General features: G+C 44.6%; 2 protein-coding genes across 3 annotated transcripts; both read right to left on the bottom strand.

Moving 5' to 3' along the window:
• Nucleotides 1–48,302: 48,302 nt before the first annotated feature.
• Nucleotides 48,303–121,599, bottom strand: lactb (lactamase, beta). 2 transcript variants are annotated; one of them, XM_072282179.1, is made up of 6 exons: nt 121,136–121,599; nt 77,758–77,824; nt 74,589–74,779; nt 61,682–61,931; nt 60,588–60,753; nt 48,303–53,871 (listed from the first exon to the last, which is right to left on the bottom strand). In XM_072282179.1, the coding sequence occupies exons 1-6, from the start codon at nt 121,448–121,450 to the stop codon at nt 53,262–53,264; spliced, it is 1,599 nt and encodes a 532-aa protein (XP_072138280.1). In that variant the 5' UTR covers nt 121,451–121,599; the 3' UTR covers nt 48,303–53,261. The 2 variants fall into 2 exon arrangements, with proteins under 2 accessions (XP_072138280.1, XP_072138279.1); XM_072282178.1 differs by having other exon boundaries at nt 74,589–74,809.
• LOC140211786 (desmin-like) lies at nt 95,994–97,581 on the bottom strand. Its single transcript, XM_072281936.1, has one exon. The coding sequence runs from the start codon at nt 97,574–97,576 to the stop codon at nt 96,428–96,430; it is 1,149 nt and encodes a 382-aa protein (XP_072138037.1). The 5' UTR covers nt 97,577–97,581; the 3' UTR covers nt 95,994–96,427.
• Nucleotides 121,600–121,896: the final 297 nt, after the last annotated feature.

Consider the following 121,896-nt stretch of genomic DNA (forward strand, 5'->3'; position numbering starts at 1 on the left):
AGAGTCACTGATCGATTCTCCTGATCGATCTTCTAAAAACCCACCTTCCCGTGGGCACAACAAAGCTCATCCAGTGTCCAGAATCATGTGTCTGTCTGTCTACCAGCTGACCTTGTATTTATCTCAGCATGCTGAACACCAGCCGTCCATCAAGTAGCTCCTCCCTTCTCTCTCTGTAGGAACTCAGAAGCTGGCAGTGTCCTTGCAGGAATTCCAAACAAACTGTGAGCAGTCTTGGCCTCTTTCTCCCTTAATAACACGGTGTTTGTGCTGTACAGCTCTCTCTCTCTTTTTAAAAACACAGATCATAGGGATAATTCAGGGTCCCGTCACAGTCCCGTGAATAAGAAGAGTCCCAACTCTGTCCTGTGTCTAAGGAGGATTCCTGGCTCAGTGTTTTATGTCCTGTGTCTGAGTCTGTCCAATGAATAGGAGGAGTCCCAGTTCCATATCCTGTGTCAAAGGAGGAGTCTCGGCTTAGTGTTCTATGTCCTGTGTTTGAGTTCCAAGTCCTGGCTCCAGGGGTTTCCAGTATCGAGTCCTGGCTCTGGAGGTTTCCAGTATCAAGTCCCGGCCCTGGGGGTTTCCAGTATCGAGTCCTGGCTCCGGGGTCCGCGTTCCGAGTCCACGCTCCGAGTTCTAGCCCAGACCCTGAGTCCTTGTCCATTATGCTTATTCCCGCTTCAGCTTTGCTCTCTGCTTGATTTCTCTCCGTCCTATCTTTGCGTCATGGCTTTTCTTGTAATTTATTAATAAACTCTATTTAGTTAACCCTACAAAACGTGTTTGTGTCCTGCATTTGGGTCCACCCTTGCTCCGCACTTGTGACAAAAAAGGAGTTAGATAGAGGTTTAACAATCAAAGAGTTATCACAGGCTATCCAAAATATTAACAGTGGTAAAGCACCAGGGCCTGACGGCCTACCAATTGAACTCTACAAAACATTTCAAGAAAAATTACTAGTCCCACTCTTAAGTATATATGACGAATCTTATCTGAATGGGACCCTCCCACCCTCTTTAAGGCTGGCAATGATAACACTGATCTTGAAACCAGGCAAACAGCCTGCAGAATGTCCCTCATTTAGACTGATAAGTCTAATTGGATCGGGCACAAAAATACTTTGTAAAGCCTTAGCAAGAAGATTGGATCCTTATATCCCACATCTAGTTCATAATGATCAGAATGGTTTTGTGCAAAAACGCCAAGGATTCCATAATATTAGAAGAGTTCTTAACATAATTCATGAAAAATTTGACATTAAAGATATAGCAGTATTGTCACTGGATGCTTGGCCGGCCTTCGATAGAATAGAATGGCCATATTTATTTAACATATTGCCTAGATTTAGATCTGGAAAGAACTTCCTTAAATGGATTCAGATTTTATATACAATCCCAATAGCCAGTGTCTTAACAAATAGTATAGTTTCTAAACCAGTCATTTTGGAGCGATCTACTCGCCAGGGATCTCCTTTGTCACCGATGTTGTTTATACTGGCGTAGAACCCCTGGCTATGGCAATAAGAACACAGACAGGCCTGCCGGACATCCAGCTAGGAGAACAGGAACATAGAATATCCTTATATGCTGACAACGTGATTCTTTAAAAAAAATTTATCCATCAGTATTCCAAACTTAATGCAACAGATTGAATTGTTTGGGCAATTCTCTGGTTATAACATTAACAACTCAAAATCATCAATACTATTTTTGAACAAAGAAGAAAGACTGAAACCAGTCATAAAAACCCCATTTAAAAATGCAAAGGAAGGATTTACCTACCTTGGTGTCAAAATTACCCTGAAATTAACACGATCGTCCCAACAAACTATGACCCACTAGTGGACAAAGTGAAAGAGATTTTGGATCTATGGATAACAATGCCCATATCAATGATTGGCCATATAAACATGATCAAGATGAATATATTACCAAAATTTCTATACCTTTTTCAATCACTTCCTCTCCCACTACCAAAATCATATTTTGATAAGCTTGGTAGTATTTTTAGTAAATTCATTTGGAATAATAAAAAATCTAGACTGAGACTTAGGTTGCTATACCTGCCTTATGAAAGGGGAGGGCTACGGCTCCCGAACCTGAAATGGTATTATGGGTCTGCTCAGTTACGTTCTGCAATGTTTCATTTCTCAGTGGAGGCCCTTCCAGCCTGGGTGAAAATTGAACAGACATCATTATCAAACTGCCCATTAAAGCTCGATCTATACTCTGCAGCCCCAAGAAATCTGAAAAGAACAACCGAGAACCCTTTCCTCAAAAATACTATTGACATTTGGTATAAAGCACGTCAGCATATTAAAGATATTCTTCCCATCTCTCGCTTCTCCCCAATATGGGGCAATACATACTTCAGGGCAGGAAGAGCAGATGGTGGTTTCAGAATCTGGGCAGACAAAGGTGTGCAGAAAATAGAGGACCTTTATATGAATGGTAATCTTATTACATTTGATCAATTGTGTCAGACATACCATATTCCTAAATAACACCTGTTTAAATGTTTGCAACTGAGATATTTCATATTATCAAAATATAAGCTTTTAATATCTGAACCACCACTATCACATCTTGAAAATCTTACACTTCTAATCCTAAAGGGGAGGAGTCAGATTTCTTTATTCTGTACAGCTTCGATATCATATGATAAGGAGTCCACCATTGACAGGCTGGAGGCATGGAGACCGGATGTTCAAGAGGACAATAAGAAACTGAGTGGGAAATGGCATGTTTCAAAGCCCAAAAACAATCAATTAACACGAGAATGAAGCTATTACAATATAAATGGTTAATGAGAACTTGCGTTACCCTGGCCAAACTGAACCGTTGATCCCCTGACATCCCGGACACTTGTGTTAAATGTTTAGAAGAAAAGGGTACTCTGTTTCACTGTGTATGGGACTGTCCAAAATTTTTTTAAAAACTGGAAAACAGTTGTTCAGACTATATCTGAAGTTGTTGGAGTAAAGGTGCCTCACCAAGCAAAAATGTGTGCACTAGGTATATATCCAAAGAACTTTACTGTTAGTCTAAAACAGTCAACCTTAATTGACTTTGGACTCCTACAGGCCAGGAGGACGATAGCTGTATCTTGGAGAAAAATGGATATACCTTCGATACATGTATGGGTGAAGGAGATGGCATCTTGTATTGTATTGGAGAGACTGACTTACATAACCGGGGAAGGACAGGAGAACCTGAAAATGTGTGGAAACCTTTATTGGAGTTTCTTGGATGTCAAAGTGCACAGTCATTTTGAAATAGCTGTGTGTTGTTGAGAGCTTCTACAGTTTTTTTTCCTGATGTGTTTTTATTTTATTTCTTTATTAAATATGTGAAGTATGTGAAATGTTATATCTCTTTTCCTTTGATGATTGTGAAAAACACGAGGACATGATTCACTATTAGTTTAATTATTATTATTGTTTATTTGTACATGTGAAATATATGTAAAACTCAATAAAAATATTGTTTAAAGAAAGAAGCAGGGAGGTGATAGCTGGAAAGGGTAAAGGGCTAAAGAAGGAATCTGATAGGAGAGGTCAGAGGACCATGGGAGAAAGGGAAGGAGGAGGGACATCGGGGGGAGGTGATGAGCAGGTAAGGGGGGTGCAGAGTAGGAAACTGGAGGACAGGAAAGGGCGAGACATTGATGTTCGTGCCATCAGGTTTGAGGCTACCTAGACAGAATGTAAGGTGTTGCTCCTCCAGCCTGAGATTGGCCCCATTATGAGAAGAGGAGGCCATGGACCAACATTTCAGAATGGAAATGGGATAGGAATTAAAATGGTTGGCCACTGAGGAACCCTACTATTTGTGGATAGAGTGAAGGAGAAAATACAAACCCCTCACAGAGAGCGTTGGGAATTGAACCGTGATTGTGGAATGGGCTTGACGGGCCAACAGGCCTAATTCAGCTCCTAAGCTTTATACCCACTAGAATTAGACATTTTGATCCTGATGAGAGAGATACTAGCAGTCTAGCTGTGCCTCTTATAATTTTATGAATTACTCTCAGGTCTGTAATAAACAATAACAGAGAAACTATTGGTGAGTTGGTACCAGAGATTTGCAACAAGGACTCTTCCACGTAGCCAGCAGATACATAACCCATGAGAATACCCGTGGCTGTACCTTTGATTTGTGTGTTGGGGGCGGGGCTCAGTGCAGATTTGGTTTCCTTTATCAGAGGAAGTGCAGTAAAGATTCAAAAAACAATTCCAGAGAAGGTAGGACTCCATTCTCTAGATTTTAGGAGGAGAGATCCCACTGAAACCTGCAAAGCTCTTCAGGGCTGGGTGCAGAGTGGAAATGTCCTTGTCAGAGTCCACAACACAGCTCTCTCTCCACTCCAAATGAAACCAGGGGAAATGTCTTCATGGAGAATGGGGAGAGTTTAGTTTCAAAACAGAGATCTTAGGTTAATGGATATTAAGAGAATAGCCAGCACTTTTTTCACGGAGTGGCAATGGCCAATACCACAGGATATCCATTTCAGGTGAGTAAAGGAAGGATTAGGGGAGACCTCAGAATGCCCTGCCGGGGGTGGGTGGTAGAGGCAGACACATTATGGACAGGTAAAAGATTATGAGATAGTAACATTGTAAATAAAGTGGAGGGTTGTGGGCTGTGTAGGAGGGAAGGGGCAGATTTATCATGGAGTAGTTTTATATACTGTAGGTCGGAACAGCATCGTGGACCAAAGGGCCTGTACTGTGCTGTACTGTTCTATGCTCTAAGCACATCAAGGGACATGGATACAGTATGGGGTGTTAGAGCGATTTTTGGGTTTAGCACATCTGGCGAATGACAAGCCATCAATCTTCAAATCTGAATATGGATTGCAGATTTCATTTAAAAAGCAACTCTGAACCATAGGTTCCTTAAAGCCTTGGATCACAGACCAGGAAATGCTGATTAAAATTCATTTAGATGTCTATGGTGTGGGTGCAAATCGGGAGGTGTGAAGTTTGTGTGTAGTTTCAAAGAAAGCATTGCAGATGCATTGTAAATATGGAATTGTCCTTTGACGCTTAACACATAAAATGTTGTGTGCTGTTGGGCCAGCCAGACTTTTCCACCGAAAGGGTCCAGGATGATGCCTGCTGTATCTTGTTTTGTCAAGTAAAGAAGCTGCTTCATAATACCATTCATAGAACACTACAACGCAGAATCAAGCCCTTCGGCCCATCTAATCTATGCCAAACCATTCATCTGCCTAGTCCCATTGACCTGCCCCTGGACTGTAGCCCCCCATACCTCTCCCATCCATGTGCCTATTCAAATATCTCTTAAATGTTGAAATTGAACTCACAGCTACCACTTCCAATGGCAGCTCATTCCACACTCTCACCACCTTCTGAGTGAAGAATGTCTCTCTCATGTACTCCTTAAACATTTCACCTTTCACCCTTAATCCATGACCTCTAGCTGTACTCTCATCCAACCTCAGTAGAAAAAGCTTGCTTGCATTTACCCTATCTATAGCCCTCATAATTCTGTATTCCTCTATTAAACCTCCTTTCAATCTTCAAGATTCCAGGCAATAAAGTCCTAACGTATTCAACTTTCCCCTAATACTCAGGTCTTCTCCGTGGATTGTCACCTTGTCGTGGTGGAGAAGCTTGTGTGGTCCTGTGATCCCGAGAGCAATGCTGTCTGGAGCTATGCTCCTGGTAGGGTCACTCATGGTGGTAAGGTCGAGGGTGAGGTCCCTGACAAAGAACAATCCAACCAAGACCTCAACGGTGGAACAGGCGGATGAAGTTACTTTGAACTCAAAGGCTGTGAAGGCGAATGAAGGCTGCAACAAATCCACCAGCTCCAATCATCGTGGTTTCCATGCCATTGGAATCAGTTGGTTGATTTGTGAAGTATCGTGTGCTTCTTGGAGTACAACATCAAATACACATTAAACAAATACACGCACAGGCGTCTTCACTCTGTGGGCCTCTTCTTCAGAACGAAGATCATCATCCTCGACCTCAAGGGATAGCCATGACGAATACTCAGGTCCTCAAGTCCCAGCAACATCTTAGTAAATTTTCTCTACACTCTCTCAATTTTCTTCACATCTTTCTTGCAGGTAGGTGACCAAAACTGCACACAATATTTGAAATTAGGCCTCAACAACATCTTATACAAATTCAACATAACATCCCATCTCCTATCCACTGTCGTGATGAGGCCACACTTAGGTTGGAGAAACAACATCTTTTATTCCATTTGGGTAGTCTCCAACCTGATGGCATGAACATCAATTTCTCTAACTTCCAGTAGTGCTCCTCACCCCCCCACCCCAACTTCACCATTTCCCATCCCCTTTTCCCCCTCTCACCTTAATTCCTTTCCCACCCATCACCTCCCTCTGGGGCTCCTTCCCCTTCTCTTTCTTCCCTGGCCTTCTTTCATCAATCAACTTCCCAGCTCTTTACTTCATCCCTCCCTCTCTGGGTTTCACCGATCACCCGGCGTTTCTCTCTTCCCTCCCCCCACCTTTTAAATCTACTCCTCAGCTTTTTTACTCCAGTCCTGCTGAAGGGTTTCAGCCCAAAACGTTGACTGTATTCTTTTCCATAGATGCCGTCTGGCCTGCTGAGTTCCTCCAGCATTTTGTATGCACTGCTCCTATGCTCAATGCATTGATTTATAAAGGCCAATGTGCCAAAAGCATTTTTTATAACCCTATCTACCTATGACATCACTTTCAACAAATTATGTACCTGTATTCCCAGATCCCTTTGTTCTACCACTCCTCAGTGCCCCGCCACTCATTGTATAAGACTTACCCTGGTTGGTCCCACTGAAATGCAACACCTCACACTCATCTGCATTAAACTTCATCTGCCGTTTTTTCCAGTTTGTCCAGTTCCTGCTGCAAGCTTTTGATAGTCTTTCTCGCTATCACCCCCAATTTGTAAATTTGTGGATCCAGTTATCATATCAGCTTCCAGGTCATTGATAAGGATGACAAACAGCAACAGACCCGCAACACTCCACTAGTCACAGGCCTCCAGTCAGAGAAGGAACCATCCACTACCACTCTCTGGTGTCTAATCCAGTTTGCCACCTTATTTTAAATGCCAATCTCCCGTGTGAGACTTTGTCAAAAGCCTTGTTAGAGTCCATGTAGACAATATCCACTGCCTTGACATCATCAACTTACCTGGTAACTTCCGTGGAAAACTCTCTAAGATTGGTTAGACATGACTTACCACGCACAATGTCATGTTGACAACCCCTAATCAGTCCCTGACAATTCAAATACTTATACTGTACCTTCCAACAACCTTCCCACTACTGACCTATAACTAGAGCTGTTAAATGGGTAGTAATGGGGAGGGGGGTGGTTTTGGCCTACAGCTGTCGGTGGGCTCCTTCCCTTTGTCTAGTCTGGTCCAGCCACCTTCCATTTACACAATGACCCGGGGCGTGGAGACGTTGCTCAGTGTCCGCCTTCATGAAAATGAGGTTGTTCTGGTAGCTTTTGAAAGTGCCTTGGTTGGGGTGAGGAAGTTGAAGCTGTTTCCAGGGGTTCGTGAAAGAGCCTTGTTGAGGGTGAGAAGATTATTGCTCTTTCTGGCAGTTCTTGAAAGAGCCTTGTTTGGGCTGGGAAAGGCTGATCGTGCTGGCACAGACAATCGGAATCCGTCTTCAGTGTCTGCCACATTGAGAAAGCCCGCCCTCACTGTAGATTTGGCCTCAGGTTCTAGCCAATCAGATTTAGAGCTGGAAATTACATCATGAAACCTCTGGTGATTTTTGGGTTTAGGACATAGACATTTAGCAATTGTCCTTGACTACCAGTCTTCAGGTCTGAAAATGTATTGAGAATTTAATTTGGAGTGCAGATCTGAACAATGGGTTTCTAAAGCTGTGAATCCCAGTCCAGACAATGCTTATCAAAATTCATTTGGGTGTCTGGTGTGGATGAATCGGGAGGTCAGAAGGTTGTATGTAGTTTCAAAGAAAGCATTGTCCATACATTATAAATATGGAGTTGTCCTTTGATGTTTGGCGCATAAAATATGGAGCCCCATGTTGAGCTACCAGACCTTTCCACCAAAAGAGTCTCCATATGATGCCTGCTATACCTTGTTTTGTCGAATAAAGAAGCTGCTTTGTATCTACCAGTAATTTTCTCTGGCGATTTCTTTCACGCAGCAATAGGCGCCAATTGGCTGAGATCAATCGTCCTTCCAATAAACTGGCCAATTTCAGAGCCAGAAAAGACATGTGTGAGAAGTAATTTCTCAGCAAGTTGGGCTGATGGGCATGTTCTGAAAGTTAGTCTGAACTTAGTGGGCTGAATTATGAGGAACTGTGAATTCCAGTAATAAGGAAAAAAAACAGACTTGTCTTACATTTCAAAACCATCCCATTTACTCAAAAAGTCAACTTGATTGTCATCTGCACAAGTGCACATATGCACAGACACAATGAAAAACTAACGTAGCAGCACCACATGCAAATAGCATTGAGACACAAAATTCACAAGAAAAACATAACTTATATAAAATAATAAAAGAAAGAACATAATCAGAATAAAATAAAGTCTATTGGCCTAAACATAATGGAGATCAATTATTAATTAGTTATAATTAATTAATTATTAACCTGTAACTCCGACAGTTTTCTGCACGCCCTCTCACCTCCATCTGAGATTCTGCCAACAATGGTTGTATCATCAGCAAATTTATAGATGCCATTTGAGCTATGCATAGTCACACAGTCATGGTTATAGAGAGAATAGAAAGTGGTCTAAGCACACACGCCTGAGGTGCACCAGTGTTGATCGTCAGCAAGTTGGAAATATTATCACCAGTCTGCACAGATTGTGGTCTACTGGTTAGGAAGTCGAGGATCCAATTGCAGAAGGAGGCACGGAAGCCCAGGTTCTGTAGATTATTGATCAGGATTGTGGGAATGATGGTGTTATACGCTGAGCTATAGTCAACGAGCAGCATCCTGACTTAGGTGTAATAAGCAATAAATATTGAGAACATGAGATGAAGAGTCCTTGAAAGTGAGTCCACAGGTTGTGAGAACAGTTCAGTAATAGGGCAGGTGAAGTTGAGTGAAGTTATCCCCTTTGGTTCAAGACCCTGATGGTTGAAGAATAATGACTGTTCCTGAACCTGGTGGTGTGAGTCCTGAGGCTCCTTTACCTTCTTCCTGATGGCAATGGTGAGAAGAAGGCATGGCCTGGGTGGTGGGGATCACTGATGATGGAGCCTGCTTTCCTGCGACAATGCTTCATGTTGATGTGCTTAATGATGGGGAGGGCTTTACCCGTAAAGGACTGGACTGTATTCACTACTTTTTGTTGGATCTTCTATTCGAGAGCATTGGTGTTTCCATACCAGGCTGTGATGCAGCCAGTCACTATACTCTCCACCACACGTCTTTAGAATTTTGTTTTAGATGTCATACCAAATCTTTGCAAACTCCTAAGGAAGTGGAGATGTGACATGTGCTTTCTTCATGTAACCTTCTCACCAGGGCTTGTCCACAAACTTGACTTATTAGCTAGCTCTGCCAAAGACCAGGTGACTCAATGGCGAGAACACCACCTTCCATAAGTAACATACAGCTAGGGTCGATATAAATTGGGTCTAACCAAGCAAGAAAGTTGGGATATTCCAGTTAAGGAGCATTGATTGTAGTGAATGCTGTGTAAATATTGCCCCACACACAATTATCAGTCACCAAGAAATTTATAGATCGTGTTGCATAAAATTATAAGGGAAGTATATTTACCAATATTTCAACTTTATTAAACAGTTCACAGGAAAAGAAAAGGAAACTAAAATGGCCCATTACAGATAAACCAGTCCAATATGCACATAAATGTCAGAGCTCATTTCTGGAATAGTTGGGGGTACGTGGCCAAGTGGTTAAGGCATTGGACTAGCTACCTGAAGTCGTGAGATTGAGCTCCAGCTGAGGGAACGTGTTGTGTCCTTGAGCAAGGCACTTAATCACACATTGCTCTGCGACGACACTGGTGCCAAGCCGTATGGGTCCTAATGCCCTTCCCTTGGACAACATCGGTGTCATGGAGAGGGGAGACCTGCAGCATGGGCAACTGCTGGTCTTCCATACAAGTTTGCCCAGGCCTGCACCCTGGAGAGCGAAGACTAACTCTTGCAAGACTAACGGACGCCTTTTTGGGGGTATCAATTTACTCACACGCTGAACTCACGTTCTGAGTGAAAGACACCAGCCACAGTGTGACCTTCCCTCGAAGATAATTTTGAATGAACCGGCTAACTCAGGACTATTGGCACTCCCTCCTTGGAGCTATGCATCTGCACAAAGAACTTCTTACAAAGAGATCACTCCTTCAAACGACATTCGGTGGACATCTTACAACACATACCAAGACAAGCCTGACTGGCTAACACAACGTTCCTAAGTCGGACAACATGGCTCCTTATCCTTAGCCAAAGCCAAAACACTCCACCAACAGGACACACTGCTTTTACAGAAAACTGCTAAACTAAAATACCTCCCAGTATCGCAGTAGAAATCTTAACCAGGGCATTGCCTTCCCCACCTCCAAAAATAGTTATGTCCTCATGACTTTGGAACTTATTAAACCATTATTAATAACACAGTATTCAAATGCATTTCATGATTTTAGGACCCCCAATCCACCATGGCAATTGACATAACACCCGATTTCTCAGGTGCATCATATGCCAGCCTATCTGAGAGTTTTCTGATTCTCTGAGACCTTCTTAACTCATCTTCATCTTCTTCAGCCTCAGACACTCTTTGTGACTGTTTCTGCTAACTTGGGGATGCCTCTCTCTGTCTACACTCGTACCTTCCAGCAAGTCAGTTCCCACTGCCTCCTGACTGAATTGAGCTTCCTGCAGCTTAAGCAGCTGCGGCCAAATATCTTCATCCTCCACTGGTGCTAACCGGTGAGACTTCTGGAAAGCAGGGGGGGTTCCTCTGTCACTCTAGCTACTCCTCCAGGATGTAACATGACTGGTTTAGACAGGGTGTGCCACACAGTTCCTCGTTTATGCTCATCATTCTGCTTAGGAGGAACTTGTACCTGCTCTGAACACCAGGTGAATGGAGAGGTCTTCAAAAAATTCACTCCATTTCTCTCCTTGCGTGCTCCCATGAGCCTTCTCACAATGGGAGTATTGATTCCCACAAGAATGGAAGCTTCACCAGATCTGGGCAGACCAACACTGGTGTGTCAATAGTCTCAAATACTCCAACATCTGCTTCTGAAATGCCCATATTCAATAACAAGTCACATCATACAGGTACTCATCAGTACTAAGGCCCCAAATCTCAAGGGCACTGAGTGGCGTCAATGGCAAATATGCCCAATACTGATTGTAAAAAGATCTATAAAGTAACTAGAGAACCTGTGTCAAGTATGGCTCTAGCATAAACACCTTCAATCCATGTGGATACACCAGAGCTTGGTCCCACTAAACCTTCAGGAATAGTGTTTTGCACTTTATTATTTCCCTTGATACGCTGATTGGAACATATTCTCTCTGAGATGCCAGCTCGTTCCTTTACTGGGTCCCTCTGTAGTTTTGCTTCCTTTCTTCTCTGTTTAATTAACTGCTGATTTACTTTCAAAAGTTTTCCTGTCCCTCAGAGTCTCTTTTGAAATGTCCATCTTCTCCACAGTTGTAACAGAATCTTTAGTCAAGAGACCATTTTCCGCAGCATTCCTCTGCGTCGTAAGTGCTACAGGTGGATTGGGTTTCCCAACAGACGTGTCACGTTCAGCTGAAACATTAGCAGACATCCATCTAGTCAGCTCAGCTCGAAGGCTTTTCACCTCATTTCTCAAAAGCTCTATCTCTTGGCATCAGGGGTCATATTAGCAGCAGAGACTACCACTGAAGTTACTACTCGGCTTTTGGAAATGTTCCACTTCTCAATCATGTTTTCCTCCTCTCTAATTTCTCCAAGTAACCTGGTAAAATGTGGAGGAGTGTGCATCTTGTGAGTCATTTGAATATGTAGAGCAATCATGTGATGTGACAGCGCATCTTTCATAACTTGCTCCACCCTCAAGCAATTTCTCTGGACAGTTGACAGCCCCCTTTGTGGCCCAAACAATGCAGCAGCTTTTCCTATCTGAAAATGTGGGCAGACAGCTTCTCTCCTTCCTCCTGGAATGTGTGTCTGAACTTCATCATAAGATCTGCTGAACTTTCAGCAGAGCCAAGAACATCTTCCAGAGCTTGTAGCTGATGTGGCTAATGGGTTTTCTGCTTTTAGGAACCTCACTAGGTCAGCTGCCGGATCCTTTTAACTCTCGACCTGTCTCTGTTTTCTCATATTATCTGAGCACTGCCATTCATCCAGTAACAACTTCTTCTTATCATGTCCATGGACAGTCTATACATGGCCCAGCCAGAACTGGACACATTTTTGCGCCTTGTTGTTGAATTCGACAATATCTGCAACAGTACAGGGTTCCTCTAGCGGTGGGCATTGCAGGAAATGTTGCATAGTTTGTGGCTCAGTTCCACATTCACAAGTTGTTGGGCTGGTTGTGTATCCCCATTTGCTCAGTGACGCCTTTGAATGAGCTACACTAGTCCTGTCTGTTAAGGCAATTCCAGGTTGCCCAGTTGCCCAGCTCCTGGGGGAAGGCTTTCATCTGGCGGAATTTCCATTGTTGGGGGTTGTTTGAGACTGGTGAGCTGGTCTTTCCACAAGACAATGTGGGCTTCAGATGGGGTTGATTGTAGTGGAACAACACTGTTCATGAAGCTCTTCCTTGACTTTAGGCAGCTGGGTGTAGGTGTACAACCATGTAGAGGGTGCCTCTCATCTGATGTTTGATGGAGTCACTCTTCCATGCCAGCTATGGTATCCAATGACTGAGATGTGTGCTCAGCCCAAACCTCATATTCTTCTTCCCCATCGGGTGTGGGCTTGACCCCAAAGGACAATCTCAGCCTACAATTACCTTAGCTGTCCGCAGGTACACTTCTGCATTTATCAACCAGTGAAGTAACAGCTCAGAACTTAAATCAACAGCTGAAGGACTTATTAGACTTCTCATATCAGACAACTCCTTTCCCTCACCACAGAAACGAAAACAACTTGTCTTTAAAGTCTTCACCCTCAGCTACATTCCCCCATTCTCTAGAGATATGGACTGGCCATGGCCCCACCTCTCCAGGTGCCCCTATCCTATCGGGCAGCACGACTTCAGTCATGTCACTGGTGGTCTGGACTAACAGAACATCCTTAACTGCTGATTGGTCAAAACACCGCTCAATCAGTTTTGAGTTTACAGAGCTCAAAAGGGAAGTTCTGTAACTTCCTCCTTTTACAGAATTCAGTACTCTAAGTAGCAGTTCATCGGGAATTCGAGTATCCACCCCACTCAGAACACAAGCATTACTTGTGGATATCCCCTTTGAAACGCACCAAACCTTTATCCCCATGGAGTCCATAATAAGGTACCTTAATTGCGAAGCACCTCACTTTCCACAAACACTAGTTTAAAGACTGGCTTAAACACACAAATAAACTGCTTAATCAATCCTTACATAACATTCACACACATGTGATCCTGGACAAGCCCCCACAAATGTAACCCTTTCACCAGGGCTCATATACAAGCTTGGCTTGTTAGTTAGTTCTGCTAACATGACACGGTGGTAATTGCACATGTGCTGGGCACAGGACAGGTCCTATGAAAGGCTAATGCTGAGGAATTTATGGTTGCTTACCCTCTTCACCATGACCCTCCAATGAGGACTGGCTTGCAGATGTCAGGTTTCCTCCTCCTGAAGTGAATAATTAGCTCCTTGGTGTTGCTGACAATGAGTAAGAGGTTGTTGTTGTGGCACCACTCAACCAGATTGTCTAAAACTCATTAAACACGATGCTGATGACTTCTTCACATTTGCTGGTGTTGCCAATCACGAACGTGAAAAGTTCACGCTGGGTAACATGACTGAATCATAGTTCAAATGTCTGATATTTATTTGTGGACGCCAGGCACCTGGTGATGCAGACATTCACAAACGGCTCCAGGCCAGGCTGGAGCAAGACCCTGATATGACTTTGCATGCTGTCACTCAAGAATGTCAGTGTTTGATCAGCCTGAAACACGATTCCAACCTGGTCAAATAAACCACGTCAATGCAGTTTCCAATGGCCCAGATATCATCACTCGGCAGGTCTCCAAGCAGTCAAACACGGCTTGTTGGAACTGTGATCTGTGACATTATGCAAGAAACTGACAATTCAAGAAACACATTTGCAGCAAATGCCAATACTATGATCGCAAAGAAGAATTTTGCCACCCCTCACTGATTTCTAGGCCAGTGAAACACGAGGACAAGAGGTCTCAAAAGCCACCAAAATCTACAAAGAGTGTAATGGTCACACTTTAAGTTGACTTCGCGCCCCCCCCCAGGAGAAGGTACGTCAATTGGTCAGCTGGTCAAGCTACAATTCAATATGGAGTCAGTCATCACCATTATTCCCAAACACATATGGCGGGCACTTAGGTTCCCACCAGTCAAATCAAGCCATCACTCTGCCTGCAGTGCATGGGATGAAACACTCCAGCTGATTGGCGAGCTGCACTACATGGTGAAGCAGAACCGTAGTCAGGTCAACAGTGTGTGTTACCTAATGGACCAGCCAAGTCTGAATGTCCTTGGCATTGACTGGATGGACAAGATCTCTGGAGCACCCCTCAGGATGAAGTCTGTATGCAGATATTAGTTGTTCAAATCATGTCAGTTGACACTACACCACCATCAGTCTGTGAGATCACACAACAACTGCAACAATGCCTTGGAGCAGTGTTTCAAGAAGGTTTAGGTCATTGACCAAACTGCAAGCAGGCCTCCATCTCAGTCCAGGCACAAAGCCAGTCTTCTGTTCCAAAAGACTGGTACAATATGCTGCCTTACTAATTATGGAGCAAGAACGAGATCAACTGCAAGAAGCTGGTGAGACCAGAGCTATTAATTACTCATGATGGGCAGCTCTAGAAAGCCAATGGTTGTGAGGTTGTATTCAAACTCCTTAACTGGTCATCATGTGGCTTGGGAGACACGCCCGTACCCATTAACAGTACCAACAGATCTCTTTGCAAAATTGAATGTTGGTTGCTACTTTGCAAAGTGGACTTGGCTGAAGTCTACCACCAGGTAGAAGTGGCGGAAACTTCACAGAGGGTTCTCATGATTACAACACATAAGAGATTGTTTTCCTTCCTCCATCTGCCTTTCAGGGTAAATGTGGCTCCTTCAATATTCCAACAGCTTATGGGCACCATGCTGAGTGGTACTGATGGTGTTGCTGCTTACCTCGCCGATGTCTCTATGATGGGCATCAAAGTATCGTAAGAAAGGTGGGTAACAGTGCTGCAGATGAGACAACTGGTTTACAAACAGAGGCAATGTGTAGTGAGGAGAGGCTGATGATAGGGCAAAATTGCTGACAACAGGACAAGGGGCAACGTAAAACTCGGACAAATTCAGAAAGGGTGAATACAGTACTGAAGGTTTTGTACTTGAATGTGTGAAGTATATGGAATAAGGTAGATGAACTTGCGGCACAGATTCAGGGTGGCACTATAATGTTGTAAGCATCACTGAATCATGGCTGAAAGATTATAGCTAGGAACTTAATGTCCAAGGATACACATTGTATCAAAAGGACAGGCAGGAAGGTAGAAGGGGTGGTGTAGCAGTAAAAAATTAAATCAAATCATTAGAAAGAGGTGACATGGGGTCGGAAGATGTTGAATCATTGTGGATAAAGCTAAGAAACTGCAAAGGTAAAAAGGTCCTGATGGGAGTTGTATACGGACCCCCAAACAGTAGCAAGGATGTGACCTACAAATTATAACAGGAGATAGAAAATGTGCACCAAAAGGGCAATGTTACAATAGTCATTGGGGACTTCAATATGCAGGTAGATTGGGAAAATCAGGCTGGTGCTGGATTACAGGAGGGAGAATTTCTAGAGTGCTTACAAGATAGCTTTTTAGAGCAGCTCATAATTGGGATGACTATCAGCTATTTTGGGTTGGGTGCTGTGCAATGAACCAGAATTGATTAGAGAGCTTAAGGTAAAAGCACCCTTAGGGGTCAGTGATCATAATATGATTGAATTCACCCTGAAATTTGAGAAGGAGAAGCTAAGATCAGATGTATCAGTATTACAGTGGAGTAAAGGGAATTACAGAGGCATGAGAGAGCAGCTGGTCAGAATTGATTGGAAAAGAACACTGGCATGGATGATGGCAATGCAGCCATGGTTGGAATTTCTGGAAGCAATTTGGAAGGCACAGGATAAATACATCCAAATGGGAAGAAGTATTCTAAAGGAAAAATGACACAGCCATGGCTAACAAGAGAAGTCAAACCCAACATAAAAGTCAAAGAGAGGGCATATAATAGAATAAAAAGTAGTGGGAAGTTAGAGGACTGGGAAGCTTCTAAAAACCAACAGAAGGCAACTGAAAAGTCATAAAGAGGGAAAAGATAGAATACAAAGGTAAGCTAACCAATAATATCAAAGAAGATACCAAAAGTTTCTTCAGCTATATAAAGAGTAAAAAAGAAGTGGAAGTAGATATCAGATCACTGGAAAATGATACTGGAGAGGTAGTATTGGGGGTCAAGGCAACGGCAGACAAATGTAATCAGCATTTTGCAACAGTCTTCACTGTGGAAGACACTAACACTTTGCCAGAAGTTCAAGAATGTCAGAGAGAAGAGGTGAGTGAAGTTGTCATAGCTAGAGAGGAGGTTTTTGTGAAACTGAAAGATCTGAAGGTATATAAATTACCTGGACTGGTTGGTGTACACCTCAGAGTTCTGTGGAGGCATTAGTAATGATCTTTCAAGAATCACTAGATTTTGAAATGGTTCTGGAAATCTGGAAAATTACAAATGTCACTCCACTCTTCAAGAGAGAGGCAGAGAAAGGAAACTATAGGCCAGTTAGTCTGACCTCAGTGGTTAGGAAAATGTTGGAGTTGATTATTAAGGATGAGGTCTCAGGGTACTTGGAGGCACATGATAAAATAGGCTGTAGTCAGCATGGTTGCCTCAAGGTAAAATCTTGCCTAATGGAATTCTCTGCTCTTCAGAGGAAATATTACATCCACGTGGGTAGTTATTTTTAAATTTATTTTTGCGATTAAGCACGGAGTAGGCCCTTCTAGCCGTTCGAACCATGCTGCCCCCGCAACCCCTGAAAAATCCAATTAATGCTAACCCAATCACGGAACAATTTACCTATCCAGTACGCCTTTTGACTGTGGGGGGAAACTGGAGGACACTAGAAAAACCCACACATTCCACAGGGAGGACGTACAGAGACTCCTTACAGAACAGCACTGGAATTGAACATTGAACTTCAGAATCCCCAGAGCTGTAACAGCTTCACGCTAATCATTCTCCCACTGTGGCATCCTGTGGGAACCCCCCTCAACAACAGGTATATCATTTTGGATACTGTTGGGGGGGGTGGGGTTGATCTAACAGAGGAAAGTTATAGTAGTTGGGTCTCTGGCATTGAGTCCGGCTCTGTGACTCAGAAGGGAATGTCATGGTCCCGACCGTTAATTCCCTATTTGCTCCTAATTCTCTTTGATGACGGCACACCTGGTTTCCATCAAGATTTGAAGCATAAGAACCCGGGCTTTACAACCACTAGTTGCCAGATCGTTGGTTTTGCCTGTGTGGTAGTTCATGTTCCCTGGCCACTTAGGATTGTGAGTTCTAAGTTTTGCTCCAGCACTGAGAATTACCTGTGAAAATCAGTCTCTCCGTGTCAAGATTGGTTTTCTAAGTTCTACTCCAGTTCCGAGGTTTACCTGTGAAACCCAGTCTCTCCGCATCAAGATAAGTCTTCTAAAGTTTTACTTAAGAGAAGATGTTCTCACCTTTCACCCTTAACCTATGACTTCTGGTTGTAGTCACACCCAGCTTCAGTGGAAAAGCCTGATAATCTTGCATGCCTCAATCGAATCTCCCTTCAGTCTTCTAAATTCTAAGGAATGAAGTCCAAACCTAGTCATTCTTACCTTATAACTCAGGTCCTCCAGACCCAGCAACATCGTTATAAATTTTGCCTGTACCCTCTCAACCTTATTTACATCTTTCCTGTAGGTAGGTGACTAAAACTGCACACAATACTCCAAATTAGGCCTCACCAACATCTTATACAACTTCAACATAACATCCCATCTCCTGCACTCAGTAGATTGATTGATGAAGGTCAATGTGCCAAAAGCTTTCTTTCCGGCCCTATCTGTCTGTGATGCCACTTTCAACAAATTATGGACCTGTATTCCCAGATTTCTTTGTCCTACCACACTCCTCAGTGTCCTACCGTTCACTGTGTAAGATCTACTCTGGGTGGTCTTTCCAATGCGCAGCACCTCACAGTTGTCTGCATTAAATTCCATCTGCCATTTTTCAGTCCATTTTCCAGCTGCTACAAATCCCTCTGCAAGTAATCTTCCTCAGTGTCTTCTACATCCCCAGTCTTGGTATCATCTGCAAATTTGCTGATCCAGTTAACTACATTATTATCCTGATCATTGATGTAGATGACAAACAACAAAGGACCCAACACCGTTCCTTGCAGTGCACCGCTAGTCACAGGCCTCCGGTCAGAGAGGCAACCATCTACTGCCACCCCCTGACTTCCCCCACAAAGCTAATGTCTAATCCAATTTACTACCTCATCTTTAAAGCCAAGCGACTCAACCTTTTTTGACAAACCTCCCATGCGGGACCTTGCTGAAGTCCATGTAGACAACATCCACTGCCTTGCCTTCATCAACTTTCCTGGTAACTTCCTTGACAACCTCTATAAGATTAATTAGACACGACATACCATGCTGACGATCCTTAATCAGTTCACATCTGTCCAAATACTCATCTACCTAGTCCCTTAGGATACCTTTCAATAACTTTCCCATAACTGATCTAACACTCGCCGGCCTATAATTTCCTGGTTTGTATTTAGAGCCTTTCTTAAACTGTGGAAAAACATTAGCTAACCCCCAGTCCTCTTTGTTGAAGGAATACCAGCGTAATCTATTTTCTAAATGGCGTGAATGGTGGAAAAAGATCAGAAGTGCAAAAGGACTTGTGAGTCCTTGTGTAGGATTCCCTAAAGTTTAATTTATAGGTTGAATTGTTGGTAAGGAAGGCAAATGCAATGTTAGCATTCATTTGGAGAGGACTAGAATATAAAAGCAAGGATGTAATGCTGAGGCATTAGGCTTTGGTCAAACACACTTGAGCACCGTGAGCAGTTTTCGTTCCCTTATCTAAGAAAAGACGTGCTGGCATGGGGAGGGACCAGAGAAAGTTCACAGGAATGATTCCGGGAGCTAAATGGTTAATGTATGAATAACATTTGATGGCTCTGGGCCTGTACTCACTGAAGAATGAGGGGGGAATCTCATTGAAACTTATTGAATATTGAAAAGCCTAAATAGAATGGATGTGGAGAGGATGTTTTATATAGTGGGGGAGTCTAGGACCAGAGGGCTCAGCCTTAGAATAGAAGGACATCAAATTCAGAACAGAGATGAAGAGGAATTTCTTTCGACATAGTGAAGTGAATCTGTGGAATTCATTGCCACGGATGTCTATGGAGGCCAAGTCATTGGTATATTTAAAGTGGAACTTGATTGGTTCTTGATTAGTAAGTGTGTCAAAGGTTATGGGGAGAAGGTTATGGGAATGGCAGAGCAGACTTGCTGGATCAAATTGCCTAATTATACTCCTATATCTTGGAATCTTACAAAAGGCTGTCCAATCTCTCAAGATCCCTCAGAATAGTAAGCCTTCTCAAAAAACTTGGCAGGACAGGCAGCATCTGTGGAGAGTGTCACAGAGTCAACCTTTCTAGTCAAGGACTGTTTTGGAGGTAATGCCTGACCTGCTGAATGTCACTGGCATTTTCTCTTTCAGCCTGCCATTATCTGTAATATCTTGCTCCTTTACCCTTGGTTATGTTTCAGTTGGCAAGTTCCCAAAGTGAGCAGATTAAATTGTTTTTGTAATACTTGTTTAAGACTTTGCTGTTGAGAAAATGATTGAGAAGAGCAAGGCTCCTCCCCCATAATCCCTATTTTAACCAATTTTCACAGGAGCACCATTGAAAATGTCCTGACTAGCCACATCATTGTCTGGTACAGATATTGCAAGGTATCTGACTGCAAGACTCTACAAACGATTGCAAGGAATGTTGAGAGAATCATCAGAACATAGAACATAGAACATAGAAATCTACAGCACATTACAGGCCCTTTGGTTGTGTCGACCATGTAACCTACTCTGGAGACTGCCTAGAATTTCCCTAGCACGTAGCCCTCTATTTTTCTAAGCTCATGTACCGAGCGAAGAGGCTCTTAAAAGACCCAATCGTATCCACTTCCACCACTGCCGCTGGCAGTGCATTCCACGCACACACCACTCTCTTGCGAGAAAGTTACCTCTGACACCCCCTCGGTACCTATTTCCAAGCACCTTAAAACTGTGTTTCCTTGTGTTAGCCATTTCAGCCCTGGGAAAAAACCTCCGGCTATCCACACGATCAATGCCCCTCATCATCTTATACACCTCTATCAGGCCACCTCTCATCCTCCTTCTCTCTATACTATCCACATCCCTCCTGTAGTGAGGTGACCAGAACTGAACACAGTACTCCAAGTGGGGTCTGACCAAGGTCTTATATAGCTGTAACATTATCTCACGGCTCTTGAATTCAATTCCACAGTTGATGAATGCCGACATACCATACGCCTTCTTAACAACACTGTCAATTTGTGCAGCAGCTTTGAGTGTCCTATCAACATGGACCCCAAGATCTCTCAGATCCTCCACACTGCCAAGAATCTGACCATTTATACTATATACTGTCTTCAAATTGAACCTACCAAAATGAACCACTTCACACTTGTCTGGTTTGAAGTCCATCTGCCACTTCCCAGCCCAGTTCTGCGCTGTAACCTCTGACAATCCTCCAGACTATCCATAACACCTCCAACTTTTGTGCCATCAGCAAACTTACTAACCCACCCTTCTACTTCTTCATCCAGGTCATTTATAAAAATCACAAAGAGGAGGGGTCCCAGAACAGATCCCTATGGAACTCCACCGGTTAATATCCTCCATGCAGAATAGGAACCATCTACAACCACCCTTTGCCTTCTGTAGGCAAGCCAATTCTGGATCCACAAAGCAAGGTCTCCTTGGATCCCATGCCTCCATATTTTCTGAAGGAGCCTTGCATGGGGAACCTTAGCAAATGCCTTACTGAAATCCATATACACTGCATCCATTGCTCTACCTTCATCAATGTGTTTTGTTACATCCTCAAGGAATTCAAACAGGCTTGTAAGGCATGACCTGCCCTTGGCAAAGCCATGCTGACTATCCCCAATCAGATTATGTCTCTCCAAATGCTCATAAATCCTGCCTCTCAGGATCTGTTCTGGGACCCCTACTCTTTGTAATTTTTATAAATTACTTGAATAAGGAAGTGGAAGGATGGGTTAGTAAATTTGCTGATGACACAAAGGTTGGGGGTGCTGTGGATAGTGTGGAGGACTATCAAAGGTTACAGCGGGACATTGATAGGATGCAAAACTGGGCTGAGAAGTGGCAGATGGAGTTCAACCCAGATAAGTGTGAGGTGGTGCATTTTGGTAGGTCAAATATGATGGCAGAATATAGTATTAATGGTAAGACTCTTGGCAGTGTGGAGGATCAAAGGGATCTTGGGGTTCTGAGTCCATAGGACGCTCAAAGCTGCTGTGCAGGTTGACTCTGTGGTTAAGAAGGCATACAGTGCATTGGCCTTTATCAATCGTGGGATTGAGTTTAAGAGCCGAGAAGTAATGTTGCAGCTATATAGGACCCTGTTCAGACCCCACTTGGAGTACTGTGCACAATTCTAGTTTTAAGGTGCTTGGAAGGAGGTAAAGAGGAGATGTCACGGGTAAGTTTTTTACACAGAGAGTGGTGAGTGCATGGAAGAGGCTGCTGGTGGCAGTGGTAGAGGCAGAAATGATAGGGTCTTTTAAGAGACTCCTGGATAAGTACATGGAGCTTAGAAAAATAGACGGCTATGCACTAGCCTAGGTAGCTTTAAGGTAAGGACATGTTTGACACAGCTTTGTGGGCTGAAGGTCCTATATTGTGCTGTAGGTTTTCCATGTTTCTATGTTTCTATCTTGTCTAACAGCTTGCCCACCACTGAAGTCAGACTCACTGGTTTATAATTTCCTGGGTTATCTCTACTCCCTTTCTTGAACAAGGAAACAACATTTGCACCCCTCCAATCCTCTTGTACTTCTCCCATCCCTATTGATGAAGCAATGGCCATTGCAAGAGGCGCAGTAATCTCCTTCCTCTCTTCCCACAGTAGCCTGGGGTATATCTCATCTGGTTCAGGTGACTTATCTAACTTAATGCTTTTCAAAAGCTCCAGCACATCCTCTTTCTTAATGCCTATATGCTCAAGCATTTCAGTCCACTGCAAGTCATCCCACAATTGCCAAGGTCTTTTTCCATTGGTGAATACTGAAGGACAGAATTCATTAAGTACCTTCGCTACCTCTCCCGACTCCATGCACACACTTTCACTATCGCACCTGATTGGTCCTATTCTCACACGGCCCATCCTCTTGCTCTTCACATAACTGTAGAAAGCCTTGGGGTTTTCCTTAATCCTGCTCACCAAGACCTTCTCATGGCCCTTCTGGCTCTCCTCATTCCATTCTTAAGCTCCTTCCTAGAAACCTTGTAATTTTCTAGATCTCTAACAGTACCTAGTTTCTTGAACCTTTCGTAAGCTTTCCTTTTCTTCTTAACTAGATTTTCTACATACTTTGTAAACCATGGTTCTTTAAACCTACCATCCTTTCCCTGCTTCAATGGAACATACCTATGCAGAACTCCATGCAAATGTTCCCTGAACATCTACCACACTTCTGCAGTGCATTTCCCTGAGAACATCTGCTCTGAATTTATGCTCCCAAGTTCCTGCCTAATAGCATCATATATCCCCCCACCCCAATTAAATGTTTTCCCAAATTGTCTCCTATCCCTGTCCAGTGCTATGGTGAAGGAGATAGAGTTGTAGTCACTACAACTAACATGCTCTCCTATCAAGAGATCTGACACCTGACCAGGTTCATTTCCCAATACCAGATCAAGTATAGCCTCTCCTCTAGATGGTTTATCTACATATTGTGTCAGGAAACCTTCCCAAGCCCACCAAGCAAACTTCATTCCATCTAACATCAGGGATATTTATCAGGAGTTCTGTGTATGTAGGGCCCTTGGCATCGTCAGTGATCCCTTCCATCTGTCGCACAGTCTCTTTTGCCACCTACCATCAGGCATGATGTTCCGTAACATTAGGAATGGGGCTGTTAGGATGTGAAACGGCTTCTCCCCCCAAGCCGTGAGACTGCTGAACTCCTTGCTTCCACCCAGGTCTTACCATGTATGATGCACCAGCACCCTTATACTGTTTACTCTTCAGCTGGTGTGTGAATGCACCTTATGCTAAATGTCGATCTTCTCGAATATGTTGAGTGTGAGTTAAATGAGCTGTGTTGTGCACCTTGCTCTGGAGGAACGTTGTTTCCTTTGGTACTAATTCCTTTGTAATTCGCCTACCGAAGCAACAGGTCAACAGCAGATGCCATCTCTCTGGTCCTACATCCCTCCTTAGAACACCTGAAGAATAAAGACGCAAACGTAAGGTTCCTTTTCATTGACTACAGCTCTGCCTTTAATACCATCATTCCAAATAAACTGATTCCTAAGCTCCGGAACCTGGACCTTAGCACTCAGATCTGCAGCTGGATCTTCAACTTCCTCACAGACAGGACCCAGGCTATAAAAATAGGGGACAAGCTCTCCCCTACAATCACTCTGAGCACCAGTGCCCCACAAGGCTGTGTACTCAGCCCCCTGCTGTACTCACTGTACACCCATGATTGTGTAGCCAAGTTTCCATCAAACTCAATATATAAATTTGCTGTTGACACAGCAATTGTAGGCCACATCTTGGGTAATGATGAGTTTGAGTACAGAGAGGAAATTAAGAACCTGGTGGCATGGTGCGAAGACAATAACCTATCCCTCAATGTCAGCAAGACGAAGGAATTAGTTGTTGACTTCAGAAGGAGTAGCGAACTGCACGACCCAATTTACATCGGTGGTGCACAAGTGGAACAGGTCAAAAGCTTTAAGTTCCTCGGGGTCAATATCACAAATGACCTAACTTGGTCCAGCCAAACAGAGTTCACTGCCAAGAAGGCCCACCAGCGCCTTTACTTCCAGGGAAAACTAAAGAAATTTGGCTTGTCCCCTAAAACCCTCACTAATTTTTATAGATGCACCATAGAAAGCATTCTTCCAGGGTGCATCACAACCCGGTATGGAAGTTGTCCTGTCCAAGACCAAAAGAAGCTGCAGAAGATCGTGAACACAGCACAGCACATCACACAAACCAATCTTCCGTCCGTGGACTCACTTTACACTGCATGCTGTCGGAGCAATGCTGCCAGGATAATCAAGGACACGACCCACCCAGCCAACACACTTTTCGTCCCTCTTCCCTCCGGGAGAAGGTTCAGGAGCTTGAAGACCCGTATGGCCAGATTTGGGAACAGCTTCTTTCCAACCGTGATAAGAGTGCTGAACGGATCCTGAGACGGATCTGGGCCGTACCCTCCAAATATCCGGACCTGCCTCTCGGTTTTTTTTCACTACCTTACTTCCCATTTTTCTATTTTCTATTTATGATTTATAATTTAAATTTTTAATATTTACTAATTTTAACTATTTTTTAATATCTTTAATATTTAGTATTTGTAATCCAGGGAGTGTGAAACGCAGAATCAAATATCGCTGTGATGATTGTACGTTCTAATACCAATTATTTGGCGACAATAAAGTATAAAGTATGTGACCACAACAAGGGGATCGTTTTCTATGGTGGAGTTATCAACCCAAGCAAGGGTTGAACCCACTAATAACTTCCCACTGGTCACACCTTTTACACACTGCGAGAGTCACTGATCGATTCTCCTGATCGATCCTCTAAAAACCCACCTTCCCGTGGGCACAACAAAGCTCATCCAGTGTCCAGAATCATGTGTCTGTCTGTCTACCAGCTGACCTTGTATTTATCTCAGCATGCTGAACACCAGCCGTCCATCAAGTAGCTCCTCCCTTCTCTCTCTGTAGGAACTCAGAAGCTGGCAGTGTCCTTGCAGGAATTCCAAACAAACTGTGAGCAGTCTTGGCCTCTTTCTCCCTTAATAACACGGTGTTTGTGCTGTACAGCTCTCTCTCTCTTTTTAAAAACACAGATCATAGGGATAATTCAGGGTCCCGTCACAGTCCCGTGAATAAGAAGAGTCCCAACTCTGTCCTGTGTCTAAGGAGGATTCCTGGCTCAGTGTTTTATGTCCTGTGTCTGAGTCTGTCCAATGAATAGGAGGAGTCCCAGTTCCATATCCTGTGTCAAAGGAGGAGTCTCGGCTTAGTGTTCTATGTCCTGTGTTTGAGTTCCAAGTCCTGGCTCCAGGGGTTTCCAGTATCGAGTCCTGGCTCTGGAGGTTTCCAGTATCAAGTCCCGGCCCTGGGGGTTTCCAGTATCGAGTCCTGGCTCCGGGGTCCGCGTTCCGAGTCCACGCTCCGAGTTCTAGCCCAGACCCTGAGTCCTTGTCCATTATGCTTATTCCCGCTTCAGCTTTGCTCTCTGCTTGATTTCTCTCCGTCCTATCTTTGCGTCATGGCTTTTCTTGTAATTTATTAATAAACTCTATTTAGTTAACCCTACAAAACGTGTTTGTGTCCTGCATTTGGGTCCACCCTTGCTCCGCACTTGTGACAAAAAAGGAGTTAGATAGAGGTTTAACAATCAAAGAGTTATCACAGGCTATCCAAAATATTAACAGTGGTAAAGCACCAGGGCCTGACGGCCTACCAATTGAACTCTACAAAACATTTCAAGAAAAATTACTAGTCCCACTCTTAAGTATATATGACGAATCTTATCTGAATGGGACCCTCCCACCCTCTTTAAGGCTGGCAATGATAACACTGATCTTGAAACCAGGCAAACAGCCTGCAGAATGTCCCTCATTTAGACTGATAAGTCTAATTGGATCGGGCACAAAAATACTTTGTAAAGCCTTAGCAAGAAGATTGGATCCTTATATCCCACATCTAGTTCATAATGATCAGAATGGTTTTGTGCAAAAACGCCAAGGATTCCATAATATTAGAAGAGTTCTTAACATAATTCATGAAAAATTTGACATTAAAGATATAGCAGTATTGTCACTGGATGCTTGGCCGGCCTTCGATAGAATAGAATGGCCATATTTATTTAACATATTGCCTAGATTTAGATCTGGAAAGAACTTCCTTAAATGGATTCAGATTTTATATACAATCCCAATAGCCAGTGTCTTAACAAATAGTATAGTTTCTAAACCAGTCATTTTGGAGCGATCTACTCGCCAGGGATCTCCTTTGTCACCGATGTTGTTTATACTGGCGTAGAACCCCTGGCTATGGCAATAAGAACACAGACAGGCCTGCCGGACATCCAGCTAGGAGAACAGGAACATAGAATATCCTTATATGCTGACAACGTGATTCTTTAAAAAAAATTTATCCATCAGTATTCCAAACTTAATGCAACAGATTGAATTGTTTGGGCAATTCTCTGGTTATAACATTAACAACTCAAAATCATCAATACTATTTTTGAACAAAGAAGAAAGACTGAAACCAGTCATAAAAACCCCATTTAAAAATGCAAAGGAAGGATTTACCTACCTTGGTGTCAAAATTACCCTGAAATTAACACGATCGTCCCAACAAACTATGACCCACTAGTGGACAAAGTGAAAGAGATTTTGGATCTATGGATAACAATGCCCATATCAATGATTGGCCATATAAACATGATCAAGATGAATATATTACCAAAATTTCTATACCTTTTTCAATCACTTCCTCTCCCACTACCAAAATCATATTTTGATAAGCTTGGTAGTATTTTTAGTAAATTCATTTGGAATAATAAAAAATCTAGACTGAGACTTAGGTTGCTATACCTGCCTTATGAAAGGGGAGGGCTACGGCTCCCGAACCTGAAATGGTATTATGGGTCTGCTCAGTTACGTTCTGCAATGTTTCATTTCTCAGTGGAGGCCCTTCCAGCCTGGGTGAAAATTGAACAGACATCATTATCAAACTGCCCATTAAAGCTCGATCTATACTCTGCAGCCCCAAGAAATCTGAAAAGAACAACCGAGAACCCTTTCCTCAAAAATACTATTGACATTTGGTATAAAGCACGTCAGCATATTAAAGATATTCTTCCCATCTCTCGCTTCTCCCCAATATGGGGCAATACATACTTCAGGGCAGGAAGAGCAGATGGTGGTTTCAGAATCTGGGCAGACAAAGGTGTGCAGAAAATAGAGGACCTTTATATGAATGGTAATCTTATTACATTTGATCAATTGTGTCAGACATACCATATTCCTAAATAACACCTGTTTAAATGTTTGCAACTGAGATATTTCATATTATCAAAATATAAGCTTTTAATATCTGAACCACCACTATCACATCTTGAAAATCTTACACTTCTAATCCTAAAGGGGAGGAGTCAGATTTCTTTATTCTGTACAGCTTCGATATCATATGATAAGGAGTCCACCATTGACAGGCTGGAGGCATGGAGACCGGATGTTCAAGAGGACAATAAGAAACTGAGTGGGAAATGGCATGTTTCAAAGCCCAAAAACAATCAATTAACACGAGAATGAAGCTATTACAATATAAATGGTTAATGAGAACTTGCGTTACCCTGGCCAAACTGAACCGTTGATCCCCTGACATCCCGGACACTTGTGTTAAATGTTTAGAAGAAAAGGGTACTCTGTTTCACTGTGTATGGGACTGTCCAAAATTTTTTTAAAAACTGGAAAACAGTTGTTCAGACTATATCTGAAGTTGTTGGAGTAAAGGTGCCTCACCAAGCAAAAATGTGTGCACTAGGTATATATCCAAAGAACTTTACTGTTAGTCTAAAACAGTCAACCTTAATTGACTTTGGACTCCTACAGGCCAGGAGGACGATAGCTGTATCTTGGAGAAAAATGGATATACCTTCGATACATGTATGGGTGAAGGAGATGGCATCTTGTATTGTATTGGAGAGACTGACTTACATAACCGGGGAAGGACAGGAGAACCTGAAAATGTGTGGAAACCTTTATTGGAGTTTCTTGGATGTCAAAGTGCACAGTCATTTTGAAATAGCTGTGTGTTGTTGAGAGCTTCTACAGTTTTTTTTCCTGATGTGTTTTTATTTTATTTCTTTATTAAATATGTGAAGTATGTGAAATGTTATATCTCTTTTCCTTTGATGATTGTGAAAAACACGAGGACATGATTCACTATTAGTTTAATTATTATTATTGTTTATTTGTACATGTGAAATATATGTAAAACTCAATAAAAATATTGTTTAAAGAAAGAAGCAGGGAGGTGATAGCTGGAAAGGGTAAAGGGCTAAAGAAGGAATCTGATAGGAGAGGTCAGAGGACCATGGGAGAAAGGGAAGGAGGAGGGACATCGGGGGGAGGTGATGAGCAGGTAAGGGGGGTGCAGAGTAGGAAACTGGAGGACAGGAAAGGGCGAGACATTGATGTTCGTGCCATCAGGTTTGAGGCTACCTAGACAGAATGTAAGGTGTTGCTCCTCCAGCCTGAGATTGGCCCCATTATGAGAAGAGGAGGCCATGGACCAACATTTCAGAATGGAAATGGGATAGGAATTAAAATGGTTGGCCACTGAGGAACCCTACTATTTGTGGATAGAGTGAAGGAGAAAATACAAACCCCTCACAGAGAGCGTTGGGAATTGAACCGTGATTGTGGAATGGGCTTGACGGGCCAACAGGCCTAATTCAGCTCCTAAGCTTTATACCCACTAGAATTAGACATTTTGATCCTGATGAGAGAGATACTAGCAGTCTAGCTGTGCCTCTTATAATTTTATGAATTACTCTCAGGTCTGTAATAAACAATAACAGAGAAACTATTGGTGAGTTGGTACCAGAGATTTGCAACAAGGACTCTTCCACGTAGCCAGCAGATACATAACCCATGAGAATACCCGTGGCTGTACCTTTGATTTGTGTGTTGGGGGCGGGGCTCAGTGCAGATTTGGTTTCCTTTATCAGAGGAAGTGCAGTAAAGATTCAAAAAACAATTCCAGAGAAGGTAGGACTCCATTCTCTAGATTTTAGGAGGAGAGATCCCACTGAAACCTGCAAAGCTCTTCAGGGCTGGGTGCAGAGTGGAAATGTCCTTGTCAGAGTCCACAACACAGCTCTCTCTCCACTCCAAATGAAACCAGGGGAAATGTCTTCATGGAGAATGGGGAGAGTTTAGTTTCAAAACAGAGATCTTAGGTTAATGGATATTAAGAGAATAGCCAGCACTTTTTTCACGGAGTGGCAATGGCCAATACCACAGGATATCCATTTCAGGTGAGTAAAGGAAGGATTAGGGGAGACCTCAGAATGCCCTGCCGGGGGTGGGTGGTAGAGGCAGACACATTATGGACAGGTAAAAGATTATGAGATAGTAACATTGTAAATAAAGTGGAGGGTTGTGGGCTGTGTAGGAGGGAAGGGGCAGATTTATCATGGAGTAGTTTTATATACTGTAGGTCGGAACAGCATCGTGGACCAAAGGGCCTGTACTGTGCTGTACTGTTCTATGCTCTAAGCACATCAAGGGACATGGATACAGTATGGGGTGTTAGAGCGATTTTTGGGTTTAGCACATCTGGCGAATGACAAGCCATCAATCTTCAAATCTGAATATGGATTGCAGATTTCATTTAAAAAGCAACTCTGAACCATAGGTTCCTTAAAGCCTTGGATCACAGACCAGGAAATGCTGATTAAAATTCATTTAGATGTCTATGGTGTGGGTGCAAATCGGGAGGTGTGAAGTTTGTGTGTAGTTTCAAAGAAAGCATTGCAGATGCATTGTAAATATGGAATTGTCCTTTGACGCTTAACACATAAAATGTTGTGTGCTGTTGGGCCAGCCAGACTTTTCCACCGAAAGGGTCCAGGATGATGCCTGCTGTATCTTGTTTTGTCAAGTAAAGAAGCTGCTTCATAATACCATTCATAGAACACTACAACGCAGAATCAAGCCCTTCGGCCCATCTAATCTATGCCAAACCATTCATCTGCCTAGTCCCATTGACCTGCCCCTGGACTGTAGCCCCCCATACCTCTCCCATCCATGTGCCTATTCAAATATCTCTTAAATGTTGAAATTGAACTCACAGCTACCACTTCCAATGGCAGCTCATTCCACACTCTCACCACCTTCTGAGTGAAGAATGTCTCTCTCATGTACTCCTTAAACATTTCACCTTTCACCCTTAATCCATGACCTCTAGCTGTACTCTCATCCAACCTCAGTAGAAAAAGCTTGCTTGCATTTACCCTATCTATAGCCCTCATAATTCTGTATTCCTCTATTAAACCTCCTTTCAATCTTCAAGATTCCAGGCAATAAAGTCCTAACGTATTCAACTTTCCCCTAATACTCAGGTCTTCTCCGTGGATTGTCACCTTGTCGTGGTGGAGAAGCTTGTGTGGTCCTGTGATCCCGAGAGCAATGCTGTCTGGAGCTATGCTCCTGGTAGGGTCACTCATGGTGGTAAGGTCGAGGGTGAGGTCCCTGACAAAGAACAATCCAACCAAGACCTCAACGGTGGAACAGGCGGATGAAGTTACTTTGAACTCAAAGGCTGTGAAGGCGAATGAAGGCTGCAACAAATCCACCAGCTCCAATCATCGTGGTTTCCATGCCATTGGAATCAGTTGGTTGATTTGTGAAGTATCGTGTGCTTCTTGGAGTACAACATCAAATACACATTAAACAAATACACGCACAGGCGTCTTCACTCTGTGGGCCTCTTCTTCAGAACGAAGATCATCATCCTCGACCTCAAGGGATAGCCATGACGAATACTCAGGTCCTCAAGTCCCAGCAACATCTTAGTAAATTTTCTCTACACTCTCTCAATTTTCTTCACATCTTTCTTGCAGGTAGGTGACCAAAACTGCACACAATATTTGAAATTAGGCCTCAACAACATCTTATACAAATTCAACATAACATCCCATCTCCTATCCACTGTCGTGATGAGGCCACACTTAGGTTGGAGAAACAACATCTTTTATTCCATTTGGGTAGTCTCCAACCTGATGGCATGAACATCAATTTCTCTAACTTCCAGTAGTGCTCCTCACCCCCCCACCCCAACTTCACCATTTCCCATCCCCTTTTCCCCCTCTCACCTTAATTCCTTTCCCACCCATCACCTCCCTCTGGGGCTCCTTCCCCTTCTCTTTCTTCCCTGGCCTTCTTTCATCAATCAACTTCCCAGCTCTTTACTTCATCCCTCCCTCTCTGGGTTTCACCGATCACCCGGCGTTTCTCTCTTCCCTCCCCCCACCTTTTAAATCTACTCCTCAGCTTTTTTACTCCAGTCCTGCTGAAGGGTTTCAGCCCAAAACGTTGACTGTATTCTTTTCCATAGATGCCGTCTGGCCTGCTGAGTTCCTCCAGCATTTTGTATGCACTGCTCCTATGCTCAATGCATTGATTTATAAAGGCCAATGTGCCAAAAGCATTTTTTATAACCCTATCTACCTATGACATCACTTTCAACAAATTATGTACCTGTATTCCCAGATCCCTTTGTTCTACCACTCCTCAGTGCCCCGCCACTCATTGTATAAGACTTACCCTGGTTGGTCCCACTGAAATGCAACACCTCACACTCATCTGCATTAAACTTCATCTGCCGTTTTTTCCAGTTTGTCCAGTTCCTGCTGCAAGCTTTTGATAGTCTTTCTCGCTATCACCCCCAATTTGTAAATTTGTGGATCCAGTTATCATATCAGCTTCCAGGTCATTGATAAGGATGACAAACAGCAACAGACCCGCAACACTCCACTAGTCACAGGCCTCCAGTCAGAGAAGGAACCATCCACTACCACTCTCTGGTGTCTAATCCAGTTTGCCACCTTATTTTAAATGCCAATCTCCCGTGTGAGACTTTGTCAAAAGCCTTGTTAGAGTCCATGTAGACAATATCCACTGCCTTGACATCATCAACTTACCTGGTAACTTCCGTGGAAAACTCTCTAAGATTGGTTAGACATGACTTACCACGCACAATGTCATGTTGACAACCCCTAATCAGTCCCTGACAATTCAAATACTTATACTGTACCTTCCAACAACCTTCCCACTACTGACCTATAACTAGAGCTGTTAAATGGGTAGTAATGGGGAGGGGGGTGGTTTTGGCCTACAGCTGTCGGTGGGCTCCTTCCCTTTGTCTAGTCTGGTCCAGCCACCTTCCATTTACACAATGACCCGGGGCGTGGAGACGTTGCTCAGTGTCCGCCTTCATGAAAATGAGGTTGTTCTGGTAGCTTTTGAAAGTGCCTTGGTTGGGGTGAGGAAGTTGAAGCTGTTTCCAGGGGTTCGTGAAAGAGCCTTGTTGAGGGTGAGAAGATTATTGCTCTTTCTGGCAGTTCTTGAAAGAGCCTTGTTTGGGCTGGGAAAGGCTGATCGTGCTGGCACAGACAATCGGAATCCGTCTTCAGTGTCTGCCACATTGAGAAAGCCCGCCCTCACTGTAGATTTGGCCTCAGGTTCTAGCCAATCAGATTTAGAGCTGGAAATTACATCATGAAACCTCTGGTGATTTTTGGGTTTAGGACATAGACATTTAGCAATTGTCCTTGACTACCAGTCTTCAGGTCTGAAAATGTATTGAGAATTTAATTTGGAGTGCAGATCTGAACAATGGGTTTCTAAAGCTGTGAATCCCAGTCCAGACAATGCTTATCAAAATTCATTTGGGTGTCTGGTGTGGATGAATCGGGAGGTCAGAAGGTTGTATGTAGTTTCAAAGAAAGCATTGTCCATACATTATAAATATGGAGTTGTCCTTTGATGTTTGGCGCATAAAATATGGAGCCCCATGTTGAGCTACCAGACCTTTCCACCAAAAGAGTCTCCATATGATGCCTGCTATACCTTGTTTTGTCGAATAAAGAAGCTGCTTTGTATCTACCAGTAATTTTCTCTGGCGATTTCTTTCACGCAGCAATAGGCGCCAATTGGCTGAGATCAATCGTCCTTCCAATAAACTGGCCAATTTCAGAGCCAGAAAAGACATGTGTGAGAAGTAATTTCTCAGCAAGTTGGGCTGATGGGCATGTTCTGAAAGTTAGTCTGAACTTAGTGGGCTGAATTATGAGGAACTGTGAATTCCAGTAATAAGGAAAAAAAACAGACTTGTCTTACATTTCAAAACCATCCCATTTACTCAAAAAGTCAACTTGATTGTCATCTGCACAAGTGCACATATGCACAGACACAATGAAAAACTAACGTAGCAGCACCACATGCAAATAGCATTGAGACACAAAATTCACAAGAAAAACATAACTTATATAAAATAATAAAAGAAAGAACATAATCAGAATAAAATAAAGTCTATTGGCCTAAACATAATGGAGATCAATTATTAATTAGTTATAATTAATTAATTATTAACCTGTAACTCCGACAGTTTTGGAAATTGTGATACACCTTGAAGTCAAATATCCAAGATCAATTTAAAGTGCTGCAGCCAATTTACTCAAACGCTCGTTTGTTTAAGCTTGCACGCCCTCTGTTGTCTCGATAATGCAATTGCCGCAGAGATTTAGAATCCAGATGAGCCACCTCAGGAGCAGTCAATAGCCATGGAGAGGTGTTCAGAGTTTATTTTATTGACATAGGGCGTGCAGCAGGCCCCTCTGGCGCTTCCAGTTGCACCACCCAACAATCCTCCAATCAAACAGCCTTATCACGGGACAATTTACAATAAGCAATTAACCTTTCAACCTGTACGTCTTTGGGTTGTGGGAGGAAATCGACCCACGTGGTCAAGGGGAAAACATACAAACTCTTTAGAGACAGTGATGGGAATTGAAACCAGGTTGCTGGCACTGTCAAGCGGTGTGCTAACTACTATGCTACAGTACTCAGCGCAATCTACTCTCCTCAGCCAGCACCCCAACCGTCCCATCCAAAATACAAAATGCGCTCATAAAACTGGAGGGAGCTTGAGGAAGAATATTTTCACCCAGAGGCCAATTAAGATATGGAACACACAGCTATTGTCACTTTATCATATTGTTTTTCTTGTCACTGCAGTCTGACCTTTCTGCTCTCTGACACTTGCCACTGCGGACTGGAGCGTTGTGCGCTCTGACACTTGTCACTGCGGACTGGAGCATTGTGCGCTCTGACACTTGTCAGTGTATTTGCTGTATGACTCTTGTGAGCTCCATGTGAACAAGGCATTTCATTGCCCTTCGACTATAAACAAATATATCTGTCTATCAAGATGTTGGTAGAGGAAGTTATTCTCACAACAGAAGTTTACAGATTGAAGACCCACTCCGGGAAGTTGTGTACAGGGAATCGAATCTGAGGGTGTGCAGGGGCTGTGCTTGAACGAGACCTGAAATGACGCTTTGTATCTGCACTTGGCACAATGACAATAAAGTTGAATTTAATCTAATCGAATCTAAACCAAGCCCAACTAAACTTTTACAGAATATGCAGGTGCATCCACTCTCTGGCATTTGGGAGCTTTCAGTCCAGACTGGGAGTTAAATACTCGTGGACATGTCTTCACAGTCACAGCCATGAGGGAGGATGCACCTGCTGTTCTCTGTAATAGGTTACTGGGCTTGGTTTCATGTCCCATTCACAGCCCTGAAACAATGCTGCACACCCTCAGATTAGATTCTTTGCACTCAACTTCCTGGGGGGGGGGATCTTGAATCTGAAGACTTCTGTTGAGTAAACAGAATGCATAAAAGTTTTTTAAAAAACCTTAGTGCTATTTTAAAGACGAGAGTCTGCAAATGCTGGAAATCTAGAGCAACATACACACACTAAATGCTGGAGGAAATCAGCAGGCCAGGCAGCATCTATGAGGGGAAATAAACAGTAAGTGTCTCAGGCCAAGACTTTTTATCAGGACTGATATCTGATGACAGAGCCCTCTCACTTTCCTAATTTCTCAGCCCAAAATGTCAACCGCCCATTCCCTTCCATAGACGCTGCTCGGCCTGCTGTTCCTTCGCTTTATTTTAGTTACATCCTTAAACACTAATGTAACTGATGACCCCACCCCCCCCGTCACACTGTTTGAGGTAACTTATTTTTAAAAAATTTTTCTTACTTCTCTTCAAATATTGTATATCTGTGCACTTGTAATGCTACTGTGACACTGTAATTTCCAAGTATCTATCTATCTAATGAAAACAAATGTTAGCTTTACTTTAATTAAGTCCTTAAACACTAACTTAAATAGCCAATAAAAAGTTACCTTTCATCGGTGGCTGTTGTCCCCCTTGGTTGAATGCATCTGCTGTACTTGCCCCAGGTTTAATCCAGCCAGGAATGGATTCAGCTGAAGAGTTCAGAGCCTGTGGGAAGCCATGTTGTCCTGTTGGGACTCCATGCATTTGGCAGGGTTTGGACAGATGACAGCCCTGCCAAGCGCAGAAAGCCAGAACTCTGTAGGGATACTCAGGTCCATTTCACCCCAGTCGCCGCACCACGGTTTGTGAGACATTGCTGTCTGCAGTTTGGTGACAGTACTTCAAAATGAAATTCATTTGCCATGAAATACTGCAGGACATTCCGAGGTGAGATCAACGTCGTCTTTTCAAAGAAAGTGCTCCCCTATGAACCTGCTTACAAGCAAACTATAAAAATAATGCTAAAGACAAGAGATTCTGCAGGTGCTGGAAATCCAGAGTAACACACACAAAATGCAAGTGGAACTCAGTCGGTCAGGCAGCATCAATGGAAAGTAATAAAGAGTCGATAGTTTGGGAAGGGTCTTGGCCTAAAACGTTGACTCTTTATTCCTCATTATAAATGCTGCTGAGGGTCTCAGCCTGAAACGTCCACTCTTTATTCCTTTCCATAGATGTGGTCTGACCTTCTGAGTTCCTCCATTTGATCACAACTTCATTTTAAAGATCTTGTTAAAAGTAAATCTAGTGCAGGGATGACCCACGTGCGGATTGAGAAAGTCTACATCCCAAACCCCAAGTTCCCTCAGAGCCCCAGCTGAACGGGGCTGGCTCTGGCTCCCGGCCAGTGTCTGGTTCCAAGAGCTCAGTTCTGGAAGTCGCTCTGCACATTGGGTCTGTGAGACCATGTCCGACTCAGCCTGATAGGTTCTGTCTGCTGAGTCAGAGATAGATTGTCTCTTGATGGGCCAAATGGCCTAATTCTGTTCCTGTGTTTTGTGGTTATTCACAGGGGCACCACCAATGTTCTCAGCTCCAAGAGCAGAGACTGAGTAACTAGCCACGGCTCCTGATATGGAATAGACTCCTGAGGCAGTGGATTAGTGGCAATGTGCACAGAGTTGGTGTCTGCACTGTTCATTCATAGAATGAGCTTCCAAAAACTACAGATAAATACCATGCCAGAACATAATTTCTGCCCACATTGCCTCCCGTTGTGGAAGGGTTCTGAGTTTGACAGGGGAAATGGCGGAGGGGGAAAGAGAGAAAGAGGGAGATATACACACACACACACCTACATACACAGAGTCAGAGACACAGGCACAGACAGAGAAGGGAGATGGAGGTCCTGAGATAAACGCAACTCTTCCCTTACAGTAATGGAAATGGGATTTTTCTGTAACAGTGATACGCTGGCCAACTCTGAGCTACACACAAACTGGCTGTTCCTGAGCTACACACAAACTCTTCCCCCACAGTAATAGAAATGGTATTTTTCTGTAGCAGTGATACGCTGGCTGTTCCTGAGCTACACACAAACTCTTCCCCTACAGTAATAGAAATGGGATTTTTCTGTAGCAGTGATAACAGACTGTCTGTATGCTGGCCAGTTTTACGCAGAAATACACACAGCAGCATGGGCTGAGTTCTGCTTATAAAACGTGATGAGTGTACACAAAAAGAAAACCAGTTTCACTCTCCTGGATTTAACACTGCAGCGGTTTCAGCAAATGGAATAATGACTGCTGCCAGTGTGAGGGATGGTAGAATATCACAACTGGGCACCCCCCCACCCACTCCCCAACTCACAGACACACTCTCACACTGCGCTGGCCACTTTTCCTCTGTTATTGCTGCTGATTCACATATTAATACGACTGCTTGTTGTATTATAACGGTGGCAGTAACTTTATACAGGCACCTCACACTTCACGCCGAACCAAATTTTCAGGCCCTCACACTCAGGGATTTGTGTTAATATTATTTCTCTGGCTGCATGCTCTGCATTGTGCTGCATGGGACTCTTCCTACTGTAACTTGCATCTTGGCTCCGGAGGAACGGTGTTTCGTTTAGCAGTATACATGTGTAGGGTTGAACTTGAAGTGTTGTTTGAAGCAGCACGAGGTGTTGACACTGATATCCCAGACCTAAGGCCAGGGGAGCAGACAGGACATCTCCAGTCAATGGGGCTTTCAGACCCAGTATGGGTAAAGTGCCTGGAAATGTCAGAAGTAATTTTTCTTGGAACCGATACCAATCCAGTAGCAGTTTTTTAAAAGAAATCCATCTCTCTGGTAAGAATAGATCTCTGTCATTGTTCTAATCACCACGAACCTTTCTCATCCCACTGGTCAGTGTGCCTCCTCTGGGGTTGAGTAGTCAGATGATAGCAGGCACTGGGGCAGGGAACAGAGGGTGTTCAGACCCAGTGACAGCAATCACACAGGCTCAGAACTGTGCAGAGAGTTTGTAGAAGTTCAAGGAAGTGTAACTCTCACCTGAGTCAACCTAATGTGTCAGGGAGAGTGGAATCAGATGACAGGTCACTAAACTCTTCCCTGAGAGCCTGTGTAAAGGAGTCCAGGGTGCACTCTGATCCCAAACTCTCTGCAAAGGCTTCAAACAGTCACCAGAGGGGCAGATTGGCAGAGGGACAGGGTCATACATGCAACATCGGACCGTAGACGGGTCAACGACACCAGACACAAGTGAAGATGAGAAACGAGTGGCCCCAGGGCAGACCTTTTCAGCCCTTTGAGCTGCACCACCCAGCAATCTCCCCCAGTTTAAACCTAGTCTAATTACAGGACAATTTACAATGATCAATTAACCTACCAACTGGTACGTCTTTGGACTGAGGGAGGAAACTGGAGCACCCAGAGGAAATCCATGCAGTCATGGAGAGATCATACAAACTCCTTATACTCAGGACAGGAATTGAACCTGGGTCGCCTGTACTGTAAAATGTTGTGCTAACAACTACACTACTGTGCTGCCCATACTAGGATCCTTCTTGTAATACCATGGGCTCTTAATTTGTTAAGCAGCCTCATGTGTGGGACTTTGCCAAAGACCTTCTGAAAATCCAAGTACACTACATCAACCAATTCTCCTTTGTCTATCCTGCTTGTTATTTCTTCAAAGAATTCCAACAGATTTTCTCTTAAGAAAATTATGCTGACTACAGCCTATTTTATCATGTGCCTCCAAGCACCAGGAGATCTCATCCTTAATAATCGACTCCAGCATCTTCTGAACCACTGAGGTTAGACTAACTGGCCCATAGTTTCCTTTTTTCTGTCTCTCTCCCTTCCTGCGGTAAGATGGCGAATGCAGTGCCTTCTCAACAGCCAACCAAAGGTGCTTTTTTTGTCTTTTAAAATTTGTCTTTTACGATCCAAAGGCGATCCTACTCCAAGAACATCGGGTACTGAAGGGCTACTCTAACAGTGAACTGCTTGTTGATTGGAGTAGCTGGACTGGACTGGTGTCAGTGGTGAAGCTGGTCGAGGCGCTGAAGGGGTCGGCCAAGGTGTTGATGAGGTTGGCAGAGGTGTCGAAGGAGCCGGTTAGAATATCAAAGGAGCCAGTTAGGATATTTGAGGAGCCGGTTGGTATATTGGAGGAGCCAGTCGGGATATCAGAGGAGTCTGTTGGGATATTGGAGGAGCTCATTGGGATATTGGAGAAGACCATTGGGATATCAGAGGAGATCATTGGGATATCAGAGGAGATCATTGGGATATCAGAGGAGACCATTGGGATATCGGAGGAGATCATTGGGATATCGGAGGAGATCATTGGGATATCAGAGGAGACCATTGGGATATCGGAGGAGATCATTGGAATATCAGAGGAGCCCATTGGGATATCGGAGGAGAACATTGGGATATCGGAGGAGATCATTGGGATATCGGAGGAGACCATTGGGATATCAGAGGAGATCATTGGGATATCAGAGGAGATCATTGGGATATCGAAGGAGACCATTGGGATGAGATCATTGGGATATCGGAGGAGACCATTGCGATATTGGAGGAGACCACTGGGATATCGGAGGAGATCATTGGGATATCGGAGGAGATCATTGGGATATCGAAGGAGATCATTGGGATATCGGAGGAGACCATTGGGATATCGGAGGAGACCATTGCGATATTGGAGGAGACCATTGGGATATCGGAGGAGATCATTGGGATATCAGAGGAGACCATTGGGATATTGGAGGAGACCATTGGAATATTGGAGGAGATCATTGGGATATTGGAGGAGACCATTGGGATATTAGAGGAGAACATTGGGATATTGGAGGAGACCATTGGGATATCGGAGGAGATCATTGGGATATCAGAGGAGACCATTGGGATATTGGAGGAGACCATTGGGATATTGGAGGAGATCATTGGGATATTAGAGGAGATCATTGGGATATCGGAGGAGCCCATTGGGATATCGGAGGAGATCATTGGGATATCGGAGGAGCCCATTGGGATATTGGAGGAGACCATTGGGATATCGGAGGAGCCGGTCGGGATGTCGAAGGAGATGGTTTGGGATCAGATTTGTGACCTGGCTACAGACCGTGTTGCTACCCACTACGCGGAAGCAGCGGAGTTGGTGCAGTATAGTCGTGGGAGATTGTCTCAGACATTTCACTTGTGATCACAAGACTCTGTTGGACAATGATAATGTAAGTTGCTGCAGCCTTGTTCCCCTTGTCGGGTGAAGGGACGGTCAACATGGGAACTGTGTAGCCTCAGTTGCAGCGAGAACTAGGCCTGGAGCCTCGGGCTTGCCTGCTGCAGCAGAGCAGCTGAAGGATGTGGAAGTGCTACAGCATGGATGAGCTCAGCTGGGGCCTGGCCTCACCTGGCAGTGCTGCCCTCCTGTGTTTGAGCAGTGGAATGACAGGCTGGATTGCATGCATCTGTACACTGAGTAGGGAAGATCTAGAGATAGTCCCAGCAAACAACTTCTCCCAGTTCATCAGTGAAACAGTTAAATTCTACCTACTCTGATGTCCTCTATTTTCTTTTTCAGGATGCTTTGGGTTCTCGTGGGATCTTTGATCTACAGTGACACTCAAAAACTGTGGTCCTGCATGACACGTTCCCATTCCTGGAGGTTGTCGATTGACCTCGTTTCACTATGTCCTGGTGCAGTCTGAACTCAGGCGACTTGGGGCCTGCATGGTCCTGTTGCCATGGATTCTCACCGGTGTTGTGTACTTCAGGATAGCGGGAGCTGGAGACAACGAGAGTGGCTGTCGGAGGACTCTGCACTCAAAAATCGGTTTGCTGATTCTCAAGTTAGAGAACTCAAAATAAATAGAAATGCTTCAGACTGACTGTAACATCGAAATAGCGACTGTCGTCTCTCCTGTCGCTGTGGAAGGAGCGATATCTGTCTCTCCCTTGTTAGTACAAGGGAGACCCTGTGGGATGCCGAAGGTGGTGGAGTGAACAGTTAGCTTTTGATGTACTGTAGACCACGGTCTCTCTTTGGGGGCTCTGCTGTGGCTTGCATGATGGGTGGTGGGAATGCTGATGCTTTACGCTGGAATAAGTGGGGTGGGAGACGATTGATGCTGTTTGCTGCTGCTTGGATGTGGGAGGGGGCAGGAGGTTTTGCGTTTCATATGTCTTTTTTCTGTCATTCATTCTTTAGGGTTTTCTTTTCTTGTTTCAAGGATGTCTGTGGAGAGTAAGAACATCAGGTTGTATATTGTATACATTCTCTGAGATTAAATGGAACCATTGAACTATTGAAAACTGCCGGGAGGCTGTACCTTTGATTGCTGGACATTGTCGCTCAGGGTCTTGGACTATATGTATATATTTTTTCAAGTGAAAATGCTTCTTTGCTCGATATTTTGAATTATGTTCCTCGCAATTTTTGAATGTTTGCTTGCTATTTTGAAATGTTTTGCACCTTGGCTTCCAAGGAACACTGTCTCGTTCAGCTATATCTATGTCTGGTTTGAATGACAATTAAATTTGATTTGATTCTGTTTGAAGAGTGGAGTGACATTTCAATTTCCAGTCTTCTGGAATCTTTCCAGACTAATGCCTCCACAATCTCATCTGCTACCTCTTTCAGAACCCTGGGTGTCCACCATCTGGTCCAAGTGACTTACCTACCTTCAGACCTTTCAGTTTCCCAAGAACCTTCTCCCTAGTCATGGTAACTTCACACACTTCATGACCTCTGGCACCTGGAACTTTCACCATACGGCTAGTGTGTTTAGAATGATGCAAAATACTTATTCAGTTCATCTGCCATTTCCCTGTACCCCAATACTATCTCTGCAGCATAGTTTTCCAGTGGTCCAATACCCACTCTCGCCTCTCTTTCACACTTCATGTATCTGAAGGAATTTTTGGTATCCTCCTTAATATTATTGGCTAACTTACTTTCATATCACATCTTTACCTTCTTAATGACTTCTTTAGTTGCCTTCTGTTGTTTTTTTAAAAGCTTCCCAACCCTCTAACTTCCCACCAGTTTTTACTCCATGTTACCCTTTTTTCTACCAGGGGCGTCTCTAGAAGAACAGCTTGTTTTAAAACTATTAAATGAAATACCCTACAGCACTAGTAGTAAAAGCCGTAAGCAGGTCATTACATCTATTGTATGCCCATCTTTGGCTCTCTAAGTTGGCTTTTGCTAACCACGTTGTGTCATCTTGTCTTTAGAATACTTCTTCCTCTTTGGGAGGTATATATCCTGTGCCTTCCGAATTGCTTCCAGAAATTCCAGCCTTTGCTGATCTGCTGTCATCCCTGCCAGTGTTTTTTTCCAATCAATTCTGGCCAACTCCTCTCTCATGCCTCTGTAATTCACTTTTCTCCACTGTAGTACTGATACATATGACTTTAGATGTAAAACACCCTCAAATTTCAGGATGAATTTAATCATATAATGATCACTTTCCCCTAAGAGTTCTTTTACCTTAAGCTCTCCAATCAAGTTTGGTTCATTGCACAACATCCAATCCAGAATAGCTGATCTTCAGTGGGCTCAACCACAAGTTGTTCTAAAAAGCCATCTTGTAGGCATTCTAGAAATTCCTCTTCTTGGAATCCAGCGTCAACCTGATTTTCCCAATCTACCTGCATATTGAAATCCCCCACGACTGTTGTAACATTTCTCTTTTGGCATGTATTTTCTATCCCCCATAGTAATTTGTAGACTGACATTACTCTCATCAGGGCCTTTTTACCCTAGCAATTCCTTAGCTCTATCCACAATGATTCAACACCTCCCATCCCTGTCACCTCTCTCCAATGATTTGATTTCATTTTTTACAAACACAGCAATGCCACCTCTTCTGTCTTCCTGCCTGTCCTTCCAATACGATGTGTATCCTTGGGCATTAAGCTCCCAGCTATAATCTTCTCTCTGCCATGATTCTATGACACCTACAACATCATACTTGCCAATCTGTAACTGTGCTACAAGTCCTTCCACCTTATTTTGTATACTGCGTCCATTCAGGCCTAACAACTTCAGTCCGCTATTCACCCCTTTTGTTTTGTCTGCCTTTTAAGTTGCAACTCATCCTGTTGGCTGCAATCAGACTCTCCTAACCACACATTGCCTCTGTAAACCAACTACCCCATCCTCAGCCCTATCACTCCAGTTCCCATCTCCCTGTCAAACAACTCTAGCCAATCTGCCTGCAAGGAAATTGGACCCCCTTGGGTTTAGGTGTAACCCGTCCCTTTTCTACAGGTTGTCCTTCCCCAGAAGAAACCCCAGTGGTCTATAATCTAAACCCCTGCCCCTGCACCAGTTCCTCAGTCACGCCAAACCATCCTATTCTTACGTGGCAGAGTGGCACAGACAGCATTCCAGAGATTACCACCCTGGAGGTGCTGTTTCTCAGCTTTCCACCTTGCTCCCTAAAATCTCTCTTCAGGACCTCCTCACTTTGTCTAACTTGTCATTGGTCCCAGTATGTGCCGAGACTTCTGGCTGCCCACCCTCGCCCTTGAGAATGCCATGGGCCTGATCCTGGCACCAGGGAGACAACACACCATCTGGGTGTCTCTATCGCGCCCACAGAATCCCATCTCTGTTCCTCTGACTAAGGAATCTCTCATCCAACACTGCAGTCCTCTTCACCTCTCTGCTCCTCTGAACCACAGCACCAGAGACCTGGTCACTGTGGCTCCCCCCGGTAGGTTGTCACTCTCAAAAATATCTAAAGGTGTATACTTATTGTTGAGCAGAATGGCTTTTACTCTTGTAACACTAGTGTAGCCTGTGTGCAACTTGTTATAAAACTGAGAGCAACTTTTTTGCCTTGGACTGCACATTGATATAACTGATTCCAAACCACTCTACAGGAGATGATAGTAAAAATTTAAAAAATGTTTAAAACTAGTTAGCATTTAGTATTTTTGAGCAGAATTAAAATGTACTGTATGTGTTTTACTCTGGAAGCATTACTTTACATTCTGTGCAATTTCTGTTATGCAGCTACAAATCACTTTTTAGACAGAGGGGTCACTGTCATAAAACTGCATGTATGGTAATCAGGGCAACAGAATTCATTAAAAAGTTGTTTACAACATGTTGCCACAAAACATTTTTCAGAAAACTGGCAATGTATGTCTTTAGTGTTGGAAAGCTACTATAGCTTATACTTCTTAGAATAATTACTTATAAAACTGAATTTGACTTTTTTGACTTAGACTGCACATTCAAATAAATGTTCACAGAACACTCTATAGCATAAGATCGTGAGAACTAAAATGTTCCAAACAAGTTAGCACTTAGAACAAGCACAAGTTATGAATTTTCCTCTGGAAGCATTGCATTCTGTGCAAATAGTGTTAAAAATCTGCCAATAACTATTCAGACTTTAGGGCCAACATACACAAAATGCTGAAGGAACTCAGCAAGCCAGGCAGCATCCAGGAAAAGAATACAGTCCTCTTTTCCTATTTGCTGCTGATGCACTATCAATTACTCCAGAAGACTGGAAATAGAGTAAATACTGAAAGGCTTTTATTAGCAGTAAAATGTGACCTCCACCATGCTGAGTATCTGCCCCTGGACTGAGGAGGAGGGGCAATGGCACAATCGCCTTTATTCAGGGGTCTGTGGGAGGAGCCACAGGGGCAGTCAGCAGAGGGGCGTGTCCAGACAGGTAACCCAGTTACAACATATATATATATACATGGTTTACCACAGCTGCCTGACCTGCTGAGTTCCTCCAGCATTTTGTGTGTGTTGCTTGGATTTCCAGCATCTGCAGATTTTCTTTTGTTTGTGATCAGACTGTCTTACATACTGTATGTGTACATTGTGATCAGAACGATAGAACACACTAAAAGGCTGTATGCTTTTTACTCTTGTAACGCTAGTACAGCCTATGTGCAATTTGTTATAAAACTGATTTTAACTTTTTTGCCTTGGTCTGAACATTGATATAAATATTTCCAAAACATTCTGCAGCTGAATATAGTGAAAAGCTTTAAACAATTTAACACTTGGTATTTTTGAGCAAAATAGAAATGTATGTTTTTTAATCTGGAAGGATTACTTTACATTCTGTGCAAATTGTGTTAAGCACCTGCATTTCTCTTTTTTGACTGAAGTGCCACTGTCATAAAAATGCATGTATCGAATAATGATTATGAACAGAGAATACCTAAAAGAAATTTATTTACATCAAGTGATTCTGCAGAGCTCATCGAGTCTGGACTCTGGAAACCCAAAAGGTCGAAGGCCGAAGTTGGCAAGTCCAGATATAGAGGGCGAGTCTGGGCCTAAGGCTGAAGGCTGGAGGTCTGATTAATGCACGTCTGGGAGTCTAGGCCAGTCGCTAGAGGTTGGAGGTCCAATGCGTGCAGGACTGAGAGTCTAGGGCCAAGGACTGGAGACCCGGAGGTGGCCTGTCTTGCAGCTAGAAGCTTCTGTGTGCGAGGGCTGGGAGGGTGGAAAAGGGGTTTGTTCTGCTGTTGCTGTTCGTGTTGTGTTACTGAATTCAACATTGTGGACATGTTATGTTGGCACCAGAAAGTGTGACGATACCAGCACACATCCATGAGTGTGTTGGCTGTTAACAGAAACACATTTCACTGTATGTGGCACATTGGATTTTGTAAACATGGCGTGAATGGCTGCTAGGTCAATGACCACTTAATTAAATTCTTTCTGATCTTGTGGGATGTGAGGTCTGTTAGTGACTGTTGATAGCTGAATTCATCCTTCAGGCTTATCACTGATATGTAAACATTGATGTGCTTTGTAAGCCCAACATACGTTGTGTGCCACAGGATGCCAAGGAGTGACCATTAAAATGTCTTATTGATTTATGAGGGTATGCTGAGCACTATTAATAGACACACGTGTTGGTTGAATGAAAGAAATCAGACTGTGTCATTTGGCAAGAAGAACGAGTTGCCTGTCTCTGTGAAGCATGTGGACATATTGGACAACTTTTTGAATTTTCTTTGGACTTTGCCCAAACTGTGACTGGCAACATAATCTGCCATTTATAATTGATTATGGGGTGGCACAATAGCGTAGTGGTTAGCACAAAGCTCAACAGTACCAGAGACCGGGTTAACTTCCTGCCTCTGCTGGTAAGGAGTTTATATGTTCTCTCCGTGACTGTGTGGACTTCCCTCGGGTGCTCTGGTTTCCTCCCACATTACAAAGACGTACTGGTTGGTGGGTTAATTGGTGATTGAAAGATGTTTGGTGACTAGGCTAGGATTGAACCGGGGGACTGCTGGGCAGTGCAACTCGAAGAGCTGGAAGGTCGACTCTGTGTTGTATGTCGATCCAAAAATAAATACAGATGGACTGAGGCTGTCCTCTTTTCCCTCGGGACGTGCACCTGATTGATGGAATGGGAACCCTCACGGTGGAGAGGTGTCTTGTTGGCTCTATTAGGGCCAGCTGAGAGTCAGGCTGTTGCAGAGTCTAGCAGTCTATTACCCCAACTTGAAGGGTCAGATGTTGATTGAGAATGGGCGCAGGTTAAGGCTACTTTTAAATCCTGGCAGCGGCAGGGACAATCTGGGCACATGAGGAACGGAAGTGGGAATGCTCCAAAGCAGCCAACGACTCTGCCCTAGCAGTCGGTATCAAAGAACTCCTCTTCCCCTCTTAGTGGAAAGGAAATGCTTCTGTCTCTGCTTGAGGCAAGGTTGGGTAAGGAAGGAATTGTCAGGGTACTGACTGGCATTCTTTATGTGCTACATTATGAGCAATGTGACCCAGGTGAGTTGCATTCTATAGCCCAGACAGACGAATTGGACCCAGGATGGCAGGTTATTCAACCAGTCACCTAAGGGTACTGTCACTTTTGCTGTATATTTTAAATTTATTTTTTATTTAGACATACATAATAGACCCTTTGAGCCACATCACCCAGCAACCCCCGATGAGTCCGATTTAACGCTAACCTAACCACGGGACAATTTACAGTGACCAGTTTACCGACTGGGTACGTCTTTGGGGGACCCAGAGGAAACCCAGGCATTCCACGGGAGGAAATATGGAGATTGCTGCGATCGAACTCTGAACTCCGACACCCCGAGTTGTAGTAGTGTTGCGCTAACCAGTCAGTGACCATGGCACTCAGGGGCAACTCATATTCCCGGGTGTCCCAGAGGGAGACCTGAGACCATATGTACCTATTACCCCCTGGTGGTCACACAAGCAGTGGTGAATCGCCTTGTGGACACTGGGGTTGAGGTTACCTTATTACATGGGAATCTGGATCTATTTCCAGGGCAGCAAGGGCGTATTCAGGGATATGGGGGATCGGTTACGAATGCTGTATGAAAAAAGGACCATCTTGCTATTGGCGAGGGGCCTCCTTGGTCTGTCCACGTGCTCATCCCCCAGGTACCTGAAAGCATTTTGGGAATTGATTTGTTAATGTGATTCTCTATCACAACAAACCTTTGGCAAATTTGCTTTTGGTATTAGGAAGGTGTCCATCCTGGTGGTAAAAGGCAAAATGGGAACCTGTCTTTATGTCCTTGCCATCACAAGTAGTAGTTATCAAGCAATATCGTATCAGGAGGGCATAAGGACATCAATGAGACAGCCAAATCCCTCCTAAACCTGGGGGCACTTTGTCCTGCTTCCTCACCTTATGGTAGTCCTGTCTGGCCAGTTCAGAAACCTGATGGTGCATGGCGCATAACTACTGACTATCATTATTTAAATCGGTTTGCCCCTCTGTTGGCCACAGCTGTTCCAGATGTTGTGACCCTGAGTGAGGACCTTTCTAGTGAAACAGACAATTATTATGCTGTTATTTTTTTCTCCATCCCTATTGCTGAGCAGTCCCAAGATCAGTTTGCTTTCACACGGAACAGCTTTCAGTGCCCTTCTACGTGACTTCCACAGGGATATGGCCATTGTCCTACTGTTTGCCACAGTGTGGTGGCACCGGATTTGCGTAAATGTGTCCTATCCCTGAGCATTAAGTTACCCCATACTGTGTATAGATGGAGTGCTGTCGCAGGGGTCCTCTGACGAGGAGCTTCCAAAGTCCTTCATATTTTGAATGATCACATTCGATCCAGGAAATGGGAAGTCAACCCCAAAATTGAGCAGGACCCTGCTACAGCCGTTCATTTTCTGGGAATACAATAGATGAATGGCAATAGGATAATTCCGGATAAGGTCAGAAATAAGATCCTAGAAATAGTACCACCTGCAACAAAGCAAGAAGCCCAACGTTTTGTTGGCCTTCTGGATACTGGCAGTGCCATACACCCCATTTGACTGTGCCTCTGACCTTTTTTTTACAAAACTATGAAAGTTTATTTACAACACATATACACAAGGTATAGACATTCAATATTTACAAGACAGTAAGTATACTTAGATTAAAATATTATTAAATATTGTCTATAAAACAGTCAATAGACTGGGCGGGGCCACCGCTCCCAGAAATCCCCCACTGTACCGATTGCGACTGCATGCTCCCTGTCCAAGGACAGCCGGGCACAAACATATCTTTGGAAAAGGGGCAGGCAGTTGGCCCAGACAATGCCACCCCCCACCTAGACCAGTGAATGGCCATCTTGGCCAGGCCCAGGACCAAGCCCACCAGGAGATCCTCTCCTCAGCCCACCCTGTTCTGAACTGGGTGCCCTTAGATGAGGAGTACAGGGCTGAAGTGCAGACAGAACCTCAGCAGCAGCCCCTTGAGAAACTCAAAGAGTGGCTACAACCTCTCACACTCCATATAAGCGTGGTACACTGACTCCTCCCGCCCACAGAATGGACAGGTGGATGGGGTGTTAGTGAACTTGCTCAAAAACCTGTTGTATGCTACTGCCCGATGCAACACCTTCCACCCCAGGTCCCAGGTCCCCAATGTACAGGGGAAGGACCCCTGCATAAAGAGACTTCCACTGGGGACCTCCTCCGCTGCCAGATGGTAACACGGACCGCCAAGGCGTGTCCAATCATCAGACGAAGGCAAAGAAGTGAAAGGTGTGCAGGAGCAGCTCGTACAAGAAACGCTTCGGAGCGGCATGGAACGGCACGGTGGGCATTCCCATGAGATGGCTCATGTTATGCGGGACCCACTCCCATGTGGCCCCCGAGGCCTGGGTCTGACGAGCAGATCGGCTGGTGGTGCAGCTGAAAGCCCTACTCTTCCCTGCGCTCCTCTGACCTTCGTACACTGTGTCCAGAAAGAAATTTATTTTTGTATGGGGCCCTGGACAACAGTTTTTTGAGTCTGCAAAGGAGGCCATCACCATGATCTTACCCCGTCTCCTTGTTAAGAAAGCCTCCCCTTTGAACTGCAAGTTTCTGTGAGAGATGATGTGGCTGTCTGGAACCTGTGGAGAAGTATGGAGGAAAGAATATGCCTCAGGATTTCTGGTCCTAAAAGCGTCCTGATGCTGCCACCAGATGCACTGCATTTGAGAAACAACTGCTCGCCGGCCACTGGGCTTTAGTAGAGACTGAGACACAGATGGGGGAGTTCCCTTTTCTCTCTCTGCCCTGATCTTCCCATTGTGGGATGGGTACTCTCTGACACACTCTCTCACATGCACAACAGAGCTCACTTGGAGAGTGGAAGTGGTATCAGACAGACTGGATGGATTTAGTGCAGTATATGAACTGGTTGCTCAGCCTGCTGCGGCCACTCTGGCCCATTGTGTGGGGGGTTCCTGTTGATCTTCTGACTCCTGCTCAGCAGCAGCACGCCTGGTTTACCAATGGTTCCGCAATATGGAATAAAGCTCATTGCTGGGAAGCTGCTGCCTTAAACCACCCCCACCAATCAGGTTTTGAAGGAGGGCACTGATGGGTTGAGCCAATATGCAGAGCTTGTAGCAGTGCATACTGTCATTATGCATGAAACCGAAGGAGCCCATATTTATACCATTGCTGCTACTGGATTTGCTGTCTGGTTGCCCAGCAGCTTATACTATGCTTATAGGAGTGAAGTTATGGAACCAATCATCACACGCATCTTACCATTACAGTTTACCATGCTCACCGATGACAAGATTTAACAACATCGCTGACAAACTCACTTGCACTGAAAGGTGATATCTAGCTCTCAGCCCACTTGCTCGGTGGGTCTTTGAGTCTTCTAGTCAGCTGGGGCTACGGGTACTGGAGAGTGGTCTAGGCAGCAAGGATTATTCCTTCCCACTGACATAGCTCATACAGCGGTTGGGAATTATGGGCTATGTTTAGAAATTAAGGACCTACAGCTTCCAAAGCAACCCTTGGCTGCCATTCGCTGTGGGTGTGCTCCTACTCAGATTTGACAAATAAATTATATTGTTCCCTTTCCTTTACAGAAGCAATTCCAGTACCTCCTTCACTATGGCCTTTTGATGGCAATCCCTACTGTTAAAGCAAGGTATAGAACATCTTGTTTCTGCATATGACAATCCCCTTGAAATGCAATCCGATAATGATTTGCACTGTTCAGGTTCCAAGTCTGCCTCTAATGGTGTACGGTGGGTTTTCTGTGTTCCCTATTAATCTTGGGCCAGGGATCTGATTGAACAAATAAATGGCCTATTAACACAGCAAATAAAATTATTTATTTCTGCCCATACCTTACCTGGATGGTTACCTGTCTTTCCCCATGTTTTGTATAAATTGAAAAACTGCCCCTTGAAAGCACATATTCCCGTTTCTGTTAATGACAGAATAATATATTCCTTTTGTTCCTGACAGCACAACTGAATGCACAACACAAACCAATTCAGTTCTGCAAGGGCGTTAAGGTGTGGGTGACATACCCGTCTCTCCCTCCAGTGGAGGGTGAGATTATTGCTGACAGACAAGGAAATACAAACTGGGTGATGGTACAAGGACATCCTGTGTTTGTGGGTAAGGGAAAACTGACTAAGAGAGAACGAAATCATTTCCATCTCTCCCCTTTTGTTTTTAAAGGTTCCTGTCCGAATGTTGCTTTATTCCGTTTTAATACTTGTCTTGTGTTTTGTTAAATGTCGGAATTCTGCTGAGACCTGACGATCCATTGATAACCTTGTGATTTGTGAAAATGATATAATTGTTCTGGGAAAAGACATACATTATACGACATGTGCTAATTGGAGGTATGGTGGGTCTATAATTCCGAGGGAATGTTGTACACCTAGAATGTATGTTTCAATGTATATTTGATCAATAAATCTGAATCTGAATCTAAACAGACTGAGCCTACAGCATGGGCATCCATTATGTTATATACCCCTGGGGTTCCTTTTTACTGTGGACTGTCACTTTAAGGCACAAGAAAGAACTGAGACTAACTTTTGGATTTCTGCTGAGAGGGAGAGGGGCAGAGTCTGTCTTTCAGCTCATGTTTACACTTTTACAAGGACACTGACTACTGCCGTCAGCTTTTGGGTTTTTGAAGAGAGAGACAGAGTTGTTGTTCAACACAGACACCTTGTTAAAAAGAGAGAGAAAGAAAGAGAGAGAGAGGCGAAGACTGTTCACAGTTTGTTTATACTTTGCAAGGACACTGGCAGCTTCCAAGTTCTTACAGAGAGAGAAGGGCGGAGCTGTTTGATGCACAGCTGATGTTCAGCACAGTGAGATAAGTAGAAAGCCAGTTGTTAGACCTACAGGCACATGGTCTTGGACACTGAATGAGCTTTGTTGTGCCCACAGAAAAGGTGGGTTTTGGAGGATCGATCAGGAGGATTGATCAGTGGCTCTCGCAGTGTGAAAAGGGTGTGACCGGTGGGGAGTTATTCGTGTGTCCAACCCTCGCCTGGGTTGATAATTCCACCACAGAAGAACGGTCCCCTTTGTTGTGGTCACAGTCGGTGACCTCTAAAGGATTTCAGAGGACAACGGGAAGATCGACGGCGTCAGCTCACCTGAAGACTCAAATCTCCCCCTCTCTCTCTCTCTCCATCACTACTCAACTCAATACCACGAACTGAACTGAACTTTACTCATCATCGTAAGACTATCTATTTACCCCTGGACTTGAAGAAGCTTGGTTTTCATATATTTCTATATATATTCATTGCTAACCTGTTTGATATATATGCATTTATATTACTGTATTGCGTAGTTACTAATAAATAATATTAGTTAATAGCAATACCAGACTCAAAAGGGTTTTCCACTTCTGCTGGTTCTTTAACCTGTCACGGGGTACATGACAGTTAGAACATAATAGTTTGCAAAGTCTATAAGAGGACCAGCGGGAGCTGCAGAATTAATGATTCCTCTGCTGCATGTTTGCAACCAGGGATCCTGCAACATGAGATACAATATTTCAAACAAATTTTATTTGATTTTAATTCAATTTCCAGCATCTACTGCGTTGTATTTTATCATTAATTTTCATTTTGTTTTCCTGAGACTCAAAACAAATACAAGGCGATAACCATTCAGGGCAGAAATGAGAAGAAATTTTTACATGGTGAATCTCTGGAATTGTTAACACATGGGAGCTGTGTGGGCTCAGTCACTAAATTTGTTCAAGACAGATCAAAAGATATTTCGACATCAACAAGATCAAAGGAAATGGTATTAGTACAAGATACTAGAAGTGAGATTTGCAGTGACCTGATTAAATGATGGAACAGTGCCTGAGTCAAACAACTTGCTTCTTCCAATTCTCACATCCTTGTGTGCATTATATACATTCCTAAAGATGATGAAAATCGAGTAAAGGCTTTAATGATTTTGAAGAAAACTTTTGCGGTTTTCATACAAAAACAAACAAAATCTCACTGTGGGATTGCCCAATACTGAACGTCTGGACACTACAAGCAGAATCTATCCGTGAATAATCAGCATTTCCAGCTTTCAATCACTGTTTCTCAGTCACTGAGCTTCTTGCTTAATACCTTAAAACACAGTTCATTAACATTTTCCAATACTGTTACAAAGAAATAATGAACTATTTTTTTTTTTAGATTTCTTTCAGTAAAGTTTATAAAACATTGCTTTGTAAAGTCATTCAACTGGAAATGATTGAACAAAATGTTTAAATGTCGGCCGTGCAAGATCTGCACTCAAGAACGACAGAATCGCAGGGATGCCAGTTCATCATTACTGATGGATTCCAAGATGAAACCCTAGTCACTACTAAGAATGAAACCCATTTTTAAAAAAATAAATCTAATTTCACTCTTTAACTTGAGTTATAATATCATTTATGATGCAGTGGAGGGAGAAGAGACAGATCCCCAATCAGAGTGGCAAGCTTACTCGTCAGTGAGGGTCCTCAGCACAGGAATGCCCCGTCCTCCAGCCCCAAATGCTGCTCATTCTTGAAATCTGGCTCTTTCAGTGTTTATGTCATCTGCTAGCATTGGTAGGGCAGGGGTTGGAGTGGAGGGTTCAGCACTCCTGACCTTGTCAAACTCTAATGCAATCTTCAGAGCAGTGGCGTTAAGGTTAACAGACTGCAAGTTGCAGAGGACGGCAACCACTACCCCTTGTGGGAGAGTTTCTGGACCTGATGGGCCGGGAGAAGAGATTGGAAGGACCTTGGGGAGGATCAGCAGGACACTGCTGGCGCCCACTGACCCACCAGTGTGTGTGAGGTAGTGCCTTCGTTTCCGGCACTGCCCCCACTCTTGCCCTTGCTCCACCACGCCCCAGCCCATGGCGTAGCTGCCATCTCTGTCCCAGTTCAGTTCAGTTTTCTCCACCGGTCTCCAGATCATCCTCATGGTGGCCGGCTTAAGGTAGCCTGGCAGCAATGCCTGGTGCCCATCCTGCAGCTGCCCAGCCTGGTAGCTGTAGAGCATCACGTTACCAAACTTCAGCAGGTCTTGTACAGTGGAGAGGAAACCACCTCCAGCCCACTTGTATGAGCAATCCACGTATGGAGAGTTAACGAGTCGCCCCTTCTCGTTGTAAGTGTAGTACCTGGTGCAGAATGAAAATGGAAAAGATTTAATCATTTACTACAACAGCAGCAATGGTTGTAAATCCCAGAAAAACCCTTTCGTTTTCAGTTTTCACCTTCTGTCTGCAGTACAGAGAAAGTTTTCAGTTTCATACTGAAGTTCCCAAATCGACAATATGATCACCACATATTACTGACATTCATTGTAAGATAACTATTAGCCAGAGAACTCGGGAATAATTCTGCAATCATTCCTTGATGTTTCCTCAGGTAGTGCTGTGATACCATTTACATCCATCCGATGCAATCTGATTGCCCCAGTGGATGGTGGATCCCAAAGCTCAGGCTGTAGCAACTGGATTCTCTCAATACCGGACAGTATTGATTGGACAGTATGCCATTGCTACCAGTGCATTCCGCTTTTCCTTTTATTCCCTCAATGTACTCATGTACAGAATGAGTATGTCTGGGTGAGACTCAAACAAAAGCTTTTCACAATATCTCACTAATGTCAAAGTCAAAGTTGCACCATTACGTGTATGCATAAATGTAATGCAGGCAAGCATCACAGATATATAGCATTATGTAGGCAACATTCACAAGAAAAACAAATTATGCATAGTTTTTATAAGAAAGAAAAAAAACAGAAAACAGCTCATTTTAGTGCAAGATATTCAAAGTGGTGATAGTGTTGCTGAACGGTACAGATTAGAGTTCTACTAAGAAGAGGTTTATTGTCATCTGACTGTACGCACAACCAAACGAGACAGCATTTCTTCCAGACCACAAAACATATAACACACACAGTACATAAACCAAAATATTACCATAATAAGTTAATAAAATATAATTCAAAATGTACACAGCCCAGGTAAACAGTAAACAGTAAACAGTACAGTATAGAGTAAGCAGCACACTGACCTAGTGACGAGACTTTGGTGGTGGTAGGGTATTCGTTAGTCCTGAGGGAAGAAGCTGTTACACAGTCTGGCAGTCGGGGTCCTGATGCTCCTGTACCTCCTTCCTGAAGGCCGTGGGTCAAAGAGATTGTGGGATGGATGGTGGTGATCCCCAATAATGCTTTGGGCTTTTCATCTGCCACACTCCTGGTAAATGTCACAGATAGGGAGGAGGGTGACCCCGGTGATCCTCTCGGCAGTTTTCACTATCCTCTGTAGGGTCTTGTGGTCCAATGCCTTCCAGCCTCCATACCGCATAATCGTGCGGCCAGACTGGTACTTGAGATATTGCTGCTAACTCGTTCAGTTAAGAAGTCCAAGATTCCGTTACTGAGAGGAATGTTGAGTCCTAACGAGGACAGTTTACCTATCAGCCTTTGAGGGATGATCGTGTTAGAAGCCGAGCTGAAGTCGATGAGGTTGTGGGCTGAGGCTGGGCTGAGGCTGTGGCAACATCAGTGCATCGGTTTGAGCAGTAGGTGAACTGGAGAGGGTCTAATGAGGTTGGAAGGTAGCATTTTTTTTATGATCCATTACCAGCTCCTCAAAGCACTTTATGGTTGTTGAAGTCAGTGCCACTGGGTGCTATTCATTGATTCAAGAAATAGATGGTTGAAGGAAAGTAACTGTTCCTGAAATTGGTGCTGTGGAACTTCAAGCTTTTGTACCTCCTACTCAATGGTAGCTGTGAGAAGATGGCACGGACTTGGACAAGGGGGATCTTTGATGATGGATGTTACCTACCTGAGCAGTACCTCCAGGCCAGAATAGCCTGGTTGGGCGCCGGCGGCAGTTGACCTGGTGGCAGTAGGTGCAGTTGGCCATTCCGACAGTAATGTACTAAGGCCCTAGCAGATAGGACCACCACCATGGGCTCCTCTGCAGGGACAAGGGGTGGGGGTGAGCTGGTAACCAAGAAGCACTTCAAAGAATGACATACCTGTGGCAGAGGAGGAGTGTAGGACAGCTTAGTCCAGATCAGATACTTCTTCCATGGGGAAAGCTTAGAAGTTACGAAGCACCACAGAAACTTCTCCACTGATTGGCTCTTTCTGAATGACCATCGGTCTGCAGATGATAGCCAGAGGACAAATTCACAAAGGTGCGGTGGAGGGAGCAGAAGGCTCGCCAGAAGAGGGAGAAAAATTGTGGGCACAATGTCCTGGGGGAAGCTGCAGACAACCAGGTCCACTGTCTCAGTGGCTGATGGAAGCTTGGGGAAGACAATGAAGTGGACAGCCTTGGAGAACCTGTCCACCATTGTCTCTATTTCCTGAGGAGACTGAGGTCCTTTAACATCTGTCGGATGATGCTGAGGATGTTCTACAAGTCTGTGGTGGCCATGTTTGCTGTTGTGTGCTGGGGCAGCAGGCTGAGGGTAGCAGGCACCAACAGAATCAACAAACTCATTGAAAAGAGGATGCTGTCCAAGTTGCATGCCATCTTGGACAATGTCTCCCATCCACTACATAATGTACTGGTTGGGCACAGGAGTACATTCAGCCAGAGACTCATTCCACTGAGATGCAACACAGAGCATCATAGGAAGTCAGTCCTGCCTGTGGCCATCAAACTTTACAACTCCTCCCTTGGAGGGTCAGACACCCTGAGCCAACAGGCTGGTCCTGGACTTATTTCCATCTGGCATAATTTACATATTATTATTTAATTATTTCTGGTTTTATATTGCTATATTTATACTCTATTCTTGGTTGGTGCAACTGTAACGAAACCCAATTTCCCTCGGGATCAATAAAGTATGTCTATCTATCTATCTAAAAGCAGGAATGATGTGATAAATACACAGCCTATGTAAAGTAGAAATAATGTATGTACAGTATAGTCAGGATGGTGAAGGCAAAACCAATTTGTGGGGGAAAAAAAAAATCAGCACGTACGCGCATGCGCACACAGGTGCCCGCGCAAGGCTTCATGGTCATGGTAGTCTTTCCTGGGGTAAAGTGTCCCGGGATTTGACTGCTACTTTTGTCCCTTATTTGGGAGTGAGAAAATTGGCAGCCCTAACTGTAAAATACATGTTGAGGTGAGTTTAACCCTACTTGAACACCCCCCCGCCCCCCCCCCCCCCCCCCGGTCGGCTGGTCTGCAAGAATACCGTCAATATTAAACCAGTCCGCGGTGCAAAAAAGGTTGGGGGCCCCTGTACACCCTATCCTCATTATATGCGAGGGATACATTCCTTGAAGTTGACGCATAATGTGAAATCGCATAATGTGAATAATGATTTAAATGGAGAAAATAAGGATGCATTCCAGAGGGCTTCCTAAATATGTTTTACCTGTAACTTGTTCACATTTTTATACCAATACGACACAAAAGCAGAATTACAAGACAATATTTGTATTATATTTAATCAATTTAAGGTAATATTCAATGTAATAAATCATGGAAAGTTAACATCCTCTGGTGTACAGTACTCACCAACAGTGGCAGGTGTGTTCGCTCTGGGAGATGAGTGGTTGTTGTGGTGTCGGGCAGCTTTACACGGATAAGGTGGATGGTTGCGGTCGTCAGGATAATATCAAGCACAGCAAGGAGTGAAGGAAGACTCACAGAACTCTTAGAGCTGCGGGCAGCAGAAAGGTTACGGCGATTTGAATAAAGTGGTGACGGTTGTCTGCTTGGCAGCATTTTGTTTTTCAGCATAACTTTGCTTGTCGGGAAGGAGGGTTGACGGCAGGGAACGACTGAAAAGCAGACTCCGTTCTAAACTTGGGTCCATGTCCATCGCCATTTGTGTTCCGACTTCCACCATTCCCTCACTGTTGGTAAACTCCCGGGATTTTCAAAATCGTCTGTTGCTTGCAGCATCTGAGAGATAGTTCGCAGTAAAAAATACGTACGCCTTGAATGTAGATTACAGCGGTCGAGTGGTTGAATCAGCGATGTTGTGTTAGGCGGCAGGAAATGCACTGTTATGTTAGGATGAATGCTGTCCAAATGTTTAGGATGGGCTGGCGCATTGTCAAGCAACAAGAGAATTTTAAAGGCAAGATTCTGTTCCCGGCAGTAGATGCCACGCTGTTTATAATTTCCAACTTTTTTTCAAGTGTTAAAGTGGTTCTCTGCTGCTCGGCTGACGGCCCAAGACATGACATCAGACGCTTAGGAGGCATAGTTAAATATTTCAAGCACAAAATCACTGCACCGTAGATAAAACCAACAGAAGTTTAAGATCGTGCATCCACACCTTGCCAAAACCAATGCGAGAATGACAGGAGTGAAATTGTGAGGCGCACGCACCTGACTTGTATTGGCGGGAAAGTGGTGCTTCTCGGCCCAACAGTGAGACTGTGAAGCGCACGCACCTAACTTGTATTGGCGGGAAAGTGGTGCTTCTCGTCCCAACAGTGAGACTGTGGAGTGTGCGCACACATGACTTGTATTGGCGGGAAGGCAGTGCTCCTCGCAAAACTGTGAATTTTGGACGCATATAACGAGACCCTGGTAGAAATAGGTTCCTTGCATAACTGTGAATCCGCATAGTCTGAAGACACATATAATGAGGATAGGGTATAGTAGGAGATCGTGAAGTTGAAATTGTTCAAAGATGAGAGCCCAGCGAGCCTGTGTGGGTTGAGTTAGTGGGTCAATGTATGAATATTAGATCTTGGTGGTCAGTCCAGATCAGGAAGGTCTCAGTGTTTCCCATCAGCAAAGGTCTCCATTCCTCCAAAGCCCATTTAATAGCAAGTAGCTCCATAACGGTGGTGTATGGCTGAACTTGCGTGAGAAGAAGGGACAAAGGCACGTCTTCCCATCCAGTCCTCTCTGGGAGAGGATGTCCCTGGTGCCCACATTAGATGTGTCCACTTCTACCAGAAAAGGTCCAGAGGGATTTAGATCGTGGAGAATGGGAATGGTGGTGAAATGGCTCTTGTGCTCCTCGAACGCTTGGTCTGTAGCAGCAGGCCTGGTTCTCCATAAGGTAGGCAACTTGGTGAGGGAAGTGAGAGGAGTGGCAATTTGACTGTAACTTCTGATGTAACGACTGTAGAAGGTGGAGAAGCCCAAGAAGCAGTGTAGCTGTTTGAGGGAGCATGGTCGGGGCTATTCAATGACAGCACGCACTTTCCCTGGGTCCATGGTTATGCCTTGGGTTGAAAGGGGGTAAACCAAGAAGGCAATGACCGAAGTGCAGAACCCAAATTTTTCTAACTTGCAGTACAGTTGATTTTCGAGGAGACGCTGAGGAACTGAACAAATGAGATAGATGTGGTCTTGCTGGTTCTTGCAGAAGGTGAGGATGTTGTCAAGGTAACACGTCTCTGAAGGTCTCATTAATGGGAAATGGCTAGACTTAGAAAATTCAAAAGGAGTCACTAAGTATGCATAGTGGCCAGTGGGTGTTATAAACACTGTCTTCCACTCATGCCAATGGTGAATATGGATCAGGTTGTACCTGCTCTGTAGATCCAGTTTGGTGAAGATCTTGACCCTGTGGAGCGTTTTGAATGTGCTCTCCCTCAAGGAGAGAGGGTTGCAGTTCTCAATGGTGATTTTGTAATGCCCACAGTAGTCAACGCAGGGACTAAGACCCGTATCTTTCTTTTTGACAAAGAAGAATCCTGTACTGACTGGGTACTAGGATGGGTGAATGAAGCCATACTCCAATGCTTTAGCAATGTAGTCATTCATGGCTTGGGTCTCAAGAGGAGAGAGAGAGAGAGAACTGACAGCCTTGGGGAGAGGTGGTGCCCAAGAGAAGGTTGAGCGCAGTGTGGTCTGTGAGGTGGCAGGGTTCTGGTGACCCTTTATTTATTTATTCAGAGATAAAGTGCAGAACAGGCCCTTACAGCCCAACAACCCAACTATTTAACCCTAGATTAAACCCGAGACAAGTTACAATGACCAATTAACCCACTATCTTTGGACTGTGGGAGGAAATGGAGCACCCGGTGGAAAACCGAGTGATCATGGGGAGAACGTACAAACTTCTTACAGAGTACACCAGAATTGAACTCAGAACTCTTATGCCCTGAGCTGAAATAAGGTGCTGACTTTCCTTTTACTGAAGGTGATGGCTAAGTCATAATATTCCTGTGAGAGCTTGGTGAGGTCGAGAGTTTCCTCTGTCTCCCTACACACAACAGGCAACAAGGTAAACTTTAAACAGGGAGAGTGAAAGCTATAAGTAACTGGTTGAGGCTGGTTAATTCAATGAGTGAACAGAGTGTGGATGAGAGCTAGGGTTAAATAGGCTGCAGGTGATGAGTCTGGAATGAGCGACAGGTGAATCCTAATAGCTGGGTGGAGATTGAGGGTGCTTGCATGTGATGGTGTCAGCTGGAACAAGCCTGACATACATGAATTGTCAAGGAAGTGTTTAGACAACCAAACACTAGGGTGTTTGAGAAGGTTTTAAGAACCATCACTGTCAAAATTCCCAAGTGACAAAATATTATCACTTGTAAGACTGCCTACCTCCCTCTCTCAGAAACGTGCTGATCTCAGCTCAATCCAGTGCATCCCAGTGCTTGACTATTTAAACTTCTAACTTCTATTGCTACCATACCATCTGTAATAAATGTTTTGGACTTCCCTTCTTTCAAGTGTTACAGCTAAGGTGCTAGTAACCTTTCAGATCTTCATCTTCTCTTGTTTCTGCCCAATTATTGAGGGCGCTCTGGGCCCTTTCTCCTCCCAGTGCTGTTTACAAGGAGCTACTATGAGAAACTGAAACAAAGGAGGACACAATCCATTTGAAAGTGGAGTGTGTTGACAGAAACATGGTGGAGCTCATCAGCAGACCTTACCTGGCTCGCTTGTATATGATTGGCTCATTTTCATCTGGCACAGTTCTGAGCATATCAAGATCCCGGAACAGTTTAACCATCAACAGCAGGAAGTTTTGTTGGGAAGCCCTCTCCACTATAGCACCAAGAAGGGTCCAAGCATGTGTTGAATACAAGAACTGATGCCCTGTGAGACACAGAGGTGAAAAACATCATTAACTTTGTAGCAGAACAATTGCCTACGAAGATTTGTGCAGAAATTCAAATTTGCTGAAATTAACATTCATAATCTCAACTTTTTTTCAGGTGATTATGGGATGGCAGGGAGTGGGTAGGTGGAGGCAGGAGGACTGTGCCCGTTTTTCCTTCCAGTGCAGTTCTGATGCCCTGAATACGTTTTGCAATCCACAAATTAAGGATGATATATACAGAAAAGATTCACAAGGACTTTACTGTAACTAGAGGGCTTCAGGAATGACGACACTAATGGCGACATTTTCCCTTGGCGTGTACGAGGATGAAAGGTGACCCAGAGGTATATGAAATCATGAGGGACATGCATAAGGTAGATGGTTACAGTCCTTTTCCTAGGGTAGGGGAGTATAAGGCTAGAGTACATGGGTCTAAGATGAGAGGTAATAAGGGACAAACAACAGGAATTCTGCAGATGCCGGAAATTCAAGCAACACACATAAAAGTTGCTGGTGAACGCAGCAGGCCAGGCAGCATCTCTAGGAAGAGGTGCAGTCGACGTTTCAGGCCGAGACCCTTCCTAGCGATGCTGCCTGGCCTGCTGCGTTCACCAGCAACTTTTATAGGTAATAAGGGGCATGTTTTTCCACGCAGAGGATGGTAAGTATAAGGAATGAGCTGCCAAAGGAAGTGGCTGAGGTGAGTACAATTACAATTACAACGTTATAAAGACATTTAAACAGGCACAGGAACAGGAGAAGTTTAGGGGAATACAGGACTAGCGTAGGTAGGCAATTTGTTAGCATGGATGAGTTGGGCTGAAGGGTCTGTTTCTGTGTTGTGTAATTCTTAAGTCTTTTACTGTTAACACATTTTGAACTGAAACCTAGAATTCTGCTCCATAATTAGCATTTTTTTTTTACCAGGTTTGAAAACCAAGGAGTCATTCTCAAAGAGCTTCAGTGATTTTGAAATATTCTCAAACTTTTCTTTGATGTAGTATTCTTCATGTTCAAACTCCTTCTTGTTCTGACGAGCTTTTGGTTCTGCAGTGTCTTTAACAAGCTTCTGTCCCTTGTCTTTCCTCTTTTGTTCCTGTATTTTCTTAACATCCTTCTCATAGTGTCGTATGCCACTCAGATGGGACACCAACAACCTTACGGTTATCGTTACCTATTGAGAGAGATTTAATGGTGATTTTAGTAGGTTGTAAAATATTTTAAATCATTTATAATACATTAAGATGGTCAAACTATTTGAATCCACATCTAGCTGACACATATCTATATCATTATAACTTGCTTATGTAAAGTCAATACGATGTATCTTCAATATCATATCTTTTTACATGGAATGAGCTGCCAGCGAAAGTGGTTGTTGCAGGTCCAATAACAACCGTCAAAAGACATTTTGTTAAGAACATGGATAGGACTGATTACAGCGATATGGAGGTAAATGGGACCAGCTTGGTAGACACCATGGTCAGCATGGACAAATTGGGCTGAAAAGCCTGTTTTGTTTTATGTTATTCTCTCACTCTGTGACTACAGGAGTGATAGAGCCTCATTTTCAGCTCAGCTTCCCAGCACATCAAACTGCAGTCAATTCTAATTTCAATTTGTCATCAGATTTGCTATTTAAGTATAAAATTGTGAAAAATATCTGTGAATTATACTGGCGTCCTATCTGGGGGGGGGGGGGGAGTCTTGTACTCTCAGTCGCTTCACGCCACAGAAACCGGCGTAAGCACCAGCCTGATGGGCCACAAGCCTCGGGACAGACTTTGACTTTGATAAATGGAACTACATTTGCAAGACCTGATCCAATTACCTCCTCTGCACTAGACGACAACCACTCCCAGGCGTCTCCATGTTAAGCCACTTGCAAATTAGTAGTTTTAGCTATAGCTCAATAGATCCCAATATCAGTTGAATCAATCCATTATGTTTACCTACTCTACTTGAAATCTGACTGCTGCACTGTTAGATAACAACTTTTGGATATGATATTAAAACTAGAGCTTGCCTGCTCTGCCATGTATACACAAAAGATTTCAAGATGTTGAAGAAGAGCAGCTGTGTCTCAGAATCATATGATTCGGAAACAGGTCCTGCTGCCCACTGTTTACTCCTACTGTCAGACACCCATTTACACTAATCCTACATTTTATTCTCCTTACATTCCCATTAACTTCCCAGATTCACCTGCATCTGCCCACACTAGAGGCAATTTACACTAGCCAATTACCTGTCTTTGAGATCCAAGAAGAAAGCAGACCGCTTGGAGAGGAACCAAGAGGGAGATCATGCAAACTCCATACAAACCACACCAGAAGCAGGGCTAACCTCGAATGCTGGAATTGGAAAGCAGCAGCACTGACTACTGTGCACTCTGTTGCCAGGCAGGGGACATAAGCAATGAGCCATCCAGGAATCCTGGTCAATGGCAGACATCTCACCTCTCCCGGAAGTTCCGGGAGTCTCCCGCAAATTAATAGTGGCTCCCTGATGCCCGCAAATTATATACAATATCACGGAAATCAGTTTTTTTGAGAGCGAGCGAGAGAAAGCAAGAGAGAGCACGACAGCGACCACGAGAGAGAGAGCACGCGCGAGCGAGAAAGCGAGAGTGCTTGAGAGCGCGCGAGCGACCACGAGAGAGAGAGAGAGAGAGAGAGAGAGAGAGAGCGAGCGAGCGAGAGCGCGCCATGGCAGAGTGTTCCAAAAAAAAATAAAACGTACATCACCCCAGACTACACTAAAGTGTACCCCTGCCCAATAGGGGTCAAAATAATGACAGTGTTGCTCGCTGCACTGTTTACAACAGTGACTTTTCTATTGCCCATGGTGGGTTAAGACTGTAAAAGACATGTTGAGGTGAGTTTAACAGGTGTCATTCGTTCATTAGCATAGCTAACGTTATTTAAACTAGCTGGCCAACTGCTAAGGAGCTACTCTATTGCAGACATCCCACCTCTCCCGGGAGTCTCCCGCAAATTGATGGTGCTACCTCCCTGAAATGAGTTTTTGCAGGGTGGGATGTCTGCAATGGTGCTGAGACCAATTTACTTTTCTGTACAAAACAGACATGCACCTCACCTCTTTAAGTTACAGAAGGTATATTTTCTGTTAATTTGCTATCCTGCATTACTCAAACCACTTCTGTGAAATCTGTATTCCCATTCCCTCTCTTTCTGTTTCACTACACTGCTTGATTTTGTCTTGATTCCCTAAAGTGACCTCCTGTTCACCTCCTCCCAGGAAGGTTCTGAGCTCAGCAGCTTCAGCCCAAGCCTCACATCTACTCAGCAGAACAGCGTTCAAATTCCATTTGCCACTATGTGGGTACATGGCTACTCCTACTTTGATTGTCTCGCATATCCTCAAGCACAGAGCTGCCAATCTTCGCTGCACTGCCATCCCTGGCTGTAATTTCTCTCTCTGCTCCTGATATTACCGTGAATTTCCCTGAGAACATCTGCTCCCAATTTACACTTCCAAATTCTTGCCGAATACCCTCAAAGAACACAGACAATATTGATACCATATACTACCCTGATATTCAATTTCTTGCAGGCATTCATGGTAAAAACACAATGGAATTAATGAAAAACTACAAAGACCATGAAACAACCAATGTGTCAAAGAAGACAAACTGTAAATACGAAAATAAATAAATAATACTGAGAGTATCACTTATAGAGTACTTGAAAGTGTGTTGAGGTTGTGCTGAGGTGAGTGAAGGTATCCACCTTGGTTCAGGGACCTGATGGCTGCAGGGTAACATAACTGTTCCTGACCTGACGGTGTGGGGCCTAAGGCCTCCTGTGCCTCCTTCCCAATTGCAGCAGTGAGAAGAGATCCTGGGCGTCTTTGATGACGGGCCTTGAACTACAGCTACTTCCCTCATTACAGATGTCCCCCGCTTTTCAAACGTTCGCTTTACGAAATTTCACTGTTACGAAAGACCTACATTAGTACCCTGTTTTCGCTTTCAGAAGGTGTTTTCACTGTTACGAAAAAAAAAGCAGTGCGCGATAAAAGGCAGTGCGCGCCCCGAGAAGCCGCTCTCCCCTGGATTCGGAACGGCATTGCTTAAACACGAGCCTGTGTGCAGCCGTTTGCAAGATGAGTTCTAAAGTATCGGAAAAGCTTAAAAGAGCTCGTAAGGGTGTTATACTTAGGGTAAAACTAGACATAATTAAGCATTTTGATCGTGGTGAACGAAGTAAGGACTAAGTGAGTTTGGCTTGTGGAAGCTGACGAACACATGATGTTGAAGAGGTTTTGACATCCCATGACCAAGTTCTGACAGATGAAGAGCTGATGCAATTGGAAGAAAAAAGGATAACAATCAAAACTCAGTGAGTAATGATAAAGTACGACTTTAATTTTGAAAGGGTACGTCGGTTTAGGGGATATTTGCAGGATGGTTTGAGTCCTTACAAAGAACTGTGCGATAGAAAAATGAGCGAGGCTCAGCAGTCAAGCAAGCCTTCCACATCAGCCACAGCAGACAACGAACCTCGACCTTCGATATCGAGGCGGGCAGAGATAAAAGAAGATGAGCTGCCTGCTCTAATAGAAAGAGACAATGAGTCTACCACCCCAAGCCCCGGGCCGCGGACAGATACTGAGCCGCGAAGAATGCAGCGGTAGCCAGGATGCACCCAGCACATCTTTAAGAAAAAAGCCAAAATAAACATGCTAATTAATTAGGTGCCGCTGACACGTAATTGTCAGCCCAGATCAGAGATGACGCAATCGGAAATTGGCACTGATCTGGGCTAACAATTACGTGCCGGGTGGCACCTAATTAATTAGCATGTTTGTTTTGGCTTTTTTTCTTAAAGATGTGCTATGTGCCTCCCAGCTACCGCTGGACCCCTGCATGCTTCGTGGCAATGTATCACTCAGCAGTCTGGAGGGTGGGGGCCACTGCATGACCCAAACTCCAACTCAAGACTAACACATCATCATCAGTGTGCTCTGCGCTGTCTTCCCAATTCCGGTAAGTGATACTACACTGTACATACATTATTTCTACTTTATATCGGCTGTGTATTTTTACGTGTTATTTGGTATGATTTGGCAGCTTCATAGCTTAAAGGTTACCGAAGAGCGCTTGCGCCATGTTCTTGCCAACAGCGCTTGCGTGAGATTTTCTGCCGACGGCGCTTGCGTGAGATTTTTGCTACGGAGAACAGTTCAGTAATAATTGTGGAAAAGTATTTCTACTTTATATAGGCTGTGTATTTATATCATTCCTGCTTTTACTATATGTTACTGTTATTTTAGGTTTTATGTGTTATTTGGCATGATTTGGTAGGTTTTTTTGGGTCTGCGAACGCTCACAAAATTTTCCCATGTAAATAAATGGTAATTGCTTCTTCGCTTTACGACATTTTGGCTTACGAACAGTTTCAATAGGAACGCTGTACCTTCGGATGGCAGGGGAAACCTGTATTCCTTTATTCTGCATGATCTATTCCAGACAAGATGGCTCCTGTGTACAATGCTCCTTCAGTCGACATCTCCTGGATAGATCATGAAACCATATATTTCACCTCTCTTAAGTCTTTTATGTTTTTTTCTGTCTGGAGTGTGATTTGCAGTTTGGAGATCGTTTGGGTGTTTCAGGGCTCTGCAGTCTCTGAGGGGATTCCGGGAGGCAGAGGCAGTGCCTGGGAACTGCGTGGCGAGAAGGCTGTGAGCCAATGTTCGACTCCATTTCGCTGATTAAAGTGACGAGGGAGATTGAAACACCGGCTACCTGCCTTTTTATCACTGGTGAGATCGTCTGCTGCAGGAGAGGGGAGACTGTCTTTCTATCACTGGTGAGATCACTCTGCTACAGAGAGGGAGAATGTTGCCCAGGTTTTCTATGTTTGGATGTGGACTTGGACTGTGGACTTTTTTCCAGTCATAATGGTATTTTTGTATTCTGTGTTTTTCACCTGATCTTGTTTTTTTTTTAAGTAGAGAGAGGGGAATTTGAGAGTCAATGTTCCGTTTTTGTTTGTTTTTTTGTGCGAGGAGGTGGGATCCGGGGTTGATGATCGAGCTGCCTTTCTTTTCTTTCTTGGTTTCATGGCTTTCTGGAAACTTAGATAATAAATGAACTTTGAAACTTTAATTTACAATAATTTTTGTTTTTACACTATACTGCTATTGTAAAATAACAAATCTCACATTATTTAAAACTGTGCTAATAAAGCTGATTGTTATCATTTGTTCTTGAACCAATTGTCAAAACCCTAATCATTAAAGTTTAGCAATGCTATGGCCACTTTGATCACTGCAACAGAATGGACTTTGTTTTTTTTGTTCTAATTGTATTCTTGTAAAAAAAAATCTAATTTACGTTTCTCTTGTGAATGTTGTGTATCGGATTCCACGTTTCTGTGATGCTGCTGCAAGTTAGTTTTTTATTGCACCTGCACCTGCTTGTATGAGAATAAACTCGAATTTGACTTGTTTGATCTTTGTGTAGAGTTGTTACGTGCTTTTTTAATATCCTGATTTATGCCTTGTCAATATTATAACCACTATGTAATGTCTGTGAATAACTCAAGCCAATATTTTCTACCCTGTACTATTTCTTAGCTTGACTTAAATTAATTGATATCTCATTCCTGCGGTTATCTCGTTGGAACTACAGCCCATGACCCTGATTTGGTAATGACTTTGATTTAGAGTCATAGAGTCAGTATCCAGGGCTCTATACTCCCACAAGCCTCCCCTTCACTCTATTAAGAATGTGCAGAGGTTGAGCTCTCACAATGTTACCTTTAAAAGCCTCCCACTTGCCTGCAAACAATCTACTCTAATCAACCTTTGCAAGCTCCTGTCTCATATTATCAAAATATGCCTTGCCCCTATTTAGAACAAAAACCTGTGGACCAGCTCTTTCCTTTTCCACAACTAGTTTAAAACTAACAGAACTATGGTCAAGTATTAGCTACTGTCACCCAATCAGCCACCCCGCCCCATTACCCAAGAATAGATCAAGCTTTGCCTTCTCCTTAGAAGGGCTCTCTATACAAGTTTCCCAAGGAAACTTTCCTGAACGCCCGAGAAAGTTAAAAATCCATTACTAGAGTAACCCTATTATTCTTACGACTGTACACAATCTCCCTGCATATTCGTTCCTCTACTTACCTCTACATGATCTCTTAATACCTTCAGTCTACATGACGGGAGACCCGCCAGGACTTAGCCCAAATGGGCACATATGGAATGAGATGCCAGAAGAAGCAGGTACTATAGCATAATTTAATAAGCATTTGGATAGGTATGTGGAAGGAGGGGCTTGGAGGGAAATGGGCTGAACACAATGAACTGAAATTAGCTAGGTGGACAGCATGGTGTGCACGGACTCATTGGGCCGAATGGCCTGCATCTGGGCTGTATTGCTCTATGACTGTAAGCAGTACAGCATGACCATTAGTGACTCTTTGATACTTCCATTAACTAATGCATCACCCTCTCAAACACAAGTCACTCACTCCAAGAAACTCATTATTCCTTTAATTTGCAATAATTATTTTGTAAGTTATAGAAATGTTACATCTTTGGACTGTACTGCTGCCAAGAAGCAAAAACTTTCACATCATATACTGTACGACAAAGACAATAAACCTGATTCTGATTTGAATTCTGAAACCAAACCAATCCACGCCCATCATCACTGGTGAAAGCTCCAGGCCATAACCACAATAGACAAATATTGCCTCCTCTCTATCATGCATTAAATGTCATATCACATGGCATACTGAGGCAAAACAGTAGTACGTCATGGGCTGGAAGAGGGGGTACTAGCTGCTTGAGGAAAATTAGGTGGATAAAGCCCCCGGGGCCTGGCGAGCTGATCCCTCAGGCTCATGGAAGACCTGTGCATAAATTGCTGGTGCCCTAACAGACATATTTAAAAACATCCTTACGCATGGGTAAGATCCTGGAGGACTGGAGGATAGCCTGGCTGGAACCCTGTATTTTTATCGGAGTTGATGGACCAACCCCCATTGCCACAGAGGGGTGACCACCTTTTCTAGGGCCTGCCTCACTACCTCCTGTGAGGGTCCCTTTAGCAGCCCATTGTCTATGTAGTGGGATACAGAGACAGTGGGGTCTAACTGTATCCCCTACAGATTTCAGGCAATCGTACCATGGCACAGGTGGGAGTGTGGGAAGCAACAAAAGGCATACTGTCTCCCCCCACCCCAGACAAAAGCAGTCAGGTCCTGTGACTCTGAACTCAGGGGCATGGGGAAGAAGGCATTGGCCAGGTCTGCAACCCTGGACCAATGCTTAGCCCCTACCCCTTTAATAAGGGTGACTATATTCAGGACAGCCACTGTGAGGGGTGGTGCCTAATTATTGAGCAGTCTATAGTCTATATAACATGCCATGTGCCATCCCTCTTCTGCACCGGTCACAGTGGGCTATTGTAGGGGGAGGTTGCAAGGCAGATGACCTCCCCCTGTAACAGGGCCACCACAGTTTCCCCCGTCTCCATGGGACCTCCCAGGATCCTGTTTTGCCTGGTGTTCATTACCTTGGTGGAGGGCGGGACCACCAAAGGCTCCCACTTGTCCAAATCCAGTACCAGTACCTTTGCCCGTGCGACTCTGAAGGTAAAAGGAGCCCTACTCGTCTGCAGGGATCTAGCCATCAGCATATTCATACTCAGAAGAATGCACTCGGGGAGGCGGCCACAACGACAGCCATGTGTCTGGGCTGTCCTGGTCCGAAGGCCACCTGCAAAGTACCTCCTGGGGGTGAGAGGTGAGCTCCCTAACTCCTCTACGGTTGCCCTAGGGCCCCGCATGCTATCAGGGTTACCCGGAACAATGGTGCGCTCGGTACCGATGTCCACCAGTGCCGTCCATTGCTGCATTTTCCTTCTCGTGCTAAAGTACTGCAATGGGCTCGCAAGGCCTCTGATTCCTCTGGCTGGAAAAGGGCCGCTGAGTATATCCACCGGGAACCCTGAAATCCGTCCCCACGTGAATAGGAAGGGAGAACATCACCCACCGCCCGAACCCTGCTGCTACTGAAGGTCAGCCAGTGCCTTTTGCAGAACATCCAAATGAGGGATATAGGGAATCCTGAGCAGAATATGAAGAATCCTGCAGAGGACAGAAGGAAACCTTATCAGGCGTGAGCTTGTAGAATGACCTTTCTTCCTTAATGGCCTCCTTGCCTCTGTTCCTTTGGCAATGCTCCTTCCATATGGCATAGAGGGTGGGAGAGAGAACCCCATCTACCTGCTTCCTCAGGACCCCGGCTCTGAGTAACACCAAAAGCATTTCCTTACGGGTCTTGTGGGGCCTCCATCTCCAGGCTGCTTGTCTAACTTGCACACCCGACTATAGGGACCTTTCCCAATCCCTCCAATAATCTGATGGCGTCATTTATGGTACCCCCTATTGCTGAGAACTGTTGCTTTAAATAAGTACCCCACCATGGTCAAAGTTAACCTATGGCCCCCCCCCCACGTCCCGTGGGTTGTCGCCATAATGATAGAACGTTGTGATCAGAACCCATTGGCGAAGGGCTGCACTCTTTCTGGGGCTTCTAACCCCACTCAAAGAGTGAGGGATATCTGACCTATAATTCTCCCCCATAGTGATTCATCACCTCTGTGGAAATGGGTGGCACACTCAGGGTATTGTGAATCGCATGGTGGGATAACAGCTCCAAACCTCTCCCCCTCCACCAAGAACACCCATCTCCCTGTTAGATAAACTCACTACAGCAACTCCCCCACCCACTTCCCTCCTCCCAGCTCCTCAGCAACCATGTGGGCAGAGGCTCCCCTGGCTTTTGTCTATACCTGCCTTCCAGCTCCGCCAGTTTCTCAGCAGGGAACTCTCTGACGGAGTTCGTCCCAGTGAGACCGACTGTGCTATCCTCCTCAAGTCCCCTCTGCTCCATGAAAGCTGGAGGGGCTACGGGCTGGTGGCTCCCTTGCCAGGTCTGGGATCACAGGGCCACCAGTCTGGCCTGTGCTGACCTGGCTGCATGGGTGGGGGGGTGGCTCACAGAGAGGGAACACCAAGCCTCTCTTCAAATCTCACTTCCGCATCCTCACTATCTAACCAAATGTCCCCACCCCCCATCCTTGTGTCGGTGGTGTCTCCACACAATTCGGACCTTAACCGGGGCAGGTCGCCATTTAGCTCTACTGCTGCCCAACAGACCACCCCTGTACTCCTGTCCTCTAATTCTTTCCCCCGAGTCTGCACTAACTGGGCAGCTTCCCTCATCCATGCTAATATATAATGTCTCCAGCTATCTACCTCTTTCTCCTTCTGTGGGATTGTCCCATACTGCTGCCAGCAGCTAGAAAGGATGCCTCTGGCTCCCCTTATTCCTGGGGAATCCTATCTCATTAAGTATAGATACAATGTGGTGTCCCATTTTCACTCCACAGGAGTCTCACTTGTCTGACCAGTCAGTCTACTGGCGTACCATTGTCCACCAGTAGGTTGGCAAGACTCCCAAATCCTACACTGTTGTCAGTCCATTCCAGGACTCAGCACTCCTCACAATGGAGGGGGGGGGGGGAGGGAATGTTCTCTCTCATCTGGGAGTGAAAGCTTGTCACATATGTCACTTGGTTTGACTTTTGTAGGAGGTGATCGCATCCAAGCTCTGCCATAGTGTCGAGCATCCGTCTGTGAGCCCAGTTTGGTCCAGAATTGCCACTTGGCATGTGAGATGGCTTTCCCCAAGTCACATCTGGACTTTTGCACTTTCCTTGGTTGCCAGACTTGAACGCCACCAACCTAGGCATCGGCAGGTTATGGATCTCTTGGTTTATCTAGAGATTCTGGTTGGGAAAGATCCTGAAATGATTTTGTGGGTACATACTCATCCACGGTGCAATCAATCAAGCCTGATTGAAGTTTCTGGCATTTATGTGAAAGGTGTCAGGGTAGGACCTTGTTTGCCAATCACAGCACTCAATACATCAAGTGACTGTGTATCTCATGTCAGTGGTAGGGAAGTTTCTGGATAGATTCTTAAGATAGGATTTATGAACTAATTAGGGTGCCGAAGACTTTTGCACAGTACTGTGTATATACTCCTAGGACACTACAGGAGCATAGCAGTCAGTGTGACATTATTACAGCTTGGAGTTTGGAGTTTGGAGTTTAACTCTGGTATCCTTTAAGAAAGTTTGTGTGTTCTTCCCGTGAGCGTGAATTTCCTCCCACTGTCCAAAGATATACTGGTTAATAGGTTAATTGGTCATTGTAAATTGTCCTGTGATTGGGCTAGGGTTAAAATCAGTGGGTGCTGAGTGTCACAGCTCAATGTGCCAGAAGGGTCTGTTCTGCACCGTATCTCTAAATAAATAAATAAAAGTTAAAAATGTGGCCAAATCCACTGACTCAAAGCAATCCTGTAGTTGTTCCTCTGCCTCCTGCGGCCATCTCTTGTTGTTCTTAACTCTGGCACCTTGTTCTTTAGCCTCTGCCTGTATGCAGGTAGGAAGAGGGCAGCCAGGTGATCAGATCTCCTGAAGTGCAGTCCACGGGTGAAACGGTAAGCATTCCTGATGATAGTATACAAGTGGTCAAGTGTGATCCTGCTGGTGATATGCTGATGACAACTGGGCAGAGATTTCTTTAATCAAACCTGACTGAAGTCCCAGGCAAGGATGTAAAAGGCATCAGGGTAGGCTGTTCCTTGTTTACTCAACTTGGCACTCAGTGATATGGATGGGTGCCCACTGGTGGTGTGCCAAATGACCTGTTCTCCTGCAGTATATCAAAGGATATCTCAGAGGGATACCAAGGGATTCATTTATTTCAATCTTAAAAGTCTGTCAGTGACTTTCCCTCAAGAATTGAAATATTCATAGACAAAAACTTTATTTATTTAGAGATACAGCACATAATATACTCTCCCTGCCCTTTCAGCCATGCCTCCCAGCAACCCCTGTCAACCTTGATTTAGCCCTAACCTCATGAACAAGCTTGTCCCCACAAAATCATTCAGAATATTCCCCAACCCAAAGCCCTGAATGAACCAAGAGATTTGCAATTTGCTAAGAGTCCTTTGTTTCAATTTGGGAATGACTTCCAAATTTCAAACATCTTATTGATGATGGTGAATGTGATGGAAGCTCAACCAAATAACTATGTACATTTCATGTCCTCACTTCCCTCCAAGCACATCTTTCCAATTCCATGCAATATGCAGATAAAGAAATATAAAGGAGGAGGAGGAGAAGATGGTAGCGCAACACAGCTTGTGCGGCCACTCCAGTGAATGATATCTGTAACCTGTCAAGTAGGGTGCCGTGCACAACCCTGATTTGATGGAGACAGACGTGAGAGAACGGAGGAACATCTGGAGAAACTTCTGAAATGTCTTTCTCGCTGCCGCTGTTACTGTGTGATCCAGAATCTCCGGAGGGGAAGGCCCCGAGTCCTCAGCTTTGCTTGTTGCTCGGTGGCCGGGGTGGGGTCGAAGCACTCGCCAGAGATGGTGCTCGGTGTTGAAGGGCTGTTCGGAGGCTCGAAGTTTTCGGACGACTCAGAGTCGGCTGTGGTCGAGTGCTTCCACGCATCGACAGCTGTCGGTGCCTGGTGGTTTATGGCAGAGAGAGTTTCTCCCTTCTGCTGCCTGCTATCAGGACTATCAGGAGTCGATCGGAACTTTGAGACTTTTTTTTTACTGTTCCCATGGTCTGCTCTTTATCAAATTATGGTATTGCGCTGCACTGCTGTAACTATATGTTATAATTATGTGGTCTTGTCAGTGTTAGTCTTTGGTTTGTCTTGTTTTTTTGTGATATCACTCTGGAGGAACATTGTATCATTTCTTAATGCATGCATGCATTTCTAAAAGACAATAAACGAGGACTGAGTGTCCTCATAATCTAAAAAAAAATGAGTTATCTTTCTTTCAAACCTCACATGTCCAAGTGGACCTAGTGCTCGATATTTCTATGTCACGTGTGAAACAAACTAGGGCGATAAATAGAAGCTGAATGACTTTCAAACTGATACTAAACATACACTCAGTGGCCACATTATTAAGTATACCTGCTTGTTAATGCAAATATCTTATCAGCAGCTCAATGCATAAAAACATGCAGACATGGTCAAAAGGGTCAGTTGTTATTCAGACCAAACATTAGAATGGGAAAGAAATGTGACCTAAGTGACTTTGGCAGTGGAATGATCATTGGTGCCAGATGGGGAGGTTTGAGTTTTTCAGAAACTGCTAATCTCCTTGGAATTTCACAGTCTCTAGAATTTACACGGCTGGCTGGTGGCGCAGCAACATCAGCGCTGGACTCCGGAGCGAAGGATCCTGAGTTTGAACCCAGTCGGGCTGCTTTCCATCCGTGCTGGGAGTGATGAATGTTGAGTGTTGAGCTTGCAACTTGGCCTCGTAAAAAAAAAGTCTGCGCTGTGAGAAGGACGTGGGGGACCACTCACAGAATCTCTCATCCAAGACAACCACTTGAAAAGTGGTTGCCGAGGCTCTGACAGAGTATGGCACACACAAAAAAAAAAGAATTTACACGGAATGGTACAATAAATGAAAAACACCCAGGGAACAGCAGTTCTGTGGGCAAAAAAGTTAATGAGAGAAGTCAGGAGAATGGCCAGAATGGTTTAAACCAACAAGGAGGTGACAACAACTCAAATAACCATACATTACAACAGTGATGTGCAGAAGAGCATCTTGGATCACACAATACGTCGAACCTTTAAGTGGAATGGCTAGCAACAGAAGGCAGGAGATAACTAATAAAGTGTAAGGTGGTATTAACAAAAAACTGTCAAACAAGTATCATTCTTACTTTCTCTCCTTCGTACTCCTTTTCTGGAAATTCTGGCACATATTTCTGCACAGGAGCATCAAAATCCAGCTTTCCATTTTCCCACAGCTTGGCGATGGCAGTCATGGTCAGGGGTTTGCTGATGCTGGCAATTCGCATCACCGTATCTGGCTTACACGGCACTCGGTTTTCCACATCTGCATAGCCCAGTCCTTGAAGCAAGCCAGAACGGCAAGTGAAACCTTTGCTCAGAAATGCAGGAAATCAAAGACTTTGGCAACATCAAAGCTTAAACTGACAACATACAGGCAGTCCCAATTATCGGGCGGGGGGGGGGACTGTATCATGATTTTCCATAACATGAAGCATGTTTCAAGAAATGCAAGTTGAAAAATTGAAATTTATGTTGATTTCTTTACTTAATTTTCACACAGTTGCTGTGAGAGTGTATTTTTTTTCTGTCTCAGATTTTTGGGAAGTGATTTGTGAAATCTGTAAGGATAAAGCTGAACAGCTGTATCGCAGGGGCTACCTGTACTTAATACATAACAGCAGACAAAGAGCGCCTCCAGCAAGAATGAGCTTAATCACCTCCCCTTGATATTTAACAATATTAAATTGTCAAAATGTCAATTACGCGAATTTGGAAAGCAACAGAAGGTTAACAGGAACTGGCCACATAAATATTTAGCTTTAATAGCAGATACTTTACAATGCCTGATTCGCCCTGCAACTTCTCAAACATTTTCACGGCTGCAAAGCATATCAAGAGCTCTTTTTAACAAAAATAAAAAGATAATGGAAAAAAAAAACTTAGCAGGTTACATAACATAATGTGGAAAAGTTGTCATTTCAGATCAGAGTGGAAACCTGGACTGAGAAAGAAAGCAAGTTACTCTGAGCAGCAGAGGTGAGAATTGCCATGGATGGATTACACAGTGAAATAAGGAGCCACTGACCAGACAGCTGCTCTGCCTGTGTAACAGGTTGATCTCTGAAAAGGAAGAAATTCTAGAGGTGGTCCACTCTTCCATTTGCACCTGTCCTTTCAGCTTTTTAAAACCACCCAGAGTTGGTCTTTCCAGGTGACCTCCTCTACATTGGAGAACCAAGTTCAGACTGGATGACTGCTTTGGAGAGTGCCTGTGCTCGGTCTGCAGGAGTGACCCTGAGTTTCTAATTGGCACCTCACTACCACTCTGACCCCCTCTTTTTGTAGCCTCCTGCAGTATTATAATGAGACCCAACATTAGCTCATGAAATAACATCTGATTTCTTGCCCAGGTGCTGTACATTGCAGAACTTGTTCGTTTGTATATCCGGGTCTGCTGGTCATGTTGCAGTCAGCCAGACATACAGCATCAACCAGACTTCAAAACATTACACAGAGCTGAGATAGCAATTCATGGCTGTTCATCACAATGCACACATTTCCCCAGTTCCTTTTGCTTTCTCCACCTTCTCTTCTGCTTGAATTAGCACGTTTTCTCTTTCCTATCTTTTTTAGTTCTAACAATGTTTCTTCAAGCCGAATTGTCAACTGCTTCTCTTTCCACACATACTGCCTGACCAGCTGAGATGCTCCATTCTGTTTGAACACAGAACCAATATGGGAGCAAGCTCTTTAGCCCATGATGTTGTGATGAACTAAATCAATTAGCTAAACTAAACTAAACCCTTTGTCTAGACAATGTCCATATCCCCACATTTCCTGCACATCCTTGTGCTTATCCAAGAACCTTTTAAATGCCCCTGTCTTATTTGTCCCCACCATCACCCCAGCAGCACATTCCAAACACTGATCACTCTTTGTGTCAAAACTTCCTCCACACATCTCCTTCAAAGTTTCTCCCTCAACCTGGGAAAAATTACCAGTTGTAAACTCTCTACATGACCCCACAGTATTATAAAGCTCCGTATTACCCAAGTTTGTCCAACCTTTCCTTACAGCACATGCACTCTAAACCAGGCAGTGTCCTAGTAAACCTCTTCTACAGTTCACTGACTTTTCTGTACAAATCATTCTCATACTCTCAGTGGGCACTTTATTAGGCATCTCCTGTACCTAATAATATGGTTGTGGTCTTCTGCTGCTGTAGCCCACCTACTTCAAGGTTTAGTGAGTTTTCTGTTCACAGTTTCTCTTCTGCACACCACTGTTGTAATGTGTGGTTATTTGAGTTACAGTCATCTTCCTGACAGCTTGAACCAGCCTGTTCATTCTCCTATGACTTCTCTCAGTAACAAGGTATCCTCGCCCACAGAACTGGCATTCTGGATGATTCTTGTTTTTTGCACCATTCTCTGTAAATACTAGAGACTGTGAAAATTCCAAGAGATCAGCAGTTTTTGAGATACTCAAAGCGCCTTGTCTGGCACCAACAATCATTCCATGGTCAAGGTCACTTGTATCACATTTCTTCTCCATTCTGATGTCTGGTCTGAACAACGCTCTTGACCATCTCTGCAAGCTTTTATGCATTGAGTTGCTGCCACATGATTGGCTGATTAAATGTTTTCATTAATGAACAGGTGTACAAATGTACCTAATAATGTGGTCACTGAGAGCATAATCACAAGCAACAGAGGCACCAGCACTGATCTCTGCAGAACACCACTGCTCACAGACTTCCAAACCAGAATCACACCCCTCCACGGTACATTCAAGAGAATGCAATCTACCAGAACTCTGTGGGACCTGTGAATGTTAATCTTCTAAATCAGACTACCATGTGAAATCTTGTCAAACCTTTACTAAAATCTGCATCCACTGTCCTACTCTCATCAATATAGGGACCATGTAGAGGCTTAAGAGAGGATTGACCAGGATGCTGCCTGGATTAGAGAGCATGACTTATGAGGGTAGGCTAAGCAAGCTAGGGCCTTTCTCTTAGGAGTGAAGGAGGATGAGAGGCAACTTGATAGAGGTAGTATAAGATGTTAAGAGCATCGATTGTGTGGATGGCCAGAGACTATTACCCACAGCGGAAATCACTAATACTAGGGGAGATAATTTTAAAGTGATTAAAGTATAGGGAGGGATGTCAGAGTTAAGTTGTTTTCTTTTACGCACAGAGACTGAAGGGTTTCTTCTTGCTTTGCAGAAGTTCAGGTCACGTTTCACAAAGAACACACTTCACTCATCACCAAATGATGTGCACCTCATCATAAATTAGAATGCAATACACACCTTCAGACCAAACTTCCTTTCCATCCATAGCAACACCAACTACTATCCCAGGAGCTCCCACTTCATCCTAAAGGGGAAAAAGTATTTAATTTTTTTTTTAATTGAAGAAACACCAAAAGCTTCATAATTTAAACATTAAACAGCAAAACCTATGTCACTCAGAGAATCATACAGTTGTATAGTATACTAGAAACAGGCACTTGCCCCCCCCTGCCATTATGTCTTTTGTTTCTAATTCCATTTTCCAGTAAGATGGCAGTGCGCTCGGACGCAGCAGCCTCTCTCAGGACGACCAAATGTGCTTTTGGCTTTTTTAAATGTCTTTTTTACTGCTCATAACATACTGCTAGACATTAAGAACTTCAAGTACTGTGGGTCTATCTCATCAGCAAGTTGATTGATAGTGGAGCTGGGCTTGGTGCGGACCATGCTGCTGCCTCCTATGGAGAGGCACTGCAGTCAGTATATGAAGATGGTGTGTGGTCTAACTGCAGGTGATTGTCTTGGATGTTTTTCTTGTGATCACGTTGGATATTGGTAATGTAAAATACTTCAATGGTAGTATCTTACCATTCATGGTTTATTGGCGAGACCGATGGCAGGGGAGCTCAGTTGTGGCGAGGTCTAGGCCCCATGTCGTGGGCTTGCCTGTTGCAGCAGTCCAGGAGGGGAGACGCCAGAGGGGTGGAATGGTATCCATGCTGGGTTGGAAACTGGCTCTTCCCACCAGTGCTGCCCTCCAGTGTTCGCTTGGTGGAAGACAAGCTGGTTTGCATTCGTGCGTTTGTCTGCAGACTTCTGAGGACTGCTTATTCTTGCCGACAACGCACATGCCCCATCCATTTATAGGACACGTGACTCAGGGACTTGGGCTGTATATATATTTTGTATGTTTACTGCTATATTATACGTGCTGTGTGTGTCTGTGCTGAGTATGACTGTCTGTACTGTGTTTTGTACCATAGCCCCAGAGGAATGCCGTTTCATTTGGCGTATTCACTTATGTATGGTTGAATGATAATTAAACGCCCTAAAATATGCACCAGAACAGTGTAAAATTTACATCTCAGATCCCCTTTAAACCTATGCCTTCCAACATTAGACATACCTACCGTGGAAAACAGTCTCTGAATATCTTCCAAGTCTATGCCTCTTATAGGGTTCTTAATCAATGAATATGAAAGATCAATTTTCTTTTCATCAACATAATGAAACAATTCTGATGTAAATTCAGCCCCAAAGAAATCTTGGGCTCAATCATATTTAAAGCAAGGTCAACAAAGGCTTCATGGGATAAGCCACCAGTTAATGTTATTAGACACAAGAGATTCTGCAGATGCTGAAAATATTGAGGAACACACACAAATGCTGGAGTAGTTCAGCAGGTCAGGCAGCACCTATGGACAGAGAAAAGGCCAAGACCTTTCATCAGACCTGGAAAGGAAGGAGACAGTAGACAGAATAAAAAGGTGACAGAAGGTGGAGGAATACAAACAGACAGATGATAGGTATGTTCAAGTGAGGAAGAAGCTAGGTGGGTAGGGGAGGGGAGATGAAGGGGTATGATGTGAGAATCTAAGAGGTGATAGGTAGAAGAGTTAAAGGGTTGAAGAAGAATCTGATAGAACAGTAGACTATGGGAATAAAAGGAAGGTGGTAGGGCACCCGAAGGAAGTGATGGGAAGGTTATGATCATGGAGGAAGCAAAGAGAAGGGGTGAGAGTGTCACCGGAATAAGGGAAGGGGTGGAACAGAGGGGAATGGCTACAGAAGTTGGAACAATTGATGTTCATGCCATCAGGTTGGAGACTACTGTGACAAGAATACACATAGATTAAGATGTTAGCTGTCCTGTGTGATCAGCAGTTGGTCTGCTACCTGTCTTCAGGAGAGAGAGAGATAAGGAAAACAATGGAGCAGCATTTGGAGATGTGTAATGAAGGGACGGGAGAGAGAGTAACAGAAGGAGGGAGCTGTGAAGAGCGGCTCCCCCTTTGAACCCTGAACTGCTTGAAGTGATGGACAGGCGATACCCCAGCAGGAGGATAAAAAGGGACAGATTCGCTAAGGCAGGACATACACACGACACCCAAGGTAACAAGATCCTGGAAGCAGTGCATCTCTCACAAGTCGGTGGGAAGTACCGAGCCATAAACGCACAGGGTGGAAAGGCACGATCGGCGGGAACCTGGTGTGTGTCCACCCTTGCCTGGGTGCCAGGTTCAGCGCAGGGAAACGGTCATATCTGGAAACGGAGGGGTCACGGTCGGTGACCTCAGATGACATCACAAAGGACTCGCCCGAAAGCTGACTGCGAAGGTCTGTCTGGAAGCCTTGAATATTCATTCGTTTTTGCTCTCTCTCCCCCCCCCCCCACTGTCCATCGCCACGGCAGCGATTACTGCGAACTGAACTGAACTAAATTGAACTAAACTTTGCGTCACTTTGAAATTGGTCATTTACCCCTAGACAACGATAGAGCTTGATTAATCCTGTTATCTTAATTCTGTGTACATGTGTGTTTACCATTGCTGAACTGTTGCATTTATTATCCTTTTTGATTAGAGTACTGTGTTGCTTGTTTCTTTAATAAAACTTTCTTAGTTCTAGTAATCCAGACTCCAACTGAGTGATCCATTTCTGCTGGTTTGGCAACCCAGTTACGGGGTACGTAACATAAGTGGGGTTCTCGTCCGCGATTTTGAACGCTAAATTTGGGACGGAGTAAATTGATTGGGTCAAAATTCCCGAAAGAAAGAAAAGACAAACAGCAGAAATGGAGGCTGAGGAAATTATAAAGGCACCGACCTTGGAGGCATTAGAGGATGCCAGGAAAACGGAATTGGTAGCTGTGGCCAAACGGTTGAATCTTGCTAAGGGGAAGTCGACAATGAGGAGAGAGGAGATACACGGAGCTATCGTAGAGCACTATGTATCTAAAGGTGTGTTTCCCCAAGGCGAGCTGGGGGTGGTGTCTATTGAAAAACCTGCTGGAGACGCGGTACAGGTGCAGCTTGAAAAACTGAGACTCGAGCACGAGTTCTGGGTACGACAGTTAGAACACGAAGAGAAGCAGTTAGAAAGGCGGGAGAAAGAGAGAGAGTTAGAAAGGCAGGAGAGAGAGAGAGACAGCTGGAGCGAGAGGAGAAACAGAGGGAAAGGGAATTCGAGCTGGAGAAGTTAAAGGTAAGGGCAGAGCAGGGGCTCGTGCCGAACCAAGGTGGAGGGTTCCGGGCGACCCAGGAGGTTAGGCTGGTTCCCCCATTTGACGATACCAATGTGGATCGGTACCTTCTCCATTTCGAAAAAGTGGCTATAAGTCAGGACTGGCCGAGGGATAAGTGGGCTGTTTTGCTTCAGAGTGTACTGGAAGGGAAAGCCCAAGAAGCTTACTCAGCTTTGTCCACGGAAGATGCCCAGAGGTATGAGGTGGTGAAAGAGGCCATCCTCAGGATTTATGAGTTGGTCCCGGAGGCATACCGGCAGAGGTTCCGGAATGCGAGGAAGCAGTGGGACCGCACGTATTTGGAGTTTGCCCGTGAGATGCAGACATATTGTGAGCGTTGGTGTGCCTCGAAGGGGGTAGAGGGGGATTATGACAGACTGCTGCAGCTGATCCTGATTGAGCAGTTTAAAGGTTGTGTCCCTGAGGGTATGAGACCCTACCTAGATGAGAAAGAGGCAGCCACGTTAGCCGCAACTGCTAAGTTAGTGGATGAGTATGCGTTGACGCATAAAATGAAGTTTGCCCCGAGTAAAGGCTACCAGAAGGGTAGTCACGATGGCGGGGAGAGTCCGCCAGAAAAGTCAGAAAGTAAGCCGGGGACTAACGAGGAGGATAAGGTAGACCGGGAGCAGTCTGGTAGGAAGTCTCCTGGGGTCGTCTGTTATAATTGCAGGAAAGTCGGACACTTTGCGTCCAGGTGCTTTGCCCCAAAGAAGGAGACGGGAAAAGGAAAAACGGCGATTTTGACTGGCTGTATCGAGCTGGTAAACGAACCGCTAGGGAAGGACAGGTCTGCCAAAGTTCAGGAAGGGCGCGAGAAGTTTATCTCGGCCGGATTGGTGTCAGTGAAGGAGGAGTTAAAACCAGTTCCAGTGCGGATCTGGAGAGACACGGGAGCGTGTCAGTCACTAATACTGAAGAGTGTATTAGAATTTAGCTCAGAGACCCAGACTGGAGAGGTCAAGGTCAAAGGTGTTGGGGAAGGGACAGAGTCAGTCCCTTTGCACCAGGTACACTTACAAAGCAACCTGGTCTCTGGACTAGTCACGATCGGGGTGAGGTCCGAATTACTGATGAAAGGCGTGGAAGTCTTGCTCGGTAATGACATCGCCGGGGGAATTGTGTTCCCAGCAGTGAGATTGACAGGTCAGCCTGCCAGCATTGAGGCCCCGCCCATGGACTCACAGGTTCATCCCGGGACTGCGGTAGTAAATTTAGCTGAGACGTTTCTGCCAGCCTTGTACGAGAAGGGGATAGAAAGTGAAAAGAAGGAGTGTAGTGAGGCAAGAGGTAGTGAGGGAGCTGAGACAGACGTAGCATTAGCCAGGAAAGAATTTGTGCAGATGCAGGAGCGAGACGAGGGGCTGATGGTTTTGGCAGAGACAGCTCTCTCTGACACAGACTTGACAAGGGAACTAGTAGGCTATTGTGTGGAGGAGGAAGTGCTAAGGAAGCAAGGGAGACCAAGTACCGTGCCCGCAGATGAGGAATGGGAGGTGGTGCAAAAGAGTTATGGGGATGAGGTTTTTAACCTGGCCCACAAGGTACCCCCCGGTGGACATTTTGCGGTACTGGAGGGAACAGTTGGTGGAACCATGAAAGAGGTTTACTGGCTGCCCAGGGGGAAGGATGTTATTGATTATGGCCGACGCGAACTGAGACAGTCACAGGCTTTTGATATGGAACAAACCTAGTCGGTGTTAGCACGGAAATCAATGAAGCTAGGGGTCCCCCCGATAAGAGAAAAAAACCATTTTGAAAAGATGAGTATGGTATTGACCAGATGGGAGAAGGTTATTGTTTTGGCCAGGTCTGCTGATAAGGTCTCTCCCTTAATCCCCGAACAAAGCGACTCTTTAGGAGAAGTAATTAAACGACTCGCACCCGTGTGTTTGGTTGTCCCGGGGCGATGCAAAGAACTGGGACGTTGGGTGGTGTCTGTTACACTAGGACGTTGGGTGGTGTCTGTTACACTAGGTCAGCCTAGCAAGCAACATTCATATAGAATGAGTAATACAGTGACTAAAGGGCTGACGAACACAGAGGTGTGTATTGGCAATTTAATACGGCTGTCTGAAGCCAGCTTGATAGTGAACCTTGAAAAAAATGAGTTCGGCCACACGAAGGTCACTTACCTGGGAATTGTGGTGACACAGGGGCAGCTGGCAGCGATGCAAGCTACAGTGCAGGCTATCGCTGACCTCCCAACCCCGACAGACAAGAGGGCCCTCAGAAGGCTCTTGGAGATGGTGGGGTACTGTAGGAAGTTTTGCAATAACTCTGCGGTCACTACCCCTCCCCCTCCCCCTCCTACTAAGCCCTTGCGAGAGAAAACTAAGTCGGGATGGGACGACCCTTGTTATTGTGGTCCGGGACAAAAACCAAGAGAGGTTACTTTGATCGCAATTCGTCAGTGTTTTTGGCCACTATGAAGTTTGCTAAGTTGGAGCCTGGTCTAAAGGATTATTAATAACACATATAAAAGGAACAGAAAATGTGATGGCTGACTGTCTGTCAGGTGTTGACAACTTCAAACTCGCTGTATTAGCCAAATAGCTGATAAAGATGTATATTTGTGTGTGTATCAAATAATGTATTCATGTTTGTAATTTTTACCCCTCGGTAAAAATCCTTAAAGGAGGGAAGTGTGACAAGAATACACATAGATTAAGATGTTAGCTGTCCTGTGTGATCAGCAGTTGGTCTGCCACCTGTCTTCAGGAGAGAGAGAGATAAGGAAAACAATGGGTCAGCATTTGGAGATGTGTAATGAAGGGACAGGAGAGAGAGTAACAGAAGGAGGGAGTTGTCAAGAGCGGCTCCCCCTTTGAACCCTGAACTGTTTGAAGTGATGGACAGGTGATACCCCAGCAGGGGGATAAAAAGGGACAGGTTCGCTAAGGCAGGACAAACACACGACACCCGAGGTAACAAGACCCTGGAAGCGGTGCATCTCTCACAAGTCGGTGGGAAGTACCGGGCCATAAACGCACAGGGTGGAAAGGCACGATCGGCGGGAACCTGGTGTGTGTCCACCCTTGCCTGGGTGCCAGGTTCAGTGCAGGGAAACGGTCATATCTGGAAACGGAGGGGTCATGGTCGGTGACCTCAGATGACATCACAAAGGACTCGCCCGAAAGCTGACTGCGAAGGTCTGCCTGGAAGCCTTGAATATTCATTCATTTTTGCTCTCTCTCTCTCTCCCCCCCACTGTCCATCGCCACGGCAGCGATTACTGTGAACTGAACTGAACTAAATTGAACTGAACCTTGCGTCACTTTGAAACTGGTCATTTACCCCTAGACAACGATAGAGCTTGATTAATCCTGTTATCTTAATTCTGTGTACATGTGTGTTTATCATTGCTGAACTGTTGCATTTATTATCCTTTTTGATTAGAGTACTGCGTTGCTTGTTTCTTTAATAAAACTTTCTTAGTTCTAGTAATCCAGACTCCAACCGAGTGATCCATTTCTGCTGGTTTGGCAACCCAGTTATGGGGTACGTAACAGTACCAAGAAGGAATATGAGATGTTACTCCTCCAATCTGCATTTGGCCTCATTGTGGTTGTGAAAAAGGGCCATAGATAGACAAGTCAGTGTGGGAATGGGAAGTAGATTTGAAATGAGTGGCCACTGGGAGATTCTGGTTGTTGCAGCAGAGGGAGCAAAGGTTTCACCAACGTGCAGGAGATCATACCAGGAGCATTAGATGCAATAAATGATCCTCACAGACTTACAGGTGAAGTGGAAGGACCATTTAAGCCCCTGAATGGCAGCGAGAGAGGAGGTGTAGGGCAGGTGTAGTACTTAGCAGTTTCAGAGATGAATGCCACAAAGGAGATCGGTGGGAAGGGACAGTGGATAAGGGAGTCATGGACAGACTGAGTCCTGTGTGTGGGAGTGAATGATGTGCATGGTGGTGGGATTATGTTGGAGATGACATTCAGATACTGATCTGAATGTACTGTACTTAAATGCACGCAGCATTAGAAATAAAGTGGATGACCTTGCTGCACAGCTGCAGGTTAAAAGATATGACATCATGGCCATCACCGAGTCATGGCCAAATGATGGATGTGATTGGGAGCTGAATATCCAAGGATACACGGTGTATAGAAAAGATAGGAAGGTAGGTAAAGGGGGTGGTGTGGCCCTGATGGTAAGTAACGATATCAAATCAATAGAAAGAAGGGACATAGGATCAGAAGAGGTAGAATCCTTATGGGTAGAATTAAGAAATGGCAAGGGTAAAAAGACACTAACAGCAGTTATATACAGGCCTCCAAACAGCAGCCGGGATGTGGACTACAAGTTGCAGCTGGAAATAGAAAATGCGTGTCAGAAGGAAAACGTCAAGATAATTATGGGGGATTTTAATATGAAAGGGGATTGGGAAAGTCAGGAAGGTAATGGATCTCAGGAGAGGGAGCAGCTTGTCCAGGGGACCGGCTGTTTTGGATTGGGTGCTGTGTAACGAACCTGAGGCGATTAGGGAGGTGGAGGTAAAGGAACCCCTTGGAAGTATTGATCATAATATGATTGAGTTCAGTTTCAAATTTGAAAAGGAGAAGCTGGTATCAGGTGTATCGACATTTCAGTGGAACAGGAGAAATTACAGTGGTATGAGAGAGGAACTGGCCCAAGTCGATTGGAAAAGTAAGCTAAATGGAGGGACAGCAGAGCAGAATTGGATGAAATTCCTACAAGAAATAAGGAAAATGCAGGAAAAATATATTCCAAGAAAAAAGAAAATCATGAATGGAAAAATGGCACAAATGTGGCTAACGAGAGAGGTTAAGGCAAAAATAAAAGCAAAAGAAACGGCGTACAAGGAAGCAAAAATTAGTGCGAAAAATGAGGACTGGAAGACTTTTAAAAACTTACAGAAGGAAACTAAGAAAGTCATTAGGAAAGAAAAGATGAATTATGAAAGGAAGTTGGTGATTAACATAAAAAAGGATACTAAGAGCTTTTTTTAAATATATGAAGAGTAAAAGAGTGACAAGGATAGATACGGGACCGATTAAAAATGATGGCGGAGGAACTGAATGAGTATTTTGCATCAGTCTTCACAGTGGAAGACGTGAGCAATATACCTGATAGCCAGAGGTATCAGGGAATAGAATTAGGTACAGTCAAGATTACTAAAGAGAAAGTGCTTGGGAAGCTAAATGGACTAAGAATAGATAAGTCTCCCGGTCCGGATGAGGTGCACCCAAGGGTTCTGAAGGTGGTGGCTTTGGAGATTGTGGAAGCATTGGAAATGATCTTCCGGGAATCAATAAACTCTGGCATGGTTCCGGAGGACTGGAAGGTCGCAAATGTAGTTCCGCTATTTAAGAAAGGAAGGAGGCAGCAAAAAGAAAATTACAGACCTATTAGTCTGACATCGGTAGTTGGAAAGATATTGGAGTCAATCCTCAAGGACGAGGTTATGAAATACCTCGAGATGCATGACAAGATAGGCTGAAGCCAGCATGGTTTCATAAAGGGAAGATCCTGCCTCACCAACCTATTGGAATTTTTGGAGGTAATCTCGAATAAGATTGACAAGGGAGAGGCTGTGGATGTTGTGTATTTGGATTTTCAAAAGGCCTTCGATAAGGTGCCACATATGAGGCTGCTTAATAAGATGAGAGCCCATGGAATTATAGGAAAGATATTGAAATGGGTGGAGCATTGGCTGATAGGCAGAAAGCAAAGGGTGGGAATAAAGGGATCCTATTCTGATTGGTTGCCGGTTACTAGTGGTGTTCCGCAGGGGTCGGTGTTGGGGCTGCTTCTTTTTACGATGTATATCGATGATTTGGATTATGGATTAAATGGTTTTGTGGCTAAGTTTGTGGATGACACCAAGATAGGTGGAGGAGCAGGAAATATTGAAGAAATGAAAAGGTTGCAGAGAGACTTAGTCAGTTTAGGAGAGTGGGCAAAGAATTGGCAGATGAGATACAACGTTGACAAATGTACGGTTGTACATTTTGGAAGAAGAAATAATCGGGCAGATTATTATTTAGATGGGAAGAAAATTCAAAAATCGGAAGTGCAAAGGGACTTGGGGGTCCTCGTGCAGGATACCCTAAAGGTTAACCACCAAGTTGGATCGGTTGTAAGGAAAGCGAATGCTATGTTGGCATTCATTTCAAGAGGAATAGTGTATAAGAGTAAGGAGGTGTTGATGAGGCTCTATGGGGCATTAATGAGACCTTATTTGGAATACTGTGTGCAGTTGTGGGCCCCCTATCTTAGAAAGGATGTACTGATGTTGGATAGAGTTCAGAGAAGATTTACGAGGATGATTCCTGGAATGCAGGGGCTAACATATAAGGAGCATTTGTCGACTCTTGGACTGTATTCATTAGAGTATAGAAGAATGAGAGGGGATCTCACAGAAACATTTCGAATGTTGAAAGGGCTGGACAGAGTAGATGTGGAAAGGTTGTTCCCCTTGGTGGGTGAGTCCAGGACAAGAGGCCATAGTCTTAGAATTAGAGGGTACCCAGTAAAAACAGGGTTGTTTGTGTGTTACTGCCAGATATTCCAGAATGGAAAGACTTATCCTGAGAACAGAAATGACGGAGGCGGGGGAGCTCAGTGAAGGGAGTAGGATTATCACAAACAACAGGGTGGAAAGAGGTATTGTCAACATAATTGCTGGAATCAGTGGGTTTATAAAAGATGCCAGTGAGATCCAGAAATGGGAGAGAGGTGTCAGAGATGGACCAAATAAATTTTAGGGCCGGGAGGAAGTTGGAGGAAAAGTTGATAAAATTGACAAGCTCAGCAATTATCTGGAAGCAGACGTCAACATCAATGTATAGTACAATGCAAAACTCCAAAGTACTCTCAATTTTTTATATAAATTTTGTTTCAGATGTTTATTTTTGTCTTCTGCATTGGTGTGTCAGTGGAAAAGAGCACATTTTAGATTTTCAAACGTTCATTTTTCAAAAAATTTAATGTTACAGAGAAATTTCTGTAACGTATTTAATGTTACAAAGAAAGTAACGTACTAAGTTTGAGCACTTTTCAAATAAAAACTTGATTATAGGTATATAGCCCAGTGCATGATTAAACAAAGATAACAAACAGGTGCTAATGATCAATGAAATAATGAGTTAAATGAACTAAACTGATTAACTTAAACTGAAATGGGTATAAAAGGAATCAAACTGGGTGAAGGATAACCAAGTGGCGGTAATGCACCATTAAGCTGGATGCCAACCGCCGTAAAACAAGATACAGACAGAAGGGTAACCAAGTGGCAGTAATGCACCATCAAGCTGGGTGCCAACCGCTGTAAAACAAGACAGAGAAGAAGAGGGATAACCAAACTAAAAGGAGAGGGTGCGGCAGATGAGACAGTTTAACCTTAAAAGCAGCAATTTTTCCAGCAAGGCACGAGTGAGTATTGCAACAAGACTCAAGGTGGTCATCCTGCATCAGCAAAGTCTCCTCCAAGCAGGAATTTCGCAGCAGACAAGAATTTCAAGGTGCGCTGTCCAAGCTTTTCTGAAGAAGCACAAAGAAACGGGCAAGGTTGAGGACCAGAAACCTGGTGGTCGGCCACAGAAACTGGGTGCAGCAGACGAAAGATACGTACATGAAATTGATGTTCCTCCTAAATTGGAAGCAATCCAACTTGCTATTAGCTCTGAACTCACAGAAACCACTGGAACACAGGTACAGTCGGCCCTCCGCATCCGTGGATTCAACCAACCGCGGATCGGGATCTGAAAAAAAACCTGGAAGTTCTCTCTCTGGCACTCGTTGTTTGAGCTCAGATCCTGACATTAGTATGACTGAGCCTCCACCAAAGTGTCCTTATTCCCTAAACAATACAGTGTAAGAACTATTTACATAGCATTTCCATTGTATTAGTAAGGGATGGCTGGCTAGCTATGTGAAGCGCTACAGCTTCAAGAACTTAAAGATCACGGGAGAATTGGCGTCGGCTGATGCCGAGGCAGCCTCAGTGTTCCCAGAAGAGCTACGATGGTTGCGTCTGTACTGAACATGTACAGACTGTTTTTCTTGTCATTATTCCCTAAGCAACACAGTATAACAACTATTTACATAACATTTACATTGTATTAGGTATTATAAGTAATCTAGAGATGATTTAAACTATATAGGAGGATGTGCATAGGTTATATGCAAATACTACGCCATTTTATATATGGGACTTGAGCATCCGCAGAATTTGGTATCCGCGGGGGGGGGGGGTCCCAGAACCAAACCTCCGCGGATACGGAGGGCCGACTGTTTGCCTCTCTACAGTCAGGAAAAGTCTTGTCAGAAGTGGTCTTCGTGGAGTTGCTGCCAAACAACTATTCCTCTTAAGTGGAAACAAAGCCAAGAGACTCACCTCAGTAGTGGAGTGCAGAACAATGGCAGCAGCTGCTCTAGTCAGCAGTCTGTCCATAGAAATGGACAGCACTATGTGGATGAGTATCTACAGCCAACAATGATGCATGGCTGAGATTCCCTACAGGTTTGGGCTTGTATTTCATTTGGTGATCTGGTCAGAGTTAATGCAATCCTCAGTGCTCAAGCAGATGCTCATCCATCATACAATACCATAAGGAAGGTGTCTGATCAGTCTAACTCCATTCTGCAGCAGGACAATGACTCCAAACACATAAAGAACTGTCTTCAGCAAAAATAACAATGAGTTTTGCAACGCATGGCAAGCCTCCACAGACCCCTGATGTCAACACCATTGAGGCCATCTGGGACTACCTGGAGAGATAGCACGATGCGAAACAGCCAAGGTCTACAGAACTGTGGCAAGTTTTCCAAGATGCTTGGAATAGCCTACCAGCTGATTGTTTTATAAAAACTACACAACACTGTACCTAAGAGAATTGACGTAGCTTTAAAGGCGAAGGGTGATCACACCACATATTGATTTGATTTAGATTTTTACTATTTACTGCTCTTTATAGTAAATTTTTTGATATTTAGAGACCTTTCATTTCATTATTTTTGAAAGAATCTTCGCTTTACAGAATTTATTTACGTGTGCCTGAGACTTTTCCACAGTGCTGTAGCAGAGAAAAAGTTGGAGAGCATTACCAGCATATGCTAGGAACGTGGACTGTTCCTTGTAGATAACAAAAACACAGGCTCTCATCCTACTTTGCTTCATATTTAGGGCTCATGCGAGTGCATACAGAGGGAAACTGGTTAGAAGCAGACACCCAAAAGGACTTCTTGATGGGAGATGGATAAAGGTGGTCAGGGCCAGTAAATTGAAATTTGTTGTTGTGATAGAGAGCATACGAAGTGTCACAAATGTAGGTGGGATGGTACTGAACCAAGGAGGACAAAACGGAGTCACAATATGCGAACATAAACTCAGTAGGGCAGGAACAAGCAGAAACCATGAGCCTACCTGGACAGTTAGGTTTGTGGGTTTTGTAAGAGGTAGAAATGGGCAAGATGGGGTCGGGGAACCATGAAGTTGACACTGTAGATGGGAGATCTCCAGATGTGATGGAATTGGTGATAGTGTGGGAGGCAATGGTCTAATGCTTCTCAATGGTGTCTCAGCTAAAGGGGTAAAGAGTTGTCTTCAATTCCTGTTCGTACTGAGTGAGCTCCTCTCTACTGGACATGAACTGTTTGTCATTCTGATGCCATGAAGCCAGGTTTGCCCCATACCAGAGCCATCAGCACAGTCAATACTGACATTCCAGTCTAGAACCATAGGTACTGCACATTGGAGTAGTGATAAGTTAAACCCGGACCACAAGAATCTTACTTAATAGACCAGTCAGATCCTCAAACTTGTTCTACTTCAATTTGATTTAATGGCATTGATCCTGTATTTCCTGATTTATTTGCCTAAAATCTATTGGCCTTTTCTCGGACGTTTTAATTGACTCAGCATCCATTTGGAAGAGCTGAATTCAGATTTCCAGTAAACCTGTGCCTGTACCCACTTCTTCTACAAGCCCACTGACTCTCATAACTACCTCAACTATACCTCTTCCCACCCCACCACATGCAAAAATGCCATTCCCTATTCCCAGTTCCTCCGTCTCCGCTGCATCTGCTCCGAGGATGAGGTTTTCCGTTCTGGGATATCTCAAATGTCCTCTTTCTTTAAATTTCCCTTCTACTGTCATCAATGATGCCCTCACCCGCATCTCCTCCATTTCCAGCACTTCGGCTCTCGCCCCATCCTCCCGCCACCACAACAGGGACAGAGTTCCCCTTGTCCTCACCTACCACCCCACTAGCCTCCAGATCCAACACATTATCCTCCGCAACTTCCGCCACCTTCAACAGGGCCCCACCACTATTCACATCTTTCCCTCTCCACCCTTCTCCGCTTTCCGCAGGGATCGGTCCCTCTGCGACTCCCTGGTCCACACATCCCTCCCCACGGATCTGCCACCTGGCACTTATCCCTGTAAGCTCAAGTGCTACACTAGTCCCTACACCTCCTCTCTTGCCACCATTCAGGGCCCCAAACAGTCCTTCCAAGTGAGGCAACACTTCACTTGTGAGTCTGTTGGGGTCATCTATTGCATCCGGTGCTCCCGGTGCGGCCTCCTCTACATCGGTGAAACCCGACGCAGATTGGGGGACCACTTCGTCGAGCACCTCTGCTCCGTCTGCCAAAACAGACAGGATCTCCCAGTAGCCACCTACTCCAACTCTGCTTCCCACTCCCATTCAGATATGTCCATACATGGCCTCCTCTACTGCCATGATGAGGCTAAACTCAGGTTGGAGAAGCAACACCTCATATACAGTCTAGGTAATCTCCAGCCCCTTGGTACGAACATAGAATTCTCCAACTTCCGTTAATTCCCTCCCCCTCCCTTTCCCTATCCCTATGTCACTCTGCCCCCTCCCCCAGCTGCCTATCACCTCCCTCATGGTTCCGCCTCCTTCTACTACCCATTGTGTTTTCCCCTGTTCTTTCTTCACCTTTCCTGCCTATCACCTCCCTGCCTCCCTTCCCCCACCCCTTTATCTTTCCCCTTACTGGTTGTTCACCTGGAACCTTCCAGCCTTCTCCTTCCCACCCTCCCCCCACCTTCTTTATAGGGCATCTGCCCCTTCCCTCCACAGTCCTGACGAAGGGTTCCGGCCCGAAACGTCAACCGATCTTTTTCACGGATGCTGCCCGACCTGCTGAGTTCCTCCAGCGTGTTGTGAGTGTTGCTTTGACCCCAGCATCTGCAGATTATTTTGTGCCCACTTACAAAAGGCCTGGTTCAATTTCTCAGAATTCTGAATTCCTATTCTGGGTTTTCTCACCAGCAGAATTATTTTATCTATTAAATCTCCTCATCATTTTACCTTTTGTTAGATTGCCCTCAATCCAGTTAATCGAAGGGAATACAAACGTTTACATCTAATTTTTTTCTCAGAATAGCAAAATCCATCTGATATAACCAAACACGAGGAAATCTGAAGATGCTGGAATTTTAAGCAACACACATAACAATTGCTGGTGAACGCAGCAGGTCAGGCAATGTCTATAGGAAGAGGTACAGTCGACGTTTCGGGCCGAGACCCTTCGTCAGGACTAACTGAAAGAAGAGATAGTAAGAGATTTGAAAGTTGGAGGGGGAGGGGAGATCCGAACTGATAGGAGAAGACAGGAGGGGGAGGGATGGAGCCAAGAGCTGGACAGGTGATTGGCAAAAGGGATATGAGAGGATCATGGGATGGGAGGCCTAGGGAGAAAGAAAGGGGGAGGGGGGTATCCCAGAGGATGGGCAAGGAGTATAGTGAGAGGGACAGGGGGAGAAAAAGAGAGAGAAAAATTTATATAATAATAATAGTAAAATAACAGATGGGGTATGAAGGGGAGGTGGGGCATTAATGGAAGTTAGAGAAGTCAATGTTCAATGCCATCAGGTTGGAGGCTGATTTACACATTTTAATTCCACGTCCCATTCCCATTCTGACATGTCTATCCACGGCCTCCTCTACTCTCAAGATGAAGCCACACTCAGGTTGGAGGAACAACACCTTATATTCCGTCTGGGTAGCCTCCAACCTGATAGCATGAACACTGACTTCTCTAACTCCCATTAATGCCCCACCTCCCCTTTGTACCCCATCCATTTTGTTTTATTATTATTATTTTTTTCTCTTTTTCTCCCTCTGTCCCTCTCACTATACCCCTTGCCCATCCTCTGGGCTTCCCCCCTCCCCCTTTCTTTCTCCCTAGGCCTCTGGTCCCATGATCCTCTCGTATCCCTTTTGCCTATCACCTGTCCAGCTCTTGGCTCCATTCCTCCCCCTCCTGTCTTCTCCTATCATTTTGGATCTCCCCCTCCCCCTTTCAAATCTCTTACTAGCTCTTCCTTCAGTTAGTCCTGACGAAGGGTCTCGGCCTGAAACGTCGACTGTACCTCTTCCTAGAGATGCTGCCTGGCCTGCTGCGTTCACCAGCAATTTTTATGATATAACCAATATTTATTTCTACATCTGGCAGCCCATTCACTGCAATTTATGGGACTTTTCTTGCAAATTGGTTTAAGATCAAATCTCAAGTTGCCTTATTGCTAAAATGAGGAACACCTGTGTGAAGCTATTCAAGTGTCAGAGCAAGTGGAATGATGTTGCAAGTTATCACAGCTTCAGTTTGCCATTCAAACTTGGCCAGACTATCCTTTACTGGAGCTGTGGTGAAATAATTCATTCTTAGAATTATGAATGTGCCAAGGAACTAAAAAGTGCAATGTAGGGCTATATGAACTGCACTACATCAGATTGTGTGCTCTATGCTATTAGGAAAGAAAGGCCTGTATTGCTGCAAAGCTCTATGACCCTATCACTCGAAACATAAGCAATAATTTGCTGGATTGTGTAGAATAGTATTCCAAGTGCTTTCCATCTATTGCATAACAAATTTTCAAGTTTATTACTTACTGATACTTGTCAAACACTGAATTTTAATAATATTCTGCATTCCGTTAGCTGGCTGATTTAATTAAGCCTTTTCTTTCTTAACCAAAATGTTTTTAAAATTCTCATCTTTCTTCTCAGCTCACTTATTTACCACATAATTCTTTTGGTTATCATAGCCAAACAGAGTTGGCCATCATGTCCTTTGCTAATCCCATTTTATGACACACTCCTTATAGCCTTCTGCGCTACTCTGTTTCAAGCGCTAACTGAGACTTTAGTGCAAGGTTACACAACTCAGAAGAATACCTATGTAGACAAATGAGGGGAGTCTTTCTCACAATTATGACTGTTCGAGATTCTGTCAATAGTTGTCAACATCCACTCTGTTAAACACATTCTCTATTGTAGCTGAAAGATACAAGATCACCTCCTCCAGACACTTTTGCATCAACTGCTTTAACATACCAGGTTGATTATAGTTTAGATACACCATTCTAAACATGTACACTTAATAATAGTAAACTACATAGAATCACAAAGTCATAGAGCACAAAACAACATAGTAACAGGCCCTTCAGTCCCATTCATCCAAATGGAAAAGATGCCTACCCAATATGCCTGTTTGGCCAATATCCCTCTAAACCTCTCCTATCCACGTACAAACGTACTCATCCAAATGTCTTTTAAATGTTGTTATTGCTTTTTCTGGCAGCTGGTTCCATGTACATAACACCCTCTGCATGAAGGTCAGCTTCAAAACCATCCCTGACACCCTAAACTTACACCCTCTAGATTCCCTGGGGGGAAAACATTGTCCCATTCTTTTTATCTATGCCTCTCATGGGTTTATACACCTCTATAAAGTCACCCTTATTCCAAGGTATAACGTCCTAGACTACCCACCTTCTCCCTGTGGGCAAGCTCTCAAGTCTAGCAACATTCTTCTAAATTTTCTTTACACACTTCTTAGTCTAATGATGTGTTTCCTATAACAGCATGCTCCAAGTGCAGCCTCACCAATGACTTGTACAACTAATGTACAATTATATACAGACCAAAATCATCCAGCTTGTAAATTATCAGGATGAAAAATTAGGCTGATAGGTTTACAAGATGCAAGATCTTTGTGCATATTTAAGTCTTATGTATCCTTTCACCCAATATAAGGTCCAAGTCATGGCATTGCAGAAAACAGAAACTGGTTAATTAATAAAAAAAGGCTACATAAGCTACCAAGTATGTTTCCTGCAAGTGAATAAGTTATATACACAGCTTCAGTTCACTAGTACAAGAATGAAATGTATGGCATTTGTTTTCAAGGTTATTACTGAGACTACAGATAGAATTCTCATTTGGTAGAATTCCTACTTCTGGAATGGCTGGTTTTAGATACGACGACAACATTAAGGGTTTACATCCAGGGAGAGCTAACTCCATTGACTGCCCTCTTGCAACTGCATAAATTCAAGTGTTTTATCTTGAGTAGAACAATTCTAGAAGGCAAATGGGAAGCTCCTTTTCCAATTAAGTCACAGGAGAATGTCACATGTCAGTTAGATTTGCTCTGTCATAAAAGCAAAGTAAAATATAGACTAGAATTTCTACATAACAGTTTCTGTTTAATGTGTATGCTGAATATCTGTGTGTAGGTCTTTACCAATATAATTATCTCCATTTCAAAATGACGATTATATTGAAGATAATTATCTTCAAAGAAAATCACAAATCTTCACTGTTTAAGATGTGGTTTAATGAGAATAGTGGGATTAAAGTTAACATCTGTTTCAGATTTTTAAGGATCAACCCTTTCTCTGCATTTGTTTGAATGAAAGCCTAAAATGATAAGTTTCATTATACTATTACATAGCAGAAAAACACTAATAGTGCCAAAATATTATCAGTAATGGTATTGAAATGCTGTATTTGCTGAGACAGTCATCCATCCAGCATGATTCATGGCTATAATTGGGCTATTTCAAATAATAACAAATCTGTTCTTATGACATGTTCCACACAGCTGACATTCTCTTTCAATATTTTTATTAGTTTCTACATAGAAGAGTACAAGAAAGTATATATAAAGGTCAAAAAAAAACAACTACCAATTACATTATATCCACTCATAATAACAATCTGTTACCCCATTAGTCAAAGTTATTTTGAAATATACTAATTTATTACAAAAAAAAGTTTAACCCCTCCCAAGACCGAAGCTATTTATTATGGAGAAAAAAAAGGTAAAATACCTTCTCGTATAATAAAAAATAATAACAGGCAATATCTAAATTTAAACAACGAACTGAGGGTTTTGAAAGTTTTGAAAATAATTCAGAAAGGGGCCCCACGCTGACGTTCTAAAATTTTGTACATCTTTAAAGGGGACGTTATAATGGATTCTTACTGTTTTATAACGGGTGCTTAAATGTAAGAGGTTACAATGTATTTCCAAAGATAAAGAGCAGATAAGCATAAAAACCACAAAATAAATACTCCGATAACTGTCAGCTAATTAGAGGGTCGTTTAAACATGTATAAAGCTCAAAGTAAACTGTGGGTACACTAACACCACATCTTATTGACGTCTTCGGCTGCTTTGGCAGGAGAACTGGATAGACTGGCAGGAGAAGTGGCTAGACAGGCAGGGTTGGCGTAATCCCTGGACTTCTTCTCCACCTGGTTGAGCAGACTTTTGTAGCCGGCCAGCTCCTGCTCCAGCGCATTTTTCACCGACAGCAGGGCCTGGAAGTCGGCCGTGTGCGCCTCGATCTTCTTCTCCAGCGCCTTGTTATACTCCCGGATCCGGCCGATCTCCCGCTCCTTCTCCTGCAGGTGGTTCTTGTGCATCTCGTCCCGCAGCCGCAGGTCGGTAACGGCGTTGCGGTAGCACTCGGTCTCCTTCTTGACCTTCTGCAGCGGCACACTGTTCTCCTCGAACCTGTGCCGGTAGCGGGCCAGCTCCTCCTTGTGGCGCTGGGCAGCCTGCTCGTACTCCTGGCGCATGTTGCGCAGCCCCTGCTCCAGGTCGAGCGCCGTGCACTCCGCCTGCTCCACGTTCTGCAGGTTGTCCAGCTTCTGCTGCCAGTAGATGCGCTCCTGGTCCCGCACCAGCTTCAGCTGCGCCAGCTGCTCCTCCAGCAGCTTGTACTGGCACTGCAGCTTGTCCAGGCCGCTGCCCGAGTCCTCGTACTTCTTCTTCAGCTCTTGGAAGTCGCGGTCGAACTCGCGCTTGAGCTGGCACTCCTTCTCCAGCCGCGCCTTCAGCTTGTCCTTCTCCAGCTTCAGCAGCACCAGCTCGTTCTGCGCCTCATCCACCCGCGCCTGGAAGTCCTGGTACTCCTTCTGGTAGGTCCTCTCCGCCGCGTTGAACTCCTCCCGCTCCAGCTTCTTCACCTCGGCCAGCAGCTCCTTGTTCTTGCGCTGCAGGTTCAGCACCGTGTTGTTGATGTATTTGGCGAAGCGCTCGTTCAGGTCCTTGATCTGGTCCTTGCCCTCCTGCATGCCATCCTGCAGCTCCTTGCCGTCCGCTTCGCTCGCCACAACCTCCATCTGCCGCTCCTGGCACGCCGAGGATGCGGCGGCCGAGCTGGGCGACGAGGTCCTGGAGCCCGAGAACATGCTGCTGCCACTCCCCCGGCCGTGTGGGCTCACTGGACAACCGCCCTCCAACCGACACCCCTGCGTTGCCGGGGCAACCCCTCTCCGCCGCATTCAAACACGCCACACGCCAACCGCCAACCGCCGTCAGGGCGATGAGCGCATGGCCCGGCCCGTTACCTCCTCCCCATCACCTCTACCAACCGGTCCCCAAACCCACTCACCACCCCTCCCCAATACAGTACACCCTCCATCACCCGAGTGTTCATACCTTAGTATAGATCCATAGAAAGATCCCTGAAGTGGAGCACAAGTAGACTGTCTGGGGCACACAATGCTGCAGTTGTCCAAACATTAGAGCACAATTCTGATTGCCACAATGTGTGGTTAAGTTACACATACAAAGTACTAGAGGAACCCAGCCGGTCAGGCAACATTTATGGAGGTAGAGAAACAGTAGACCCTTCAGTCTTGATGAAGGGTCTCAGCCTGAAACTTCAACTGGTTAGCCCCTGTATGGATGATATCTGTCCTGCTGAGTTCCTCCAGCACTTTGAAAAAAGTCCTGCCCAGTTATCATCAGCATATAACCTGTAGCACCAGAGGTCCCAACATACTAGACCACTGCTATACTAAAATAAGGAATGCCTACAGTTCCTTGCCCAGACCACATTTTGCATACAGGCAGAGGCTATAAACAAGGCTATAAACAGAGGCTATAAAAAAGAAGGGCTCCAGAGATTAGGACAACTGAAAAGTGGTCACAGGAGGCAGAGGAGTGATTATGGGATTGCTTTGAGTCAGTGGACTGGGCTGTGTTCAAGAGTGTTAAAGAGTACAGCAGAGAAACAGGCCCTTCAGCCCATCTAGCCTATGCTGAAACCATTTAAACTGCCTACTCCCATTGACCTGCACTGGGATCACAGCCCTGCATACCTTTACCATCCATGTACCTATACAAACTTCTCTTAAATGTTGAAATCGAGTTCACATGCACCACTTATGCTGGCAGCTTATTTCACACACTCACAACCCTCTGAGTGAAGAGGTTTCCCCTCATTTCCCCTTAAACTTCTCATCTTTCACCCTTAACTCAGTACATATGGTTGTAGTCACACCCAACCCCAGTGGAAAAAGCCTGCTTGCGTTTACCTTATCTATACCCCTCATAATTTTGTATACCTCCATCAAATCTCTCAATCTTTTTCCGTTCTAAGGAATGCAGTCCTAAACGATTCAATCTTTCTTTATAGCTCAGGTCCACCAGACCCAGCAACATACTTGTAAATTTTCTCTGCACTCTTTCAACCTTGCTTACATCTTTCCTGACCAAAACTGCACACAATACTCCAAATTAGGCCTCACCAATATCTTATACAACTTTAACATAACATCCCATCTCCTGTACACAATACATCGCTTTATGACTCCTCTTTGGAGTATCCTGCCTCCATGGGGATGACCACCCTCCCCTGCCTGCCTGTGACTGCAGGTCAGGTTAGGAGACAGCTGGACAATATCAGCCCCAGGCAACCAAAGGCCCGTGCGAGCAGCTGTCAGGTATTTTGTAGCACCTTTACAATCTGAGTCTGAGTCAGGAAAAGATACTGGCGCTTTCAAAGACTTCCTTGGTTTCAGTACCCAAGAAGGCAACTCCATCTGGACTTGACGACTACAGATCAATTCCCTCACATCTTCATTGGACCCTCTACAGTTTGCCTACCAGCCTCATGTGGGAGTGGATGATGCCATCATCTACCTGTTGCAAAGAGCTCACTCCCACCCTGGATGAAGCTGGTGACATTGTGAAAAACACATTTTTTGATTTCTCTAGTGCCTTCAATACAATCCAGACACTTCTTTTGAGTGATAAATTGCAAAGGATGGGCATAGATAAATCTACTTTCTCCTGGATTACTGACTTTTTGCATCACCAGCACATAAAGCAGCAAAGACAATAGACTTGACTGGAAAACTTGTGAAGAAGAGGAGGTCACTAAACAAACTGTTTTCCATTATGGACAACCTGGCACATCCTCTTCATGACCGACTGAATAAGCAGCTGAGCACCTATTCGAACAGACTCATTCAGCTCTGCTGTCACAGGGATCGTTACAGAAAATCTTTCCTACCAAATGCAAGAAGAATATACAACAATTCATCTCTGTGTGACAGGAGACTATTGCGACATCATAGTGCAATAGTCTCTTTTGTCATTTCTTATATAATTGTTGCACATTGGTGAATTATTATTATGTATATTATTATTCTGTATTTTATCATTAGTTAAGTCTGCACGCTGCTAAGTATGTTTTTAAATGTTGCTGCTGTAATGAAAGGATTTCCCACTCGGGATCAATAAAGTACTTATCATGAAGGCTAATGTGCCAAAAGCTTTCTTTAATCCCTTATCTACCTAAGCTATCACTTTCGAGGAATTATGGACCTGTATTCCCAGATCCCTTTGTTCTACCACACTCCTCAGTGCCTGACCATTCACAGTGTAAGACCTACCCCACTGGTCCTACTGAAATGCAAAACCTCGCATTTGTCTGCATTAAATTCCATCTGCCGGTTTGCAGCCCATTTATCCAGCTGATGCAGATCCCTCTGTAAGCCATGATAGCCTTCCTCACTGTCCAGTACACATGATAACAAACAACAAACGACCCCTGCAGCGCTCCACCAGTCACAGGCCTCCAGCCAGAGAGGCAACTCTCTACAACCACTCTCTGGCTTCTGCCACAAAGCCAATGTCTAATCCGGTTTATCACCTCATCCTGAATGCCAAACCACTGAACCATCATGACCAGCCTCCCATGCGGAACCTTGTCAAACGCCTTGCTAAAGTCCATGTGGACAACATCCACTGCCTTACCTACATCCACTTTCCTGGTAACTTGCTCAAAAAAATCCATAAGATTGATTAGACATAACCTACCATACACAAAGCCATGCTGACTATTCTTAATCAGTACATGTCTATCTAAATACTTGTATCTAGTCCCTTAGAATAACTTTCCCACAATTGATGTCAGACTCACCTGCCTATAATTTCCTGGTTTCTGTTTAGAACCTATTTTAAACAGCAAAACAACATTGGCTGACCTCCAGTCCTCTGGTATCTCTCCTGTCACTATGGATGATTTAAATATCTCTGCTAGGGCCCCAGGAATTTGTGCACTTGCCTCCCAGAGGGTCCAAGGAACCACCCTGATTTACCTCAGAACAGCAAGCACCTCCTCCTCTGTAATCTGTACAGTATCCAGGAAGTTGATGCTGCTTTGCCTCACTTCTATAGACTCTGTATCCAACTCCCGAGTGAATACAGATGCAAAGAATGCATTTAAGTTTTCCCTCATCTGTTTTGGCTCCACACATGGATTACCATTCTGGTCCTCCAGAGGACCAATTTTGTCCCTTGCTATTCTTTTGCTCTTAACATACCTGTAGAATCTCTTCGGATTCTCTTTCACCTTGTCTGCTAGGGCAACTTCATGCCTTCTTTTAGCCTTCCTGATTTCTTTCTTAAGTGTTCTCTTGCATTCCGTGTACTCAAAAAGCACCTCATTTGTTCCAGCTTGCCTATACCTGCTATGCACCTCTTCTTTTCCTCTTAACCAGGGGCTCACTATATCTTGAAAACCAATGTTCCCTACACTTGTTATCTTAACATTTTGTTCTCACAGGCACATACGGGCTTTGTACTCTCAACATTTCATTTTTGAAGGCCTCCCACTTATCAAGTACACCTCAGTGAACACCCTGTTCCAATACACACTTGTAAGATCATTTCTGATCCCATCAAAATTGGCCTTTATCCAATTCAGAAACTCAACCCACGAACAAGACTATCTTTTCACATATTTACTTTGAAACTAATGGCATTGTGGCCACTGGATGCAAAATGTTTCCCTACACAAACTTTTGACACCTGTCCTTATTCGCTTATAGCAGATCCAGCATTGCACGCTCTCTCGTTGGGACCTACGTACTGATGTACGTACTCATCCAGAGATCTGAATCAATACACCGGGGTTGTAACAGACTTCATTAAAACAGCTGTAACTGAGTATGTTCTCACTAAATTCATTCAGAGTCTTTCCCAATCAGAAGCCCTGGATGAACCACAAGGTCTGAAATATGCTGAGGGCCAGATCAGAGGCATTCAAGTCTGGAGAACAAGAAAGCTGCAAGAGGTACAGGTATGATCTCCAGAAAGCCATCTCACGGGCGAAGTTACTAACTCTCAACCATTAGGCTCGTGAATGAAAGGGGATAACTACACTCACTTGCCCCATCATCAAAACGTCCCTACAATCAATTATCTCACTTTAAGGACATTTTATATCTCATTATCTCATGTTCTCGTTTTTATTTACTATTTATTTATATTTACATTTGCAGAGTTTGTTGTCTTCTGCACTCTGGTTGATCTTTCACTGTTCCTGTTATAGTTACTATTTTATAGATTTGCTGAGTATGCCCACGGGAAAATGAATCTCAGGGTTGTTTATGGTGACATACAACAGGGGTCCCCAACCTTCTTTGCACTGCGGACCGGTTTAATACTGACAATATTCTTGCGGACTGGCTGACCTGGGGGGGGGGGGGGGGGAGGTGGGTGGTAGTGTTCAAGTAGGGTTAAACTCACCTCAACTTGTCTTTTACAGTTAGGGTTACCAACTTTCTCACTCCCAAATAAGGGACAAAATTAGCAGTCAAATACGGGACACTTGTGTTTACCCCGAAGAAGACTACCACGACCATGAAACCCTACACGGGCACCTGTGTGCGCATGCGCGTACGTGCCGATTTTTTTTTCCACAAATCAGTTTTGGCTTAATCTTCCCAACAATACTGTACATACATTATTTCTACTTTATATAGGCTGTGTATTTATCATATCATATCAATATAAATTAATGGTAATTGCTTCTTCACTTTATGCCATTTTGGCACAAAAGGTTTCACAGGAACGCTCTACCTTAGCGGGGGAAATATGGGACAAGGGCGGTCCCGTATGGGACAAACCAATTTAGCCCAATATATGGGATGTCGCGGTAAATACGGGACAGTTGGCAACCCTATGTTCAAGTTCAACAGTGCGTGACAGGGAATGGGGAAAGATGCAGCTGACTCACATCGTTTCCTCGCAGCCCGGTGGCACATGCTTTGTGGCCCGGTGGTTGGGGACCGCTGACATACAATATATGTACTTTGATAATAAAATTCACTTTGTGTGCGTTGCTGAACGTTTCCACCACATGCAGATTCTCTCATGTGTATGTTATTAAGCTGGAGAGGGTGCAGAAAAGGATCACCAAGATGTTGCTTGAGACCATAAGACATAGGAGGAGAATTAGGCCGTTCGGCCAGTCTGCTCCAACATTCCATCATGGCTGATCTCTCTCAACCCTATTCTCCTGCCTTCTCTCCAGCTGTGGCAATGAATTCCATAGATTCACCACCCTCTGGCTAAAGAAATTCCTCATTCTTCCCTTTCTGAGGCTGTGCCCTCTGATCTGAGACTCATCCACATCCATATCCTCTCCATGTCCATCCTATCTAGGCATTTCAATATTCGATCGGTTTCAATGACATTCCCCCCACTCACACATATGTGCTTCTAAACTCAGGCAAGTACAGGCCAGAGCCATTAAGAGCTCCTCGTGCTTTAACCCTCTCATTCCTGGGATCATTCACATGTATCTCCTCTGGACACTCCAACGACAGCACATCCTGGAAAAGGCCTCAAAACCGCTCACGCCATTCCAAGTACAGTCTGACCAATGCCTTATAAAACCTCAGCACGACATATATTTTAATCCTCACAAAATAAATGCTGACATTACATTTGCCATCTTAGCACCGGCTCAACCTGCAAGATAACCTTTAGAGCAGGGGTTCCCAAACTAGGGTCCACAGACCCCCTCGGTCCATACCATGAAAAAGGTTGAGAAACCCTGCTTTAAAGACTGTCAAATCCCTTTGCATCTGATATCTGAACCTGCTCTATGCTTAGAAAATAGTCTACAGTTTTATTCCTTCTACTACAGTGCATGACCATAAACTTCCCTACACCGACATGGTGGAGGATTACAAATACCTGGGGATACGAATTGACAATAAACTGGACTGGTCAAAGAACACTGAGGCTGTCTACAAGAAGGGTCAGAGCTGTCTCTATTTCCTGAGGAGACTGAGGTCCTTTAACATCTGTTGGACGATGCTGAGGATGTTCTATGAGTCTGTGGTGGCCAGTGCTATCATGTTTGCTGTTGTGTGCTGGGGCAGCAGGCTGAGGGTAGCAGACACCAACAGAATCAACAAACTCAGTGGTAAGGCCAGTGATGTTGTGGGGATGGAACTGGACTCTCTCACGGTGGTGTCTGAAAAGAGGATGCTGTCCAAGTTGCATGCCACCTTGGACAATGTCTCCCATCCACTACATAATGTACTGGTTGGGCACAAGAGTACATTCAGCCAGAGACTCATTCCACCGAGATGCAACACTGAGTGTCAAAGGAAGTCATTCCTGCCTGTGGCCATCAAACTTTACAACTCCTCCCTTGGAAGGTCAGACACCCTGAGCCAATAGGCCGGTCCTGGACTTATTTCCTGGCATAATTTACATATTACTATTTAATTATTTATGGTTTTATATTGATATATTTATACTCCATTCTTGGTTGGGGCAACTGTAATGAAAATCAATTTCCTTCAGGATCAATAAAGTATGACTATGACTATGTATTCCATCTGCCATTATTCTGCCCATTCTCCTAACCTGTCTAAGTCTTTCAACAGACTCCCTGGCTTCCTCAACACTATCTTCCTCTCCACCTACCTTTCTAATGTACTGACCTCTGTGGAACACCACTAGTCACCAGCAGTCTGAAAAGGCCCCCTTTATTCCCACTCTGTCTGCTGCCAGTCAGCCAATCTTCTATCCGCTAGTATCTTTCCTGTAATACCATGGTTCTTATCTTGTTAAGCAGCCTAACGTGGGGCACCTAGTCAGAGGCCCTCTGAAAATCCAGGTAAACAACATCCATATCCTGCATGTTATTTTCTCAAAGAATTCCTTAGGGAAACCATGCTGACATTAGCCAGTTTTAACATGTGCCTCCAAGTATCCGAAACCTCATCCTGAATAATCTATTTGTTTAGTGATACAGTGCGGAGTAGGCCCTCCGAGCCCTTTAAGCTATGCCGCCCCAGCTCCAATTAACCCTAAACTAATCACAGGACAATTTACACTGACTGGGTACATCTTTGGACTGTGGGAGGAAACTGGAGGACCCGGAAGAAACACACGCAATCCACAGGGAGGACGTACAGACATTCCTCACTGAACATTGCCGAACTTTACTACTTCCATCCGTAAAAATGAGAAACAGTTAAAAGAGGATGTCTATGTGATTCAGAATCTCTTCTCACCACTACTGGGACGACATGCTATCAAAAAGCTGAACCTCATTGCAAGGTTGGATTCATTAAGATATGTTCAGTGACTGAGGTACCCAGATTTGTTCACAGGCCTAGGGGTACTGAAATAAGAGTACCTTATCCAACTGAGGCTAGGATTGACGCCCTACTCTCTGACCACAGCGAGGCATACACCATTCCCCTTGATGAATAAAGTCAAAGCTGAACTTGCGAGTGGAGGCGCTTGACATCTCAACTAGAGTGAATGCATCTACTGACTGATGTCTGGGCATTGTCCCCAAGCCAGATGACAGAGTAAGGATCTGCACTGATCTAACAAAACTAAATATAAAGCAGTGAGATGGGAGAAGCTTATTCTGCCCTCTGTTGAGCATATATTGGATATGCTGGGTGGAGCAAAGGCCTTCTCCAAATTAGATGGAAACTCAGGGTTCTGGCAGATCTGTTTAGCTCCTGAGTCACAGAAGCTCACAACCTATATCACAATCATATGGACACTATGCCTGAAAGAGACTCCCTTTTGGCATCCCTGAACTCTTTCAGATGAGGAGGAACCAAATTTTGGAGGGACTGGAAAGAACAGTCTGCCACATGGACGATATACTCATCTTCAGAGGCTCAAGTGAGGAACATGACAAAACGAGTGGAAGCTGCCTTGGAGAAACTAAAATAGGCTGGAATCACCCTGAACAAAAAGAAATGTGAATTTGCAAAGTTGGAGGTGGCATCCTTAGGCCGTCAACGGTCCTCAGAGGGAGTGCAGCCAGACTCACACAAACTGGCAGGAGTTCAGAGCATGGGCAAATACTAACGCAAAGTTAGATTAGAAAGCTTCTAAAAACAGGAGAAATCAACTAAAAAGCCATAAGGAGAAAAACGATGAAATATGAAGGTAGGTTAGCCAATTACATAAAAGAGGATACCAAACGTTTTTTCAGATATACAGTACAAAGAGTAAAAGAGAAGTGAGAGTGGACATTGGACAACTGGGAAAAGACCCTGGAGAGGTAGAAATGGGGAACAAAGAAATGGTGGACTGTGTACATACATCTATTGATGCTTCTGGACACATCTTCACTGATGTTCCTGGAATCATCAGGTGTTTCGGGTCTTTCAACATCATACAACCTCCTCCAGGTGACCCAGCCGGGGCTGATCAGACCCCAGCTTGTGTCCAGATGGCTAGCTACTTATAGAAACATAGAAAATAGGTGCAGGAGTAGGCCATTCGGCCCTTCGAGCCTGCACCACCATTTATTATGATCATGGCTGATCATCCAACTCAGAACCCTGCCCCAGCCTTCCCTCCATACCCCCTGATCCCCGTAGCCACAAGGGCCATATCTAACTCCCTCTTAAATATAGCCAATGAACTGGCCTCAACTGTTTCCTGTGGCAGAGAATTCCACAGATTCACCACTCTCTGTGTGAAGAAGTTTTTCCTAATCTCGGTCCTAAAAGGCTTCCCCTTTATCCTCAAACTGTGACCCCTCGTTCTGGACTTCCCCAACATCGGGAACAATCTACCTGCATCTAGCCTGTCCAATCCCTTTAGGATTTTATACGTTTCAATCAGATCCCCCCTCAATCTTCTAAATTCCAACGAGTACAAGCCCAGTTCATCCAGTCTTTCTTCATATGAAAGTCCTGCCATCCCAGGAATCAATCTGGTGAACCTTCTTTGTACTCCCTCTATGGCAAGGATGTCTTTCCTCAGATTAGGGGACCAAAACTGCACACAATACTCCAGGTGTGGTCTCACCAAGGCCTTGTACAACTGCAGTAGTACCTCCCTGCTCCTGTACTCGAATCCTCTCGCTATAAATGCCAGCATACCATTCGCCTTTTTCACCGCCTGCTGTACCTGCATGCCCACTTTCAATGACTGGTGTATAATGACACCCAGGTCTCGTTGCACCTCCCCTTTTCCTAATCGGCCACCACTCAGATAATAATCTGTTTTCCTATTTTTGCCACCAAAGTGGATAACTTCACATTTATCCACATTAAATTGCATCTGCCATGAATTTGCCCACTCACCCAACCTATCCAAGTCACTCTGCATCCTCTTAGCATCCTCCTCACAGCTAACACTGCCACCCAGCTTCGTGTCATCTGCAAACTTGGAGATGCTGCATTTAATTCCCTCATCCAAGTCATTAATATATATTGTAAACAACTGGGGTCCCAGCACTGAGCCTTGCGGTACCCCACTAGTCACCGCCTGCCATTCTGAAAAGGTCCCGTTTACTCCCACTCTTTGCTTCCTGTCTGCTAACCAATTCTCTATCCACATCAATACCTTACCCCCAATACCATGTGCTTTCGGTTTGCACACTAATCTCCTGTGTGGGACCTTGTCAAAAGCCTTTTGAAAATCCAAATATACCACATCCACTGGTTCTCTCCCATCCACTCTACTAGTTACATCCTCAAAAAATTCTATGAGATTCGTCAGACATGATTTTCCTCTCACAAATTCATGCTGACTTTGTCCGATGATTTCACCGCTTTCCAAATGTGCTGTTATCACATCTTTGATAACTGACTCCAGCAGTTTCCCCACCACCGACGTTAGGCTAACCGGTCTATAATTCCCTGGTTTCTCTCTCCCTCCTTTTTTATGACTCCATGGCTCCCCTCTTTTGAGCCACAGCCATCTTGAGGCCCTCTCTGCCGCATCGGTGGTACTGCGGATGGCTCTCCTCTTCCTCTTTCCCTCAATGCCCAAAATACTGAAGGCTGTAACTAAGGAACGGGCTACGAATCCCCTACAACCAACCTCCACTGGGAGACACTTCGCTCTCCATCCAGCCTGCTGACAATTGCTGACCAGTCCTGCGTACTTGGAGAGCTTCCTTTCAAAGGCCTTTTCCAAGCGATCTTCCCATGGGACTGTCAGCTCCAGCAGCACCACTTGCTTAGTAGACTCAGACACAAGGACAATGTCTGGTCGCAGGGTGGTGGCTGCAATATGGTTGGGGAACTTCAGCTGCCCTTCGAGGTCCACCAACAGCTGCCAGTCCCTTGCAGTGGTCAGAATGCCTGCAGATGTTCTTTTGGCAGGTATTGGCTGCTCCCCAGCTCTGACAAAGGCAAAGGTCTGCTTGGAGGGTCAGGACCGCTCAAACTTAATTAGTATTTTATGTGAGTCTTCACTGTGGAAGACACTATCAGTACGTCAGAAATTCAAGAGTGTCAGGGGACAAAAGTGAGTGTAGGTGCTAATAAATAATAATAATAATGACAACTTTATTCATGGAGCACTTTTCATACAGATGATGTAGTTCAAATGCTTTACAATGGTATACAAGTACAAATATAAAAATAAAATAAAAATAAAGGACAAAAAGCAAGGTTAAATAAATAGGTTTTGAGCTGGTGTTTAAAAGTGCCAACAGAGTCTGTATTCCTTATAGTTTTAGGTATTGAGTTCCATAGTTTAGGAGCGTCGTTCAAAAAAGCTGACCTCCCAATTACATTTTGAGGGAGATTGTTTAAATTTAAGAAACCAGCAGAAGAAGACCTGAGAGCTCAAGCCAGATTATAAAAACAAGAACAATTCTGTGACATACTCCAAGACCACTAAGAGCTTTAAAAACAAATAAGAGAACTTTAAAATCAATTCTAAAAGATACAGGAAGGTAATTCAGAGTAGCTAGTATCGGAGTGATATATTCCCTCATTCTGGTTTTGGTTAAAAGTCTCACAGCAGCATTCCAATTGAGTTGAAGGTTATCAATAGATTGCTTTGGAATTACAGTAAAAAGTGCATTGCAGTTATGTATCTAATCTATTCAATATAAAGGCGTGAATTAGTTTTTCAGCATCATTGTGACAAAAACAAATGTACCTTTGCAATATTTCTTAAGCTTAGAAATGCTGCTCTGGTTACTTTCTTAAAATTCAAATCTGAATCAAGGATAACAGCCAGGCTAATTACTTCTTATTTTACAAGAAGAACCAAGTTCCCAAGTCTATCAAGAAGTTTATCTTTTTTTGTTTTTGGGAGCAATCAAAAGTACTTCAGTTTTATCTTCATTTAGTTTCAGGAAATTATTGCTCATCCATTTGTAAGTTTATCCCATAACAATGGGGGTGGGGGTCATTGCCTTGCTTCTTGTGTGCAGGCGGGTGGGGGGAATTGGGGGGGGCTTTGGGATTCTAACGTTTTAACTGTCATTCATTCTTTGGCACACTCCGTTTTCATGGATGTCTGTGAACAAACAGAATTTCAGGATGTATACTGCATACATCTTTCTGACATTAAATGTACCTATTGTAGAGCATCACAATATACAATTGTGTGTCATCTGCATAGCTGAAAATTAAGTTTGTACTCTCTAATGGTGTCTCCTCAGGGGAGCAGGTATAAGAAGAAAAGTAGGGGACAAGTCAGCATCGCTGGGCCTCACCATAATGTACATTGTATCTCTTAGAAAACTGGTCTCCAAGACAGACAAGAAAAAAATCCTAAGATATATGAATGAAGCTAATTAAGGGCGCTACCAGAGATGCCAGCCCAGTTCTCAAGGAGATCTAAGAGAATATTGTGGTCTATTGTGTCAACTTAAAGCTAGAAAAATCATCTGAGGCTTTTTTTGGCATCAGTGCTGATTAGGCTAAAGTTGCTGACAAACTTGGTAAGGGCCATGTCCATGCTGCGGTGTGATCTAAAACCAAACTGAAACTTCCTAGAATATTGTTCTCATTCAGAAAGTTGTGAAATTGGTTGAAAATTACTTTCTCAAGAACCTTGGCCAGGAAGGGAAGAGTCATAGTTAGCTAGTACCTCACTATCAAGGTTTGGCTTTTTAAGTAGGACTTTGACAGCTGTAGTTTTGAAGCAATCTTCTATTTATAAGGAGAAGGTGCTTGGGAAGCTGGAAGGTCTGAAGGTAGACAAGTTATCTGGACCAGATGGACAGCACCCCAGGGTTCTGTAAGAAGTAGCTGATGAGATTGTGAAGGCATTGTTAATGATGTTTCGAGAATAAATAAGACCATAAGACACAGGAGCAGAATTAAGCCATTTGACCCATTGAGTCTGCTCCACCATTCAATCTCAGCTGATCCTTTTCTCCCCTCCTCAGCCCCACTCCCTGGCCTTCTCCATGTAACCTTTGATGCCGTGTCCAATCAAGAACCTATGAAGCCCTGAGTTAAACACAACCGCCGACCGAGCCTCCACAGCTGCCTGTGGTAATAAATTCCACAAATTCATCACTCTCTGGCTAAAGAAATTTCTCTGCATCTGTTTTAAATGGACACCCCTCTATCCTGAGGCTGTGCCATCTTGTCCTAGACTCCCCCACCATGGGAAACATCCTTTCCACATCTACTCTGTCTGGGCCTTTAAACATTTGAAAGGTTTCAATGAGATCCCCCACCATCCTTCAAAATTCCAGCGAGTACAGACCCAGAGCCATCAAACGTTCCTCGTATGATAACCCTTTCATTCCCAGAATCATCCTTGTGAACCTCCTCTGAATCCTCTCCAATGCCATCATATCTTTTCTTAGATGAGGAGACCAAAAGTGTTCACAATACTCAAGGTGAGGCCACTTCAGTGCTTTATAAAGCCTGAATGAATGCTAACATTGCATTTGCTTTCCTCACCACCGACTCAACCTGCAAGCTAACCTTTAGGGTGTTATACGCAAGGACTCCCAAGTCCCTTTGCATCTCAGATTTTTGGATTTTCTCCCCGTTTAGAAAATAGTCCGCACATTTATTCCTACTACCAAAGTGCATGACTATGCATTTTTCAACATTATACTTCACTTCCATTCTCGTGCACATTTGCCTAATCCGTCCAAGCCTTCTGCAGCCTACCTGTTTACTTACCACTACCTGCCCCTCCACCAATCTTTGTATCATCTGCAAACTTGGCAACAAAGCCATCTATTCCATCATCTAAATCATTGATATACAGCATAAAAAGAAGTGGTAGTCACTGGCAGCCAACCAGAAAAGGATCCTTTTATTCCCACTTGCTGCCTCTTACCAATCAGCCAATGCTCTAACCACGTTAATAACCTTCCTGTAGTTTCATAGGCTCTTATCTTGGTAAGCAGCCTCATAGAACATAGAACATAGAATAGTACAGCACAGTACAGGCCCTTCGGCCCACAATGTTGTGCCAACCCTCAAACCCTGCCTCCCATATATGCCCCCACCTTAAATTCCTCCATATACCTGTCTAGCAGTCTCTTAAACTTCACTAGTGTATCTGCCTCCACCACTGACTCAGGCAGTGCATTCCACGCACCAACCACTCTCTGAGTAAAAAACCTTCCTCTAATATCCCCCTTGAACTTCCCACCCCTGACCTTAAGACCATGTCCTCTTGTATTGAGCAGTGGTGCCCTGGGGAAGAGGCGCTGGTTATCCAATCTATCTATTCCTCTTATTATCTTGTACACCTCTATCATGTCTCCTCTCATCCTCCTTCTCTCCAAAGAGTAAAGCCCTAGCTCCCTTAATCTCTGATCATAATGCATACTCTTTAAACCAGGCAGCATTCTGGTAAATCTCCTCTGTACCCTTTCCAATGCTTCCACATCCTTCCTATAGTGAGGCGACCAGAACTGGACACAGTACTCCAAATGTGGCCTAACCAGAGTTTTATAGAGCTGCATCATTACATCGCGACTCTTAAACTCTATCCCTCGACTTAAAAAAGCTAACACCCCATAAGCTTTCTTAACTACCCTATCCACCTGTGAGGCAACTTTCAGTGATCTGTGGACATGTACCCCCAGATCCCTCTGCTCCTCCACACTACCAAGTATCCTGCCATTTACTTTGTACTCTGCCTTGGAGTTTGTCCTTCCAAAGTGTACCACCTCACATTTCTCCAGGTTGAACTCCATCTGCCACTTCTCAGCCCACTTCTGCATCCTATCAATGTCTCTCTGAAATCTTTGACAATCCTCCACACCATCTACAACACCACCAACCTTTGTGTCGTCTGCAAACTTGCCAACCCACCCTTCTACCCCAACATCCAGGTCGTTAATAAAAATCACGAAAAGTAGAGGTCCCAGAACAGATCCTTGTGGGACACCACTAGTCACAATCCTCCAATCTGAATGTACTCCCTCCACCACGACCCTCTGCCTTCTGCAGGCAAGCCAATTCTGAATCCACCTGGCCAAACTTCCCTGGATCCCATGCCTTCCGACTTTCTGAATAAGCCTACCATGTGGAACCTTGTCAAATGCCTTACTAAAATGCATATAGATCACATCCACTGCACTACCCTCATCTATATGCCTGGTCACCTCCTCAAAGAACTCTATCAGGCTTGTTAGACACGATCTGCCCTTCACAAAGCCATGCTGACTGTCCCTGATCAGGCCATGATTCTCTAAATGCCCAGAGATTCTATCTCTAAGAATCTTTCCAACAACTTTCCCACCACAGACGTAAGGCTCACTGGTCTATAATTACCTGGACTATCCCTACTACCTTTCTTGAACAAGGGGACAACATTCGCCTCCCTCCAATCCTCCGGTACCATTCCCGTGGACAATGAGGACATAAAGATCCTAGCCAGAGGCTCAGCAATCTCTTCCCTTGCTTCATGGAGCAGCCTGGGGAATATTCCCTCAGGCCCCAGGGACTTATCCGTCCTAATGTATTTTAACAAATCCAACACCTCCTCTCCCTTAATATCAACATGCTCCAAACATCAACCTCACTCATATTGTCCTCACCATCATCAAGTTCCCTCTCATTGGTGAATACCGAAGAGAAGTATTCATTCAGGACCTCGCTCACTTCCACAGCCTCCAGGCACATCTTCCCACCTTTATCTCTAATCAGTCCTACCTTCACTCCTGTCATCCTTTTTTTCTTCACATAATTGAAGAATGCCTTGGGGCTTTCCTTTTCCCTACTCGCCAAGGCCTTCTCATGCCCCCTTCTTGCTCTTCTCAGCCCCTTCTTCAGCTCCTTTCTTGCTTCCCTATATTCCTCAATAGACCCATCTGATCCTTGCTTCCTAAACCTCATGTATGCTGCCTTCTTCCACCTGACTAGATTTTCCACCTCACTTGTCACCCATGGTCCCTTCACCCTACCATTCTTAATCTTCCTCACCGGATCAAATTTATCCCTAACATCCTGCAAGAGATCTCTAAACATTGACCACATGTCCATAGTACATTTCCCCGCAAAAACATCATCCCAATTCACACCCACAAGTTCTAGCCTTATAGCCTCATAATTTGCCCTTCCCCAATTAAAAATTTTCCTGTCTTCTCTGATTCTATCCTTTTCCATGATAATGCTAAAGGCCAGGGAGCGGTGGTCACTGTCCCCCAGATGCTCACCCACTGAGAGATCTGTGACCTGACCCGGTTCATTACCAAGTACTAGATCTAGTATGGCATTCCCCCTAGTCGGCCTGGCCACATACTGTGACAGGAATCCGCCCTGGACACACTTAACAAACTCTGCCCCATCTAAACCCTTGGAACTAATCAGGTGCCAATCAATCTAAGGGAAGTTGAAGTCACCCATCATAACAACCCTGTTATTTTTGCACCTTTCCAAAATCTGCCTCCCAATCTGCTCCCCTGTATCTCTGCTGCTACCAAGGGGCCTATAGAATACCCCCAGTAGAGTAACTGATCCCTTCCTGTTTCTGACTTCCACCCATACTGACTCAAAAGAGGATCCTGCTACATTACCCACCCTTTCTGTAGCTGTAATAGTATCCCTGATCAGTAATGCCACCCCTCCTCCCCTTTTCCCGCCCTCTCTATCCCTTTTAAAGCACTGAAATCCAGGAATATTGAGAATCCATTCCTGCCCTGGTGCTAGCCAAGTCTCTGTAATGGCCACTACATCATGTGTGGCACCTTGTCAAAGGCCTTCTGAAAGTCCAAATAAACAACATCCACTGCATCCCCTTTATCTATCATAGAAACATAGAAAATAGGTGCAGGAGTAGGCCATTCAGCCCTTCGAGTCTGCATCGCCATTTATTATGATCATGGCTGATCATCCAACTCAGTACCCTGCACCAGCCTTCCCTCCACACCCCCTGATCCCCGTAGCCACAAGGGCCATATCTAACTCCCTCTTAAATATAGCCAATGAACTGGCCTCAACTGTTTCCTGTGGCAGAGAATTCCACAGATTCACCACTCTCTGTGTGAAGAAGTTTTTCCTAATCTCGGTCCTAAAAGGCTTCCCCTTTATCCTCAAACTGTGACCCCTCGTTCTGGACTTCCCCAACATCAGGAACAATCTTCCTGCATCTAGCCTGTCCAATCCCTTTCGGATTTTATACGTTTCAATCAGATCCCCCCTCAATCTTCTAAATTCCAACGAGTACAAGCCCAGTTCATCCAGTCTTTCTTCATATGAAAGTCCTGCCATCCCAGGAATCAATCTGGTGAACCTTCTTTGTATTCCCTCTATGGCAAGGATGTCTTTCCTCAGATTAGGGGACCAAAACTGCACACAATACTCCAGGTGTGGTCTCACCAAGGCCTTGTACAACTGCAGTAGTACCTCCCTGCTCCTGTACTCGAATCCTCTCGCTATAAATGCCAGCATACCATTCGCCTTTTTCACCGCCTGCTGTACCTGCATGCCCACTTTCAATGACTGGTGTATAATGACACCCAGGTCTCACTGCACCTCCCCTTTTCCTAATCGGCCACCACTCAGATAATAATCTGTTTTCCTATTTTTGCCACCAAAGTGGATAACTTCACATTTATCCACATTAAATTGCATCTGCCATGAATTTGCCCACTCACCCAACCTATCCAAGTCACTCTGCATCCTCTTAGCATCTTCCTCACAGCTAACACTGCCACCCAGCTTCGTGTCATCCGCAAACTTGGATATGCTGCATTTAATTCCCTCATCCAAGTCATTAATATATATTGTAAACAACTGGGGTCCCAGCACTGAGCCTTGCGGTACCCCACTAGTCACCACCTGCCATTCTGAAAAGGTCCCGTTTATTCCCACTCTTTGCTTCCTGTCTGCTAACCAATTCTCTATCCACATCAATACCTTACCCCCAATACCGTGTGCTTTCAGTTTGCACACTAATCTCCCGTGTGGGACCTTGTCAAAAGCCTTTTGAAAATCCAAATATACCACATCCACTGGTTCTCCCCAGTTATCTTTGATAACTGACTCCAGCAGTTTCCCCACCACCAATGTTAGGCTAACCGGTCTATAATTCCCCAGTTTCGCTCTCCCTCCTTTTTTAAAAAGTGGGGTTACATTAGCCACCCTCCAATCCTCAGGAACTAGTCCAGAATCTAACGAGTTTTGAAAAATTATCACTAATGCATCCACTATTTCTTGGGCTACTTCCTTAAGCACTCTGGGATGCAGACCATCTGGCCCTGGAGATTTATCTGCCTTTAATCCCTTCAATTTACCCAACACCACTTCCCTACTAATATGTATTTCACTCAGTTCCTCCATCTCACTGGACCCTCTGTTCCCTACTATTTCTGGAAGATTATTTATGTCCTCCTTAATGAAGACAGAACCAAAGTAATTATTCAATTGGTCTGCCATGTCCTTGCTCCCCATAATCAATTCACCTGTGTCTGTCTGTAGGGGACCTAAATTTGTCTTTACCAGTCTTTTCCTTTTTACATATCTATAAAAGCTTTTACAGTCAGTTTTTATGTTCCCTGCCAGTTTTCTCTCATAATCTTTTTTCCCCTTCCTAATTAAGCCCTTTGTCCTCCTCTGCTGAACTCTGAATTTCTCCCAGTCCTCAGGTGAGCCACTTTTTCTGGCTAATTTGTATGCTTCTTCTTTGGAATTGATACTATCCCTAATTTCTCTTGTCAGCCACGGGTGCACTAGCTTCCTTGATTTATTCTTTTGCCAGACTGGGATGAACAATTGTTGTAGTTCATGCATGCAATCCTTAAATGCTTGCCATTGCATATCCACCGTCAATCCTTCAAGTGTCATTTGCCAGTCTATCTTAGCTGATTCACGTCTCATACCTTCAAAGTTACCCTTCTTTAAGTTCAGAACCTTTGTTTCTGAATTAACTATGTCATTCTCCATCTTAATGAAGAATTCCACCATATTATGGTCGCTCTTACCCAAGGAGCCTCTCACGACAAGATTGCTAATTAACCCTTCCTCATTGCTCAAAACCCAGTCTAGAATAGCCTGCTCTCTAGTTGGTTCCTCGACATGTTGGTTCAAAAAACCATCCCGCATACATTCAAAGAAATCCTCTTCCTCAGCACCTTTACCAATTTGGTTCACCCAATCTACATGTAGATTGAAGTCACCCATTATAACTGCTGTTCCTTTATTGCACACATTTCTAATTTCCTGCTTAATACCATCTCCGACCTCACTACTACTGTTAGGTGGCCTGTACACAACTCCCACCAGCGTTTTCTGCCCCTCAGTGTTACGCAGCTCTACCCATATCGATTCCACATCTTCCCGGTTTACGTCCTTCCTTTCTATTGCATTAATCTCATCTTTAACCAGCAACGCCACCCCACCTCCTTTTCTTTCATGTCTATCCCTCCTGAATATTGAATATCCCTGAACGTTGAGCTCCCATCCTTGGTCACCCTGGAGCCATGTCTCTGTGATCCCAACTATATCATAATCATTAATAACAATCTGCACTTTCAATTCATCCACCTTGTTACAAATGCTCCTTGCATTGACACACAAAGCCTTCAGGCGCTCTTTTACAACTCTCTTAGCCCTTATACAATTATGTTGAAAAGTGGCCCTTTTTGATGCTTGCCCTGGATTTGTTGGCCTGCCACTTTTACTTTTCTCCTTACTACTTTTTGCTTCTACCCTCACTTTACACCCCTCTGTCTCTCTGCACTGGTTCCCATCCCCCTGTTGTGAACCAACCTCCTCTCGCCTAGCCTCTTTAATTTGATTCCCACCCCCCAACCATTCTAGTTTAAAGTCACCTCAGTAGCCCTCGCTAATCTCCCTGCCAGGATATTGGTCCCCCTAGGATTCAAGTGTAACCCGTCCTTTTTGTACAGGTCACGCCTGCGCCAAAAGAGGTCCCGATGATCCAAAGGCTTGAATCCCTGCCTCCTGCTCCAATCCCTCAGCCACGCATTTATCCTCCACCTCATCGCATTCCTACTCTCACTGTCGCGTGGCACAGGCAGTAATCCCGAGATTACTACCTTTGCGGTCCTTTTTCTCAACTCCCTTCCTAGCTCCCTATATTCTCCTTTCAGGACCTCTTTCCTTTTCCTACCTATGTCATTGGTACCTATATGTACCACGACCTCTGGCTCCTCACCCTCCCACTTCAGGATATCTTGAACACGATCAGAAATATCCCGGACCCTGGCACCAGGGAGGCAAACTACCATCCGGGTCTCTGGACTGCGTCCACAGAATCGCCCACCTGACCCCCTTACTATCGAGTACCCTATCACAACTGCCCTCCTCTTCCTTTCCCTACCCTTCTGAGCTACAGGGCCGGACTCTGTGCCGGAGGCACGGCCACTGTCGCTTCCCCCGGGTAAGCTGTCCCCCCCAACAGTACTCAAACAGGAGTACCTATTGTTAAGGGGCACAGCCACCGGGGTACTCTCTATTACCTGACTCTTCCCCTTCCCCCTCCTAACGGTGACCCACTTGTCTGCCTCCCGTGGCCCCGGTGTGACCACCTGCCTATAACTCCTCTCTAGCAACTCCTCACTCTCCCTGACCAGACGAAGGTCATCGAGCTGCAGCTCCAGTTCCGTAACGCGGTCCCTTAGGAGCTGCATCTCGATGCACTTGGCGCAGATGTAGACGTCCGGGAGGCTTAGAGACTCCAGGGCCTCCCACATCCGACACCGAGAACAACAAACTGCCCGCACACTCATACTGCCCCTCTCCTCAAATAACAACAGAAAATGAATACCAAACCTTCCTCGCCTCGCCCGTTTCCGCCTAAGCCCTTAAGCCTTCACTCTGCTCCCGGCCCACTCCGCCGCCTGCAAACTACGCTGCTCGCTGTATGAGGCTCTGTTCCTTTTAAATCTGCCGCGCTGCACTGCCCGACGCATAATCTCCTCAAATAGATTCTGGAATGGTCAGAATAAGAATCAGGTTTAATATCACCGGTGTATGTCATGAAATTTGTTGTTTTGTGGCAGCAGAACATTGCAAAACATAGTAATAAAAACTGTATATCACAATATGTACATATAAAAAATAAATAAGTAGTGCAGAAAGAGTGGAAAACAAATACTGAGGTCGTGTTCATGGGTTCAGTGTCGATTCAGAAATCTGATGGCCGATGGGAAGAAGCTGTTCCTGAATCGCTGAGTGTGTGCCTTCAGGCTTCTGTACCTCCTTCCTGACAATAACTGTGTGAAGAGGGCACGTCCTGGGTTATGGGGGTCCTTAATGATGGATGCCTCCTTTCTGAGGCACCAACCTCGAAGATGTCTTGGATACTACAGAGGCGAGTAGCCAAGATAGAGCTGACTAACTTTACAACTTTCTGTAGCTTCTTTTGATCCTGTTTCTTTGTGATCAGGCAACAGGAAGCTCCTGGTTACTACTGCAGTGCTCTAAGCAACACACGCAAAATGCTGGAGGAACTCAGCAGGCCAGGCAGCATCTATGGAAAAGTGTACAGTCAATGTTTTGGGCCGAGACCCTTCAGAAGGACTCTAAGTGGTTTGCAATGTGTTTTTTAACTTTCCCTAGCACAGGGGAGATCACATTGTTAAAACCAAATGTAGCAAGTACACTGGTTTGGAAGAAATGCAAGTGAATTAGTGCTTTGCGTGGAAAGACTGTTTAGGTCTCTGGATAGTGGGAATGGAAGAGGAGAGGGTACAGGTGCTGCAACATCTGCAGTTGTATGCAATAAGGGGAGCAGTTGGTTGAGACAGAACAATTGCAGAGGGAACTATCCCTTTTTAGTATTGAAAGTAAAGCAGAAATTGTATTTGTGCTGGAATCTTGCTGTATGTGGCTGATGTAAAGGTTAGCATACACTCCCAGCACTCCTGTATGCATCAGAAACCTGGACAACATACCGACGACATCTGAAGGCACTTGAAAAGTTCCATCAACGCTGTCTTCGAAATATCTTAAATATCAGCTGGGAAGATAGAAGAACCAACGTCAGCGTGCTAAATGTGGCAAAAACAACGAGCATTGAAGCCTACGTCATCAAGAACCAACTCAGATGGAGCGGTCATGTTGTTCGGCTGAAAGACGAACGTCTGCCGAAACAAATCTTCTACTCCCAGCTTAAAGAAGGCAAACGTAAAAGAGGCGGATAACAGAAGAGATTCAAAGACGTCTTAAAAGCCAACATGAAGAAATGTAACGTCAACATCAACAATTGGGAAACCAATGCCAAGGACAGGAAACTCTGGCAAGCCATCATCCGAGAAGGGACAGCAACTTTTGAAGCCAACAGATGTGCAGAATTAGAAGAAAAGAGAAGAAAATGGAAAGAGAGGCAGCAACAACCAAAGCCCAATCCGCCATCTGGAACTACCTGTCCTGAAAGCGGAAGAACTTTCAAAGCCAGGATTGGACTCATAAGCTACTGACAGCCCGTAAGTAGATCAACAGAATGAAGACCATCATCCTTGACCTCGAGGAATAGCCACGATGACGACGAAGGTTAACAAGGTGAAGGTGAGAACAAGTGAACTCCATCTCTGATCTGTCCATGGGGTGACAGCACAAATGTAGAAAGTAAGTAATATGTAAATAAGGGCTTTGTTAATGATGGTAGAAGGCACAATTCAGGAAGAAGGAATTGAATTGACTTTATTTCTTACATCTTTCACATACATGAGGAGTAAATGTATTTACGTTATGTCTCCGTCTGAAAGTGCAATGTGCAATTTATAGTAATTTGTAATAAATAGTATGTACTCCAGGACAGTCAATATAGTATAAAATACAATTGTATCAGTGAGAATTAATCAGTCTGATGGCCTGGTGAAAGAAGCTGTCCTGGAGCCTGTTGGTCCTGGCTTTTATGCTGCGGTACCGTTTCCCGGATGGTAGCAGCTGGAACAGTTTGTGATTGGGGTGACTCGGATCCCCAATGATCCTTCGGGCCCTCCTTACACACCTGTCTCTGTAAATGTGTTGACATTGTGTTGTTTAATTCATGATCGGGTCACATCTGTGACACTGACTCTCTGCAGAAACACTTGCTGCATTTTACAACTCTCACGTTCCTCTGTGGTTTTGAACTCCTATTTTTCTATCCCTAACCTTTTGTTCCAGTGTCCTTTTGAACTGTTGCCAGTCACCAGTCAGTCAGCCAGCCAGGGGACCTTCTTTCCAGGTTATCCACATTGGAATCCAAACACAGATGTTTCCTTTGTGCTATCCAATCCTGCCTCACCACCAATGTAACTTAAAATCAATCTGTTTTCTCGCTGTTCCAATCCTGACCAAATGTGTTGACAGAAATTATACTTTCTCACAGTTACAGACCACTCAGATGCAGCATTTCATGCTTTAAATTCAATTGTCTGCATCAACAGAGATTGATTTTCATTTGGGTTGAGAATGATTTGGGGATTTGGGGAGGAGAGGGTTGGGACAGTAGGAGATGGAGTGAGGTTTGGACAGGATGAGTGAGGGGACATAGAGGGGTTGTGGAGGGAAAAGTGGGATGGAGGGCGTAGAGAGAGAAGAGACATAGAGGGGTTGTGGATGAGATGGGGTGGAGTGTAAGTGAGATGGGGATGCGGAGGATGAGGAATGGTGAGGGAGATGTGGGGTGAGATGGGGTAGGGTGTGAAGGGTGGAGGGGTTTGTGGGTAAAGGGTAGTGATGGGTGAGGGTGAGGAGTGGAGGGGAAATGTGAGAGCTGAGGGAATTTTGAGGGTGACCCTAGGCTGGGAGGGAGGGGTGAGGATGAATGAATCTCCATTGGGGGTTAGGGTGAACCTGGGGTGGGGGGTGGGAGGTGGGGTAGGGTTGCTGGGGCGGGCCGGGGTAATAGGGGTGGTTTGAGGGTAAACACAGGGTGAAAGCTGCCGGGAATGGAAGGATCACACACAAAATGCTGGAGGAACTCAGCAGTCCTGCCGAACAGTTTCGGTCCTGTACCTTTTTCCATTGATGCTGCCTGGTCTGCTGAGTTCCTCCAGCATTTTGTGTGTGTTGCTCGGATTTCCAGCGTCTGCAGGTTTTTCCTGTTTGGGAATGCAGGGATCGGCCGACACCGACCGAGCTCACCTTGATCCTCTGCAGCAAGTCCCGGCCCACCTCCCGGGCCGTCTCCAGGCTCCCGGCCGACGGTCTCCACTGCTGCTCTTCCTCCTCCGACTGCAGGGCCAGATCGCGAGTGAAAGCGATGCCGAGCCCGATCCCGAGCCCTAACCCCGCCACCAGGGCCAGACTCCGGCAGCGGGCCAGGCCCGAGCCCGCGGCCCACTTGGGCCGAGACCAATAGCTGCTCTGCCGCTGCAGCTTCGGCAGCGAGAGTCGGCGCGGGCGCCAGGCGCAACGCCGATCCAGGGTTCGCCAGAGATGGCTCGAATAGCTGGACATTCCCCGGCAGTGCGAGAGGGAGGAGGCCTGGGCCCTAATGGGAAAAGAAAGGGGAAGGAGGGATGCAAATACGGCTGCGATGGGTAGGAAGGGGTGGGTGGTGGAGAGAGAAAGAAGGGAGATGAGTCGAAAGGGGGGCAAAGATGAAGGGGAGGGGGAGGAGGGGAGGGGGAGGAGGGGAGGGGGAGGGGAGGAGGGGGAGGGGAGGGGGAGGGGAGGAGGGGGAGGGGAGGGGGAGGGGAGGAGGAGGGGAGGAGGGGGAGGGGAGGAGGGGGAGGGGAGGAGGAGGGAAGAGGAAGGGAGGAAGAGGATGGAGGGTGGGGGAGGAGAGCAGAAGAGGAGGGAGGGGAGAGGGAGTGGGCGATTTTGAGGGGTGGGGAGGGGAGAGGAGAATGGGAGGGGAGGGGGAATTTGAGGGTTGGGTTGGGGAGGGGAGGGAGGAGGGA

Source organism: Mobula birostris, chromosome 18 (genome assembly GCF_030028105.1).
Source record: "Mobula birostris isolate sMobBir1 chromosome 18, sMobBir1.hap1, whole genome shotgun sequence".
Taxonomy (NCBI): domain Eukaryota; kingdom Metazoa; phylum Chordata; class Chondrichthyes; order Myliobatiformes; family Myliobatidae; genus Mobula; species Mobula birostris.

Bases quoted from the DNA above. Each gene is read 5' to 3' on its own strand.
- LOC140211786 (XM_072281936.1), bottom strand. From the start codon at position 97,576: ATGCGGCGGAGAGGGGTTGCCCCGGCAACGCAGGGGTGTCGGTTGGAG.
- lactb (XM_072282178.1), bottom strand. From the start codon at position 121,450: ATGTCCAGCTATTCGAGCCATCTCTGGCGAACCCTGGATCGGCGTTGC. The intron at 77,825-121,135 runs GTGAGCTCGGTC...TTTCCCCTTTAG, and splicing joins ACTTGCTGCAGAGGATCAAG to GATGAAGTGGGAGCTCCTGG. The intron at 60,754-61,681 runs GTAAAAAAAAAA...TGTGTCTCACAG, and splicing joins CTCCTTGGTTTTCAAACCTG to GGCATCAGTTCTTGTATTCA.